At 44.1% G+C, this 144,179-nt stretch overlaps 3 protein-coding genes across 3 annotated transcripts; 2 read left to right on the forward strand and 1 right to left on the reverse strand.

Annotated features, from left to right (window-relative positions):
- The first annotated feature begins 1,912 nt into the window (after positions 1 to 1,912).
- LOC138799968 (alpha-2-macroglobulin-like) lies at positions 1,913 to 21,189 on the forward strand. The gene is made up of 10 exons (XM_069981773.1): positions 1,913 to 1,952; positions 3,893 to 3,998; positions 5,552 to 5,777; positions 6,940 to 7,066; positions 9,444 to 9,565; positions 9,733 to 9,784; positions 11,857 to 11,946; positions 13,833 to 14,009; positions 14,283 to 14,364; positions 21,009 to 21,189. The coding sequence occupies exons 1-10, from the start codon at positions 1,913 to 1,915 to the stop codon at positions 21,187 to 21,189; spliced, it is 1,203 nt and encodes a 400-aa protein (XP_069837874.1).
- Positions 21,190 to 23,640: 2,451 nt separating this feature from the next.
- Positions 23,641 to 38,775, forward strand: LOC138799969 (alpha-2-macroglobulin-like protein 1). Its single transcript, XM_069981774.1, has 8 exons — positions 23,641 to 23,734; positions 23,984 to 24,171; positions 24,250 to 24,465; positions 24,704 to 24,810; positions 28,085 to 28,169; positions 28,463 to 28,531; positions 36,260 to 36,362; positions 38,650 to 38,775. The coding sequence occupies exons 1-8, from the start codon at positions 23,641 to 23,643 to the stop codon at positions 38,739 to 38,741; spliced, it is 954 nt and encodes a 317-aa protein (XP_069837875.1). The 3' UTR covers positions 38,742 to 38,775.
- Positions 38,776 to 52,222: 13,447 nt separating this feature from the next.
- Positions 52,223 to 108,334, reverse strand: LOC138799970 (alpha-2-macroglobulin-like protein 1). The gene is made up of 23 exons (XM_069981775.1): positions 108,259 to 108,334; positions 106,824 to 106,927; positions 103,438 to 103,587; positions 100,737 to 100,886; positions 96,679 to 96,757; positions 94,225 to 94,309; positions 88,966 to 89,191; positions 84,076 to 84,202; positions 80,865 to 80,986; positions 80,661 to 80,712; positions 75,717 to 75,803; positions 73,384 to 73,560; positions 72,578 to 72,659; positions 71,714 to 71,870; positions 62,714 to 62,788; positions 60,739 to 60,901; positions 60,421 to 60,602; positions 59,571 to 59,783; positions 58,871 to 58,986; positions 58,504 to 58,582; positions 58,167 to 58,232; positions 55,877 to 55,979; positions 52,223 to 52,390 (listed from the first exon to the last, which is right to left on the reverse strand). The coding sequence occupies exons 1-23, from the start codon at positions 108,332 to 108,334 to the stop codon at positions 52,353 to 52,355; spliced, it is 2,709 nt and encodes a 902-aa protein (XP_069837876.1). The 3' UTR covers positions 52,223 to 52,352.
- Between the last annotated feature and the right edge of the window lie 35,845 nt (positions 108,335 to 144,179).

Genomic DNA, 144,179 nt, shown 5'->3' on the forward strand with positions numbered 1-144,179 from the left:
CGGCAGACGGGACCCACGCCAACTCCGTGGATGCATACCTCCAGAGCCTCCTCAGCCTGAAAATGGATATGAACTAAAAAGAAAATAAATATAAAGTGAAGACAAAAAAAAGTGAGGGAAAAATCGTCATGTGGCCGGATGCGTACGAACCGCGAACGTATGCCCGTAGTACAGTTATGCTTCCCTAGCTTGTTTCGAAGCGATCTGAGGCAGGTCATTTACTTGGAAATCTTCGCCCAGCCCAATAAAAATCACAGAACCTTTTGGATCAAAAAATCAAGTTCAATTTGGCTGAAATAAGTACTCCGTACAGGACCTCATGGAAACGTCCTCAAACAATGGTCTTGTTCATTTCTCACGGTGCCGTATACGATCCGGCCGTAAGCTCATATGTACTGTGCACTGTGCGGATATATATTGTATACTTTCCAGCGAACGCATCAACCTCAAAACTATGTGCGTATATTCGCGGTTCGCACTACGGCCGGACTCATACGCAGTGTAAACATAGCCTGAATGTTATGTACTGACGACCAGTGGTGGTCTGCAATTGTAGAGCCATACTCTGCATCTTGGTTCACCTGCACAGACTTTGCTTGAAAAGTCCAGATCTGCAGCACATGTAAAAAAAAATAGCTGATCGACCAATAAAAGTGGGCATTTTTCTAGTAAAATAACAGTACAGTGTGATACTACATGTCCTGTACTGCTGTGTGTCTGGTATCTCCTCTCTACAGTACAGTGTGATACTAGATGTCCTGTACTGCTGTGTGTGTCTGGTATCTCCTCTCTACAGTACAGTGCGATACTACATGTCCTGTACTGCTGTGTGTGTCTAGTATCTCCACTTTACAGTAAAGTATGATACTATATGTCCTGTACTGCTGTGTGTCTGGTATCTCCTCTCTACAGTACAGTGTGATACTACATGTCCTGTACTGCTGTGTGTGTCTAGTATCTCCACTCTACAGTAAATTATGATACTACATGTCCTGTACTGCTGTGTGTGTCTAGCATTCCCTCCCTACAATACAGTGTGATACTACATGTCCTGTACTGCTGGGTGTCTAGTATCCCCTCCCTACAATACAGTGTGATACTACGTGCCCAGTAATGCTCTTTACCTGGGCCAGGATGAGTTGCACCTTTGGGCACCAGTAGAGGGGAGCTTCGTGTTATTTTTCTGGGACCCTGTGTGATCTATATGGGACCTGAAAATTATTTACAACTTCCATTCATTCTTTCTGACTGTTGTATTTAAAAACTTGCTGTATCCATATTAGTTAGCTGCTTATTTTCCTTTAATTTTTTATTTTTTTTCTCATTTTGGGATGACATTTCGAGGGTTCAGAACCAATTACCAGTTTTCCATAGAGTTTTGGTCTCAACATACAATGGTCGCCCCGGAACCAGTTAATATTGTATGTTAAGGGACCACTGTATTCTTAAAGGAAAACTATTTTTCATGTCATCCTTCCAGGTGTTTAATTTGTTTCCATACTCAGTGAGAGGGGGATATCCATATGAAGTACAGGAGGAACGTATCAGACCTTGCTGGAGGCCTTTCTTTCGGCAGGTCCTTGCTTCTGATTTTGTGGACAATTCTGATCCTGTGGACGTCTTCACTTTGTTTAAAGTAGGTCCTAAATACCGTCTATGAACACTTCTCCACCAATCTTGATTTATGCCGTTTTAGTTGACTTTAGCCACTGATCTGCCGTGTACTTTTTAGTTTTAGATATATGTAAAATGTGTACACTTTCTACTTTACATAAAATAGACTTTAATTAAAAAAAAAAAAATCTTCCCTCATTCTTTTCTATATCTTTATCTCCTATACCAGGAAACTGGTATAAAGATACTGACAAACGCTCGAATAAAGCAGCCAGCACCTCCACCGAAACCCTGCAATATGTTTTTGGAAAAAGGCATAATATTGCAAGCTTCTGTGGGTAAGTAGAACTGTATCTTGACCTGTCTTTGTTAATGTGCGCTTCCGTCAGACCACTCACAATTAAAGGGGTAGTGCAGCGTTCAACTTTTATTCACTAAATAACACACATTACAAAGTTATACAGCTTTGTAATGTGTGTTATTTAAGTGAATGGCCCCCTTCCCCGTGTTCCCCCCACCCCGGAAGTGTTGGTGCATTATACTTACGTGTTCGCTGTAGACCCCAGCCGCCATCTTGTGTCGACGACGTCATCTTCGGGAGGTCGGTCGAACCGCTCCAGCTGTCCCTCATGCCACCTCCCCCCCCCCCTCTGCCGCGTCATCAGCTGCTCAGTTGCAATTGGCTGAGCACAGTTATGCTCAGCCAATCGCGGCTGAGCAGCTGATGTAGCCATGGCTCTATTGATGGACTGGCCAATCAGTGACTGGGACGGGGCACCGCTGCAGTTACCGATTGGCTGATGGGGCAAACTTTTAGCCAGGTTGGGCATTTTTCCTTAAGTCGTGACAACATTGAAACTCAGGGAAAAATTAGTTCCGACTGGGATCCTGGAACTATGATGCAGAGCATCTGGGGAGGATAAGTAACACCTGTTTATTATGTTCCCCTTGCCTCTGCCTCCTGGTAAATTAAAAAATTTGTCAGACGTCTCCTTTAGTTTCAGAAACAGCATCTCTCTTGTCCTCAGTTTGGGTATTGTTTTGCAGCTCAATTAAAAAGAATGCATAGAGCTGAAATGTAATACCACACACAACCTGAAAACATGGGAGGCACTGTTTTTGCAAGAAAGTAGCTTTGTTTTTCTAGTCCTTGATGACCCCTTGTAACGCCTGGAGTCGTGGATCCTCTGTACCGTCACTAGCGATGGCATAAACCGCACCAAGGAGCGGAGTCTAAGGGGCCGCTGGTCTTTACCAGAGCCTGCCGCAAGGCGGGTTGGGCTTGCTGTGGCAGGCGACCCCCAGGTTGCTACCTCTGGCTTGCTTTGCTAGTGACGGCGGGCAAGGTGTGGCAGGAGCAGTAGGCAGGTGGTAGTGCTGGCAGTGGTCAATAGGCGTAACCGCAGGTGACAGAGGCAGTGCACAGGAACAACGGACTAAGCAGCGGGCAGGAACTAGAGACAAGGACAGCGGACAAGAACAACAGAAAGCTGGGCCAAACGCTATGAGAAGCATGTAGGAGGCTCCAACACGAGGGACAGGGCATGCTGGGATTTATAGGGAGTGATTATGTGAACACACCAATTAGGGGCGGACTGGCCCTTTAAATCCGAGACAGCCGGCGCGCGCGCCCTAGGAGGTGGGGGCGCGCACGCCGGCCGGCACAGCGAGTAACAGGAGCGGGACGAGGTGAGGCGCCCCCAGGGGCCGAACTAGCAGCAGCGCCGGGTCCCTGCACGTGGGCACCGGCGGCTGCAGGATACAGGGAGGGGATGCGGCGGCGGCCCGGGAGCACGGGCCGCCACCGCAGCTCTGACACCCCTTTCCTAATCCCCCTTGTGCCTGAATTGTTATAATAATCCCTTACCAATAATAATTGTTATAATAAACCCTTGGGTACAACCCACTAAGGTGGGACAGTCATGCCCAGGAAGCGCAGCCTGCAATCAAGGGGGTTGTGTTCACACTGATACCACTTATATCAGTGCATACATCTGCTTTTACCAAGTTTGCTTCATGCTACAAGCCCTTTAAGTAAACCCCCACCAGTGCACTCTTGCAATGAATTTATCAAAAGGCACATGGCTCTTAAAAATCCAGGCATACTTCTGAGGCTGTCCATACAAAAATCATAGTTAATTCAGTACTCTTCACACAAAGCCCTGTCCCCTCCACAGCAAGCACCATCCGCCTGGCAATCGCAGCACCTACCATCCAAAAAGTGGCAAAATTATACAACAAAAAGTACAATAATAATACATCTAATGTTTTTCCACAGCAAATGCGGAGCGAAACAAGCCAGTTGATTCTCCTCAATCTCCCAGCAGTGAAGAGGTTAGAAAATATTTCCCTGAGACCTGGCTCTGGAACCTTGTTTCCACTGGGTAATGTGTTTTACCTTCAAAAATATTTTCTTTTATTATTATTAAAAATATTTTATGGTTTTAAGAGGGTTAGATTTGGATGTTACAATATTTTTGTCTTTTTTGCAATTACAGTGGGGAAAGGCAGTAATCTGTTGATACTGACAGCCGCAAGCAATGATCGTTATCATAATTACCGTCTGTCATTATCAATATACGGCCATTCATCCCCGGCATAGGACAGCACGTTCCCGTAGTGGGAACATAGCCCTAAAGGGAACCAATCATGAGGATTTACAGTTTCGAGTTACAATAATCATTTTATGAAGAAAGCTGAAGTGTTTCCTACCATACAAATTGTTCGTTTGGCATTGCCTCTGCCTCCCCAAAAACGTAGCTTTACTATTCCCCGGGCTGTATTCACTCCCCTTGGCAATGTAGCCCCGCCCTAAATCCTCACCATTGGTTCTCTTTAATCTGTTCTAAGGTGACCATTGTAACTTGAAAGTTGTGTAACAACAAGGGGTTGTAAAAAAAATGATGGCGGACAACTAGGTGAAGTTCCCTGCACTGCACTAGAGTGACACGTAAGACAAGAAAAAAGATGATAACAAAGACAGACAAAACACAATGGCGGATAGTTGGGCAAAAATTGGTTAGAACCAGGAGAATCAAAATATAGACCAGAATGACAGAGCCACAGAACAGTCAGAAGTAACCCGAGGTCAGGTATAACAGGAGTTCAGAATACACAGGAATAGAAAGCTTGAAACAGTTACAACAAGTGTAAACCTCTAGCAGGCATCAGGCCTCGGAAATGACTGAGCTTTATGTGAAACCATGTCCCGGTCTCAGACACATTTGGAGTTAAGAAACAAGAGATTGGACAGGAGGACCAGGCTGTCAGTCATTATCCAAGGCAAGGTGTTAACCGTACACCTGCTGGAGGAAATCTTACCAGACAATGAGTAGGAAGCAGAGATGAGCGAACCTCCAGCATGCTCGAGTCCATCCGAACCCGATTGTTCGGCATTTGATTAGCGGTGGCTGCTGAAGTTGGATAAAGCTGTAAGGTTGTCTGGAAAACATGGATACAGCCAATGACTATATCCATGTTTTCTACATGGCCTTAGGGCTTTATCCAACTTCAGCAGCCACCGCTAATCAAACGCCGAACGATCGTGTTCGGATGGACTCCAGCATGCTCCAGGTTCGCTCATCTCTAGTAGGGAGTTAACCTAAATCAATAGAAATGCCAGAGCAGAATAAAACTGTGTTCACACTAATAAAATGTTACAAAAAAACAAAAACAAACAACATCTAGCGAGCACATAAATTTTGCCGCCATAATCGTAGTCGGTGACCAGAGCTCGAGAACGTGGTTTTACCAGCTACAATCCTGACAGCTAGTTTGCGTATTTAGCCTTGTGTTAGTTAGCCTTTATCCACAGCATAACTAACAGTTCATTGCAGTCTGACTGCTAGGACCACCACCAATTATGAGAGTGTCGGTCAAATGTCCCAAGTGCTTCACCATTTACTGTCTTAATTGATTCTTAATATTTTTTTTATAGTGATTTAGGTGACTTAACCATCCAAGTCACAGTTCCAGACACCATCTCACAATTCAATGCCAGAGCCTTCTGTATGGGAGACAGTGGTTTTGGCCTTTCCCCTGAGGCTTCTTTGACTGTCTTCAAACCATTCTTTGTAGACCTTGCTCTGCCCTATTCCATCGTCCAAGGAGAGACGTTCTCTCTCAAAGCGACTGTCTTCAATTATCTCTCAAAGTGTTTAATGGTGAGTTAGGCATTAAGTAAGTATTGGTAAGTTAGGCTCCCCCATTATCTGCATTATTTTGATACCTGTTGGTTACAACCCACAAAGGTGGGCCAGCTCATCCGTAATCTCCAGAAAGTACTGACAGTTGGTTCTACTAAGCGTGCAAACAAGGGGGATTGTGGGAAACTGTGTACACTGTTGCATGGCATTAACAAGGTTACAGTTCAGAGAGGAAACCAGGAAGTGATTAAATCAATGGGAAAGAAAAACAGTACAAGGATGTAAGTTACTTTACTAAAAACAGCACATTTGTCCTCCTTTACCTATATGTAAGTGGTACACATTTGATTTTATCAACTTTGCTTCATGACACCACCCCTTTAAGCTTTTTTTTTTTTTTTTGGGGGGGGGGGAATTGTTATATTCCTCCCTGTGCATTGGGAAAAAAAATCCTGCTGTGGTCCTCTTGTATCTTTCCAATGTAAACGCACACACAAAAATTCACTTGCAATATCTTTATATGAAAATTTGAATCTTACACATTTCACCCCTTGTGCAAATAAGTGCAGTAAACGAGGAAGATATGTACAGTCCACGGCTCAACCAGAGCTCTATTAGTCCATTTGGATCAAATTCTTGATGGAACGTCCGCGGTCACATGCCGTGCTGCGACGTTTCGAGAGGAATCTCTCTTTCTCAAGCATTTCCTTTTGATCATGTTTCATGCCACCTCAGGCAAACAGTTCTTTGCCCACACAAAACATCATTGGAGAGAGAACTGCAGCAGGGACTGGAAGACAGTGGAAGTGGCAGGGGATCATGGCAGATGAGTATGTAGGGAAATGTGATGTTTGTATGTTACCTACAAACACCTAAGATACACATTACAGAAAAGTTGGCTGAACCAGACAATTATTTCTTCCTATATTAATGGGGTTATCCAGTGCTACAAAAACATGGCCACTTTCTTTCAGAGACAACACGACTCTTGTCTCCAGTTCAGGTGCGGTTTGCAATTAAGCTCCATTCACTTCAATGGAAGTGAGCAGCAAAATCCCGCCCAAGCTGGAGACAAGAGTGGGACTGTCTCTGGAAGAAAGTGGCCATGTTTTTGTAGCACTGGATAACCCCTTTAAGTGACATTCTGTGGTTTCACCAGTTCATGTTCTTTGTTGCTTAGGTCCGGGTGACCCTGCCCAGTTCTACAGATTTCTCAATAAAGAATTGCCAGGACTGTGTGAAGTCTAGTTGTGTTTGTGCCAGTCGAGCAGTGACCTTAAGCTGGGATATCACTACAAATAACATAGGTAATTATCACAGGGAGCAAGGACTGGGGACATTCACATGAGGCTAGTCCCATTGACTATACTTTAAAATGCGCCATGCTTCACTCTGTTTTGGAGATACAAAATATAGAAGTCTATAAGGCTATGTTCACACTACGTAAAATAACGGACGTTATTTTCAACGGCCGTTATTTTGAGGCCAAAACAATGGCCGTAGAATTACGAACGTACGGGCTAGTCGTGAAGCTACGGCTGTTGTTTAATATTGCCTCCTAGCATGTTTTTAATCGGGCTGAAACATGTCATTTAATTGAAATACTGCGACTAGCCCAATAAACCACTCAGTAAATTTTTTACATTAAAATCAAGTTTAATTTGGCCGAAATAAATTTTACGTGTGCGGCCGCATTGAAATCCACGGCCGTAGTTGTAACATTACCAGCCGCAAATAAATGTCATGTTCATTTTTCGCGGGTCCGTACGAACTAATTCGTAGTTCATATGAATTGCTATATCGTATCATCCTCAAAACAACGGCCGTAGTTTTGCGGCAAAAATTACGGCCGTTGTTTTACGTAGTGTGAACATAGCCTAAAGGTGGATTAAACTACAGATGTCTAGCATGGCTCTATACTAATACAAATACTGCTCCTACGGATACTGACCTCTGGTGCGGGTCTCAACATCCACAGCAAATTATATCACTTAGAGTTGCAGATATATCATAGAGTGGTTGCAGATTTTTCCAATGGTTTTAGCTTAACGTCTGCAATTGTGCATTTATTTGTAAATCCTAAAAAGAACTGATTTGAACTAAAACTAGTGATGTCACTTGGGACAATCTGCCACCAATATAAGATACATCGCAACATAATTTCTGCTTTGTAAAACACAGGAGTCTGGGCCTAATTCTTGAGCTATCGGTGGGTCCTTGTGGTCAGATCTGACACATATCCTCTATTTTGTGGCTAATGGGCAAGTTAGTTTAACTTGGAATACCCCTTTAAAGGGGAACTATGAGCAGGTAAGAGGAATCTAACCTGCTGATTGCCCCCTATTGCGCACAGGGCACTGAGGAGGAAGTTATGTCCCTTACATTTAATCCTTGGTCTGGAGCACCACCTCGCCCTCATAGACACATCCTGACGAAGGATTAAACTGCTAACAGCACAGGAATGGTGCAGAGGAGGAAGGTAAGAGAGATACCTTCCCCCTTGGTGCCTCATGCTTAATAGAAGGCTATCAGCAGGTTAGCTTCGTCTATCTCAATCTAACTCATTTACAAGTCTGATGATATGACCAGGGAAATACAGTACCAAAGCCAGGTATCCAAGGCCAGGTATCAGCTAGCCTGCTGATATGCCCCTATAGTGCACGGGGTGCTGGGGATGGAGGTTTCTTACCTTCATCCTGGACGCCACTTTGTACTTAATTCATATGCTGTTGAGGTGGTTTGGTGCAATGGATTCTGGGCTACTACCCTCACCTTTCGATTGGGCCCTCCTCCCTTCCTGACTGACCACTAAGCTGTCAAGTGTAGTCTTAACTGCATAACTGCAAGCGCTGTTCATAAGTGCTTTCATTTAAAGGGACATTTACAGATGCTGGGAGTTTTGCTCGGCCACCTGGTGCTGCAAATGATGACAGCTTAGGGGGCCCAGTGTATTGCGGGAGCAGGCCACTGGGCCCCCTACTGCAGTGGGCCTCATAGCAGCCGCTATGGCTGCTACAGTGGTAGTTACACCCCTGATAACATATACTATGAACAAAGCAGTCTTTCCTATTGGGCAGGGTAAGCGATTGCGCAGGGGCCCATGACTCATATGGGGGCCCCTATAATCGCCAGGCACCACCCCCATTCCCCCCCCCTCCCGGAAAGCTGAATATGCTGCTCTGTGTCACAGAACTCCGCCCATCAGGCCCCCCGCCCCCCCAAAAAAGCTCAATGTGCTACAACTGCCTGCACCCCCCCGGAAACCTGAATGTGCTGCTTGGTGTCACCAAACTCCAAGCAACCCCCCCCCCCTGGATGCCATTTGTGAACTGGAATAAGGGAGCAACAGGGGGATCGCGTTGATTCGGCTTTTGCCTGGGAATGCGCTGCCAGCAGTCCGGTAGGGGGGGGGGGGGTGCTGGAGCGAAGAGCCTAAAATGTTTTGTCAGACAGATTCTGCAGAGATGTCGGGGGGGGGGGCAAAACCTTTTATTGTAAGTGATTGTATTGGCTAGGGGTGGCCCGGGGAAATGAGTAGGTTGGCTTTGGATGCGGCTAGGAGGGCAGGAGGGGTCACAAGGTTGGGGGGGGGGGGGTTTAGCGGGGGGGGGGCAGTTTACAGCTGTGCCCAGGAGCCAATAATGCTGTTAAGACTGCCCTGACCATGAATTATATGTGACCTAGGATCATTGAACATCACGGTGAGGGCTGAAGCAGTGACCAGCAGTGACTTATGTGATGGGGAAACCCCATATGTGCCTGATGATGGAAATACAGACATACTGCAAAGACAACTTCTAGTCAAAGTAAGTTCCAGAGATCTGTAGTAACTGTATAAACACGTCTCCAAATGTATCATGTTACAATGGGATCAACTTATATAAAAAGAAAATTAAGAATTTCTTGTATTGTTCTTTTAGATGACTATGCTTGGTATATTAGCAGTCTCTTCTTTGTTTTTGTTTTTTTCTAGCCTGGAGGCATCAGGAAAGAGATTACTGAAAACATGTACTTATGTCTGAACGGTAACATACATTTATTTTGGAGTTGGGGAGTGGATGGGTTGTTGGGAGGACTTAAAGCGACTCTGTACCCACAATCTGCCCCCCCCTAACCACTTGTACCTTTGGATAGCTGCTTTTAATCCAAGATCTGTCCTGCGGTCTGTTCGGCAGATGATGCAGTTATTGTCCTAAAAACAATTTTTAAACTGGCAGTCCTGTGCCAAACGGCCGCGGCCTAGATTGTGTATGCATTAGGCTGGCACACCCTCTCTGTCCCTCCTCCCCGCCCTCATCATCATTAGGAATGCTCCAGGCAGATTGCCTCTTATTCATCAGCTGTGTCAGCACACTACATGGGCTGGATCGTTAAGCAGCTGTGCAATGTTCCGGCAGGAGTAAATGTTTCAGTGGCATTCCTAAGGAGGGGGAGGGACAGAGGGGTGGTGCACAGTTAGGGCACAGATACTCCTGTTTGGCATGGACTGCAAGTTTAAACGTTGTTTTTTAGGACAATAACTGCATCACCTGCTGAACGGACCCTAGGACAGATCTTGGATTAAAAGCAGCTATCCGAAGGTACAAGTGGTTTGGGGGGGGGGGGGGGGGGGGTCAGATTGTGGGTACAGAGTCGCTTTAACCCTTTATTTACCAAAAACAATCTCCCATAACATTCAAACCCAATGCCTAATAGTGCGTCACTCCACCTTGTATTTTGGCAAATTGTGGCCTAGACTCCTGAAGACCTTTGAAGGTGTCCTGTGAAATCCACACCGAAATGTCAGCAGCAGAACCTGTAAGGGCCCTGTTACATGAGACCATTATCGAGCGAAAAATCATTCATGTGGCATCTTTTAAGCTAAACCGAAAATCAATGTTGATCGTTTGCTAATCATTCGCTGTAATTGTTCGCGAATCGTTCACTAATCGTCCAGTGTAATTCCACATTGTTCATTCATTTGCTGGATCAGATGGAGTAAGGGTCCATTTACACAGAAAGATTATCTGACAGATTGTCTGCCAAAGATTTGCTCTCGTTTGCCATCATTAATCGTTAAAAATCATCTAATCCTAAGTCCTGTAAGATGCGGCCTAGATGGATGGGACTTGTTTCTCCAGCATCCACTGGATTGAGATCTGAGGAATCTGGAGGCCGAGTTACCATTTTCATCTCTTTGTCATGTTCCCCATTCCTGAACAATGTCTGCAGTGTGGCCCGCAGGACAATATGCTGCTGACCTCTGCCATTAGGGGGTTCAGCTGCCAGGAAGCGGGGGCTTGGCTTGTACAATGGTTACATAAAAAAGGTGGTACGTGTCATAGTAACATCCACATGATGCCAGGACACAAGGTCTCCAGAAGGACATCACTCTGCCCTCACCATCTTATCCTCTTCCCATAATAAATCCTGGAGCCACCACCTCCCTTGGTAAATGACACACGCACCCAGCCGTCCATATCATGTAAAACAAAATGTGACTCATCAGACAGACGACCTGCTTCCATTACTTCATGCTCCACCTGCCCATTGTAGACACTTCCCAAGGTGGACAGAGGTATATGTAGACATACTGACAAGCCATACACATCAAGCTGTAATGCCCTATGTGTTATGACACCTTTCTATCAAAGATTTGAACTTTTTCAGCAATTTGCTCTACTGCAGCACCTTGTGCATCAATAATGCTTAGGTGCCGTGTTACTGCCCCACGTCACCGGCTGTCCGTCTTCCTTGCTGCACTTCTGTTAAGTGCTAACCACAACATACCAGGAGCACCCAACAAGACTGGTCATCCTGGAAAACCTCTAACTAACTCATCTAGACATTACTATTCGTCCCTTTTCATAATCACTCAGATCCATTTGTCCTTTTTTTCTGCTTTTAACTTCATCTTAAAGAAATGACCGCTCGCTGCCCCCCACTCCCCCACCCCCAACAGATGCCACTAGACACTCCATATTATTCACTTCTCCTGTCTGTGGTTTGAATGTTATGGCTGATCGGTGTATGAACATGAATACACCTGTATAGAGGCTTTTCTTGGAAATCTTTGCTGCATATGACCCACAAGGAATAACTCTTGCTCTGTTTTTAGATTCTTTTAACACCATAAAGAAAGGATTCTCACTCACACTTCCAAATACATGGGTGAAGAAATCAGAGAGCGCCTATGTCTCTGTGTTGGGTAAGAGAAAATGATCACAACTGAGATCTTGCAGATAACTAAATATTAAATGAACACATACTGTACATTGACGTTAGGTCTATACAAAAAGTTCACTAGCTTTACTATCTCTATTCATGTGGACTCTCATCTTGTCCTATAAATAGATGGTCTAGCACTAAGGGTGTTATTACATGGATGAAGACCCAATAATAACTGTTTACTGGGCCTATTACACAGCCCTATTATCGTTTAACAAGGGCTGCAGGGACATCGTTACCGATGTCCTTGCAGCCCTTGCTTAACTTTATACATTACCTGTCCAGGCTGCAGGGCTCCTCTTGCGGTGTACTCCCTGGGTCCCGCACGCTCCAGCCTCAGAGCGGCCTGTCTCAACGGCGGTCCTGGCCAGTGATTGGCTGAAAGGCCTGTCAGCTCAGACAGGCTGCTTTAAAGCTGGAGCACGAGGGACCCGGGGAGAAGACCACAAGAGGAGCCCTGCAGCCTGGATAGGTAATGTAAATCATCAGCCACCGGCCACGCACCACTATTACATGTAACGATGCGCGGTCGGCGCCCAACAATTATAGGCTCAAGCCTATATCACTGATCAGCCGATGATCGTTGTCAACGAATTTTTGTCCGTTTTCCCTGTCGGTTTGGTATTTCGACATATTTACTGAAGGTGTGCAACATAATTTTTGCAAAAGCCCAACATACCCATAATTTTTGTCCGAAACCCATTAAGTGGGCATGCTGTGGGTGGTTCCTTTAAAACCCGCCACAACCGACAGATTTACTAAGTAAACCTTCATTTTTTAAATGGGTTTTCTATTATAAAAAACAGCCACTTCTAGTGTGGCGGGATGGCCGGGTTTTAGTTAAGTCCTGTTAAAAACCTTCCAGATTTACTAAGTGTATGAGCTACATTAATGAATTTGACGTGAAAACTAGACACAACCAACAGCATAATAGCTTAAAATTGACAGATTGTTGGTCAATCAGCCCTAATGTCTGTAAAAGGCCAACATGTTTCTAGCGTTAACATCTCTTCCTCATGGTCACTAGTAAGAATTGCTGAAGCTAGAAACACGTTGGAGCTAGTGTTCACAAGGATTTGGTGCTGGACCATCTACAGTATCGAGAAGGAAGCAGGATGCATGTTACCAAGCTTCATGTCTGCTGGATAAGATGGCCACCAGGGGGGTGAGACAGTTAACACTTAAAGTGAATGTACCAGCATATTTATCTCTACATTTTTACATGAATAGACCGCAGCCCGGTTTATTTCCGGGCACCGACCCTGCCTAAACCACTGGAGTTTGCCCCAGCCGCCCTCAGTGTGACGAAACCCCCTCCTCTCTGTGACGCGTCTCATTTAATGGAGGGCCCACCTCCAGTGCTTCAGGTCAGGAATAGACCAGAGCCATGCACAGAAACCAGGGCACGGTTCAAAAAAAGGACCTCGTCACCGGCATCTTCTCACCGACGCCAGTCTATTGATGTAAAAGTCTAAGAGCGATGTACCTGATGGTACATTTGCTTTAACTGTATGGACTACATCAGGTCAAGTTCAGTGATTGCATTTATCCTATAACGGCCTTATTGATCTTAGCCCTGATCCGCTGAACTGTTGGAGATGTGGTATTTTCCGACACTTGACTTTAGTCATAGACAACAAAATGCAAGACAACAGAGCGTGTTAAGTATAGAGAGTAAACCGATAGTGGGTGAGAGCAACAATATGACCTCATACAACCTAACGTTAAAGAGGAGCAAAGCTAGTTCTGCTTGTGATTAGATTAGAGTATAATATATCTCAGGATTACAGCTGTAGGATGATATGTAAAATACATGGTAAAATCTATAGTGTAGTAAAGTGTCTATATGTGAACATTTTGTCTCAGGCGACATTATAGGGGCAGCGCTAAAAAACCTTGAAAATCTCATTCAAATGCCAAGTGGCTGCGGAGAGCAAAACATGCTGAACTTGGCGCCCATTATATATGTGCTGGGCTATCTGAATGCCACAGGACAGCTGGGCGCTACTCAGAAAGACAGAGGCATAGGCTACATGGGAAGTGGTGAGTGATAACCTTTTTCCACATATGGGGTCAATGGTGTTGGGACTGATCTCTGTGAGATCTGCCATGTACATACACTATATACTTCTTCTACTAAGGATATGATGTTACATTTTGTATAAATACAGAAAGATCCCCAATTACATATGACGGATGGGAAGTCTTTTATTTGTGTGTCATACTATTTGTTACCTCTTGTAAAGTCCCTTCTAGTATTCGTCTGAAAAGCTTCTGACCTTTACCAACTACTAATATAATGTTCCCTGTCCCCAGGATATCAACGAGAGCTCAACTACAGACGTGATGATTCATCATTCAGCGCATTTGGAAATGGTGATAAAGAAGGAAGTACTTGGTGAATATTTCCGATCAGCCCCCCCCCCCCCTAATTCTCTCTGAATTACATTGGTATTCCCATGTCAATAGGATAGGGGATAACAAGCTGATCTGGGGCTATTGCATCCATGTTTTTCGAATTAATGGGAGTCCCAGTGGTCAGAGCCCCAGCAATCAGCTTGTTTTCACTGTGCTTGGCTACTCGTTTCCATAGTACATAGTACATTACAGAGGACTCAGGGAGGGACAAGGGGTTACTGTTGCAATGGGTGCTAAAAAAAAAAAAAACTGTAAGGAAATAAACAGCAGCATCACAGCAAGGAAACAGTTACACTAAGTGCTGAGCCACTCAGGGGCGTAGCTAGGATTCATGGGGCCCCATAGCAAAAAATTGTATGCCCCCCCTCCCCTACACACTAATATATAGATAGATAGATAGATAGATAGATAGACTCGGTGATGTGGCCCAGAAAAATTCTCTTGTGGCCAGAGGCAGAATCCTATGGTTATATACATAGGTGCAGGAGCAGGCTACCTTTTGCTTAACCCTTTATTTACTGCAGTGTGTAAGTGACCCAGTGTTCTCTTACAAAAAAGGGTTAATACAGAAGACAATTAGCTCTCTCCTTCACTACTCCTGCACTGATAACCCCTGACCTCTGCAGGAACTCAGAGAACAGAGGTTATCAGAGTAGTCAGGCAGAGAGCTAATTGTCTTCTGTATTAACCGTTTTTTTGTTTTGCAGCATGTTAGAGAACACTGGGTCACTTACACACTGCAGTAAATAAGGGGTTAAGCAAAAGGGCACAGGAGGCTCTTATCTTGCCTGGGCCCTCTCCCTTCACAGGCCCCATAGCAACCGCCTTCCCTGCCTCTATGGTAGCTACGCCACTGGAGCCTCTTAAGTTACTGTTACACTGCAGAATTGCTACCTGAAACTGCTTGTACACACGTAATCTTCTTTTTGAGTACTTAGTTGCCATTGCATATACTTAATATTACAAGTCTGCACAGGAACACAAAGGGGGGCATTTATTAAGTCCGGCGTTTTTTACGCCGGACTTAAAAATGCCCCCGCAGCTCCGGTGCTACGGAGATTTATGTAGAGGCGGACTGCCTCTACATAAATCCCGTGCGCGCCGGTGCGCACCGCCGAAAACCTACGCCAGCTGAGGACTGGAGTAGGTTTTCGGCGTATATTTGGGCGGAACAGATGGTAAATTGCGCGGACTCTGAGTCTGCGCCCTCCGTTCCGCCCACTACACGCCCCCTTTCCGCCCCCCTGGCGTACTTGGCGGAAAGTGCCGATTTGCAAATATTTTATTCGCAAATCGCCCATTTGCGTATAAAAAAATACGCAAATTGGCACTTTCCGCCAAAAATCATCCGTTCGCAGGATGATACATGTGGCCCAAAGAGTGTAGCAGCCCTCTGCTGGAGGCTCTGGTGATGGTCCAGGGGGTACAGGCAGTAGCCGCTTGGCAGCATGGTGTTGTGTAACTGCTATTGACCAAGCTGTGGTCAGGGCCGGTTTTAGACTAGATGTGGCCCTGGGCAAAGTTAAAGGTGGGGCCCCAAATGCTGAAATATTTTAGCAACAATTTAAGGTCCCCATACATTTTACTCTTTTGTTGGTGGTACCTGTTGCTCCTGGTGGGTTCGGCCATCAGTGTAAGGTGTATGGGGCTCTCTGGACAGTCCTCTGACAGATGATATCAGTGGACATAGGGGATCGAGCTTGATGGAAAATCAATGCCCAACCTCTTTGTTCTAAGAGAGATAAGCCGCCATCAGATCTGTATGGCTATGGCTTTACCCTCTCATAGAAAACACAGGAAAACTAAGATGTGCCAAATTTCTATGTATGGGGAGGACGGGACCAGATGGGAGAGATAATTGTCAGCTGAAGGAATGTTCAGCCAGCAGTTATTGGAAGCATACGGCCACTTTTAAGGCCGTATTACATGGCCTGATATTCTGCAGAAGTGAGCGCCAATCTGGTAGAATGGAGCTCGCTTAGAGAGCCTACTACAGCAAAAGCTATGGAGATTTATCAAACTGGTGTAAAGAAGAATTGGCTCAGTTTCCCCTAGCAACCAATCAGATTCCACCTACTTAGAATCTGAGTAATGAAAGGTGGAATCTGATTGGTTGCTAGGGGCAACTGAGCCAGTTTCACTTTACACTATGTTTGATAAATCTCCCCCTATGTGTATATATACAGTATATCATTAGTGATGTGTGTGCAATCCTTGCTGTATATAGTAAACAATAAAGATATATACAATACAATATACAATATGTGATATATACTACCTGATCATGTTCCCCGGTGTCCTCAGGCCATGTCTGTGATATATACTACCTGATCATGTTCCCCGGTGTCCTCAGGCCTTGTCTGTGATATATACTACCTGATTATGTTCCCCGGTGTCCTCAGGCCTTGTCTGTGATATATACTACCTGATCATGTTACCCAGTGTCCTCACAGAGCGATAGCGTCCTGATTCGGACAATTTTCGCTCCATGTATTAGGGCCCTTACTCAGTTCAGAAGTTTACATGCCGCTACATGTCAGGACTACCGCTACATGCCGGGACCGCAGCTACATGTCGGGACCGCAGCTACATGTTGGGACCGCCCCTACATGTCGGGACCGCCCCTACATGTCGGGACTGCCCCTACATGTCGGGACTGCCCCTACATGTCAGGACCGCCGCTACATTCTGGGACTGCCCCTACATGTCAGGACCGCCGCTACATTCTGGGACTGCCCCTACATGTCAGGACTGCCGCTAAATGCCAGGAATGCCCCTACATGCCAGGACTGCCGCTAAATGTCAGGACTGCCCGCTAGTGGTGTAAATACAAGAACTATTTATATGAATTGCTTTAAAAAAATAAATTTAAAAAAATCACTATAATCAGGACCAAATATTACCTCCATACCGTTATTGAAGAAAACACACTATATATAGGCCAATATTACCACCATAAAAGTGACCTCCCCATAATGACTCTATATACACTATATACAGACCAATATTACCGCCATAGAGTGACCACCACATAATGACTCTATATACACTATATACAGACCAATATTACCGCTATAGACTGACCACTGTATAATAAATGACTGTATATACACTGTATACAGACCAATATTATGTGGCTGTCACCCTATGGCTGTACTATTGGTGTATATAGTGTATATATAGAGTCATTATGTGGCAGTCAATCTATGGCAGTAATGACTCTACGCTATATACAGACCAATATTATTGCCATAGGCTGACCCCTGTATAATGACTTTATATACACTCTATATACAGACCAATATTACCGCCATAGAGTGACCACTGCATAATGACGCTATATACAGACCAATATTACTGCCATAGACTGACCCCTGTATAATGACTCTATATACACTGTATGCAGACCAATATTATGTGGCGATCACTCTATGGCTGTACTATATATACTGTACTGTGGCTGTACTGTATATAGTGTCATTATGTGGTAGTCAATCTATGGCAATAATGTCTCTATATATACGCTATATACAGACCAATATTAATGCCAAAGAGTGACCACTGCATAATGACACTATATACAGACCAATATTACCGCCATAGAGTGACCACTGCATAATGACTCTATATACAGACCAAAATTACTGCCATAGACTGACCCCTGTATAATGACTCTATATACACACTATATACAGACCAATATTATGTGGCGATCACTCTATGGTTGTACTATTGGTATGTATATAGTGTGTATATAGAGTCATTATGTGGTGGTCACTGTATGGCGGTAATATTGGTCTGTATATAGTTTCATTATGTGGTAGTCAATCTATGGCAGTAATGAGTGTATATATATATACGCTATATACAGACCAATATTAATGCCAAAGAGTGACCACTGCATAATGACACTATATACAGACCAATATTACCAGCATACAGTGACCACCACCTAAAGACTGAATACCACCTTATTTTTTTCTCAATAAAATACACCGTATTGCCTTAGTGATGTCATCATACACTATACATAGGAGCTGCAGCAACTACATAGGACTGATGAGGCCGGAGAATGGCTGCAGCTCCTATATACAGTCTATTCACCTCAACACTTGGAGTCAGCAGTGCTTATACACACACACCATTATATATATATATATATATATATATATATACACACACACTCACACACCCATGAAAACACATTATACAGATACAAACCATCCAGTCCACACACTATACACAGGACATGTAACACACACTGCATTCATGCATTATACACTTACATTCATACACATTACACACTACATGTACAGAATACTTACTCCCTCTAGCATGCTGGGTGTAGTGGTGAATCCCCCTCATGTACCTTGCAGCAGCAGCAGGCTGTCATCCTCACCTGGCAGCCCTCTCCTCCATCGTCCCGACAGCTCCACACCAGAGGAGGAAGTCACGTGCAGTGAGAGGAGCTGGAGGGAGGGGGAGGGGAAGGGGGAGCAGACACGGAGCCCAGCGTCCTGCAGCCTCTGCGTGACCCCTGATAGCAGCAGCCAGGGATCACTGCCAGACGCTGGAGGACGCTGTCTGTGCTCTCCTCTCCACTGGAACTGCGGTAGGGGGCCCCTGGGGGATGGGGGCCCTGGGCATTTGCCCTGCTTGCCCCCCCCTAACGCCGGCCCTGGCTGTGGTAACTACTCCATACCCCTGACATCACAAAAAACTGCAATCACTGCACCCCTGATACGAACTGCTTACAATTTATGTACACAATTCAGTCATATTTACATTTTCTGACCTACAGCCTGAATGTACGCACCCGCATTGATTAGTCGCAGATTGTGTATACCTAAAGGCTGCCAATTTACCTGTAGCTTCATGTGATTATTAAAAGTTATGTTTTATTTCCTCCCACTTTTTTGTTCTATTTGGAACACGGAGAGGTAATTCTTTACTTCAGCTCAAGTGCGTTGTACATTGGCACGGTTGAGAACCTAAATGGATGGAAATGCTTACACTAGAACACCATGGACACACTACAGTAGGAACAGCAATACTTGCACATAGGACAGCTGCCCTGAGCTTTAAATGTTAGGAATCACTTTGTCAAATGGAGGAAAGTTGTTTAAAACCAGTTGTACCAGTTATATGGGCATATTGAAATTATTGAAGTCAGTATGTGTATATATATATACACTCACCGGCCACTTTATTAGGTACACCATGCTAGTAACGGGTTGGACCCCCTTTTGCCTTCAAAACTGCCTCAATTCTTGGTGGCATAGATACAACAAGGTGCTGGAAGCTTCCTCAGAGATTTTGGTCCATATTGACATGATGGCATCACACAGTTGCCGCAGATTTGTCGGCTGCACATCCATGATGCGAATCTCCCGTTCCACCACATCCCAAAGATGCTCTATTGGATTGGGATCTGGTGACTGTGGAGGCCATTTGAGTACAGTGAACTCATTGTCATGTTCAAGAAACCAGTCTGAGATGATTCTAGCTTTATGACATGGCGCATTATCCTGCTGAAAGTAGCCATCAGATGTTGGGTCCATTGTGGTCATAAAGGGATGGACATGGTCAGCAACAATACTCAGGTAGACTGTGGTGTTGCAAAGATGCTCAATTGGTACCAAGGGGCCCAAAGAGTGCCAAGAAAATATTCCCCACACCATGACACCACCACCAGCCTGAACCGTTGATACAAGGCCGGATGGATCCATGCTTTCATGTTGTTGACGCCAAATTCTGACCCTACCATCCGAATGTCGCAGCAGAAATCGAGACTCATCAGACCAGGCAACGTTTTTCCAATCTTCTACTGTCCAATTTCGATGAGCTTGTGCAAATTGTAGCCTCAGTTTCCTGTTCTTAGCTGAAAGGAGTGGCACCCGGTGTGGTCTTCTGCTGCTGTAGCCCATCTGCCTCAAAGTTGGAGGTACTGTGCGTTCAGAGATGCTCTTCTGCCTACCTTGGTTGTAACGGTTGGCTATTTGAGTCACTGTTGCCTTTCTATCAGCTCGAACCAGTCTGCCCATTCTCCTCTGACCTCTGGCATCAACAAGGCATTTCCGCCCACAGAATTGCCGCTCACTGGATGTTTTTTCTTTTTCGGACCATTCTCTGTAAACCCTAGAGATGGTTGTGTGTGAAAATCCCAGTAGATCAGCAGTTTCTAAAATACTCAGACCAGCCCTTCTGGCACCAACAACCGTGCCACGTTCAAAGGCACTCAAATCACCTTTCTTCCCCATACTGATGCTCGGTTTGAACTGCAGGAGATTGTCTTGACCATGTCTACATGCCTAAATGCACTGAGTTGCCGCCATGTGATTGGCTGATTAGAAATTAAGTGGTAACGTGCAGTTGGACAGGTGTACCTAATAAAGTGGCCGGTGAGTATATATATATATATATATATATATATATATATATATACTGTGTATATATATATATATATACTGTATATATATATATATATATATACACTGCACCCACCTCTGACTAGAATGATTTATTGCAGTTATGTCCTGAAAACTTACACTTTATTTTGGCGTTCGTGTTCTCTATAATGATTTACATCTTACTTGTCACTAATCGTAATCTTCATGTCACTAGGCTCACTGCATTCGTGATAAAGTGTTTCTACCAGGCTAAAGCCTATATATTAATTGATGATAATGTCCTGAATCTGGCAGTGAAATGGCTATATGACGAGCAGGGAGCTGACGGTTGCTTCAACAGTAAAGGGAAACTGTATCACACAGCCATGAAGGTAAAATCTGAACATTTCATCTAAAATTTTCAGATCCACCTCCGTTAGATACAAAACATGATTGAAATAATTCACAACAGAAAAAAAGAGTATTCTGTCGGCACTACTCCAACTCAGGTGTTAGTCGTATGATGCTAGGAACACGAGCTGACTACAGATGAGCGATCCGCTCATCTAAACAAAGCAAAGTGTTTCATTTGATCCACGCTCCGCTCATCAAAGCCACCGGGCTTTCAGCACTGCTCAACCCCAGGTGGCGGGGAAAAGCTGTATCCAATCCTGGGAAACTGGGAGGAGTCGTAAACTTTTCTAGGCCTGGGGTAACATTCCTTCAACTTCAAGCTAAGGATTTGTCTTCAATGGAGCAAAGTGCAAGCAAACTCCATTGATTCCTGCTTGGCCTTCTCGGGGAACCTTGAGAGGTTAGCTTCACCTGGTCGTTCAAGCCTGGGACTCGTACTACTAGACCTGACCCTTAGTGTGCTCTTCTGGCAGATGGTGGTATATATCTGTTCTAAACTATGAGTACGAGAGTGTTCAAGCCAGTCACTATTTTACAGTTTACGTTGCCCAGCAGTGTTCTTCACTATTAGACAAGGCCCCAAGACAGAGCCTTAGCCTTTTTCTACACAAGTAACACTACAGATACCTCAAGCACCCAAGTTAACTACTCTGTGCTGTCTATAAAGCAGATTGTTCTATTTTTGTGACCACTTATTGCACCTTATCCTCAAACGTATAAGCTGTATTGCACTGAAGATTCTTCTAGGTAAACTGTTCCTGTTTAAGTACTGGACCTACACACCTGGCTCTACCTTTACAAAGCCAGTGTAAGTATACCCAGGGGTGGGCATACCACTCCTCACCGCCATGACAAGTGCCTAGTTGGTACATCCTAAGACCAAGCCCACTGCTAACAACACCAGGTTACTGCAGTGGTACGGGAAGATCCTCCAGTCTCTACTCTATGGAGTGTATGAGTTATTATGGTGGTATGGTCAGATCCTCCAGTCTCTACTCTATGGAGTTTATGGGTTATTGTGATGGTATGGTCAGATCCTCCAAGCTCTACTCTATGGAGTTGATGGGTTATTGTGGTGGTATGGTCAGATCTTCCAGTCTCTACTCTATGGAATTTATAGGTTATTGTGATGGTATGGTCAGATACTCCAGTCTCTACTCTATGGAATTTATGGGTTATTGTGGTGGTATGGTCAGATCTACCAGTCTCTACTCTATGGAGTTTATAGGTTATTGTGATGGTATGGTAAGATCCTCCAGTCTCTACTCTATGGACTTTATGGGTTATTGTGGTGGTATGGTCAGATCTACCAGTCTCTACTCTATGGAGTTTATGGGTTATTGTGATGGTATGGTCAGATCCTCCAAGCTCTACTCTATGGAGTTGATGGGTTATTGTGGTGGTATGGTCAGATCTTCCAGTCTCTACTCTATGGAATTTATAGGTTATTGTCATGGTATGGTCAGATACTCCAGTCTCTACTTTATGGAATTTATGGGTTATTGTGGTGGTATGGTCAGATCTACCAGTCTCTACTCTATGGAGTTTATAGGTTATTGTGATGGTATGGTAAGATCCTCCAGTCTCTACTCTATGGACTTTATGGGTTATTGTGGTGGTATGGTCAGATCTACCAGTCTCTACTCTATGGAGTTTATGGGTTATTGTGGTGGTATGGTCAGATCCTCCAGTCTCTGCTTGGGAATCCATCTCCTTGAGGGTTACCTTTGGTCTTTGTTCTGCTTCTCTGGTAAATGCTGTTATTTCCCGGTCTGAGAGTTTTGGTTGGCACCCTCTCTTTGCAAATTTGTTGTGGCACCATGTTCTTTCAATTTGATGATTTGATGGTGCCCTGGGGGGTCATTAGAAATTTGGGTATTTTTTATAACCCAACCCTGACATGTACTTCTCACCAATTTTGTCTTTTCAGTATCATATGTACAGTATATGATTACATCTAAACCATATTTAAGAATTAAAAACAAACTATATAGAAGTATAAGCACCTGACATATGAGTGACACTGACTTAGTTATACATACAATTTATCAGGGTGGAGTAGAGGATGACATCTCGCTCAGCGCTTACATAACAGCGGCACTTCTGGAGGGCGGCACCCAGAGGAATGTGAGTATAGAGACGGCCATAGCTTGTAGTTGGTGAGGATCAGTGAATATAAAATAAACTAGTTATTGATACATTTTACACTGATCTTTTGTATATATTTACGTTGCCTGGTTCGTATATGTGGGGTAGTAAACACTTGTTATATTCAAGAATAACACCAATGCATTAAGGTTCAGTTACCCAAACTAACAAAAACATGGGCCCATATTACTCTCTTTTGAAACCATTGATATTATAATATCTTCAAAATCTTCCAGAATACTGTGGTGGTTCGCGCTCTTTCCTGTCTGAAAAATAAAACAAGAACGGCTTCAACCACTTACACTATGGCACTACTGGCGTACACCTTTGCTTTGGCCAATGACTTACCAACCAGAAAGATACTTCTGGATGAACTGCTAGCAGTTGCCCAGTCCTCAGGTAATATATTGAGCAAATACTGACTATGAAAAAAGAAAAAAATATTTTGAAAGTGCCCAAGAGTGGCAGCAAGGGGGTCCTTAACACTGCTCCATTAGGGTATATTTGTAGGTTGCAGCAAGTCTGTGGCCAATTGTTGTACCATTATTGCAGCATAAGAATACATACGGATTATAAACGGCACATGGCAGGTGGGAGATCCTGTTACACATGGGGTACTGACGGCTATGTTGAATTTCTCTCTGTCAGGTGGTGACCTGTACTGGACGTACACTCTTCAGTCATCAGCATCAGCCAGTGTGGAGTTATCCTCCTATGTTCTGCTGGCATTGACTACTCCCTCTCCAGTATCGGCAATTGACATCGAAAAAGGCTCCCAGATTGTCAGATGGTTAATCAAACAGCAGAATCCCTATGGGGGTTTTTCCTCCACACAGGTAACCCATCCAAGATTATTGACGTGTTTCCTCATTTGCAACTTTTAGCACCGACTTACACACCTCTGCTTATTACAGGATACAGTCGTAGCCATTCAAGCTTTGGCCAAGTACGCCAGCATAACATTCAGTTCTAAAGGCACCTTATCTGTCACGGTTTCCAAAAACAACAACATTTTGAACGAGGTCACAGTGAATGAAACTAATCGTCTTCTCCTCCAGACGGTGCCCTTGCCAGACATTCCTGGAGAGTACAGCCTGCTTGTTAAAGGGAATGGCTGCGTGTTTATTCAGGTAACTGGGGTTTATATATTGATTATTCTTAGAAACATAGAGTAAATTAAAAAAATGAGAATCCAATACCAGCAAAGCACAAAATGAAGCAAGGTAGCAAGAGAGTCCGTTGAGTGCAACAAGCTTTGTGTTCCTCCACACTGTGAATGACTGTCTATGGTGCATGTCTCGTCTGAACGGTTTTCCTTCCTTTTTCACCATAATGATTAGTTAATTCCAGACTTTCTTTCTGTAACAGAGCGTCCTGACGTACAACATTCTGCCAGTGCCGAAAACATCCGCCTTTAATATCCGTGTCACAGTACAGGGTTGTGGCACTAATCTGAGGCTTAAGATAACAATCGGGTAATGAGATAAAATGTCATTTTTATTCTATTTATCTATCTCCTGTATATGGCCGTAAGTGGCACTCTGCCTGATATTTTTTTATTTGGTGCCCCTAGCCTGTCTGTATTTTGCTTGTGTGGCATGGTACTGCCCTAACTACATGTTGTTAGCAATCGCAAAATACAGGCAAGCGATTAATACATTTATATATAATCGCCTCAAACACACAATTCACAAACCATTCGAAGTTCTATACTCGTCAATGTTCATCCCAGCAATAACATCCAGTAACAAGTAAAAGGGGTTAAAAGAAGAAACTCTTCTGTAATGTGTTGGCCAATTGACAGAGGTGTTAAAAATTGAGAGTTTGCAGTAGTTGATACGTTTTAATGGCTAACTGTCACATGCTTTCCTGGCCCCGTTCCAGCGGTGGTCCCCTCTGCAGGGCTGTGGTGACGTAGGCGGGCTGACAGACCCATACCCACCCAGAAGGCTGATGTTGCAGATAAGCAGCCTATCAGCTGCCGGGGCAGCAGTAGCGCAACTGTAGAAAAGTGCCGAACCAATCACGCGCTGCCTGGCTCTCCATGCAAATCAGGGTCAAGAGATGTAACCGAGCAGATGATGCTCCATAGCTTCCTATGATAGTTTTAGTTTGCCTGACTTCACCAGCAGTTATCATGTGTTCCCAGATCCTGTGTGCATGACCTTTTCTAGTGTTTCCTGGCCTCGCTTTATATCCTAATTTTGATCTTGACAGTTTCTGGTCTCAGCTTGTTTTTCAGTACTTCCAATGATTCTGATTTTGTATTGCTCTCTCAGTGTTGAGCCCTGGCTTGTTATCCAACTTTGATTCAGGTTCTGATTCGTATCTCATGCTTTCATGATTGAATTGGCCGCGGACTGCTGACTACTCTCCCCAGGACTTAGCAGTGTAGCACACATTTGGGGTCTGCCGCTTAGGGCAAAACATCAAGTAGACAGGGACAGAGAGCCAGGCTCAGTTAGGGCTCACTGTACCCCCTCGATGTCACACTGACTGAGAATTAGTATCCCTTTGGTCCCACAACAATAGGCCTCTCTATAGCCAGCCAGTACCCTGCTCTGTACTGACGAGGGGCAAAAAACTCAAAACAGCTGTCTGAAGATGGCCATTCTTTCATTTCGAGGATATTTTTGGCTTGGTGTTTATTCCTGTTTTAAGACTATGGATGTGAAATCCTTGTACTCCAAAATCATATACCAAGATGGGATAACCTGGCAAGTCTTCATGGAGAATAATGGGATAAACAAAAGTCTTTGACCTCACAAAATTAACTTACACCCAAAATTACTTTTCATTTGGTGACAACATATACTTACATTGGACCTGTCCTGCTATGGGAAGCAAAATGGCAACCTGATCAGGGCTAATCCTAGCCTTTCTGCTGCCTGAGGTGAAAATTGCCTGGTGGCAAAGACGCTATAATAGGATAACCTATCCCTTAAAAGACTCAGTGTTGGCAGACCCCCTAATAGCAGTAACCTACCCTCCTGAGGGCCTTTGCAAACACACCCTAGCAGCCTTTCTAGCCCCCACCACCACCATAACCTGAGGACCTCCTGAGATTTGTTTATGGCATAGAGAGACCGCTAGCATAACCTACCAGAGATTCCCATCACCACTAATCTGTTTATGTCCGTTGTCTGGCCTGGAGCTTCTTCAAGTCTTAAGAGGTATGAACCAAGGAAGACCAGCAAGAGTGAATCAGGAGGACCATGGAAGATGCCTCACAATTGCCCATTGCCCAGCTGTTATGATTTAGCAGTTCTTTGTGCCCAAACACATATGTAGTGGGGGAGGAGTTGGGCCAGCAAGCCCAGTAAACTACTAGCCCATTGCCAGATACCAATAAGGTTCAGGACCTGTGTTTTTGGCACTTTTGCAACACACACACACAGGTCCTGAACTTGAAAAATCTCAATGCACCTGAGTTTGACAGATGGAGAAGAGAGCACATAGTGGTGGCCACCCTGCTGCATGGCTCAATCTTTTCTCATGGCAGATGAGGCCCTGACCAAAATATGTAAATGGACAATGACTTCCTGTCCTCATGCCCAATTAGAGACTCAAGACAAGAGTTAACTCTCATTGTCACACAATAAAATCTAAAAAGGACAGATCTGTCTGTGGCGGCACAACATTTCCCGAATCCAGCCCGTAACAGAACAAATATGAGAGTTTTGGTATAAAAGGTGAATATGCAAAAAGAGAGCCTGTGGCGTCTCATTAAAAAGTCTCAAAACACAGGACTAGCCAGATATCCCTCCGGGAAGGACCCAGCCCAGGGGTGGCTCCTGTAGGGAAACCACCAAAACCACCATATCAAGTGGCCCTATAAGTCAATTTAATGAAAAGGGAAAAACCAAGGCCAGGTATCCAGACACATACAGCTGTTTCGGGGTGTTGCCCCTCGTCAGAGTGGAGCAGGATTTTGGCAAGGTGAGAGCAATGCATCGTAGATGTGGACTTGCTGTATGTGGATGGATACCTGGCCTTGGTTTTTCCCTTGTCATTACATTGACTTGTAGGGCCCCTTAATATGGTGGTTTCCCTACAGGAGCCACCCCTTGGCTGGGTCCTTCCCGGAGGGATATCTGTCTAGTCCTGTGTTTTGAAACTCTTCAATGAGGCTCCACGGGCTCTTCTTTTGCATATTCATGTTTCCCAGGGGGCAATGCACCTACGATTTCACTGCATTGAGCGCTTTCACTAGCAGCTGGCAGTGTTATCGTTTGGTTGGTCTCCCTGAGATCAGAGATCTGTTTCTCTTATTGGTATTAAAGGGACATTTCAAGTACCAGACGTAATACAAACTCAGGCAACCTTTGAGACACTCAGGTCTGTGATGTGTGAATATGTCTCCAATAATATGCACATCCAAACTGTGAGTGCGTAGCACTGTCTCGATTTGCCCTGTGATGCTGTACTGGTTGCAGATCCCTACGGCCGGTTCTGTCTATGCCTGTCCATCTATCTAGATGCAAATGTAGGATTAGTATTTTCACAAGGCACACTATGCTATTAGCATTGTGCATCACAGACTGGCTTTTTTAAGAGCCTCAGAACATACGGTGTTAAATTAACATTTTCAATCACTGGGTTGGGTGGAGAGCACCTTCTTTGCTCCGAACTACAGTATATGCATTTGGTTTCCTGATTCATAGAAATTTTTTTTAATAATATTTAGGTTTTTCTAAGTTAGTTCTTATAATTTTGTATGTTCTCCCTGGTCCATCTCTTTTCTCACAGATACATTGGAAATAGAAATGTAACTAATATGGTCCTTATAGAAGTGGAAATGCTCTCAGGATTCAAGCTAATTGAGCCAGAACAGGTTAGTCTGTAGCGTTGTACAATCAATTGTGCAGAGTCTCATTCACTTGGTGCAAAATACTTTGATGGTATCCGTGTTCTTGAGTTTGTCTTGGAGATTACTTTTCCCAGAAAAATTATAATTTAATGTTTGTTGTGTTCTGTTGAACTGGATTTTTACTTTATTTTATAATGTTTAGAGATGTTTTTTATTTTTCCTCTGTTCCACAAAAAATTGTAGGTTTCACGAGTATTGATGCTATAAAGTAGTGATCTCCTAAAATTATAAATTTACAATCTTCATTATTTTTACAGATCAAGAATCTTCCCCTGGTGAAGAATGTTGATGTCAAAAGAGACCCTCCTACCATTTACCTGATTGAGGTCCGTGGATATCTCATGTTATGGCAGAACAAATTACACAATTTGTTGCATTAGAAAGTAAAATACACTGGTCTTCTGGGGTGTCCCCAATATATAATTGATGGTGACTACCTATGGGGGCCCAAGAAATGACAATTGACAACATGAGTCATGAGTAGTGATGATCACACAGTAAAATGTTCAAGTTTGTGTCAAACTTCAAACAGTAGTGGTGTTCAGTTCGAGGTTCAACTCAAACTCGAACTCGAACCCCAGTGGCGTAGCAGAGTTGAGGCGGCAGTGGCGTAGCAAAGTTAAGGCAGCAGTGATGCCAGTTGTAGGTCACTTATCTTTCCTAGCATCTTGTATAGTAGTCAGTATAATGGAGGTCACTCAGCTTTCCTAGTATCTTGTATAGTAGTCAGTATAATGGAGGTCTCTCAGCTTTCCTAGCATCTTGTATAATGGAGGTCACCCAGCTTTCCCAACATCTTGTATAGTAGTCAGTATAATGGAGGTCACCCAGCTTTCCTAGCATCTTGTATAGTAGTCAGTATAATGGAGGTCACCCAGCTTTCCTAGCATCTTGTATAGTAGTCAGTATAATGGCAATGGCGGTCACCCAGCTTTCCAAGCATCTTGTATAATGGCAGTCACCCAGCTTTGTTAGCATCTTGTATAGTAGTCAGTATACTGTAATGGCGGTCACCCAGCTTTCCTAGCATCTTGTATAGTAGTTAGTATAATGGAGGTCACCCAGCTTTCCCAGCAACTTGTATAGTAGTCAGTATAATGGAGGTCACCCAGCTTTCCCAGCATCTTGTATAGTAGTCAGTATAATGGAGGTCACCCAGCTTTGATATTGGAATGATGGAAAGCTATGGGTGGGCTATTTCTTAATGCAAAAAATGATTTTTGGGGGGATACCCCTGTGAAAATTACACTTTTTGCCATTGAGAAAGATTTAGAAACAGAGAGAACTTTACTCCTGGATATATAGCTGTATGACAATAATACATGGTGTGTAATATATATATATATATATATATATATATATATATATATATATACGGTTCAGGGAGGAAAAAGAGCGCTGCACCTCACACCTATGGCTGACATTAGTGCCTCTCGGCTGCATAAAAAATATCAGAATTTTGTGTATGAATTGATCAAGCCATACTGCCCCATGTACCACGTGCAGGTATCTGATACACATGGGTCCCTACACTAAGTCCACACTGTGCCGGTCAGTGACCACCACCCCCGCAGGCGTGCATGGGCAGGGAAGGGGGGCCATGGAATGGCCCTGCAACCCCCATGCCACAGGACCAGACCCAAAATGCCCCCCCCCAAAAAAACTCCCAGCCAGCACCGCCGGCGGAGGAAGCTGCCCCCAAACAGCACAAGTCTGGATAAGGTATTGCGCTCACCATTGCTACTGCAGATAGAATGGGACAAACAGAAGGGATAAAAGCACATGCACTCAGGTGTCTCCTGCTAATTGCGGTCGTGTGGGTCTTCCAGGAGGAGTGCAAAAACACTGAGAAAAGAGAGAAACAAAATACGGTTCAGGGAGGAAAAAGAGCGCTGCACCTCACACCTATGGCTGACACTAGTGCCTCTCGGCTGCATAAAAAACACGGCCTCCCTTCCCTGCATGTGCATGCTTTGCGGGGGTGGCGGTCACTGACCGACTCGGTGTGGATTTAGCGTAGGGACCCGCGTGAACCAGGAGACCTGCACGTTGGTACACGGGGCGATATGGCTTGATCAATTCATATTCCAACATGAAGTTGGTTTTTTAAAATAGGCTTAGCAGCATTAGTATCAGCCATAGGTGTGATGTGCAGCCGCTCCTCTATCTCCATGTCGAATATATATATATATATATATATATATATATATATCTGTATGACAATACCACATGGTATATTTGAATGGTATTTCACCCCCAAAACTGACAGAAATGAACTTTTACCAACTCAGGATAAATGTAACTAAGCAACTATTTATGATTGCTTGATGCGTATGACAAATGGGAAGATTTTTTTATACAGCAAAAAAAATTGATAAAAATGGACTTTTAGGCACTGAGTGTGAATAAGAAAATAATGCAGGTCACCCAGCTTTACCAAACCCAATTATTGCTGTCTATGGAGAGAAAAATGCTATCTAACGAAGTCTCACTTCTCCCTAATGGTGCGTTTACACAGAAAGATTTATCTGACAGATTTTGGAAGCCAAAGCAAGGAATGGATTTGAAAAGAAGAGAAATCTCAATCTTTCCTTTATGACCTGTTCCCTGTTTATAGTCTGTTCCTGGCTTTGGCTTCAAAGATCTGACAGATAAATCTTTCTGTGTAAAGGTAGCATTAGTCCCTAAGCTTGTCCCTAAGCTTGCCCCTAAGTCCCTAAGCTTGCCCGTAAGTCCCTGAGCTTGTCCCTAAGTCCCTGAGCTTGTCCCTAAGTCCCTGAGCTTGCTAAACACCCCACTAACTAACTAAGCTAAATAGCAGCATGCAAGCGGACAGAGAGCAGTCTGTACAGCCCAGTGAATGAGCAGAAAATGGTGCCCAGAACACATCACAGTGATATATATATATATATATATATATATATATATATATATAGATGGTCATGTGATTTTAGCAGACAATGAGACCCCTACACCTCAGCAATGACATTTCTGACACTTCTATGTGCTCTGCACTGATTGGCTGGCAAAAAGGCGCTCGAACTTGAACTCGAACACTAACTCAACGAACAGTAAAATGTTCGATTCGAGTTTTAGAAAATCAAGATCGACTCAAACCTAACTTTTCTCGAACAGTTCGATCAACACTAGTCATGACCACTCTAGGCTCCTTGATGTAGCCCACCAGATTCTACAAAAGAGCTATTGTAGAGCAAAAAAAAAATTAAAAAATTACTTTTGGATATGATTTGTGCCCCAAATGCAACTGCAGTGAGCACAGGAGCATCAGTTAATGCCTTTATTTGTATAGTGCCAACTGATTCTGCAGCACTTTACATAGTTAAAGGGAACCTGTCACCCCCCGTGCTGGGGTGAAGGCTGCCCGACCCCCCGCTAGAACTCCAGAGACTTACTGTACCCTATCTTGCCAAGTCCCGTTCCTGGAGCCGGTCCCAGGACGGAGATATCCCTGTCTGAAGCCCCGCGTGCGCGCTGCTGAGGTGAGTCCGACTCATCTCAGCAGCACGTCGGGCTTCAGATGGGATTATCTCCGTCCCAAGACCGGCTCCAGGAACGGGACTTGGCAAGATGGGGTAAGTATCCAGGGCTCTAGCGGGGAGTCGGGCGACCCTCACCCCGACACAGGGGGTGACAGGTTCCCTTTAATTTTGTTCCCAAGTTTGACAATTGTGGGCCCCATAAACATACAAACTTTTTGCCCTTGGTGGGATTTGAACCCAGGACCCAGCACTGCAACGCTACAGTCCTGCTAACTGAACCACCCAGCTACCCATCAGGAGTGGAGGAAGAATTCATGTGCTTCAGTTACCTGTGGAAGAGATGGCATCAGGGTGCACTATGGGAAGAAGACAAGCCAGGGGGTGGGGGGTGATAGGCAATGTTCTACTGGAAACCTTGTGTCCTGACATCATGTGGCTGTTACTGTGACACCTACCTATCCATTATACACACTAAGTCCACTCCTTCATGGCAGCAGTAAGCAGGATAATGCCCTGGCCACACTGCAGACATTGATCAGAAAGATTAGGGTGATGACTTGGCCTTCAGATCCCAATCTATAGTCCGATCCATGGAGGCCGCACTTAAATTCTACTAACTTCTATTAACCTCTTGGTGTCAGATAATATAGGACACAAAATAGAAAAACTAGATAACTAATTTTGCCTGTATGATTTCCATGTACATGGTGATCATCAGGGGCCAACACTGACCACTAGGGCCCTTGGCTTTAGTTATGCCCCCTGGTTCTCTTCTATTCAGTCATAGTATAAACAGTGTGTACTGATGCTGCGAAGATTCTTGTTTGAGGCTACTATGTCTGTGCATCTGCGCCGTTTTCACCAGCGCCTGGCAGCTGTCATTTCTGCGATGCAAGGGCCCAATACGTTCATAGCAAGTGTCAAAAAGGAGTAGCGGTGATGCGTTTGTGCCGGACTTCCGCACGCTTTGCCACTATTGCCTCCTCCCTGTTTGGCATGCATATTGATTGTGGCCCAGCCTCCTGCTTCCTGGTTACATCATCTTCAGTTCACGCCTGCGTCCTAAATCTGTGTAGTCTGCGTGGTTCTGTCAGCGGTAACGTGTATGCACCGTAGTGCAGAGGAGCGGCACAGGCGCGCTGAGAATACCAACTGAGGGTATTGGCTTCAGGCCCTCAACGTGTCTGCCCCGCTCTTCTGCACTACGGCACATTCACCTTATGACCGGCAGGGAGCAAATGCGAACTGGCAAGTGGGCCATGCGCCGTTGCTGGTACGCGCCACACCCTTCTGAAGATGACAACCAGGAAGCGGGAGGCTGGGCCGCAATTAATATGCATGCCAAACAGGGAAGAGGCAGTAGTGGTGAGGCGTGCCAAAGTGCGGCACAAACGCCTCACTGCTACTCAACTTTGACACTTGCTACCAACGTAGTGGGCCGGATTGTGGACACACTACAGTAACGGTGGCAAAAAGAAAGGTAGGACACATAATGGGTGACATACATCTGCACTACATTGTCAGCACCTGTCACTGAGTGATCGGGACCCCCACAGCCATGTTGCATGTGCATTACCCCCGTCCTGTTGGTTCGGCGATCCATGCATAGAGTCTACTATATATATATAAATAAACTTTTTTCAGTTACACCAATATGATATTAATAAAAACTAGAGATCATGGCACAAAAAATGACACCCCAACCAGCCCTGTAGGTGGAAAAATAAAAGCACTATGGCTCTTAGAAGGTGAGGAGGAACATTGCATTAATTTGACCCGGACTTTTGTGCATCAAAGGGCTCGGTCTTGAAGGGGTTAGTGAGCAAAAAAAAAAATAAACTTGTTTGAACTTACCAAATGGCTGCAATAAAAGAGTGAAAATTTTAAAAGGGATCTGAATACTTTCCATACCCACTGTAAAATTGCATTCTTCATAAATGGATTATTATAGTGCTTGAAAAATCCCTATATTGTAATCCGTATTCTTCTTCGTTTATGCCAGCCATTTTTCTGCGCGTAATACAGCTATACTGTAATACCGCTTTGCGCACAGACTCCGTTCAAGCTGCGTTTTGAGGCCCTCGGCGGTGTGAGGTGTGCTATCTATTTTTCGTTTTGATCGGATTTGTTGTTTTTAAGAAATTTACGTTTAAAGACCCGTAATTTCCCATAGAAAATAATGGCCCATTGGAAATAATGGCCACACTGTAACCGCTAACAGCCAGTCACAGCACATATGCCAATAGCTGAAATATAGCAGCCAATAGGAACTCTAAGGTCTTGTCAGGCAATGTATCACACCATCCCCAGTCACATGTCCACTATTGGCCAATAGAAGATGTAGAAGATGGAAGGTTCTAAACAAGTTTGTCTCCCTGACATGAGTAAGATTGTCATGGTAACCGAGCAATGATCTTTACCATTATAAGTAGCAGAGTTCAGTCAGTAAAATAGCAGAGACTAGGCAGCCATGTAGCAGGGACGGGACCCAAGCCGCTCTTAAAGGGACGGTACCCAAGTCGCTGTGTAAGGGGCATTACATAAGTCGCTCTTAAATGGACAGTACCAAAGCCGCTCTTAAAGGGACGGTACCCAAGTTGCTCTTAAAGGGGCGGTACCCAAGTCGCTACTAAAGGGGCGGTACCCAAGTCGCTCTTGAAGGGAGTCGCTGTTTAAGGGGCATTACAAGTCGCTCTTAAAGGGACGGTACTCAATCCGCTCGTAAAGGGACAGTACCCAACCCGCTCTTAAAGGGACGGTACCCAAGTAGCTCTTAAAGGGACGGTAACCAAATCGCTCTTAAAGGGGCGGTGCCCAAGTTGCTCTTAAAGGGGCGGTTCCCAAGTCGCTCTTAAAGGGACGGTACCCAAGTCACTCTTGAAGTGACGGTACCCAAGTAGCTGTTTAAGGGGCATTACATAAGTCGCTCTTAAAGGGACTGTACCCAACCCGCTCTTAAAGGACGGTAGTCAAGTCGCTCTAAAAGACACGGTACCCAAGCCGCTCTCAAAGGGACGGTACCCAAGTGGCTCTTAACCCCTTAAGGACAGAGCCAATTTCTTTTTTTGCATTTTCGTTTTTTCCACCTTGTGTTTAAAAGGCCATAGCACTTGCAATTTTTCACCTAGAAACCCAAATGAGCCCTTATTTTTTGCGCCACTAATTGTACTTTGTAATGACAGGCCAAATTTTTTTCATGAAGTACACTGCAAAACTAGGAAAAAATTCAATGTGTGGTGAAATTGAAAAAAAAAGCATTTTGTTTATTTGGGGGGTATTTGTTTTTACGCCATTCGCCCCGGGGGAAAACTGACTTGTTATATATGTCCTTCAAGTCGTTACAATTAAAAAGATATATAACATGTATAACTTTTCTTTTATCTGATGGCCTGTAAAAAATTCAAACCATTGTTAACAAATATATGTTCCTTAAAATCGCTCCATTCCCAGGCTTATAACGCTTTTATCCTTTGGTTTATAGGGCTGTGTGAGGTGTCATTTTTTGCGCCATGATGTGTTCTTTCTATCGGTACCTTGATTGTGCATTTGCGACTTTTTGATCGCTTTTTATTAAAAATTTTCTAGATTTGATGCGACCGAAAATGCGCAATTTTGCATTTCGGGATTTTTTTGCACTTACGCCGTTTACCATGCGAGATCAGGAATGTGATTAATTAATATTTGGTCGATTACACACGCGGCGATACCAAACATGTTTATTTATTTATAACCTGGGAAAGGGGGGTGATTCAGACTTTTATTAGGGGAGGGGGCTTTTTATTGAAAACATCACTTTTTTTTTACTTTTAAACTTATACTAGAAGCCCCCCTGGGGGACTTCAAGTATAACTATACTGATCTCTCATTGAGATCTATGCTGCATAGATATGCAGCATAGATCACTGAGATCTGCACTTGCTTGCTTTCGGCTGCTGCAGCCGAAAACAAACGAGTGCCGAGTCAGGATCAGCGCCATCTTGGTGGAGACCCCGGCCGGCACCACACACGGAGATCGCTCCCCCACTAGATCTCTGCCACTAGACACCTGGGAAGTGCTGCATCCGGTAATCGGATCATCTTTGACAGCTGCATCTGATTACCTTATTAGCGGGCACGGCGATCGGACGGTGCCCGCTAATAGCCGCGGTCCCGGGCTAGGAGCGGCACCCGGGATCGCGGCGGTTCAGAGTGGGGTCGCCACGCGGCCCTGCTCTGAACACCCTTACCGACCGCAGGTCATAAATATACGCCCGCGGTCGTTAAGGGGTTAAAGAGTTGGTACCCAAGTCGCCTTTAAATGGTCAGTACTTAAGCTTGTTTTCAAAGGATGGTGCTTAAGTCTTTTTTAAAAAGACAGTACTTAAGCTGGTGTTAAAGGGACAGTATATAGGTTACTCAAAGCGTTGTCACCAAAGTCGCTCCTAAAGGTAGGGTATCAAGGATTGAAGTTTCTCTTAAAGGGAAGTCACTCTTAAAGGGGCGCTCTTTTCAAGCACTATGTATTTTTCCTGGAAATGCAAATCTAGTTATATGTTGATCTTTATCCTTCTTCAGCTTGATCATAAATCATACGAGTACATCTTAACCCTAGAGCAAGAGAACAAGGTTCAGGACTTGAAGCCAGCAACTATAAAAGTATCTGACTATTATTTGACAGGTAAGTAAGAGACCTCATCATGGGGTTAATGGGGATCACTGCTTTCATCAATTCCTCATTGATGAAAAGGATGGTGTCACGAAGCAAAGAAGGTATAAACAGATGTCTACCACATACATATACAGTACATATACTTTTTAGTAAAGTAACTTACATCATTGGACCATTTTCTTCCCTATTCATCTGGTTTCCTCTCTGAACTGTGACCCTGTTGTTGCCAGGCAACAGTGCAGACACTTTCCCACAATTCCCCTTGTGCACATGTGGAGTGAAAACCAACTGCCAGTACTGATGGGACAGATCATGTGACTGTGATTGAACTGACCATGTGTGACCTAAGCTAGTGGATACCTGGCGGCCTTTAACAAAGGGCAATAGGTTATCAAATAAATCAGCACATGGGGGGGGACTAGTGAGTCTATGTCTCTCGAATGATACACTTTAAATAATGCTTCTAAATTTAAAATGTTTCATTTAACGTAATGCATCAGTATAGACCTAGTTTTGTTTGTGACACCACCCCTTTAAACTGGGACAACTGGGACCCCTCAGCAATTAGCTGTTATCAATGGAAAAAAATTGGCAATAAATGCTCTGGTTTCCCATCAGCGCCACCACAGGGGAAATAAAATACTGCACAATGCCCATGGGTTGTCTGTGTAATACAGAGTCTAGGTATTTCAGCTACAGTATTAAAAAACAGAAAAGGGAGGGGGAGAGGAAAAGGGCTCTTCCTTGTGTAGTAGGACTGGTATTGTAAACCAGAGAGTGCTCTCAAATCAAAAAACGCACTCACCTGGTGGAGTTGTGCAATGTGAATAGGCACAACATATTGAGGGTATGTCTGTAGCCAGCCGAATAACAATCACCGACACATCAGTGATTGATTGTAGCAAGCAGGAGACCTCACCGGACCTGAGGGTAGTGGAATCCTCGGACACAAGGGGCGCAGGTGATGGTACAAGGTATGTGCTGAGCAACCACCAGTGGGTGGCTAGTATTGTGAATCACCACAATGGAGGACGAACACTCCTTAGTCATATAAAAATTTAATGCCAAAAAACTAAATAAAAAATATAAATATAAGGCGCAATGCGTTTCGGCCTCCTATTACATGGAGGCCTTTTTCAAGCAATGAGGACAGGTACAAAACACAGTATTTAAATATACAAACAAATAAGGACTCATAGAGGAGGAGAGGGAGGGGTGATCTCCAGTCCCCGCACCGCCCAGTTTCCACTAATTCAAAATGTATTGCTCGTTTACAATTATGAACTACGGCACATGTTGCAAACATAGATCAACTTGAGTAAATTTCATAGGTCATTTGCAGCATTGAAGTTCTAAGTTACCTCTTAGAGATAGAGATTAGAGCACAACTATGTCCCACATCACTTCCGCCTCGGATCCTGGACTGAGAGACGCCGCGGACATTGGCTGGAATTCTTCGGCCAATGAAAGAGGAAACTTAGAACTTCAATGCTGCAAATGACCTATGAAATGTACTCAAGTTGATCTGTTTGCAACATGTGCCGTAGTTAATAATTGTAAACGAGTGATACATTTTGAGCTGGGTGGTGCAGGGACTGGAGATCACCCCTCCCTCCCCCCTTCTATGAGTTCTTATTTGTTTGTATATTTAAATACTGTGTTTTGTACCTGTCCTCATTGCTTGAAAAAGGCCTCCATGTAATAGGAGGCCGAAACGCATTGCACCTTATATTTATATTTTTTATTTTGTTTTTGGACATTAAAATTTTATATGACTAAGGAGTGTTCATCCTCCATTGTGGTGATTCACAATACTAGCCACCCTCTAGTGGTTGCTCACCACATACCTTGTACCATCACCTGCGCCCAATGTGTCCGTGGATTCCACTACCCTCAGGTCCGGTGAGGTCTCCTGCTAGCTACAGTATTGGTAAGAAAAGCCAAACATAGGGCCACCCTCCATCATACTTACCCACAGTTTGGCCAGGAAAACCCTGGCAGCCAGGCTCAAAAAGATTTGAGGTTTATATAAATGAACATTTAAGGATATTCTAAAGTGTTTGGGGTGGTCTTGGGGCGGAACTTAACCCCTTTTTGACCAATGATGAACACTTAGGCATGGGTTAGGTGAGCGTGTATAAAACCCCCTGAGTGCTGGATGCCAATCACAGATGGCACCCGTCTGTATTGGCTGCCATTGAAGATCATGCCAAAGCTTTATAATTTACTCAGTATTTGTGTTGTGTTCGAATTTTGGTTTTTTATTAATTAATTTATTAATTTTTTTGCACCACAGAGGAGAACGCTGTAACTACGTACACTGTAACTAAGTACACTGACTGCCAGCAACAACCTAAAGCTCATCCTTCTTTGGTCATTATAGATTAATAATGTAGAGACTGAGGCTCTATTGATGATTCAAGCCTTGGCCTATGAATATGAATGAATGTGTGTACTATAACTAATCATACACGATGGAAAAGATTCATGCTGTTATAATGTTACATTAAAAGCACTTAATTATTATTCTGTCTCATATTTTACAAAAAATGACTTCTTACCCCAAAAATAAACTCGTAAAGCCTTCACCACTAGATCTTTACTTCCCTGCTTACTTCCTGTCATTAGGGTCAGTTGGTCTGAAGTAACAGACAAACCAAGACAAAACACAGGAGGTGCTACGATAGTTGAGGTACACAGAAGAGAAACAGCGGCTAGACTAACAAAAGATAATGCACACCTAAAAAGTCAAGAAAAATGAACAATATTTTATTAACAACCAACAAAAACATGAATGTTAAAACCACTTAAAAAAGGCCTGATAGGCCAAGATGTAACTACACAAGTGCCCTCCAGAATACTTAGGGCAACAAGTAATGTGCCAGGTGGGGTAACACCCTCACAATAAATGTCCTGCCTTTATTGCAATATTCAATATTAAATCACATAAATCAATGCAAAAAAATGGAAAAGGAGAAAGATAAAGTATATACATCAAATAATCAGAATCATAGTATACCAAAATAACCTAATCCATAATGTAATCACATGACCTATAACAATAGCAGGATCCCCTGGCATACAGCACCTACACCCCACGCGTTCTGTTATGCCATCATAACTTTGATTACATTATGGATTAGGTTATTTTGGTATACTTTGATTCTGATTATTTGATGTATATACTTTATCTTTCTCCTTTTCCATTTTTTGCATTGATTTATGTGATATTGCAATAAAGGCAGGACATTTATTGTGAGGGTGTTACCCCACCTGGCACATTACTTGTTGCCCTAAGTATTCTGGAGGACACTTGTGTAGTTACATCTTGGCCTATCAGGCCTTTTTTAAGTGGTTTTAACGTTCATGTTTTTGTTGGTTGTTAATAAAATATTGTTCATTTTTCTTGACTTTTTGGGTGTGCATTATCTTTTGTTAGTCTAGCCGCTGTTTCTCTTCTGTGTATCTGCATCGTTTTTTGGCTAGTCTCTTTTGCACCTCTACTATTATATTTGTGATATGCGGTGCCCGCCACACCAATTTGTGCTGATGATAGTGGAGGTTCACACTACGTTTTTGCGGTCTTTTTTTTTTCATCCGTTTTTGTAAAAATGGATATAAAAACAGATACATTTGTGTGCATCTGTTTTGATCCTTTTTTTTTTATAATAGAAGTTAATAGAGAACTTCCATTATATAAAAAAAAAAAAAAAAAGGATCAAAACGTATCCTTTTTTTTTTTTTTACATATACAAAAATTCAGTCAACTACATTTTTGTGTACATTAAAAAAGGAGTAGAGTACTGTGAAAATCATCAGCTCAGGAGGATGCCCAGTATACTACTCTTACCAGCAGTATATCATTGCATAGCAGTGTGAATACACAAAAACGCAGAAAAATGCAACAGCTCACCGCAATAGCAAGATACAGACCCACTACAGACATGAAAGTAGTAGAGATGAGCGAACTGGGTTCGGGTTCGAGTCGATCCGAACCCGAACGTTTGGTATTTGATTAGCGGGGGCTGCTGAACTTGGATAAAGCTCTAAGATTGTCTGGAAAACATGGATACAGCCAATGACTATATCCATGTTTTCCACATAGCCTTAGGGCTTTATCCAAGTTCAGCAGCCACCGCTAATCAAATGCCGAAAGTTCGGGTTCGGATCGACTCGAGCATGCTCCAGGTTCGCTCATCTCTAGAAAATGGTTAAAAGCAGCCCCCCCAACTGCTAAAAAAAATTTCAACAAAGATAATGAGGCTCTTGGTTACCATTTCCAAACAGTGTAAACCACCCCAACGCGATAAGGTGGCCTCATGCTGGGGGCAGACCATACACTGTACTATGGTCTCTCCATGACATGTAATACGCCTATGCTCTGGGCATGCAAGATCCATCTTATACCGTCAAAAGTGATTACACCACCTGGGTGGGGTAGGTGGAGTGCAGTGGGATGAGTAAATAGAAGTGTGAAATAGGTGCTGTCCTGTCATTGGCCAGAGAAATAAGGTAAAGAAAAAGTGCCTTTGTGTGTACTGTTGGCAAACAAGATGGAATCAGCAGATGGATGACTGTTTTTTCATCTGCAAACTTTATTGGTGGGAACTTATATTCACCTTGTAGCTGGCCTGTGTAAAAGAACCTTTAGTCAGTGCTGAGACTTTCTCTCAGTTGGGGGTCACCAGTTAGGGCAAAATGTATGTTGGGACAGTCAGTCGGTTAGCATAGGATTGCACAACACAGATCTACACAGACAAAAGAAAATATTACTGCACCTTGTAATGCTTATGTCAGGAACGCCAGTAGCAACAGGTGGAATAGACAGAGACACGGACAGTGAGCCCTGCGCTGTTCCCGCCCACTGTCCCTACCTACTTGCCACACACAGCCCTAGGCAGCCGGGGACAACCACAAAGGCGTTCCCTGCTCTGGTATAGGTGGTACACAAAACACGGACAGACAAACAAACACAATAAGAATAGTCAGCAATCCAGGTCACAACGGTCGGGCAGCAAAAGTACAAAAACAGGATCCAATAGGCATAGTCAAAACACAGGCAATATGGTCAGGGGCAGGCGGCAAGCAAGGGAGGTCAAAGATACAAAGCAGAAATCAGGAGAAGCAAAGAAACAGAACCAGAGACAATAACCGGCAATGAGCACACAGACTAGGGTTAGTAATATAGGAGGCCAGGGTTCTGGTCCAGAAGGTGATTGGAGGGACCAGCTGTCAATCACTGAGGCAAAGGCAGGTTAACTGTTACATGACCAGTAGAAACTTAGCAGAACAGACATGGGTGGGGCAGGGAAAACAATTGGCAGAACAGAAGGAATAAGACACAGTTCAGACAGGGCACAAACAAAGGCAAACACAGAAAAAGTGCAAGGTTATGGCCAAAAGCACAGTATTGGTCGTACCTTACGCACTGAGGACTGCGCCAAAGTTGCATTCATGACAGCTTAGGTGTTTTGGATCAGCTAATGGTAGGCAGATGTCTAAGGCCGCGTTCCTGCATGCATAGGAACATGTGTTTGACTCTGACACTGTATGACTCTATATGTATGTGGATTTCAATCCATGATTCTGACATAGTGTCCATTTGCATTCTGCTCCATAGTGCTACATGTTATACAGAATCCAGTAGTCCACCATCCACTGCATGCTGCACCATACTTCATATCCTAGTGAAGATACTATATATTATGATGTCATAGTAGTTATACATAGCGTATCTCCCCCCCACTTGCTGGACCTGATAACACTTTGGAAGCAGCTTTCTAAGATGGAGGGCATTGAAAAAGGAGGATTCACCTGGAGGATTTAGCATTACAGTAGATAGGATTATTGTGATCCCAGGGGGTTCATTATGGATAAATCAATGTACAGTGTAGGAGGGAAGACTAGATTGATGACTATGAAGACAATTTAAACATTACATGATATCCCCAGATAAAGGCTCCGAGCAGACGTCTAGAAGACTAAAAATAACCACATAGAGACAATTGTAGACTAACCTGGGGATATAGGGCCCATTTACACTGAAAGATTATCTGACAGATTATCTGCCAAAGATTTATAGCCAAAGCCAGAAACGGACTATAAACAGAGATCAAGTAATAAAGGAAAGCCTGAGATTTTTCCTCTTTTCAAATCCATTCCTGGTTTTGGCTTCAAATCTTTGGCAGATAATCTGAAAGATAATCTTTCTGTGTAAATGGACCCTTATGGTGCGTTTACACGTAAATATTATCGTGCGAATTTGCGCGATAACCATCGAATTCGAACGATAATCGTACGTGTAAACACAGCGAACGATCAAACAACATGTTCTCAAATCGTCGTTCACAAAAAATCCGCCGATTTAACCAATGTGTGAGATCGGCTTCAGCAATCGCAAAACGATGGCAAAACTAATTTTCTGTACGATGTATCGTTCCGTCTAAACGCTGATTGTTATGAAAAAAAAAAACGTTACTCCGACATCGTTAGTCGTACGATCAGGCCAATTATTGTTTCGTGTAAACGCACCATTAGGAAGTTCAATGAAGATTAACAAGTAGTTTAAGGGCCGTAAAGAGGCCTGGACTCTGGAGACTAAAGCTTTGGTGCGGCCTCATCTGGAGTATGCTGTCCAGTTCTGGGCACTGATTTATAGAAAGGATGTTCTAGAGCTGGAAAGAGGAATGGAGCATCTTAGCTTTCAGAATAGATTAAAAGAATAAAATTTGTGTAGTCTCGAGAAGAGACGTATAAGGGGAGATATGATTCATTTATATAAATATATAAATGGCCCCTACAAAAAATATGGGGAAAAGATGTTCCAGGTAAAACCCCCTCAAAAGACAAGGGGGCACTGCCTCCGCCTGGAGAAAAAAAGGTTCCATTTCCAGAGGCGACAAGTCTTCTTTACCATGACAACAGTGATCTGTGGAACAGTCAGCCCAGGATCTGGTCACACGGAAAAAAGGGAAGGCTTCACAACAGGCTTAGCCAAGTTCTTAGAACAAAATAACATTAATACATATGTATAGAACCTACCCATCATCCCACCCCCTTCCCTCCATTCATCCTCTCCTTGGTTGATCTTAATGGATCTTAATGGTCTTTTTTTTCAACCGTACTATGTGCTAGATGGTGCTCGCTTACCGAGATCATATTTAATGTCCCACTACATGTTTTTCTTGTTTTCTATACACCTAGGCAAAAGTGTCTCTTTCAGGTGTCACAGTTAGCGCAGTTAACTGCTGTGCCCTACACACTACCCTCACTTCTCCCCTTTCTTCCTGTAGTTAGACAGTTGGAGCCTGGCTTCAGGCCAAGCAGGATGTAGAAAGTCTAGTTCCAGACAGAGAGGAGAGAACACCCGTTTCCAGAGTTAGCCACCACTGCAGATGTGTGTTGCTAGACCTAGCCCCAGGGTAACCGGAGATAAGGGAACCAACTCCCCCTTGCCTAGCCTGTGGATCCTTTTCTCAGGACAGTCACCCCCTAAAGAAGGAGAGGAAAGTAAGACTGGTCTCCAGTAGAGCACAGCGCAAGATAGCCGCTCTTTACTGAACGTTGCTTGGCTGAGTAGAAAGGAAACTACTAGCTAGCTAAACCCAGTGACAAAGGCCTGGTCCACTGTGACAAGTAGCCTCCAAAACATCAGAGCCCACCAGCAGGTTAAATACCAGTCCCAGTGACCTGGGCCATGGCACATACACAGCTCAATAATCATGCAGAATGGGATAAATAGAGATATTGTTAGCAATGTCCATGTAGCCATTGCTTTTTACATGAACAATAATACATGTATTCTCCCCTGTTATCCTGCAGCCTTTCCCTGCTCAACGCTGAAGCTTCTGGCTCCATCTCTTAAAGGACAAGTGCCATGAAAAACTTTTTCCCAGTAATTGAAGCACATTACAAAGTTATATAACTGTGTAATATGCGTCAATCACCTATCTGCCTCCCTTCCCTGTCTTTTCCCCCCTCCACCCCCCACCAGGAAGTGCACTAAACTCACACATAACTAATGACTGTCCTCACCGTCACCAAGCTCTTCTCTCAGCTCCTTCTCCTGTTACACTAGCCTCCCCCCTCCCCTGCCTTGTCAGGTGACAGGCTTGCTCAGCTCCCATTGGCTGAACAACTGCAAGCCATCACCTGTTACATCTCACTTGCTTATCTTCCCTCTGACTGACTCCGGCACATAGGCAGCTCCCCCCTCCCCTCATACCCTCTCTCCTGCTGCCCTGGACTCAGTGAAGGAGTCATGTCACTAGAGAAGATAAGCTGAGCAAGCAGAGTCACCTGACAAGGAGGGGGAGGGGGAGGCTGGTGTAACAGGACCTAGAGCAGCCCTCCTGCTGATGACTCATCCTCACAAGAAGGAGCTGCCTGGTGACGGTGACGACAGTAATCAGGTCTGTGTGAGTCAGGACTAGGGATGCACGATGCACCGAAATATCGATACTACTATCGATATTTCGGGCAAAAAAACGGTTCGATACCAGGATTTCCTGGTATCGAAACTTTAAGTTAAGCTGAGAACACGGTGGGCGGCTAGCTGAGCGCCGGCCGTGTTCTCTATGTGCCTCCCCCTGCCCCCTGCAGTCTCCTCCTCTGCTCTCCCTCCCTCCGCTCCCATTGGCGCCAATTTCAAATAGCCGGCACTTAGCTATAGCTGTCTTAGTGGAGGGTGGTGCAGCAGAGCTGTCTTAGTGATGGGTGGTGCAGCAGAGCTGTCTTAGTGATGGGTGGTGTAGCAGAGCTGTCTTAGTGATGGGTGGTGCAGCAGAGCTGTCTTAGTGATGGGTGGTGCAGCAGAGCTGTTTTAGTGATGGGTGGTGCAGCAGAGATGTCTTAGTGATGGGTGGTGCAGCAGAGCTGTCTTAGTGATGGGTGGTGCAGCAGAGCTGTTTTAGTGATGGGTGGTGCAGCAGAGCTGTCTTAGTGATGGGTGGTGCAGCAGAGCTGTCTTAGTGATGGGTGGTGCAGCAGAGCTGTCTTAGTGGTGGGTGGGTCAGCAGAGCTGTCTTAGTGATGGGTGGTGCAGCAGAGCTGTCTCAGTGGTGGGTGGTGCAGCAGGGCTGTCTCAGTGATGGGTGGTGCAGCAGAGCTGTCTCAGTGATGGGTGGTGCAGCAGAGCTGTCTCAGTGATGGGTGGTGCAGCAGAGCTGTCTCAGTGGTGGGTGGTGCAGGAGAGCTGTCTCAGTGGTGGGTGGTGCAGCAGAGCTGTCTCTGTGGTGGGTGGTGCAGCAGAGCTGTCTCAGTGATGGGTGGTGCAGCAGAGCTGTCTTAGTGATGGGTGGTGCAGCAGAGCTGTCTTAGTGATGGGTGGTGCAGCAGAGCTGTCTTAGTGATGGGTGGTGCAGCAGAGCTGTCTTAGTGATGGGTGGTGCAGCAGAGCTGTCTTATCGCTTGGTATAGCGGAGCTGTCTCAGTGATGGGTGGTGCAGCAGAGCTGTCTTAGTGATGGGTGGTGCAGCAGAGCTGTCTTAGTGATGGGTGGTGCAGCAGAGCTGTCTTAGTGGTGGGTGGTGCAGCAGAGCTGTCTTAGTGGTGGGTGGTGCAGCAGAGCTGTCTTAGTGGTGGGTGGTGCAGCAGAGCTGTCTTAGTGGTGGGTGGTGCAGCAGAGCTGTCTTAGTGATGGGTGGTGCAGCAGAGCTGTCTCAGTGATGGGTGGTGCAGCAGAGCTGTCTTAGTGATGGGTGGTGCAGCAGAGCTGTCTTATCGCTTGGTATAGCAGAGCTGTCTCAGTGATGGGTGGTGCAGCAGAGCTGTCTTAGTGATGGGTGGTGCAGCAGAGCTGTCTTATCGCTTGGTATAGCAGAGCTGTTTTAGTGATGGGTGGTGCAGCAGAGCTTTCTTATCGCTTGGTATAGCAGAGCTGTTTTAGTGATCAGGCTATTTGGAAGAGCAGAATTGTATTAATGATAATGACTAGTGACTATATTTCTACCCGTGTTATTTTTATTTATTTTTTTTATACTTTACTAAGTATCGAACCGGTATTGAGTATCGAAATAAAAAAGTTAGTATCGGTATCGAACTCAAAATTTTGGTATTGTGACATCACTAGTCAGTACACTTCCTGGTGGAGGGTGGAGGGGGGAAAAGAGAGGGAAGGGAGGCAGATAGGTGATTGAAGCACATTACAGGAGTTATATAACTTTGTAATGTGCTTCAATTACTGGGAAAAAGTTTTTCATGGCACTTGTCCTTTACGTGACAGACTGCTCAGCCAATCATTGGCTGAGACTGGACAGAGTCCAATGATTGGCCTGTCACTGAAGAGAGCCGCTTGCTTTACTGTGTGAACTGACAGGGTTTTCTGCGGCCGAAATTCACTGAATTCTGGCCGCAGAAAACTGACGTGTCAGTTTTTTCCGGCGTCGCATAGGATTCCGGCCGGAGCGCATACGATGTGTGTACTCTCCGGCCGGGATCCCATTACAAATTAGGCTATGTTACACACCGCAAAACTACGGCCGTACTTCTGCAGCGAGAACTATGGCCGAAGTTTTACGTAGTGTGAACATAGCCTTAAACATGAAATAGCAGGCAGCCAGGACGCCGGACACCCTCAGCAGACAGCTGTTTTGCGCTGTACGTTTCGTCAGTTCCCGCCCCTGAACTGATGAAGCGTAGAACGCGAAATACCACTCGCCCAATGCTGCGTTTCGCTGTACAAGCGTTGTCAAGGGTTGACAAAGCTTGTACAGCAAAACGCAGTGTTGGGTGAGTGGTATTACCAGGCAGAATATTTCTATACCCGGAGGTTCAAGTATACTCCTTTTTTATTGTATTTCTTTGTATACTTTTCCACTGTATTACTTTGTACATATTATTTCGTTCTAGTCTGCACTTGTAGTAATATACATATATTATATTCAACACTTTGGAGTATCTTGTTTACCAGCCTCTGTGCACTTTTGTACCTCCTGGGGTTGATCTATATACCATCAACTTGTTCTAGCACATAGAGCATACACTATTAATCTGCCTTGTAAGCCATCCGATGTATGTACTGTATCATTTTATGCTTCCTCTTTTTTTAATAAGTTTTTAAAATATATTTTTTGTATGTAACAATAAAGCATTAATTGATTTAATAATTTAAGAATGTTGTGCAGCATTTTTTGGATATATATATTGCTTGATGCATACGGACCTTAGCTACTAGTAGTCCCATTTATGGTGTGTTTACACAGACAGATTTATCTGACAGATCTTTGAAGCCAAAACAAGGAACAGACTATAAACGGGGATCAGGTCATAAAGGAAAGACTGAGATTTCACCTCTTTTCAAATCCATTCCTGCTTTGGCTTCAAAGATCTGTCAGATAAATCTGTCTGTGTAAACGCACCATTAGGTTACTTAAAGGGGTATTCCCCCCAAGAGCTAAAAAAAATGAAACGCTCAGATAGGGAGACAGTGATCAGCTGCAGCTGTCAGCGTCTCACTGTCCTCCCTCACTTCAATGAGCTGGGTTAGAAGCACTAGCCCGGCCCATTGAAGAGAAGGAGGACGCGTGATGCCGTCTCGGAGGGTGCGGGCCAGGAGCAGGGAGCGTGTCGGGTTGGACTGAGAGCTGATGATTCTAAGCAATCGGTGGGGGTGGATGTACCTAGATAACAGCGAAACTGTGCAGAATCCATAATAAATTGATATTGGAAAGATGGAAAGCTATGGGTGGGCAACATATTAATGCAAAATATGTTTAATCATGTCTGCAATTCGTAGCAAGCGAGCACCACCACATAAAGTGCAGTGGAATACTCCATTTATTCAGTATCGGATCCGGACCGCATGGTGGGAGTAGTGCCAGTGTCTGTATCTTGTACACAGGACTATATATATATATATATATATATATATATATATATATATACACAAATCTCTGAGCTGAGCCACTATACCTTAGGCCGCCATCTTGAATGTATGGTAGGATACCTCTAAGTAATGCAGTCACCACATAACGGCTCTTCTCAAGCTGTGAGGCGCGGTTAACTGTCTGGAGAGACATGATATCACCTCATAGGCAGTCAGTAGCGGCTCCATGTGCACGGACTACACTGACAGTGCCAGCTCTGCATTATCATCAGAGCCTATGTGGCAGATTATCAAACCAGAGGAGCAGTGGAGCCGTTACCTATAGCAGCCAATCAGCTTCCAGCTTTCTTATGTTAGAGGACTCTCTTTGAAGAAGAAAGCTGAAATCTGATTGGTTGCTATGAGCAACTGCTTCCCTGTTCCTATGCACAAGGCCTTACTGGTAAAACTGCCCATAGCAACCAATCACAGCTCAGTTTTCAGCTCCGGTAAAATGAAAGCTGAGCTGTGATTGGTTGCTATGGGCAGTTTTCGCTGATAAATTCCTCCTCTTTGTGTAGAACCGGTAGAGGACCTGTGATGATGTCATAGTCACATGACCATAAGGTTACTAGTTGTGCAGTACAGCTGTGTGTGGAGAGCTCAGGGGAGCAGCTGAGGTGAGAAGAGCTCCTGTCCCTCCAGCATCTCCATCACTGTCTGCTTTAGGGCTCGTTCCCACTGAGCAAAAGCAGCTGAATTTCTGCGCTGAATCAGCGCTGAAATTTCAGCCGTTAAAATAGGTGCAGAGCTAATTTCCATTGTGTTGAATGGAAATTCTGCTCTGCAGTTCACACAGTGGAATTTCCGCACTGAACTAATCCGCTTTCCGCCAGAAGAATGAACATGTTCATTCTTCCGCTAGCGGAAGCCTATACAAATCAATGGGGCTCTGATTTTCTGTTTCAGCGCGGAATACAAGCGTAATACAAGCGGAAATTACTCGCTGAATCAGCGCGGAAATGGGGAAAAGGGGGTGGGAGGAGGATTCTAGTATATGTTCTGGTATAGTCTAGTTTACTCACCAAATACTCGCTGAATTTCAGCGCTGAATGCATGCAGATTCAGCACGGATTCCTCGAGTATTCCGCGCTGAATTTGTCAAGAGCTGATTACGAGCTGAACACTTTCCTAGCAGAATACGCAGGGATTCTGCTTATATTCTGCTTATATTCTGCTCGGAATTCAGCGTCAGTTGATTTCAGGCGGAAATATTTCCTCGCGTAATCCGCTCCTTTTGCTCTGTGTGAACGAGCCCTTATATATTCCAAGGAAAACCATGTCCATTGCTGCATGTGAGGATTCCCTCTGCTGGGGGCTCCATACTGCTTTACCTCAGGTCTTGGGGCAGAGAATGTGGTGTGGGGAGAGGGGGAGGGTAAGAAGGGGTGAGGGTGGGAGGAAAGAAAGGACCGCAGCACCGCCTTGTTGGTTTACCTCAGGTTGTACTACATTTGTCAGTAATTACGGATCCGCGGGCGAGTTTAGGGCTTATAGGCGGTTTTTGTATATCTGTGAATAGGATGTGATCTGTGCCGAAAAGAAATAGGACAGGTCCTAGTGTCCACTGTTGTTGCATGGGTCGCTGTCTATAATGTGGTGGTCCGTGCATTACAGACCAATATGGAGGCACAAAGTGCTGTCCCCTATGGACGTGTGAATATAGCCTAATACTGTGTGTGTGTGTATACAGGGCAGAGCTGGGGGGTTGTGTAGGGCTCTATTCACATAGGCAGTGTACTCGTGGAAGGGCATATATCATACACAGGAATAAATGTTGTAGTTATGACCTCCATTCATTTATTCCATAAAGTACAAATACACCCACAAAGCATTACAACACTACAGCTAAAGCATAGCCCAGTATGCAGTGCAGATATGTGTGGAAAATAAAGGGGTTATCCAGGTTTGAAAAATAGGTATGGTGCCAAATTTTTTAGACACAGATTTCTCACCGATTTTTTACACACAGATTTTAAACAAGCACTGATCAGCGAGATCAGCTTTTTTTTTTTTTGCTGTGTCTTTACACAAAACAAGAAATTGAGCAGATGGGCTGCATGAACGATCCTTCTATCGTTCATGCATCCCTGGAAACTGACATGATGTGGGTTTTTGCATGTACACAGCACAGAGCGAGGGTACGTGCACACTACGGAATTCCCGCGTATGACCCACGTCTGATTCCGTCGCTTGTAACCGCACGCGGCGGCGCGCATCTCCGCCCGTGCCATAGACACTATTCAATGCACAGGCAGAATCCGCCACGGGTCATATGCGGGAATTTTGTTTTTAAAGTGACTGTACCACCAGGCCCAGGCTGAAGCACTGGAGGCGGGCCGACCCACCCCCAATGGGAAGAAACCCCAGCCCCTCCATGACATGACTCCATTAGAATCAATGGAACCCCATCATAGAGGGGCTAGGGTTTCCTCCCACTAAGGGTGGGTTGGCCCGCCTCCAGTGCTTCTGCCTGGGCCTGGTGGTACAGTCACTTTAAAAACAAAATGAAACTTCTGCAGAAGCCTAAAGCATTACTTACTTATCTATCACTGTTTTGAAACTACCAAAAATCCATTTGTTTGAGGGAGGGGGGTGGGGGTTGTTCTGTATTGTGTTTCTGTCCTTACTGGTGGAGCAGTTCCCAGAATGCAATGCTCTTCTTCAGCTGATCATCACAGTCCCCCACCCATCACAATCAGTAAAATTAGTGCTGCACCTGCTTCTGGCCGGTCAGAAATGGTAGATCACTCGGGGGATTGGGGGATCCAGCCAAGCCTCCTGTGACATCACGCCCTGCCCCCTGTCTGCATCATCAGCCTGTCCTCAGCAAACACACACAATGTGAGACAGAAGCATGGAAGATTTGTCTCCTAAGGTGGGAGAGCAGAAGGAGCTATGTGAAGGACAATGTGAATTTGCACATGGGCCATTTTTTTTTCACTTCCTGGATGAGCTACCAGTGTGGCAGAACCGTACAGGTATGGTAATACATTACATAGACACACCTATATAACTTTTAATGTACTTTTAATAGAAAACAAGTTTTTCTTATCCAGAGTTTCCCTTTAATTACTGCAGCCCAGCTTTTGTTTACCGCACTCCCCCTGTCCCGAACCTTCTTTGTGTATAATTTTTTTTTTCTCAGTATACTTTATGGCAAAATGTATGTTTTTTTGTAGAGTTTCTGATATCCTCTTTACAAGAACAGAGTGGAGACTTTTCTTTAGAATGCTTGTTAATCTTCCATGGGCTTCCTATCTCCCCAGGTGAGTCTACCATTGTCTCTAGGTGGTTATTATTAGTCTCCTAGGCGTCTTTATCTGGGGACATCATGTAATATCTGACTGTCTTCATAGTCAACAATCTAGTTCTCCCTCCTACACTGTGCAGTGATTTATCCATAATGAACCCCCTGGGATGTCATTTGTCATTTCTATTACTCTTATGCTGAATCCTTCTATGTAATACACTGGACTGGAGAGAGAGATTACATTCAGGAGGCAACACTAGGTAGGTACCTGGTATTTACACAAGGTACAGCTGTCTATAACATTATGGGTGGTCACAGATGAGAGAATTGCCCTGATTTACCTTGATTTTCTTAGCATGGACCATCTGAAGGAGGCAGGCTTATATATTGCAGGTACCCAGCCCAGGCACTCTCCTCAACAAAGCTAAGCTCCGCCTCTACTTTCTGTGTTTCATCTTGGTTTCTCTATTCCTTATCTTTTGTTGGAAAGTGAGCCACCTAGTGGCCAAGGGTCAAGAATCATTTTTAATTAATAAAGTGACTTACAAATATGTTAGGACTCCCATAGGCTTCAGATAGAATAATATTATTTATTTGTATAGTGCCAACAGTTGTGTGAAATGATACTGTGATACTTAATTTATCAGCAAAGTAAACAATTAGGCAGAAGAGTGTTTTCTTTAAGCAGTTTTATTGTAATATTAAGCAGTTTTATTGTAATATTAAGCAGTTTTATTGTAATATTATAACGCCATAACATCTGTTCCATCGTGTATGGTTAGTTATAGTACACATATTGCTTCTATAGACCGAAGCGTGAATCACCACTAGAACCTCTACATTATTGTCCTATACCGTCCATGGAAGGGAGAGCTGTAGATGATCACAGGCAGCCTCTGTATGAAGTTGCAGAACTCTCCTCTGTGGGGAAAAAATAAGGATCAAACAGAGCACATATACAATAATATATTAATATACAGTAATCTTGTATCTGGACATTAGATTTGCTGTATCTCAGCCATTCTGCAGTGCTAAAAGAGGTCACATGACACAATTTGTTACACCATGTAATATATTTTTTTAAATAATGTTCTTCGTATTTTTTTCACGCATTTTCCTGCTGACTCTTAATTTTCAACTCCCCCCCCTTTAAGGCTGGGTTCACACACAGTAGATTTCCGTCAGTATTTGCTCAGTAGATTTCCGTCAGTATTTGCTCAGTATTTTGCAACCTCAACCAGGAGTGGATTGAAAACACAGAAAGGATCTGTTCACACAATGTTGAAATTAAGTGGATGGCCGCCATATAACAGTAAATAACGGCCATTATTTCAATATAACAGCCGTTGTTTTAAAATAACAGCAAATATTTGCCATTAAATGGCGGCCATCCACTCAATTTCAACATTGTGTGAACATAGCCTTTCTGTGTTTTCAATCCACTCCTGGTTTTGGTTGCAATATGAGGACCACAATACTGACTGAAATATACGTAGTGTGAGAACCCAGCCTTAGGCTATGTTCACATACCCTATATTTTTTGTAAAACCACGGCCGTTGTACAATGCCCTTGATTTATACAGAAATATACGTGGCATTGCTGCCTAGGAATCCCGGACGGAGCGTATACACATAGTATACACTCCGGCCGGGATCCCTCGTGGCGCCTCAAACAACTGACCCTGTCAGTGCACACTATGGAGCGAACGGCTGTGGCCGTACGCTCCGTAGTGTGCTGTGGGGGGTCCTGATGCGGATGTGAGCGGATGCGCCGGCATGAGAACTCTGCTGGGCTAAAGATCATCCAGCTGGTACTGCAGTATCATCTGCGATGATCTTTCCAGAGACCGGCTGTTCTGTGAAACGGCCGGGTCACAGAACGGCCGGTCTCTTACTGTGTGTGCACATGGCCTAAAGCGGTATGATGTTGTTTATGTGGTGGGTATCTAAGTAAAGTACAAAACTAATTGTGGGGGCCTCTTATACAGCACATAATACTTCCTATCAATTGATGGTCATCAACATGGTAAGTCAGGATGCTTCTGGGTATCATATAAGTTCATATACAGGGGTGCCCTGGATTACGACCATAATTCGTTCCGGGACCGCGCTTGTAATCCAAATCTACTCTTAAACCAAAGCACATTTTCCCATAAGAAATCACTGATATGCAGACAATTGGTTCCACGCTCTAAAAATAATGATTATGTATTCTGGATAACATGTAGAACAGATGAAACAAACAATAAGATACAGCTGAATATGTCATATTATAGGTTACTGTACAGTATAGCAGTCAGCATGTGGAGTATAATGTATATTACATGCATAAACCTGAAAACAGCAGCAGTTTATAGATACAGAATGGAACTGCAGATCCCCACAATGCAGTAGTGTAGTACAACAAGCTAGACTAGAGAAGCAGGGCAGCTGTCAGAGGTCTGTGTGGTCACATGACTGCAATGGGGAAGGGTGTGTGTTCAGCATGGACCAATCAAGAAGTGAGAACAGAGGACAGTGACAGAAACTGTGTGAGTGCAGGGAAATTATAGCAGCATTGTGTATAGCGGAGTGTAAGTGCAGGGACATTATAGCAGCAGTGTATATAGCTGAGTGTAAGTGCAGGGACATTATAGCAGCAGTGTATATAGCTGAGTGTAAGTGCAGGCACATTATAGCAGGAATGGAGAGGACTGACAGAGACTGCAGCAAGTATAAAGGAATGAGCAGGACAGATGTGGGCACATACATGCAGCACTCTCTGTCTGAGGGGGAGAGAGGGGTTACAGCTATGAAGTGGATCTGCTATGATTTGGAAGGTGAGGGAGACTTCCTGGGTCAGAGTACAGTGCTGTAGACCCCGTTATGCAGACCATGCCCCTCCCCCACTCCCCCTTCCACCCAGTACAGGGAGCTCTTAAACAAAAACAAGGCTCTTAAACCAATTACCAATGCTCTTAATCCAAGTTACTTTTAAACCAAGGTACCACTGTACTAGTCATGACTCTCTGCCTGACAGCGTGCTCTGCGGCGGTGAGTGACAGGCAAGAAGGCCTGTTAGAAGCTTCTAAATTAAAGATCATTTTGCAAAGAAATGCAGCCACCCCCGTCACCCGTGCCCCTCCCCCCCCCACCCCCAGCCCCAGAGCTCACCCCCTGACCGTGCCATCTCACTCACGACGGCGCTTAACGGGCTCATTCGTGGCACCCCCGTCACACGCGGCTCACAGACGCTGCTCGCCCGCGGCACCCCCGTCACCCACGGCTCACAAGCGCTGCTCACCCGCGGCACCCCCGTCACATGCGGCTCACAAGCACCGCTCACCCACGGCACCCCCGTCACCCACGGCTCACAAGCGCTGCTCACCCGCGGCACCCCCGTCACATGCGGCTCACAAGCACCGCTCACCCACGGCACCCCCGTCACCCGTGGCTCACAAGCGCCGCTCACCCGCGGCTGTGCTTACCACAAGAGCTTACCGCCCCCCCGGGCTCATTTGCGCTTGCGGCACCTCCTGCGGCAACCCTGTTACCCACCGCTCACCTCCCCTCCCCCCCACCCCTGGCTCAAAAGCGCAGCTCACCCGAGGCACCTCTGTCACACGTGGCTCACCCGGCACCCCTGTTAACCGCGGCACCCCTGTTACCTGCCGCTCACCCCCCCCCACACCACCGTGCTTACTGTGCTTATTTGCGGCACCCCCGTCACCCCTGGCCCACAAGCGCCGCTCACCCGCGGCACCTCCGTCATACGCGGCTCTCCCGGCACCCGTTACCCGCGGCACCCCTGTTACCCGCCACTCAACCCCCCCTGCTTACCGGGCTTAGTTGCAGCACCCCTTTCACCCCTGGCCCACAAGTGCCGCTCCCCCGCGGCACCTGACCCCCTCCACAGATGGATGTGTCACCTGTCACCCACGGTTTAATCGCGGCAGCGCTTACCGGCAAGCCCACCCCACCCCCACTGGGATTATTTGCAACACCTCCCGCGGCATCCGCGGGACAACCCAACCCCCCCCCCCCCACTGCGTCACCCACCGGGCGCTAACCCGCAGAACCAACAAACTCCAAATGTACCCATACCTATATTTTCAGGCACTGTGGGTAGGTATGCTAGTAATCTCACATATTGGAAGGCTATTATAAAGAGGGTCTGTCTGTCTCTCTCTCTCTCTCACACACACACTTAATTTCTCCTGTTTTAGACAGATAATCCATGGACACTGTGCAGTCCTTTATATCCCCTGAGGTGGCGCTGCAGGGAAATTGAACTCTTATTGTCAAATATTTTTCATAAGTAACAACCTATTGTTGGGGGGTCCCAGCAGTGGCCCTTCCAGCAAAGGGGAATTGATGAGAGCGGTGAATCCCATACACCCCACGATGGGTTGCTGGACTCTTTCTTACCTCCCTGATAATAGTCGTACACTTCTATGTATGCTGGTCGCAGATCCTTGACCTGGTCCACTTTCTGTAGGATTAAGATCATTTGTCGTTCTGTACGGTCAAGCTGAAGAAGGATAAAGATCAATATGTAATAACTCATTTATAAAGAATACAATTATATATAAAGATAAATCGATGTAGAGACAGCCCGTCCAAAGAAACTTCAACAGCTCATCTGCATGCACAATATGCAAATAAGCAGAGATGAGGCCAGTGGCCATAGGAAATCACTGCCCCAGACTTTGCTTGGAAGTGCTGTCTCTACATAGTTTTTTCTAGATTATCATCCAAACCAGGGTCCGTTTGGTGAGACTTACACCCAGTACCTGGATAGTGTTCCTGTGCTGCAGATAATTATTGTTTGTACAATAAGATATAGGAACTGGCTTGTTACCCTCCTTTGACACCACCAGGTTGGAGTATTCCTCGCCTAAAATAAAATACCAGGAAACCACCTGACTGTCAGTCTGTGGCAGGATGATGCTAGATGCTGGTCCTGAGTTATTTCCTTTGTTGATCCTTCTTTGCTGGATCATTGCATTTCCAGTTCAGAGCTTGATATTTTATAATAGGCAAAATACTCCAGTCACTTATAACATTAAAACTTATACGAAAACTATGCATAACACATGCCATGTAGTCTCTTCTGTCTTGTACCGTACTACATCCACAGAGGTCACATACTGGACACTAATGGTGCGTTTACACAGACAGATTTATCTGAGAGATTATTGAAGCCAAAGCCAGGAATGGATTTGAACAGAGGAGAAATCTCAGTCTTTCCTTTATGACCTATTCTCTGTTTATAGTCTGTTCCTGGCTTTGGCTTCAAAAATCTGTCAGATAAATCTCTCTGTGTAAATGCACCCTAAAATGTTAACCGTAGATTATAAATTATAAAAATGAGGTCTAAGCATTTGATGGCCATGTCCACCAACTATTTGTTATTTTCCAAACCCTTCTCGAGTATTCGTCTTGGCTAAGGCACTATTCTTCTGAAAGAAGGCTCTGCCATTAGTGAATCCTACTACAGTAAAGGGAGGAACTTTGTCTGTACAATGCTTAGGTACTGTAGGCGGTTTGTCAAATTAACATCCACGTAATACCAGGACATCTTGGTCCCATTTCTTCCTCAGGTAAGTGACACACATGCACTCGGCTGTACACGTCTTTCATTGTTTCAGATTTGATGGTCACATGCCCACTGTAGGTACTGTACTTTCAATGGAAGATAGATGTCAGCATGGGCTATGCAGCAAGCTCAGATGACCTTTGTGTTCTTATACCTGTCTATCATAGTAAGAAGTATATTTTTCAGCAGTTTGCCTCCCAGCACTTGTGGGACAGGCTGGCCTTTAACCTTTCTTACATAAGAGAGTCTTGGGCTCCCATGGCCCTGTGGCTGTTTTGGAGATGCCGTAACTCAGTCCTCTAGACATCACAATTTGGCCCTTGTCACAGTGTCTCACATCCTTACACCTTGTCCATTTTTCCTACTTGCAACATCAACCCCAAAAACTGACTGTTCTTTTACTGTCTGAGGCTATGTTCACACTACGTAAAAGTACGGCCATTGTTGCCATCGGCAACAATGGCCGTACTTTATGCGGAGTGGAATTTTGCCTTATCTGCTATGGGATCCTGGCCGGAGGGTAAACACATTGTATTTGCTCCAGCCGTGATCCCATGCGGACCCGCAAATAACTTACATGATTTTTCTGTGGCCGCAATTCAGTGAATTGAGGCTGCAGAAAGACCTGTCAGTTCACACAATGAAGCGAGCGGCTCCCATTGTGTCCTATGGGAAGTTCTGATGCGGGCGCGTGCTGATGCACCCGCATCAGAACACGGCCGGGTCACGGAACGGCCGGTCTCTTCACATTGTGTAAACATAGCCTTAGGGTACATTCACACGTACTGTATCCACTGCGTGTACCTTCCCATTCACTTCAATGGATTGACATACTCGCAGCGGTTGATTGGCTGAGTGTCGGGAGACACTGGGAGCCCCTGAAGCAAGCCGGAGCAGGGAACCAGTAAAGTATGTACCCCGACTGCGGAGCTCTGACTTTGACATACAGTACATGCAACGGGATGCCAATCCCGCTGCGAGTATGTCAATCCATTGAAGTGAATGGGAAGTTATCCACAGCGGATACGGTACGTGTGAACTACCCGGGTTATACTGTATTTCTGAACTATTGGCAGGTGTCATTATACTTTACTTTCTGAAAAAAAACTTCTTACTCACCCCATCCAGATAAATGTTGACAGAATCCTTTTCGATTTCAGTCTTTTTTACGCCATATATCTCATACTTTAAAACCAAAGGGGATTGAAAATAAAAATCATTTTAGGAATTTTGCTTACTTAATATTTTTGTTATCACTACTTTGCTTTAAGGAAACATAACAGGCCTTGGATTGGATTAATTCTAGGATTTATATATATATGGGGGAAAAGTAATTAAATGTTTTTAAGAAAATTGTCCTCGAGAAAAAACTAAAACAAAAAACATTATCATAACAGTACAAAGGGGACTCTGCACATACGATTGTACAATGCTACTGTCTAATCTTTACACCTACATCACTAAGTAACTTGTATCCTGAAAGCATTTCCACTTTAATTAGAACCATATTAGTGAGTGTCCTTTTTCCATTGTACCTGTAAGAAAAGAGATGGACCACGGTCAAATGTCCAAACCTATATAAGCAATTTAAGAATAATTATAGCTAGATACAACATAGATATGAGATAAAGGGGTGTACAGAAGGGAGTGGTTTCACACTTTTAACCACCCCCTTGCGCCCCTTGCACCAGTATGGCCTCAGCCATTTTCCGGCACTGTCAAATCCCCAGATAAGGACATGTTCAGTTTTGGCCTGTAATGAAGCAGAGAGCCATTGGCTTCTTAATAATAGTAAATAAAAAATGAAACTATTCTCCCATTACCTGACTGATATGGTAAGAAGCAACACTTTATCGCCCGAATTACAGTCCTCTATTGTGGTCCTAATATCAAAGACAGCCGTTTTCAATTCTGGCACAACGTTGTATTTTAGGACACTCTGTCAAAGAAAAATGGATCTGGAATTAACTTACCATCCAGGTGAAATAAGGGAGGAAAATGGCCATAAAAATGGATTTTCCAAACAGTTTAGCTGTATTTAGTGCCATGGACGGCCATTGTCATGGAGAGACACAAAGCCAGTTTTGCTACCCTGTAAAATGTTATGCTTTGCTGGTATTGTATTTTCTCTTTTATTTTTTTACTTTAAAGGGGTACTCCAACGGGGGGGGGAGGAGGTGGCTGAGGGAAACTACGTCTACTCACCTCCCCAAGACGTGACGTGTCGGGTCTACTAAGCCATTCAGTGACGGAGGCGGGATCCGTTTCAAGTCTGCTCAGATCCCGCCTCTGTCACTGAGTGGCTGAGCGGACCTGAGACGTATCGTCTCGGGCCCGCGTCAGACACCAGGAAGCGGCCGGGGACCGAAGCGTCGTGATGCGGGACCTGCCGCTGGAACCAGGGAGGTGAGTAGACGTTGTTTACCTCAGCCACGTCCTCCGGTCCCAGAAAAAGAAAATGCCCCCCCGCTGGAGTACCCCTTTAATGATATTTTGCTAAGTGTGATCTATATAAGCAGTCACCTGAATATACACGCAGCCTTTCCCTCGAACAAGAAGACCATATTCCCCAGGAATGTCTGGTAGGGGCGACGTCTGAAGGAGAAGACGATTAGTTTCATTAACCGCAAACTCTTTCAAAGTCTGTCTGTTTTTAGAAACCTTGACTGATAAGGCCCCTTTGATGAACTTTATCCTTGCATACTTAGCCAAAGCTTGAATTCCTACGACTGTATCCTGTAAGAGACATAGATACAAAAATCAGTCCTATAATCAGACATTAATCCATTTTCTGCCAGGGGCCGGCTTTAGGGGGGTTTATGGAGGGGGTAGGAATATTGTAGTTAAGCCCCCCTTGATGCCTCTAGTATTGTGGTTAATCCCCCATGTCCTCATAATTTTTTATTTTAGCTCCTGAAAGTGTGGTTAACCCCCCATGAAGCCCCTGGCATTGTGGTTAACCCCCCCCCCCCCCTCCCATGATGCCTCTAGAATTGTAGTTACTGTCGGAGCAGCCCAGGTCTTCTCTGATGGAAAGACATCAACGCACGGCCGGCAGCAGAAGTGTTGCGTCGCTCTGGCATACAGGAGCAGGGAGTCTCTGCTTCTGTGTGTACATCGCATAGTACACTAAAAGATGTATGTACAGGAGCAGGGATTTACCTCTGGACTCCCTGCTCCTGTACAGTAGCTAGTAGTGATGCGTACTTTGTGCGTATTGCCATTCACTTTACACAGTGTGCTTGGTGGCGGCACCGCGGACCAGCAGTATGCCCTTCACAACCTGATACTGGTTGTAGCGGATCAGCGGTTGGGGACTCCTGCTATGAGGAGCAAAAGATGCAAGAGACGTCAACAATGCCGGGTGCATTACCTGTGTGGAGAAAAAACCCCCATAGGGATTCTGCTGTTTGATTAACCAGTTGGCAATCCGGGAGGCGTTTGAGATATCATTGGATGATGGGGAAGTAGTTAACGCCAGTAGAACATAGGAGGTTAACTCTACATTGGCTGATGCCGACGTCTGATTAGGGTACTTCCAGTACAGATCTTCACCTGATAGAACGTAATTTAACATATATGTCAGTACACCGGGGCACAATGGTTCCCCCCCTACCGTGTGCCCTTTGTAAAAATTTAGGTTGACTTATATTCAGTACATCTCTTTGCCCATAGACACCCATTATATTACCTGAGGACTCGGCACGGGGTAACAGTTTATTCAGAAGCATTCGCTTGGTTGCTGAATCATTGGTCAGTGCAAAGGTGTACGCCAGTATGGCCATAGTGTATGGATTTACAGAGGTGTTCGCTTTGTTTTTCAGACAGGAGAGAGCGCGAACCAGCGAAGAGTCCTGCAAAAATTTTTAGATATCATATTATGGTTAGTTTCAGACAGGTCAATAAAGCTATTAGTTAATGTCATCCAGTGGCGGTCTTTGGCACCAAGCACCCCAAGCGATCGCTTGGGGCCCCCAACATCCAGGGGGGCCCCCACGCCCCGCTCTTGTGCTCAAGACCGCTGGACAGGGCTGCTGCCCCGCTCGCTGCTGCCATCTGAACTGTAACTATGAGCACTCGTAATGAGCGCTCATAGTTACATGCAGCAGCACTGACAGGGCGGGAGACATTGGCCCCCTTCCTGTCAGTCACTCTTGTGGCCGCAGGAAGTGTTTTCCCTGCGGTCACAAGTGGCAGCTTTGTCCTTGTGGTGCCGGCGCTCCAGTGACATCACTGGAGCATCGGCGCCAGGACAAGGGGAGCGCAGCGTCTTGTGATCGCAGGGAAAACCCTTCCTGCGGCCACAAGAGTGAAGAGAGGAGGAGACGCCCGGACCCAGGTGAGTATAAGTGTTTGTTTTATTGTGTTATATACTATATGGGAGGGGGAGCACACAAGGGTCTGTTTAACTCGGGGAGCGCACATCGGGGGTCTACCTAAATGGGGGGAGCACACAGGGGGGCTATATAACAGGGGGGCTATAGACTACTGGGGCTTCACAGAGGGGTCTATATACTACTGGGGGCAGCACACAGGGGGTCTATATACTACTTGGGGCAGCAGAATGGGGTCTATATACAACTTGGAGAGCACACAGGAGGTCTATATCCAAGTGGGGGAGCACGCAGGGGGCTATATACTACTGGGGGAACATACAGGGGGTCTATATACTACTTGTGAGGCACACAGGTGGTTTATATATAACTGGGGAGCACACAGGGGTCTGTATACTACTGGGGCAGCACACAAGGGGTCTATATAATACAGGTGGGGCACACAGGGGGTCTATATACTACTGAGGGAACATACAGGGGGTCTATATACTACTTGTGAGGCACACAGGTGGTCTATATATAACTGGGGAGCACACAGGGGTCTGTATACTACTGGGGCAGCACACAAGGGGTCTATATATACTACTGGGGGAACCACACAGGGGGTTTATATACTACTGGAGGAGCACACAGGGGTCTATATCCAAGTGGGGGAGCACACAGGAGGTCTATATCCAAGTGGGGGAGCATACAGGGGGGCTAAATACCCCTGAGGGAGCACACAGGGGGCCTATATACTACTGGGGGAGCACATAGGGGGTCTATATACAACTGGGGCAGCACACAGGAGGTCTATATACTTCTGGGGGAGCACACGGGGGGCTATATAAAACTGGGGGAACACAGGGGTCTATATACTACTGGGGGAAGCAAACAAGGGGTATATACTACTGGGGGCAGGACACAAGGGGCATATACTATTGGGGGCAGCACACAAGGAGTATATATTACTGGCGGTAGCGCACAAGGGGTATATACTACTGGGGGCAACACACAGTGGTCTATTGCTTTGGAACATGTGTCGAGGGGGGGGCCCCAGACATAACTTCGCTTGGGGCCCCAGAAATGCCAAGACCGCCCCTGATGTCATCAGACCCTTGGGTTTGGTTCAGGACCCGCACCCTAATACAGAAGGAAAAATAAATTGGGCTTACAGTGATCCGAAACCAACCTACTACTGTTCAGCTTGCCCTATATAACCATAAGCTCATTAAAAAGTAAATACTGATACTGATGAAAAAGTAAATAGTGTTTATTACCACACATCCCATATCACTGACCATAGTAAATATAAACTAACCAACTACAAACGTTGGTTGTCTCTTTACTCACATTCCCTGGGGTGCCGCGCTCCAGAAGGGCCACTGTGATGTAAGCGCTGAGTGAGATGTCATTCTCCACTCCACCCTGATAAACATAATTAGTATGTGTAAGTCAGGGTTACTCCTATGTCAGGCAGATCTTCTATGTGTTTTGCTTTTAAATGTTCCTGTGCAATGTAAGTAAAAGTATAGACATACTGCCCCATGTGCAGGGCCGTTTCTGCCATGAGGCAGACTGAGCTTTCTGCCTCAGGCGGCAGATTCTTTACTCCACTAGGGGGCGGCACAATCCCTCACTTTCACTTTCACCCGGTCTGCAGGCACATCACCAGGCACCTCTGCCTCCTCCTCAGGCCCCCTCTCTGTAGCTCAGTGATGGACAGCCTTGTCACTGGGGGCTGCTGTCTCCTAGCTGGCTGGCTGACTCCAGCACCACAGTAGAGCTGACTGGAAGCTGTGTGTGCCCTGTCCCCTCCCATACAGCCTCATCTCCTGAGCCCTCCACTGCTGGCCTGGGATGTGACATCTGCTGGAGGAGACAGACACAGGAGGTTAGTGTGTGTGTATACAGTATATGTGTGTGTGTGTGTGTATACAGTATATGTGAGTGTGTGTGTACAGTATATGGGTGTGTATACAGTATATGTGTGTGTGTATACAGTATATATATATGTGTGTGTGTGTATACAGTATATGTGAGTGTGTATACAGTATGTGTGTGTATACAGTATATGTGTGTGTATACAGTATATGTGTGTGTGTACACAGTACATATATGTGTGTATACAGTATATGTGTGTGTATACAGTATATGTGTGTGTATACAGTATATGTGTGTGTATACACAGTATATGTGAGTGTGTATACAGTATGTGTGTGTGTGTGTATAGTATATGTGTGTGTGTATATATGTGTGTATGTGTGTGTATAAATATATATATATTTATATGTGAGTGTGTATGTGTGTGTATATATAAATATATATATTTATATGTGAGTGTGTATGTGTGTATCTAATCTGCCCTGTATGTAGAGCACATGTGCCCTGTATAAGTATGGAGGGATGTTAGTAGCTGAGCCCAGTCTATGCCCAGGGTTGCCAGCTGCTATCTGTCACCAGTGTGACTGACATTCTGTAGTATTATTAGCGCCCCCACAGCCTGTACACATAGTCACCTTGCTGGGGAAGCAATAGAAAATCCCTAGATGCCATAGTTATAGCCGCACACTGTAATAATACCATAAAAATTACTATACACTACTTACATTATTAGTGCAGTGTACTGTAATACCATAAGGATTACTATACACTACTTACATTATTACTGCAGTGTACTGTAATACCATAAGGATTAGTATACACTACCGTATTTTTCGCTTTATAGGACGCGCCTTTTGATAAGACGCACCCCTGATTTTAGGGGGGGGGGAAATATATATTTTGCTCATTGTCACAGTTTGGAGATAGCAGCAGTGTGATTGGTGCCAATCCCCCATAGAGTGCCCCACATAGTAGCCAATGCCCCCATATAGTGCCCCATATAGTAGCCATGCCCCCATATAGTGCCCACATATAGTAGCCAATGCCCCCATACAGTGCCCCCATATAGTAGCCAATGCCCCCATACAGTGCTCCCATATAGTAGCCAATGCCCCCATACAGTGCTCCCATATAGTAGCCAATGCCCCCATACAGTGCCCCCATATAGTAGCCAATGCCCCCATACAGTGCTCCCATATAGTAGCCAATGCCCCCATACAGTGCCCCCATATAGTAGCCAATGCCCCCATATAGTAGCCAATGCCCCCATACAGTGCCCCCATATAGTAGCCAATGCCCCCATACAATGCCCCCCATGGTAGGCAATGCCCCCATACAGTACCCCCCATGGTAGCCAATGCCCCCATACAATGCCCCCCATGGTAGCCAATGCCCCCATACAGTGCCCCCCATGGTAGCCAATGCCCCCATACAGTGCCCCCCATGGTAGCCAATGCCCCCATACAGTGCCCCCCATGGTAGCCAATGCCCCCATACAATGCCCCCCATGGTAGCCAATGCCCCCATACAGTGCCCCATATAGTAGCCAGTGCCCCCATATAGTAGCCAATGCCCCCATACAATGCCCCCCATAGTAGCCAATCCCCCCTGCGACCAGAAAAACAACAAACAGGCTACTCACCTGTCCGCCGGCCCCAGCAGCTCCTCTCCCGACACTCCGGTCTCCCGTCATCCTCCGGCACAGGCAGCGGGGGACAGAGAGACTGCAGCTGCAGAACACTTCCGGGACACAGGCAGCTTTTCTGTCCCCCGCTGCCTGTGCCCGGAGGATGACGGGAGACCGGAGTGTCGGGAGAGGAGCTGCTGGGGCCGGCGGAGAGGTGAGTAGGACAGCGATCCCCTCCGCCCGCCCAGCCCGCCCCCTCCATCGCCGCTTAGCCGATCAGAAGCCCAGGAAAATGCTGCTCATTGCACTTTCCTGGGCTTCTGATCGGCTCAGCTGAGCGGGGATAGAAGGGGCGGGCTGGGTGGGTGGAGGGGATGGCTCAGGGCCGCTCACTATGTACAGTATATGCATAGTGAGCGGCAATACAGGGGGCAGGCGGGACGGCTTCCATGCGGTGCTCGGCACTGCTTGGGAGCCGCCTTCGCTTTATAGGACGCACTTAGTTTTTCCTCCCACTTTGGGAGGAAAAAAAGTGTGTCTTATAAAGCGAAAAATACGGTACTTACATTATTAGTGCAGTGTACTGTAAAAAGATGTAAAAAAATTAAAAAGAATCCACTGTATAAAAAATGCAAATCACTACTTTTCCCTATTTTTCAAATAAAAAAAATATATACAGAATATAGACAGTATAACTATGAGGGTATGTTCACACTATGGAATACGTTTGGAAATTTCACGCGGAGACAGTGCGGCAGACTCCACTTGAAGTTCCATATGTCCCATTGACTCAATGCAGTAGTGGATTATAATAAGGGCGTTTCAGGCAGCAGCCCGGGGCCCTGAGCTCCTGGGGGGCCCATGACCACCCAAAAAGACTTATACTTTCAGTGTTGTATTGTCTCCTGGATACACTTTTGCCATGATTTGCAAAAAATCACTGTTTTTTTTTATGGCAATTTTGCACAAATCATGACATTATCTGTCCTGTACTATGAACGCCAGGCTAGTGCTGGCATAGTTACAGTGGGTTGGGGGGCCCAGGCTTGGTGAACAGCCCGTGGCCTATGGCAAAGTTAATCCGCCCCTGACTCAATGATATTCTCAAGCTCAATTCTTTGGGCGGATGGCGGATTGAGCTGGAAAATATCATTGAGTCAATGGGACAGGTGGAACTTCAAGTGGAGTCTGCCGCACTGTCTCCGCTTGAAATTTTTGAGTGTAATCCATAGTGTGAACATACCCTGAGACTATAGAAACTATATATATCTATAGAAATATCTGAACTAAACAAAAACGGCATTACTTCTCTGCACGGTGAACGCTATAAAAAGAATATATCTGTGCAATGTATTCATTATTGGTATATATGTGCTGTATATTGCTGCTAGTATATATCTATGTATGTATATATCTGTTTATGCAGTTGGCTAAATAGATTTCTTAACTACTATTCGTTAATTTGGGGGGGGGGGCATTTCAATTCTCACCTCAGGCAACAGAAAACCTAGAATCGGCCCTGCCCATGTGTACCAAAACTTTATGCAAACTTGTGCATCTTAAAGTGACTGTACCACCAGGCCCAGGCTGAAGCACTGGAGGCGAGCAGACCCACCCTTAGTGGGAAGAAACTCCAGCCCCTCCATGACGTGACTCCGTTAGAATCAATGGAACCCTATCATAGAGGGGCGGGGGTTTCCTCCCACTAAGGGTGGGGCGGCCGCGTCCAGTGCTTCAGCCTGGGCCTGGTGGTACAGTCACATTAAAGCAAATGTACGACTTCACCCAAAAAATTTTATGTTCCCTCCTGGGCACCATCACATAGGTCCCGTAGCACAGTCCATTTTTTAAACCGCCGCCCAATCCCTGCCATCTGCACCAGTTTCTCGATCTGCAATGCCACCTACTCGGTGCACTGCAGGCTGGCTTGGCTCCCCTAGCTCACCAATACCCCTACCCTGGGTGATTAGGCCTGACCTGATATTGAAGGTGGGTCGTCACCCAGGGAAGGAGACAGGGCCGGGACAAAGGGTAGGCAGGCATAGGCGATGTCCTAGGGCGCCATCTAGTGGTAAACTACAGGGGGCGCAATTTCAATGTCATTGAATCATTTCTCCACTCTGAAGATACAGCAGGCTCCAGCCTCACCGCTGCGGAGCGCCGCCCTCCGCCTCACATTCCTCCAGCACTTGTCCTCACTCTCTCTCCCTCCCCCGGGCAGACAGTAAATCCCCCCACCCGACCTCACCCCTGGCACTGCATCCCTTCTCCACAGCTGAGGGCTCTAGTCCCGCGGGGGCAGACATCTACACACTCCTCCTCCTCCCTCTGCCTGGCTCTGGACCTTCTGACCAATGAGCTTCTTACTGATATGTCACCTGATGTCTGGAGCCAAGGAGGAGAGAAGAGGAGTGTGGCATGGTAGTAACCCGGTAAGCTGCTTCTAGATTAGGCAGTGAGGGCTACACTGAAGGGGGTGTATGGCGATGTATATACATTGGGGGCTACACTGAGGGGGTATATGGACATGTATATACATTGGGGGCTACACTGAGGGGGTGTATGGAGATGTATATACACTGGAGGGGCTATACTATGTGAGGGGGTATATGGAGATGTATATACACTGGGGGGTATACTATGTGAGGGGGTGTTTGGAGATGTATATACACTGGGGCTATACTATGTGAGGGGGTGTATGGAGATGTATATACACTGTGGGGCTATAATATGTGAGGGGGTGTATGGAGATGTATATACACTGGGGGGGGCTATACTATGTGAGGGGGTGTATGGAGATGTATATACACTGGGGGCTATATACTATGTGAGGGGGTGTATGGAGATGTATATACACTGGTGGGTATACTATGTGAGGGGGTGTATGGAGATGTATATACACTGGGGGGTATACTATGTGAGGGGGTGTATGGAGATGTATATACACTGGGGGCTATACTATGTGAGGGGGTGTATGGAGATGTATATACACTGGGGGTATACTATGTGAGGGGGTGTATGGAGATGTATATACACTGGGGGCTTTACTATGTGAGGGGGTGTATGGAGATGTATATACACTGGGGGCTTTACTATGTGAGGGGGTGTATGGAGATGTATATACACTGGGGGGGGCTATACTATGTGAGGGGGTGTATGGAGATGTATATACACTGGGGGCTATATACTATGTGAGGGGGTGTATGGAGATGTATATACACTGGTGGGTATACTATGTGAGGGGGTGTATGGAGATGTATATACACTGGGGGGTATACTATGTGAGGGGGTGTATGGAGATGTATATACACTGGGGGCTATACTATGTGAGGGGGTGTATGGAGATGTATATACACTGGGGGTATACTATGTGAGGGGGTGTATGGAGATGTATATACACTGGGGGCTTTACTATGTGAGGGGGTGTATGGAGATGTATATACACTGGGGGCTTTACTATGTGAGGGGGTGTATGGAGATGTATATACACTGGGGGCTACACTGAGGGGGTGTATGGAGATGTATATACACTGGGGGTATACTATATGAGGGGTGTATGGAGATGTATATATACTGGGGGCTATACTATGTGAGGGGGTGTATGGAGATGTATATACACTGGAGGGGCTATACTATGTGAGGGGGTATATGGAGATGTATATACACTGGGGGGGGGTATACTATGTGAGGGGGTGTATGGAGATGTATATACACTGGGGGGTATACTATGTGAGGGGGTATATGGAGATGTATATACACTGGGGGCTTTACTATGTGAGGGGGTGTATGGAGATGTATATACACTGGGGGGTATACTATGTGAGGTGGTATATGGAGATGTATATACACTGGGGGGTATACTATGTGAGGGGGTGTATGGAGATGTATATACACTGGGGGCTATACTATGTGAGGTGGTGTATGGAGATGTATATACACTGGAGCTATACTATGTGAGGGGGTGTATGGAGATGTATATACACTGGGGCTATACTATGTGAGGGGGTGTATGGAGATGTATATACATTGGGGCTATACTATGTGAGGGGGTGTATGGAGATGTATATACATTGGGGCTATACTATGTGAGGGGGTGTATGGAGACTGTATCTACACTAGCTATACACTGGGGGAGATATACTGTGTGAGGGGACGTATGGAGACTGTATATATACTGGCTAAACACTGTGGGGGCTATACTATGTGGTATATATACTGGCTATACACTATGGGGGCTATACTATGTGAGGGGGTGTATGGAGACTGTATATAAACTGGCTATACACTGTGGGGGCTATACTATGTGAGGGGGTGTATGGAGACTGTATATAAACTGGCTATACACTGTGGGGGACTATACTATGTGAGTGGGTGTATGGAGACTGTATATATACTGGCTATACACTGTAGGGGCTATACTATGTGGTATATATACTGGCTATACACTATGGGGGCTATACTATGTGAGGGGGTGTATGGAGACTGTATATATACTGGCTATACACTGTGGGGGACTATACTATGTGAGTGGGTGTATGGAGTTTGATAATTTTCCCCCTATGTGTATATTTGTTTTCTTAGGAGGGAGGGGACGCCATTTGCCTTCTCTGCCTAGGGCACCAGAACTCCTTGTCCCGGCCCTGGAAGGAGATTTCATTACATTGGGGGCTCCGGCCTCCACTAAACCGAGCAGGCCTAACTGCAGATCGAGAAAACTGCACAGATGGTGGACTGCATCATTACTGCATCATTGTAAGTTCAGAACATTTATCATTTTGGTTAATGTGCATCCGAATTTTGAGCCAGATTTTGGTGCAATTTTTGGCAAAGCTATGTATCTTAGACCATACCTCTTTTTTCTAAGTCACTCCCCTATACTAAACTGCTGCAAAAGTGTCTCTAAAGTGTCTAATAATCATAATACATTTTTAAATACAGATTATATAATTTATAGATTTTATTAATTCATAGAGGAGTTGTCACATTTTTGCCATAGGAACCAATAATTAAGTATTAGAATACTTGTCTTGTATATAGTTGCAGTTTTAGGCTATGTTCACACAACGACCGTAGAATTACTACCGTACGGGCTAGTCATGAAACTACGGCCGTTGTTTAATTTTGATTCCTAGCATGATTATAAACGGGATGAAACAGGTCATTTACTTTAAATACTGCGCCCAGCCCAAGAAGCCACTCAGAAATTTTTTTACATCAAAATCAAGTTTAATTCGGCAGATATAAGTTTTACATTCGCGGCCGCATTGAAATCCACGGCCGTTGTTGCAGTATTACCGGATGGAAATAATTGACATGTTTATTTTTCACGGGGCCGTATAAACAACGGCCGTTATCTGATACGTAGTATAAATTCAACGGCCGTAGTTACATTGCATTGCAGTCATTATAGGGAACCTCAAAACAACGGCCGTAGTTTTGCGGCGCGGACAACGGCCGTTATTTTACGTAGTGTGAACATAGCCTTATAGTGGTTATATTCAGTATAGGCGGAAGCATTATACTGGTTATATTGGACTTAGAGGATGTTATTAGAAACACAGAAGATTGTCAGCAGAAAAAGCCCACCTGCTTCATCTAGTCCGCCCTTTTAGTATTTCCCTTCTTATTCTCTTAGGATAGATATATGTATATACCAGGCAGGTTTATTTATTTTTTGTTGTAGATTTACCAACCACATCTGCTAGACGTTTGTTCCAAATATCTACTACTCTTTCAGTAAAGTCATATTTTCTCACGTTGCTTCTGATCTTCCCCCAATAACCTCTCGCTGTGTCCTCTTGTTCTTGAGTTTTTTTTTTCTAAAACCACCTCCCTCCTTGGGCTTGAGAAAGCGGGAAGTCTACCTGCGAAACGGCTGTAGCCTGAGGGCACGGCATCTGCTGGATCTGTCTCCCCCTGCCCCACACCAACCTGTTTGATGTCACCCTGAAATAAAGATACGTACTGCCTGAAGATTGGTGAGTGCTACTGGTTACCTTTCTGTTGCTTTCCTACCTGGCTTGTGCATTATGTTGGATGGACTTATGTCTGCAAACCTGTCTGAGCACCACATATAGGCAAGACAATCGGTTTTGAACAATCTTTTTACCCGAGATACCAAGAGTGACACTTCCTACACTCAAAACACATTTGTGAACACATTCCTCACCACTGAAAGCGATAGTGCCCACATCTCTTTGAAGCTTGTATATAGGAGCAGTATTATAGTAGTTATATTCCTGTATATAGGGGGCAGTATTATAGTAGTTATATTCCTGTATATAGGGGCAGTATTATAGTAGTTATATTCTTGTATATAGGAGCAGTATTATAGTAGTTATATTCTTGTATATAGGGAGCAGTATTATAGTAGTTATATTCCTGTATATAGGAGCAGTATTATAGTAGTTATATTCCTGTATATAGGAGCAGTATTATAGTAGTTATATTCCTGTATATAGGAGCAGTATTATAGTAGTTATATTCTTGTACATAAGAGGCAGTATTATAGTAGTTATATTCTTGTATATAGGAGCAGTATTATAATAGTTATATTCTTGTATATAGGAGCAGTATTATAGTAGTTATATTCCTGTATATAGGAGCAGTATTATAGTAGTTATATTCTTGTATATAGGAGCAGTATTATAGTAGTTATATTCTTGTATATAGGAGCAGTATTATAGTAGTTTTTATCTTGTACATAGAAGGCAGTATTATAGTAATCAACTTGCACATAATGTTACTAAAATAGAAAAACTCTTTTTCACAATAGAAATGACAGCAATGTGTGTGTACTGGAAATACATCTGAAAATTATAGATGCAATGTGCAGTTTTTACCTTCATGGCTGTGTTGTACAGTCTTCCTATTCTCTTGAAGCAACCATTAGCTTCCTGCTGTGCACTAAGCCAACCCATCGCCTGATTCAGGACGTTATTATCAATGAATATATAGGCTTTAGCCTGGTAGAAAGACTTTAACACAAATGCAGTGAGCCTTGGGACATAAAAGGACAAGTAGGATGGAAATCTTTAGAAATCAATGGTAAACCAGAGAACAATTCAAAAATAAAACATACAGATCCTGGTGTGAAGAAAGTTGGCCAACAGAAGAAGAAAGTTCGTAAATGGATTCAGCGATGAGGTGAAATGAGTTTATTGCTCAGGCGGCAGCTTGGTAGAGTTTTTGAAGGGCGGCATGTTTTATGGAGTGGTCATAAATTATACTGTCTGCTACACACCACTGACTTCATTGACCCCATGACCTTTTTTCTCCAGTGCCGCCTCTGCTATCCTGACGCTCCATCCCACTGTTCAGGCACCTCTGGGTCCTGGGGCAGGGTGTTGTAAGACTGCCCAGCAAATCAACGACCGAGACAGGACTCCAGCCGGACCAAGCAACAGGATAGCATCGACAGCACTGGAACCAGGGAGGTAAATGTGATTTATTATTTTCAAACAACCTATCCTCGGGGACATGTAAAAAAATTTCCCATGCCCGAAGTGTCTTTTTAATAGGATTTTTGCGCGAAACTTGCTGGGTGTCGTATGGTTGCCATAGCAACCCAACCGCCCAGCATGAGCTACGTCTATCCACGCCAAATATTGCAGCATAGCAGCTCTGGTTGTATACTTTAGAAAAATTTATAGAAATAAAATAAATTTAAAACAGAGTCAAGGGAGCGCAAGCTCAAAAATATTCACCAAGTACTTCCTTCTTGATCGCCATTTCCAAATGCGCTGTATGAACCATCTTCGCTTCTAAACTTGAGCTGTCGTTGGTATCCTGTTGGTTAGGAAAGGTGAATAGTTTAGCCAAAGCAATACTAGATCAGGCTTGGCAGGAGTGAAGAATCACAAACAGTACCAAATAAAACACTTCTCTTCTATTATATATAATGGTCTTTATCCTGATACAAAATCCATATACTGTATGTACATGGAAGATCTCATAGAGATTGGCTCAAACACCTTTCAATGTACCGTTTTTACCGACGTACAAGATGACCCCCAACTTTTTCAGTTAAAATATAGAGTTTGGGATATACTCGTTGTATAAGACTAGCGCTCTTCCAACGCACACCAAATAAAAATGAATAAAAAACATTAGACAGCAGCGAGATCTGAGAGGCAGAGAAAGAGGTTTAGTAATACCAGTAGGATACAAGGGCGGGCCAGATGGGTGAAAGAGATGTGTTTTTTTGGGCACAGCGCCACTCTACCGTATCCCTTTTTTTCCATACCCTGAATGCCTGCAGCCTGCTCTGCCCTTCATACAGTCGCAGCATTTGGTGAAGATGGGCACGGTTTTTAGTGCCCCCCATTGTATGCATTGACTGGTTCCAGTCCTGTCCAGTTCCAAAGGTTTTTTTTTACCATCCCCCTCTATAAGACAACACCTGGCATATAAGACGACCCTTGACTTTTGAGAAGATTTTCCTGGGTTAAAAAGTAGTCTTCTATGCAGGAAAATACTGTATATGTACAGAACGAAAAAAGTTATTACTCACCACTTCTCAGGTACTCTATGCCTTTGTCTTTCTGAGTCGCGCTTAGCTGTCCTGTGGCTTTCAGATAGTCCAGCACATATATAATTGGCACCACGGTCACCATATTTTGCTCTCCACAGCCAAATGGCTTTTTGATGAGATTTTCGAGGTTGTTCAGCGCTGTTCCTAGAATGTCGCCTGAGATAAAATGTTCACATATAGACACTTATTAGCCACATACTTCTCACAAAATATATATAGCATCTGGTGTATTTTAAAACACGTTTCTTCTTCCAAAAACAGCGCCATACCTGCCCCTAGGTTATGTGTGGTATTCAAAACTTTGATCCATTCACTGAGCTGCAATATCAGGCACAGACTGAGGAGGAGAGTGGTGCTGTGTCTGGAAGAAGGCAGCTATGTTTTTCTAATTTTGAGTGATCACTTTAATTTTTACACGGCTATATATATGAAATGGAGGAAGCCTTTCACACTGTTCTCACTTCTTATACGCTATGACTAATATAGCAGAATATTTTGTCCAAACACTGGATGTTTTTTCACCTAAAAAAAAGACGACGTGGGAACCAAGCCTAAAACTGTACAGACGTCCAATATAGAAAACCAGAAAACCCTACGTCTCCATCCAACAATTCAATGGATACAGGCTCAGATCAATTTAGTTCCTCCTTTTTTAGTCCAATAAGTGTGCATGTTAAAATGCAACTACTACGGCTACATTCACACGTTCAGTAGTTTTTCTGGATCATATAAGATGACAGCAATCATCCGCAAGATTAATCCATCCGTAATACATATTTTTTTAGATCAGCAAAAAAGGGGAAAGTCATCGTTAAATAATTTGGAATGGTTTAAAATGACTGCTTATCCGCACCTGTTTTACACAGTTGTGAACCTAACAGACGTTTTATCCATAAAAATTATGGATCCGCAAAAAATTACAGATGCTCCCATAGACTTCTATGGGACGATTTGTGCTGCAATTAGTCCGTACTAGAGCTTATCCATAATGTTTGTGGATGCAGTTTTTGCGGATTGTGAATCCATAAATATACGGACAGTATATTTGAAATCAATGGGCTCTAAATTTTTCTGTTAAAAGGAAAGAAATTAAGGAACATGTGAATTTAGTCTAAAGGCCCTATTCCTTGAAACGATTATCGGCCAATATCGGCGGTTATGGCCAATAATCGTCCCGTGGAATAGAAGGCAACGATCAGCCGACATCGTTCATGTTGGCTGATCTTTGCGTCATTTGTCCTTCAAACATGTTAGAAAACAAACGACTGTGATAGCAGCGATCTGCTGCCATCGCTCCACGGAACAGGAGCGGCGGCAGCAGACTGCCACTATCCTCTATGGGCTGCCCGGACGATCTAACGATTACCCGGGCAGCCCCCCGCACCTCCCCGTGGCCCCTCCCGCGGAATAGCGGCTGCAGCGAGCAAAGATCGAGGAGCAAATGAACGCTGATAGCTCTTGTTTGCTTCTCACTGTTGGAATAGGACCTTAAGTTAGAGTATACGATGTAGTCCGGTATTCATTGAAAATATACATTGCATTGAAATCTATGGTATACACTGCATCCGGGATTCCTCGCAGCCGCATAAAAAACTGACATGTCAGTTTTGTGTGGCTGCTATTCATTAAATAGTGACTGCACAAAACTGACTGTACAAACAATGTAAAGTGCGGCTCTGGCCGTACTCTACATTGTCTGCTTTAGGTAATTATAATGCGGGCACACTGGAATGCGACGGCATCCCAATTCAAAAGAAATGGGGTTCATCCAGCCAGTACTGCAGTGTCACAGAACGGTGTCTTACATTGTGTAAACCCGGCCTTAACTTGCAAACTCCATGGTAAGGCCTTATTCACAAGTCCCGTAAAGTTGTTTGTAATTGCGGATCTGTAATCATGGTTCAACTTAGAGCACATTGATTTCTATTTAGTTATAAACACAGTGCGTTTTAATTTAATCCGTAAAAAAAAAAAAAGGACATGTCGTAGTGTGGATTGTGATTGCGGTACAGATTATCAATAAAAGTCTAAGGGATCCACATATTTTACGTTCGTCATGGTTGTCATATCCATGCCGTTCGTAAAGAAACATGCATCAAATCTATGCAAATTTAGTACTGTTCACATTTTACGGAAAGGGATACAAATACGGATCACAGAGAAGAAATAGCGGGAGTTTTTGAGGCCCCGAAAAATCACTGAACTTGAGAATGAGGCCTAAGTGACCAGTTCATGCTTTTAGGACACTAGTATTGTTCTCGTTCTCTGTCATTTATCTTTAGGATCTGACTTGAGATTTTTTATTCTCTTACCCAGCACAGAGATGTATGCACTCTTTGATTTCTCCACCCATGTACTTGGAAGTGTAAGTGAGATTCTTTCTCTGGTGTCAACAGAATCTAAAACAGAGATACATTGATTAAAGACAATATTGTACATACCGTATTTTCCGGCCTAGAAGACGACTTTTTAACCCCCGAAAAATTTTCTTAGAAGTCAGGGGTCATCTTATATGCTGGGTATGGTCGCCCCGTATGGTGGAGGTCCGCATCCCCACTGTATGGGGCAACCACAATAACAAAAAAACTGTTAACTCACTTGAGGCCCATTCCCGGCATCTGGGCGTCTCCTTGGCCCATTCCTGGCGCAGGCAGTGTGATGTACACTCCCTGTGCCGGAGATCCCCGAAGCTCTCCCGAGCAGCCATGCATCTCACTGGAGAAGTTCGGCTTCCGGGAGAGCTTCGGGAGAATAACAGAGGCTCTGGAAGTACCTGAAGCCTCTGTCATTCTCCCGGCAGCCGAGTGTCTCCGAGCTTCTCCGATGAGACGCTCGGCTACTCAGGAGAGCGTCGGGGATCTCCGGTGCAGGCAGTGTACGTCACACTTCCTGCGCCGGGAATGGGCCAGGAGACATGTGGATGCCGAGAACGAGCCCCAGGTGAGTTAACTGTTTGTTTGGTTTTTTATTTAGCTGCAGTTAACCCCTGCCTGATTGCAGCAGGGGGTTACCATTTTCCGGTGTATAAGGTGAACCCCTGACAATCTTCTTAAAAGTCAGGGGTCGTCTTATACACCCAGTCGCCTTATATGCCAGAAAATATGGTATTCGAGAAGTTCTGTCCTTGTGGGTCAAGAAAAAAAAAATCTAAGGCTATGTTCCTACAAAGTATTTTGCAACCAAAACCAGGAGTGGATTGAGCACAAAAAGGCTATGTTCACACAATGGAGTGGATGGCCGCCATTTAGTGGCTAATAATTACTGTTATTTTCAAACAATGGCCGTTGTTTTGAAATAATGGTAGTTATTTGCCATTAAATGACGGCCATCCACTTGATTTCAACAGTGTGTGAACATAGCCTTTCTGTGTTTTCAATCCACTCCTGGTTTTGCTTGAAAAATACTGAGCAAAAATACTGTGTGTGAACATAGCCTTGAGATGTATTAGGTTTATACACTGATCAGCCATAACATAAAACCAATAAAAGGTGAAGTAAATAACATGGACCATCTGATGGCACCTGCCAGTGGGTAGGATAGATTAGGAAGCAAGTGACCGGGTAGTTCTTGAAGTTGATTTTGGAAGCAGGAAAGATGGTTAAATGTAAGAATGTGAGCACTAGTGATGAGCGAATATTCGATCACGTTTTTTGGTCCGTTTTGGTCCGCCAAAAAAAACGGATCCGTTTTTTTTTATAATGGAAGTCAATGGAAAAATGGATGCACACAAATGAATCCGTTTTTTGCAATCCGTTTTTCATGCGTTTTTTGCAAAAAACGGATGCGTTAAACGGATGCTGAAAACGCAGTGTGAACCTAGCCTTAGTGAAAAACATCTATTTGACCATTTGGAGGGTGAAAATGGAAGCTGGGGGATTTGAACGCTTATCGAATATTTATCGAATATTCGTGGGATATTCGTACTAATATCGAATATTCGAATATCTCACTATTCGATCGAATATCTATTCGATCGAACAGTATTCGCTCATCACTAGTGAGCACCTGGGACAGGAATCAAATTAATTTCCAATCAACCAGGTTAGAGCTTTTCGAAGATGGCAGGTTTTGTGTGGTGTTCCTGGTGTGCAGTGGTTAGTGCCTACCAAAAGTGTTCCTAAAAAGAAGATCGTACAGTAGCTTGTAAACAGATTTCTAGAAAAGTTCTTGCTGGCTATGATAGAAAGGTGTTAGAATACTCAGGACATTGCAGCTTGCTATGTATGGGGCTGCGTAAAAACAGATCAGTCATAGCACCAATGCTGACTGCTACCCCCCACTGACCATGCCTACAATGGACAAGTGGCATCTTTCAGCAGGATAATGCCTCGACCATAACAAGGAGATCAAGTTGGGCCTTTTAGGCAGGGCCGGGACAAAGAGTAGGCAGGGGTAGGCGATGGCCTAGGGCGCCAAACGTCAGGGGGCGCCATCTGGATGGGTAAGTAATTTATTTACCAATCCATCCTACCGCCCCCCCCCCCCCCCCCCTGCCTGTCTGCCCGCCCGCCCTGCACTGTAACTGTTACATACAGCAGCAGGAATAGTGTGTCCAGGAGGTATAAAGGACCTTTGATGACATCATGCCCATGTGACCAGTGTGGGAGGAGCTATCTTCCTTTGCTAGGCTCTATGAGGCAGCTAGTTTCCTAGGCTGTTTATGAGGCAGTGAGGGCAGTGTATAAGATCAGCAGGAGGTAAGCCACACTGAGGGCACTGGTCAGCAGGGGGAGGGGGAGGGGGAGGGGGAGGGGGGGTGTGCATAGATATGAGATGTTCTGCAGGGGTGTGTGTGTGTGTGTGTGCATAGATATGAGATGTTCTGCAGGGGGGGGGTGTGCATAGGTATGAGATGTTCTGCAGGGGGGTGTGTGCATAGATATGAGATGTTCTGCAGGGGTGTGTGTGTGCATAGATATGAGATGTTCTGCAGGGGGGGGGGTGCATAGGTATGAGATGTTCTGCAGGGGGGGGTGTGCATAGATATGAGATGTTCTGCAGGGGTGTGTGTGTGCATAGATATGAGATGTTCTGCAGGGGGGGGGTGCATAGGTATGAGATGTTCTGCAGGGGTGTGTGGGTGCATAAATATGAGATGTTCTGCAGGGGGGGGGGGTGCATAGATATGAGATGTTCTGCAGGGTCAGGGGTGTGTGGGTGCATAGATGTGAGATGTTCTGCAGGTCAGGGGTGTGTGGGTGCATAGATGTGAGATGTTCTGCAGGTCAGGGGTGTGTGGGTGCATAGATATGAGATGTTCTGCAGGTCAGGGGTGTGTGGGTGCATAGATGTGAGATGTTCTGCAGGTCAGGGGTGTGTGGGTGCATAGATGTGAGATGTTCTGCAGGTCAGGGGTGTGTGGGTGCATAGATATGAGATGTTCGTCAGGGGTGTGTGGGTGCATAGATATGAGATGTTCGTCAGGGGTGTGTGGGTGCATAGATATGAGATGTTCTGCAGGGGTGTGTGTGTGCATAGATATGAGATGTTCTGCAGGGGTGTGTGTGTGCATAGATATGAGATGTTCTGCAGGGGTGTGTGTGTGTGTGTGTGTGTGTGTGTGTGTGTGTGTGTGCATAGATGTGAGATGTTCTGCAGGTCAGGGGTGTGTGGGTGCATAGATGTGAGATGTTCTGCAGGTCAGGGGTGTGTGGGTGCATAGATATGAGATGTTCTGCAGGTCAGGGGTGTGTGGGTGCATAGATATGAGATGTTCTGCAGGTCAGGGGTGTGTGGGTGCATAGATGTGAGATGTTCTGCAGGTCAGGGGTGTGTGGGTGCATAGATGTGAGATGTTCTGCAGGTCAGGGGTGTGTAGGTGCATAGATATGAGATGTTCTGCAGGGTCAGGGGTGTGTGGGTGCACTGTTATGTGATGCTCTGCAGGGTCAGGGGTGTGTTGGTGCACTGTTATGCGATGGGGAGAGCGGCCTCTTGTGACCGCAGGTAACTCTGCCACAAGAGTGCAGTGAAGAGAAGACGCATGGCCCAGGTGAGTGTAAGTGGGTTTTTTTTGTTTGTTTTGGAGAATTACTGTTATATGGGAAGGGTTAGGGAGCACACAGGGGATCTATATATAACTGGAAGAGCACACAGGGGTCTATATATAACTGGAGGAGCACACAGGGGTCTATATATAACTGGAGGAGCACACAGGGGTCTATGTATAACTGGGGGCAGCACACGGGATTTATATATATAACTGGGGGAGCACACGGGGTCTATATACTTCTGGGAGAGCACACAGGGGTTCTATATACTTCTGGGGAGCACACAGGGGGTCTATATACTTCTGGGGGAGCACACAGGAGATCTATATATTTATGGGGGAGCACTCAGGGGGTCTATATATTTCTGGGGGCAGCACACAGCAGTCTATACTATATTGGGGCTGCACAGAGGGGCTTTACTACAATACTGGGGCACAGGGACACCTTAAAACTATGGGGGCACAGAGGAGTGTAACTACTATATAGGGGTACAAGGGACCTAACTACTGTATGTGTTGGAGCCTAAAATGTTTCTCTGACAGATTCTGGAGAGAAGATTCACAGCCAGAAGACGACTTCTAGGTGGCCCAGGCTGGATGGAGGGAAAAAGAAAATGTGACAGATCGGAGAAGACGGCCCATGTGAGTCACTGGATGTAACTGCTCAGTTATAGGGTTGTAGTGATAGGGGTCATGGTGTGGCGGTATTATGGAATGGTATCATTGCGGATATCTTTCTGTTCTGTTCAGTGCAGTTTTCATGTAATATGTAATCACTGTATGGTGGAAATAGTGTTATAGGGTAACTACTGTATGTATTGGGGCTCTTAATACAGTGTGGGGGTACATTCAGGGCATTATACTGTGCGGGGAGCACCAATTCTAATGTGGGGGGGGGGCGCCATTTGCCTTCTCTGCCTAGGGCACCAAAACTCCTTGTCCCGACCCTGCTTTTAGGTTCCTTAGATCTCAGTCCAATCAATGATACTGTATGTGGAATGTTCTGGAGAAACATGTCAGATGCATTGAAATCAAATTTCACGATTTAAAGGATCTGCAGCGTCTTGGTGCTACATACAGTACCACTGGAGACCTTCAGAAGTATTGTGGAGTCCAAGCTTCAATGGGTCAGAATACGAAGGTAGGTGAAACAATGTTAGGCATTGGATACTAATGTTATGACTGGACTGATCCATGTGTGGTAAAATAAGGCATAAATATAAACTACTCAATGCTTTAACTCTAAATTAAGTGATCTGAGTGTTACCATTAAGACATATGTACATATTTTCAGTTTTCTCTTTCCTGATGCCTCCAGGCTAAATAAAAATAAAGGATAAGGGACAGTGTGAATATCAGGCAAATTCATTTAATATAAGAAATTATACACCTAATTTTATTCATGTGTCGATCCAAATTGTACTGTGCAAAACGTGTTTATACTCTGTTACTACAGATCTCTGGAACTTACTTTGACTAGAAGTTGTCTTTGCAGTGTGTCTACATTTCCATCATCAGGCACATATGGGGATTTTCCATTACATAACGTAACGCTGGTCACTGCTTCAGCTCTCATCGTGATGTTCAATGATCCTAGAGCACACATAATGGTTGTGGTATTGATCAAGGGACCCTTGAGACCCCAGAAGGCCACATTTCAGGTATATAGAAGTGCATATGTACAGTAACTCTGCTATACAAAAAATGTTATATATATGGATTAATAAATTGTTAAAAGTAGATAAAAAAATAAAATGACAGATCCTTGTACTGAAGCCCGGGCCAATAACTTAACCAGAATAACATCTGTTTACTTAAGATCTTCAGTGCAATACAACAATACTTTGGCAACTGTATGTGCAGGTAGGAGGCAGTAGTAGTAGTAGTAGTTGTTTGTAGGCAAGAGGGAAGTAGAGTAGAGGAGCATCTTGTCCAATGTAGCTGTGTACTCTGCCGGGATAGCGTAGTGAATAACAGAAGAAGAAGATACTTGTACTCGCATATAGATACCTTTTAATCTGACCGCCTTATGCCCTATAGTGTCGGGATACTGTAACGCCTGGAGTAGTGGATCCACTGGACCGGCACCAGCGATGGCACAAACCTCACCAGGGAGCGGAGTCTAAGGGGCCGCTGGTTTTCACCAGAGCCCGCCGCAAAGCGGGATGGACTTGCTGCGGCAGACGACCCCCAGGTCGCTACCCCTGGCTTGGTTGCTGGTGACGGCAGGCGAGGCGTGGCAGGAGCAGGTACTGACAGTGGCGTGTAGGCGTACCGCAGGTGACAGGCTGGACACAGGAACAGCAGTGAGACGGGAAGCAGGAACCAGGGACTAGGAGTAGGGACTGGGTAGCGGGCAGGAAACAGGAACAAGGACTAGGGACCAGGTAGCTGACAGGTATCAGGAACAGCAGGGAGCTGGGCCAAACGCTATGGGAAGCATGTAGAGGCTCCAACCCCTGCATTGGGGCAGGGCTGGAATTTATAGGGAGTGATTGTGCGCATGACCAATTAGGAGCGCACTGCCCCTTTAAATCTGAGACAGCCGGCGCGCGCGCGCCCTAGGAGGCGGGGACGCGCGCGCCGGCCGGCACAGCGACGGACAGGAGCGTGGAGGGGTGAGGCGCCCCCCGGGGCCGAAGTAACAGCAGCGCCGGGTCCCTGCTTATGGACACCGGCTGCTGCATGGGGAAGAGAGGAGTCTCGGCGGCGGCCCGGAGCACGGGACGCCGCCGCGGCCGTGACAGATACCTGTCCTTTTAGGGTAGTACGAGGTCCCCGCACTAGGTTGAGCTGCCACTACTTTACTGTCTGTTCTATATTCCTCTTTTCCCCCTCCTATCCTGGCTCTCTACTGTATATAAGAGGCAGCTCCATCTTCTTCCTGTTGCCTTAGCAATTGTGTGATTTATCCCTTAAAAAAGTGTTCTTTATCCATTCTGTCTGACCTTACTGACTTACCGCATTGACCTTACTGTATATGACCTGGACTACTGACCCCTAACTTGTTCTGCCTGCCATGACTTTCTTGCCTTAACCTGACCCCTCCACTCTGTAACCCATAACCAGGACTTAGTCAAGACTGACAGGACTGACAATGTAAAGTGTTGCTCTGGCCGAACTTTACATTGTCGACTATGGGTAATTGGAATACGGATGCACCCGAATGTGCCCACATTTTGGCCGGTACTCCAGTCTCTGAATCATCGGGATAGTTAAAAACATCACAAGGTTATTACCACATAAAGTGTGAGAGGTCAGATTTGAAAAATAGGCCAAAACAGGCTGCAGAGGCCAGGGGTTAAAGGGGTTACCACATCTTCCAGGTCTCCTGCTCTCTCCTCCAATGCAAGTCCTGATAAAGGATATTAGTACATAGCTCTGGGGTGATGATGATTTTTGAGGCTATGTTCACACTGCGTATATGTGCGGGCGGACATATACGCGTTAAACTCCGGCCGCGGATTTATGCTACTTGCGGCCGGCTACGTACGGAGCGCGATCTTACGCCAGCAGTCTACTTACGCTTCCCGAGCGCCCTACGTAGCGATCTGACAGCGGTCTTTTACTTGGAAATCTTCGCCTAGCCCCGGACACCCAACAGAACCTTTTGGACCGGCACAAAAAGCTTTCAAAATGAAGAAATCACCACTACGTACGGGGCCGCATGTAACGCTACGGGCGTAAGTTACGGCATTTTCGTCCTCAAACAATGGTCTGATTCATTTTTTACGGCGCCGCGTACGATCCTCGTGTAAGTTCTTACGTAGTGTGAACTGTGCCGCCGTACATCGTATACTTTCCATTGTACGCAAACTACGTAAGTCTCCGGCCGCTTATTCACGGAACGGGCTACATCCGGAAACTTACGTAGTGTGAACATAGCCTAAAGTTGTTGAAAGACAATGCTGATCTTTATCTTTATTACACGGAGTAATATCTGCCTAATTCGGCTGATAATCGCTCTGTGTAATGAGTCTTAAAGGGGAAATTCCGGGCAGCCTGGTAAAAAATAAAAAAATTCCAAACATACCTATGTTCCCCCTGACACTCTTCGTGTGGTTGTAGTTATCCCGCTCCTCTGATGCAGTTTTCTGCCTGCCCCGTCTCTCATGCTGTTTCTTTTCTGTGCACTGCTATAAGACTGCATCTTCCAGTAGTTTTTTCGATGCGTGCTCAGAACGTCCCATTTCTCCCACTACCGTGTGCCTCTTAGTGAATCTGGCTGAGGGAAAGGGGGTGGGGCCTAATTAAAGACCGCCGTATGAGTCTTAATCCCCCCCCATGTGTCTCCGTGACCTTACGGCTATTTAACACTGTGAGTAGTTTGGAATGTGAATAGCAGCTGACAGATTCCCTTTCAGCGTCCAGTCACACATATGGGATCTGCAGAAGACTTGATGTCCCAGATTTAATTATGCAGATTTTATACTGTGTTCCATCATTTAGTTACATTGATACCTGCAGCATGACACAAAGCATTTCGGGGGAATGCGGACGTCTCGTTAACAGGACAGCCGCTAATAATGAACATATGGTGTTCGCCTGATATGTTCTCAAAGTGGGAACATAGCATCTATCTGCAAAACAGATGGAGCTATGCTGTGCCCTTAAAATACAGATAATGTGAAAAGCCTCATATGAATGTCCCCAGTACTGGCACTCTTTACTGTGACAATTACCTATGATGTTGGCAGTGATATTCCAGCCGAAGGTCACTGCTTGACTGGCGCAGACACAACTAGACTTCACACAGTCCTTGCAATTCTCCACCGAGAAATCTGCAGAACTAAGCAGGGTCACCTGGACCTAAGGTAACACAGTACATAAGCTGGTAAATACACAGAATGTTACTTTATATTGAAAAAAATGTGTAGCTTAGCAGTAATGCTCCCTTTACATGTCTCTGTCAGTTTGTACTGTCAGGAATTCCTGATTATAAAGCGTTCAGGAGGCTTTAGGAAACCATCAGGATTTCCTGACAGTAAACCATCATGATTATGTTTATGAAAAAAAAAACGTATTGCAGCGTCCGCAATTCCGGATGCTCCCAGAGGGGCGTCAGTGATGGAAAAGAGCAACAAAATAAACTGCACAATCCCTATACATTGCGGCATTTAAGGGAATAATGACAGGCAGCTGCATTACCACTACTGCCTGTCATTACCTCTGGCAACACTGATGCGTGCGGGACCGCTCACATTGGAGGGCATGTGCATGCGCAGTACAAACCTAAATATATAGCGATAGCTATCTCTCCTACTTTTTTCTATATACATACATGTGGAGGAAGCTGTTGCTAAACACCTCAGGAAAATCAAGGGGGTCAGGCACCAAAGTTCAACCACCCCACCCCAAATAAAATCACTGTATTTTTGTTTGTATTTTGTATGTACGTAGTTTTTGGTACTGGTAAATCCTTACGTTCCAGCACTCCACCGACGTCCTCTTCTTTGGCTGGAGACCTGATGATGACCCCAGCAACGGGTCCAAGCTACCAGGTGGAAGTTTTGAATCATGCAGCTGTGCTGCAGTATTGGGAATGTCTGCCAGGTCTTTTTGACAGTCATTGTTTCTTGTCAGCATGTGTGCTTTGTGAAGATCAGGGGCTGGTTCCAGTAGTGGATTATAATAGGGGCGTTTTGGGCGGCAGCCCGGGGCGCTGAGCTCCTGGAGGGCCCATGACCACCCAAAAAGACTTATACTTTCAGTGGTGTACTGTCTCCTGGCTACACTTCCGCCATGATTTGCAAAAAATCACTGTTTTTAATGGCAATTTTGCACAAATCAGGACATCATGACATTATCTGTCCTGTACGATGAACGCCAGGCTAGTGCTACCATAGTTACAGTGGGGTGGGGGGGGCCCAGGTTTGGTGAACAGCTCGGGGCCTATGGTAAAGTTAATCCGTCCCTGGGTGGTTCAATCATTTTCTGAACTGGACCCCTGATCTTATATATATATATATATATATATATATATATACACACACACTCACCGGCCACTTTATTAGGTACACCTGTCCAACTGCACGTTACCACTTAATTTCTAATCAGCCAATCACATGGCGGCAACTCAGTGCATTTAGGCATGTAGACATGGTCAAGACAATCTCCTGCAGTTCAAACCGAGCATCAGTATGGGGAAGAAAGGTGATTTGAGGGCCTTTGAACGTGGCATGGTTGTTGGTGCCAGAAGGGCTGGTCTGAGTATTTCAGAAACTGCTGATCTAGGGTTTACAGAGAATGGTCCGAAAAAGAAAAAACATCCAGTGAGCGGCAGTTCTGTGGGCGGAAATGCCTTGTTGATGCCAGAGGTCAGAGGAGAATGGGCAGACTGGTTCGAGCTGATAGAAAGGCAACAGTGACTCAAATAGCCAACCGTTACAACCAAGGTAGGCAGAAGAGCATCTCTGAACGCACAGTACGTCCAACTTTGAGGCAGATGGGCTACAGCAGCAGAAGACCACACCGGGTGCCACTCCTTTCAGCTAAGAACAGGAAACTGAGGCTACAATTTGCACAAGCTCATCGAAATTGGACAGTAGAAGATTGGAAAAACGTTGCCTGGTCTGATGAGTCTCGATTTCTGCTTGAACATGACAATGAGTTCACTGTACTCAAATGGCCTCCACAGTCACCAGATCTCAATCCAATCCAGTAGAGCATCTTTGGGATGTGGTGGAACGGGAGATTCGCATCATGGATGTGCAGCCGACAAATGTGCGGCAACTGTGTGATGCCATCATGTCAATATGGACCAAAATCTCTGAGGAAGCTTCCACTACCTTGTTGTATCTATGCCACAAAGAATTGAGGCAGTTCTGAAGGCAAAAGGGGGTCCAACCCGTTACTAGCATGGTGTACCTAATAAAGTGGCCGGTGAGTGTATATTATATATATATATATATATATATATATATATATATATATACACATTCCCTAGTTCCCATAATCCTCGCCGGCTGTTAGATTAGTGGTACTATTTGGTACTTAGCTGCTCATTTGGTTTGACCCCAACCTGTTGACTTCCCCTTATATTTAAGTTTGTCTTGTCCTTGTTCTGTGTAATTGCAATATAGGGACTGATGCCCAGTTGCCCGCAGTCCTCTAGGGCTGTTCACTGGAGATCTCTCAAATGACGCCCCAACTCCTTTGTGTTGAATGGAGCTGTGGATTGGCTTGTGACCTGCCGCTCCCTTCATTCTCTATGGAGCCGTCGGAGATAGCCAAGTGCTGTACTCTGATTTATCCAGCAGCTCCATAGAGAATGAATACAGTGGTGGGTCATGCATTGACCCTCAGCTCCATTCAAAACAAAAGAATCGGGGCGCTGTTAGAGAGATCCCTGGGGGACCTAGAGGTCAGAACCCTAAATGATCACATACTTGCTGAAAAGTAAAATTAATTCCTACAAACCCTTTAACCCTTAGAGGACCAGGCCAAATTTCAATTTTTGTATTTTCGTTTTTTCCTCCTTATGCTTAAATGGGTAGTGCGGCATTAGAAAATTATTCACTAAATAACACACATTACAAAGTTATACAACTTTGTAATGTATGATATGTTAGTGAATGGCCCCCTTCCCTGTGTCCCCCCACCCCCGGAAGTGTAGTGCACTATACATACCTGATTTGTGTCGACCGCACCAGCCCTCCTTCATGCCGGCCCCCCTCTGCCGCGTCATCAGTTGCTCGGCCGCGATTGGCTGAGCATAATTATGCTCAGCCAATCGCGGCTGAGCAGCTGATGACGCGGCAGAGGGGGGCCGGCATGAGGGACGGATGGAGCCGTTCGGCCGGCCTCCCGAAGATGACATCATTGTCACAAGATGGCGGCCGGGGGTCGACACGAATCAGATGAATATAATGCATCAACACTTCCGGGTCTAGCGTGGGTGGGAGGGAACACAGGGAACGGGGCCATTCACATACGTAACATACATTACAAAGTTGTATAACTTTGTAATGTGTGTTATTTTGTGAATAATTGCTTAGTGCCGCACTACCCCTTTAAAAGGCCATAGCACTTGCATTTTTTCACCTAGAAACCCACATGAGCCCTTATTTTTTGCGCCACTAATTGTACTTTGTAATGACAGGCTGAATTTTTTCATAAAGTACACTGCAAAACCAGAAAAAAATTTAATGTGTGGTGAAATTTTTTTTTTACGCCATTCGTCCTGGGGTAAAACTGTCTTGTTATATATGTTCCTCAAGTCGTTACTATTACAAAGATATGTAACTTATAACATTTATTTTATTTGATGGCTTTTAAAAAATTCAAACCATTGTTAACAAATATATGTTCCTTAAAATCGCTCCATTCCCAGGCTTAAAAAGCTTTTATCCTTTGGTCTATGGGGCTGTGTGAGGTGTCATTTTTTGCACCATGATGTCTACTTTCTATAGGTACCTTGATTGCGCATATGCGACTTTTTGATTGCTTTTTATTACAATTTTTCTGGATTTGATGCAACCAAAAATGCGCAATTTTGCACTTAGATTTCTTGGCGCTTACGCTGTTTACTGCGCAAGATCAGGAATGTGATAAATTATTATTTTGGGCAATTACACACGCAGCAATACAAAACATGTTTGTTTGTTTATTTATTTTTATTTATAACATGGGAAAAAGGGGGGTGATTCAAACTTTTATTAGGGGAGGGGGATTTTTACTAATAATAACCTTTTTTTTTTTTTTTTTACACTTATACTAGAAATCCCCACGGGGTTTAGGGTTATTCCCGCTGGGGGACTTTTAGTATAAGTACACTGATCTCTCATTTAGATCTATGCAGTATAGTTATACTGCATAGATCGATGAGATCTATTGGCTGCTGTAGCCGATAGCAATAGAGTGCCGAGATCAGCGCCATCACGCCCCCACTAGACACCAGGGAAGGCGGCCAGATAGTATTCAACTTTGACAGCTGCATCTGAAAACTTAATTAGCGGGCATGGCGATCGGATCGTGCCCGCTAATAGCCGCGGTCCCGGGCTACATATAGCACCTGGGACCACAGTGGTTTAGAGCAGGGCTGGCGCGCGGCCTCGCTCTAAACTCCCCTAGCGACGCCAGGACGTACAGGTACGCCCTGGGTCGTCTAGAGGTTAATGTCCACATATCTAGCAGTATTAAAGGTTTTTAAATATTTTATTATTCTATTCATGAATTTTAAATTCATAAAAAAGAATAGTTCATAAACTTTCCCAACTGATGGAATTTTACATTTTAAGGCTACATGCACACACAGTAAGAGAACCGGTACTGCAGTATTCAATGAATAGCGGCAGCAGAAAACTTACATGTTAGTTGTTTGCGGCGCCGCTAGGGATCCCGGCCGGAGCATATACTATGTGTATACACTCCGGCCGGGTTCCCATAGACAGCAAGGTAACATACATTTTACGGGAAAAAAACGTGTGAACATAGATGTGTTCATTTATAATGTTAGACTCCTTTCTCTTAGACCAAGTTTCAATTATTGCTAATCCTATCTATCACTGAACAAAGTGTCACACTCATAAAGCTTCCGACAACATCTTTTCAGCCATCTGTTTCTAACTCACCATTAAACATTGTGTAAGATAATTGAAGACAGTCGCATTGAGTAAGATCTTCTCTCCTTGGATAATGGAATAAGGAAGAGAAAAGTCTACAAGGAATGGTTTGAAGACAGTCAGAGAAACTTGAGGGGACAGGCCAAAACCACTGTCTCCCATACAGAAGGCTCTTGCATTGAATTGCCCGATGGAGTTTGGAACCGTGACGTCGATGCTTGAACAACCTAATTCACTATTAAAAAAAAAAAAAAAAAAAAGCAAGATAATATTAATCCATTTAACCTGATTACCACACCAATTGGTCCAGAGTGTGTGTAAATGCTATATAAAGTTCATATCTAATATTCTAAATCAGATACTCAAAATCAACATAGCACTTCTGGATAAAATCTATATGAAAAAAAAAACATTTTTAGGGGTTTGTGTGATTTAAAGGGGAACTCCAGGTAGACCTTACAAAAATGAAACTTCTGCAGAAGCATAAAGCATTACTTACCTATCTATTCCATTTTTGCAACTACGAAAACATTTATTTCTTTTGGGGGGTTTTGTTCTGTTTTGGGGTTTTGCACTACCTGGTTTATCAGTACTACAGGTGCCAGAATGCAATGCTTTCCCTGCCCATTCACCGCCCAAAGCTGTTGCAGAACATCTAGGCTGTGTTCACACATTGCAGTTTCATTGTGTTATTAAATTATTTGCAGTAATTTATGATTTCATTGTGGTCCCACCCACACAGCACACTGTATTCTCTACCTGTAACACCACACAGCACACTGTATTCTCTACCTGTAACACCACACAGCACACTGTATTCTCTACCTGTAACACCACACAGCACACTGTATTCTCAACCTGTAACACCACACAGCACGCTGTATTCTCTACCTGTAACACCACACAGCACACTGTATTCTCTACCTGTAACACCACACAGCACACTGTATTCTCTACCTGTAACACCACACAGCACACTGTATTCTCTACCTGTAACACCACACAGCACACTGTATTCTGTACCTGTAACACCACACAGCACACTGTATTCTCTACCTGTAACACCACACAGCGCTGTATTCTCTACCTGTAACACCACACAGCACACTGTATTCTCTACCCGTAACACCACACAGCACACTGTATTCTCTACCTGTAACACCACACAGCACACTGTATTCTCTACCTGTAACACCACACAGCACACTGTATTCTCTACCTGTAACACCACACAGCACACTGTATTCTCAACCTGTAACACCACACAGCACGCTGTATTCTCTACCTGTAACACCACACAGCACACTGTATTCTCTACCTGTAACACCACACAGCACACTGTATTCTCTACCTGTAACACCACACAGCACACTGTATTCTCTACCTGTAACACCACACAGCACACTGTATTCTGTACCTGTAACACCACACAGCACACTGTATTCTCTACCTGTAACACCACACAGCGCTGTATTCTCTACCTGTAACACCACACAGCACACTGTATTCTCTACCCGTAACACCACACAGCACACTGTATTCTCTACCTGTAACACCACACAGCACACTGTATTCTCTACCTGTAACACCACACAGCACACTGTATTCTCTACCTGTAACACCACACAGCACACTGTATTCTCTACCTGTAACACCACACAGCACACTGTATTCTCTACCTGTAACACCACACAGCACACTGTATTCTCTACCTGTAACACCACACAGCACACTGTATTCTCCTACCTGTAACACCACACAGCACGCTGTATTCTCTACCTGTAACACCACACAGCACACTGTATTCTCTACCTGTAACACCACACAGCACACTGTATTCTCTACCTGTAACACCACACAGCACGCTGTATTCTCTACCTGTAACACCACACAGCACGCTGTATTCTCTACCTGTAACACCACACAGCACGCTGTATTCTCTGCCTGTAACACCACACAGCACGATGTATTCTCTACCTGTAACACCACACAGCACACTGTATTCTCTACCTGTAACACCACACAGCACTCTGTATTCTCTACCTGTAACACCACACAGCACTCTGTATTCTCTACCTGTAACACCACACAGCACGCTGTATTCTCTACCTGTAACACCACACAGCACACTGTATTCTCTACCTGTAACACCACACAGCGCTGTATTCTCTACCTGTAACACCACACAGCACACTGTATTCTCTACCTGTAACACCACACAGCACACTGTATTCTCTACCTGTAACACTGATATTGGAATAAAGTAAAGAACTTTTTGAATTTTTTTTTTTTTTCATTTCCACGCACATATTATGATTAAGCATCTGTTATGAAGTTGAGACCCACAATAAGGCTCTGATCCTCTCTGCCGTTTAGCATAATTTACTTGTGTTACTGCATCATTTTTGTGAATATGCTGCAGTACTGCAATGACACTCCAACATGTGTGAACACAGCCCTAAGTTCACTGCATACTTCTGCACATTTCGAGAAATCAGTGCAACATCTGCTTCTGGACGGTCAGAGATGGTGAATCACTCAGAGGATTGGGGGATCCAGCCCCGCCTCCTGTGACATCACGCCCTGTCCCCTGTCTGCATCATCAGCCTGTGCTCAGCAAACACACACAATATGAGACAGAGGCATGGAAGATGTCTCCTAAGGGGGGATTTCTATCAGCTACCAGTATGGCAGAACTGTACAGATACGGTAATACATTATATAGACACATATATTTAACTTTTATTGTGCGTTCACACCTACAGGATCTGCAGCTGATTTTCTGCTGCAGATTTCATTTAAATAACTGAACACAGCATCAAATCTGCTGCAGATCCTGTAGGTGTGAACGCACCCTTAATGTACTTTTAATAGAAGACAAGTTTTTCTTATGCGTAGTTCCCCTTTAACTGTGCATCAGGCAAACATATACTCATTTAATACTGAAATGTGATAATCAAAAGCAATAAGTAAGTAAATGCATGTCATCCCGGACGAGCCCCTAAATCAATTACATTATTTTACTTCATGTCCTCTAAAAAAGCGCAGTGACATTTTTACAATTTTGTTGAAGTGTTAATAGTTAATTTTTAAAGTGAATAAACAAAAGAAATCTAAAGCAAATCAATATTTAATGTAACCACCCTTTGCCATCAATTATTCTAGGTACACTCTCAAAGAGATGTTTTTTATTTTTCTGGCTTCAGCTCTTTTGTCCAGACTTTCTTGAACAGTACATGAGTCTTTCTGGGTCCTACTAGTTTTTGCCAGTTTTGACCTAATGGTGCTGCTGAACATCTTCCTATTCTGAAGGGAAGTTAGAATGATGTGTCCAGGGCTGTATTTACAGCTGAAGTTTCTCTAGCCATTAGTATATCTAAGTGTACCCTTCAGGTATCTGGTAAGGTGTTGATTGGATGAATCGTGTGTGAAACAGTTGCTATGTGTTTTTTGACGTGCGTTGCATCTCCCGCCTGCTCCGCAATGCATTGTAAGATATCAAGTTTGCACTAACAACAAAGAAGTTTAACTACACGGTGAGTGCCCTCCTCATGTTTCTTTTCTTAAATATGTTATGAATAGAGATGAGCGAACCTGGAGCATGCTCGAGTCGATCCGAACCCAAACTTTCGCCATTTGATTAGCGGTGGCTGCTGAACTTGGATAAAGCCCTAAGGCTATGTGGAAAACATGGATATAGTCATTGGCTGCATCCATGTTTTCCAGACAACCTTAGAGCTTTATCCAAGTTCAGCAGCCCCAGCTAATCGAATACCGAATGTTCGTGTTCGGATCGACTCGAACCCGAACCCGGTTCGCTCATCTCTAGTTATGAAATAGACTACACCTAAGGGAGAGAGCACCTGTCAGTGATTGTACATCTCATCTATACCTTACCCGATTGACCTCCACCTGGACCATTCTATGGTAGTGCCGGTTGCGGTTTCCTATTTAAGCTCTATCCTGATATGAGGCCACCCTCGTACAAATAAGTATAGAAATATACAAGCATATAAAGTGCATAAAGAAGGTAAATTTGAAAAGTGAGTGCAATCAAACAAATAATGAGCAATGACCAAGAGTTATCAAATATCACCACTGTAATTAATTCTTTTAATTGAGACAGACAGCTCGTAGCGGCTGGCGTGTGACATCACACTGCTCACAGACCGGGAAATATTCGAGCATCTATGAGCTCTAACACATGTGAGGACAAGTATGATTGCTGCATATGTTTAAGTATCATTTTATTGGTTGGTGGCAATGGACTAAGCAAGCACTTAATGGACCAGCATGCACTTAACCCCGGAAGAAGCTTCACGTGGCAGTGAAACGTGTCTCGGGGTTTCCAGACTTTTTGTTTTGTTACCTTCCTTTACCTCTATCATATTGATTTAGGTCAGACATTGGCAGTGAGCGCTCGCTCTCTCTCTCTCTCTCTCTCTCTCTGTTGGGATAAGTGATATTCCACAGTTTTGATTGGGCTTTGCTACCTTCCACTTTGCTTATCCACTTGGTACATATAGGAACCTCTTTATCCCAGATATGTAAATTTGATACTGATTCAAAGCCATCTAGATTTATTCCCAATTGCATAGAGATATATGCCGTTCTGTCCTCTCCTGATTTTGCTGATATTCATATATTAAAAGTAATGTCATGTGAGCCCCTTATCTTTTACTGGGTGTAAGGTCTTGGTCCTACCTTTTTTTCTTATTTTTTGTTACGTCTTTGTTTTGTTTTTGTGTTATCCACTTTCTTTTTTGTTTTTTGTCCTAATTTTACTGAATAATTTTTTTTTTAATCCCGATAATGCTTTTTTCTTGCTCTCTTTGGTATATTTAGATTTTTGTTAATATTCATTTATTTCTTAATGTTCGCCGGCTGATCTTTGGCTCTGTTACATGCGTTGATTTCAGCCTGATTGGGAATAAAATCGACCAATGTAACATGACTAACTCCATAGTGCACCATTTACAAGCAGGAGCAGTATGCCTGTGTTCTATTACTTTTGTTTTGTATGTTTGGGGGGATTCTGCACAGGGCGCCATCTACATTAAGGTCGGCCCTAAATGTATTTTGAGTGCTATTCTCAGATCATACAGTAGTAAAGCAGTCAGAACTTGGCAACTTCCAAAAAACATGAACAATTTCCCTGATCCAATCACTACGATTAATGGAAGGATGTCCCTTTTATAGAGAAATGTAAAAATATTTCCAGTTATTATAGCAGTAAAAATGTCTTTATTTATTTAAGCTTTAACTTACCCAACTGGGACAAGGTTCCAGAGCCAGGTATCAGGGAAAAAATTTCTAGCCCCATTATTGGGCAGCAGTTTAATTTCTTTATTATCTGTGGAACAGAATTGCAACTTAAGTGCCAGATAGAAAATAGAAACAAGAAAAAGAACAGGAGGATGGTACCTGTTGTAATACATCCAGTTGGTGCGGAAGTTCTCCTCGTGTAGATTATGATGCCAATGGCATTGCACAAGCATCCCTAAGCGATTTGATTACTTATGGAATCCATCCAACGGTATTCAGTGACAATTTTTTTGCCTAAGGAGGTATTTTCTCCCCCCATGTGCCCCATAGTAGCGGGAATCTGATCCCTTTATGATAATCTGGGGGCATGGGTGGATTCCCTTTTGCAGCCGCTGATAAAGAGCATTCCAAAGTATATCAGGGATTCTAAACCTATACTCAAATTGTTACAAAGCATAAAGTGGTTACCAAACTACACATGGGTGACGTGCAATGTCACATCACTATATACTGTACCTGTATTCCCCATGGAAATTACAGGCCCTTCATTGGCACTAAAAGGTTTCCTCATAGCTGCAGTCAAATATCTTTTGACCAACAATTTTTTTGCCCTTCATAATTCTTTTTATATGGCTTGGTGGGAGAAAAAACATTTATTTATGCCCTCTGGCAACGGTGGTGGGGTACGGCCGCTCTAGCGATTATCTGATTCCCATCTGGTCAGGTGATGCGCCTTCACTTGGAGCCTACATGGATAGTAATCCCTAGAATCTGAGGTTTACATTGCATATGGAAGAATCCAGTATTGCGTTCCTAGATTTGATGTTGGTGGCAGATGGGGATACTGGGATTATACATACATCCACGTATCTTAAGCCCAGCTCTGGGAATACAATACTGGAAGCGAGTCGCCCCAGCTGTGTTATAAAAGTGATTCCAGTTGGGGAACTCACAAGAGAAATTGTTCTAATGAGACTCTTCGGAATATTGAGAAAGATAACGTTGCATCCAGACTCAGGGAACGTGGATATAAGGAATTGATGCTAAGGGTGCAGAAATCGAGATCGGTCTGCACCCCCCGTATGACGCTGATCCCGGCTCAGCAATAGATTGCTTCTGGCTGCAGCAGCCCTAAGCAATCTAACACTGATCTCATTTATCAGTGTATTGTAAGTACACTGCATTGATCTCTATGAGAGATCACTGCAGTAATAATAAATGTCCCCCAGGGGGACTAAAAGTTAAAGTTAAAAAAATAAAAAAAAAGTTGTTTTTCATTAATAAGAAATCCCCTCCCCTAACAAAAGTCTGAATCACCCACCTTTTCACAATTTATAAATAAAAATAAATAAATTAAAAACATACATATTTTGTAGCACCGCGTGCGTAATCGCTCGAACTAAGTGTAAACCCCCCCCCCCCCCCAAAGTGCAAAATTTCTAATTTTTGGTCACATGAAATCCTGAAAAATTGTAATAAAAAGCGATCAAAAAGTCCCATATATGCAATCAAGGAACAGATAGAAAGTACAGATCATGGAGCAAAAAATGACACCTCAAACAGCCCCTTAGACCAAAAAATAAAAGTGTTATAAGGATGGGAATAGAGCAATTTGAACTTTTTTTTGTATTTTTAAGATTTTAATATTTTAAAAGCCATAAAATAAAACAAAAGTTGTACAAGTTACATAGCATTGTAATCGTACCGACTTATGGAACATAAATAATATGTTAGTTTTACCATGGGGCGAACGATGTTCCCGGTTGTTCAGCATATTTTATGGAAAAATGAAGTCGGTCAATGCAAAGTACAATTAATGTCACAAATAATAAGGGCTCATATGGCTGTAGGTGAAATAATGCAAGCGCTATGGTTTTTTAAACACAAGGAGGAGAAAATGAGAGAACAAAAATGAAAATTGGCTCCATCCTTAAAGGGTTAAAGGTTGCTGTCGGTTTTGGTTCTGACAATGGTATTTAAATGGTTAAGAGATCGTTTGCTAATAGCCGCAGTCCCTGGCTGCTGATAGCAGCTGGGAGCAGCCCGGTTTAGAGCAGGGTCACGGTGTGACCCCTCTCTGAATCCCCCTACCCGCCTTAAGACGTGCTGGTACATCCTAATGCGGGAAGGGGTTAATAAGCTTTTCCCTTTGTAATGTACAATATGTAGGCTGTACCACCAGTTCTCTGAAAGTCCGAATCCGCAGGCATATGTCAGGCAGATGGAGGTGAGGCAGATGAGCGTTTTTTTTTACCGAGCCTATTGCCAGGGGTCAGCCAGTGAAACCTTTAGTTTTTGATACAGACAGAAGGGACAAGAAGAACGCAAAAGAAGATGCAGTGGAACGTGTGGTGGGAACTGGGGAGAGTAGGTAAGTATAGCTTTTTTTTTTCTTTTTCTTTTTTAAGGACACTGGCAAAATACAATACAGTTTCTTACTAGCATAAAGATACTTGCCTATAATTATATAGCAGTCTTTCTCAGGAAACAGTGGCTGCAGTATTCGAGTGTTTGTCAGTATCTTGACACCAATTTCCTGTTTATAAGAGGAGGACAAATGAAGGGGAAAAATTTAAATCATTTTTATGTGTATTTGTTGTGCAGTAGAGTGCACTCAATCTATGAAATGTGAGAAAATATTATTTTACTGAGACTTGAAGGACAGGGTGGTCTTTTTCCAACAACAGTTTTCTATGTCATATTTTCCTCTGAGGAAAGAGATACCTCAAACAGCAAATCACAGGTATGACCAGGTGAGCACCTCCATCCAGCCCAGGGGCACGATGATTAAAAAAAATTGGCGCTGCAGGCCTAGGGCACAGATGCTCTGGGCCCCGCTCCATTGACTCCCTGTATCACACCGCCAGAATAAAACTTGTTTTTAACCATAATACAGGCCCAGTAAGAAGGCTGGGAGCGGACATGGCATGGTGACGACTAGAGAACGCTACCAGCGGTTTGGAGGGAGGGGGCATTTGGTACAGATTCACTGTAACTTCTCATAGTAATTAGTATCAGAGAGGATCCTACATGTTTTCTCTGGGAAGAGATATCTAGTATTAAAGGGGTACTCCAGTGAAAATATATATATTTTTTTTATAAATTTCTTTCAGAAAGTTATATAGATTTGTAATTTACTTCTATTTAAGACTCTCAAGTATTCCCAATACTTATCAGCTGCTGTATGTTCTGCACAAAATGTTTTTTTTTTTTCCCAGTCTGACACAGGGCTCTCTGCTGCCACCTCTGTCCGAGACAGGAACTGTCCACAGCAGGAGAGGTTTTCTATTGAAATTTGCTAACGTGGCAGAGATGACTGTGTTAGACTGGGGAAAAAAAAACCATTCCCTGCAAGACATACAGCAGCTTATAAGTACTGGAAGACTTGATTTTTTTTGAATAGATGTAAATTAGAAATCTATAAAACTTTCTGAAAGAAGTTGGTTTAAAAGAGAGAGATTTTCGCTGGACAACCCCTTTAAATATTAGGAATAAGGGTCTGTTTTGCACAGTACTTAATTCCAAAGTGGACTGAATTTGACCATCGTAAATATACCTAATAAATATAGACGTCTAATAAATAGTAAATCCTATGGGATCTTCATGTTATGTAGTTGAAGGATAAGAGTAATTCTAAGTTGAATAAATAAGTGCATGTTAATGTGAGACCAAAATCTTCCTTTTCTCCATTGTAAAGCAGGTAACTATATAAAAACCTTTTATTGTATACTATTAAGTGACCTCTGGGGTATTAATGAGGCAGCAAATATGGTAAATAGAGATGAGAGAAGCATCATTCGTTAAGCTTTCTAGGAAGTTGAAGCATCGGCATTTGAATTCTGTTGCGAGAAGGTGGAGGCAACATGAAAAACATAGATAAAGCCATAGGCCGGGTTCACACGCTGTAAGACACCGGCCGTTCTGTGACCCGGCCGTGTCACAGAATTGCTGGTGTCTGTGAAGATCATCCCAGAGGGTACTGCAGTACTCGCTGGATGAACTTCATTTGTACTGAATTGGGATGCGGGCGCATCCATGTGCACCCGCATACCAATTCACCATAGCACACAATGGAACGTGCGGCCGGAGCGGCACTTTCCATTTTTTGAACTGACAGTTCTGGGCAGCTGCTATTCAGTAAATAGCAGCCGCACAAAACTGACATATCAGTTTTTACTGCGGCCACTAGGGTTTAGAGAGGATCGAACAGGGCCGAGGTTCAGGTCCGTGACTCCCGCTGCCTTCCCATTCCGTGGGGAAGGTGGAGACAGCCAGGGTACCGCCTGGAAAACAGGGATACAGCCTAGGTAATAGGCTGTATCCCTGTTTTCCAGGCGACACTCGGTCTGTCTTCACCTTCACCACGGAACGGGAAGGCAGCGGGAGTCAAATGCCGATGGTCCGTGTTTGTACGAACCTGAACCTCAGGCCTGTTCGATCATCTCTACTAGGGTTCCCGGCCGGAGTGTATACTATATGTATACACTCCGGCCAGGTTCCCGTTGACTGCAGTGCAACCTAAATTTTCTATTAATCACAGCTGTGATTAATAGAAAATATACGTTATGTGAACTTAGCCATAGGCCGTTTCCATGTTTTCCAGGGCTGTATCTTTGTTTTCCAGGCAGTCCTCGGACTGTCTCCACCTTAAAATAAAAGTATACTTGTATCCAGGTCCAGTCTCCTGAAGCTTTTTAGCTTTGTGCAGGTTGAAAAAAAAGGTAAGGCTGGGTTCACACTACGTTTTCGCAATCTGTTTTTTTCATTCGTTTTTTTTTTTTTTTTTTTTTTAAACTGATGAAAAAAACGGATGCAATTGCAGGCATCTATTTTGATTGTTTTTTCCAATGACTTCCATTATAAAAAAAAAAAAATCCTTTTTTTTTTAAAACGTACACAAAAACGTAGTCGACCTTATTTTTGTGTCCATTAAAAAATGGAAGTCAATGGAAAAACAGATGCATACAATTGCATCCGTTTTCTATCCGTTTTTCTTTTTTGCAAAAAAAAAAACGGATGAAAAAAACGTAGTGTGAACCCAGCCAAACCAAATGCAGGAATGCCGGCCGGTACAGAGTGGCACATTGCGTCCATCAATCTCATGACTGCCTTCTCTGTGAGCTCAGATGACCGTAACTTCCTGTGTTTAGTCTTTTTTTTTTAACCAACAAAAGATTAAAAAGCTGCCTTCAGGTGACTGAACCTGGATTACAAGTAAGTATAGCTTTGTGTTAAAGCATGATAACTAAAAAAAATTTAATGTAAGGGTACGTTCACACTTACCGGATCCGAAGCTGATTTTCTGATTTCATTTAAATAACTGAACACGCATCAAATCTGCACCATCAAATCTGCTGCGGATCTGCTGCAGATCTGCTGCGGATCCTGTAGGTGTGAACGCACCCCAAATTGCAAACTTGCTTTTTATCATATATAATATTGATTTAGATTTTGAAAGTTATTACGACAGTGGGTTTGGCAGTGAAACACAACAGCTGGATATGTTACGATGTCAGGGAAATAGATGTTTATGTCGTCAGCTTATCCCTGAGATTCCTAGGACTAAATTTTCATAGTTTGGCTTTGAAATAGGTTTGGATTGTAATTGTCCACCTTTTGTACGAATGTTTTATTACAGCTGCTTTACTGGTCATATCTGAACGTAAGCTGCATCAAAGAAACCTGCTGCTTGAGGTGTGGTGGCTCTTTGTTTTTACTTTCACACTCCATTGGGAAGATGTAGGATCAGACCCAGGCTTCTAGATCCACAAATTGTCAGCGGCACTCCAATAGTAGGCGGCACTCCAATAGTCAGTCATAAATAAGGATTTATTCACCCATCAATGTGCAACGTTTCAATCCCTCAACCCTTGGAAAAGATCTCAGTGAGAGATTGAAACGTTGCACAATGATAGGTGAATAAATCCTTATTTATCACTGAATATTGGAGTGCCGCCTCCTTGGACTGTTTACATACATGTGTTGATGATATCAGTAGCATATAATATTATTTTGAATTTTTTGTTGTTGTCTATATAAAACCGAGAAGTACTAGTATTAAAGAGGTACTCTTTGGATTTCAGAGTGTGATATGTTGTCTACAAGGAGAGGGAGAAGCTAATAGTTATGTCATCCATTTCCTGTCAGCTGTGAATAGCGCAAACATTGTGGAAGCCAATAATAGTACTAGTATTAGCGATAACACTATATTAGATAAATAGACAGACATATTATACAGAGATAGATAGATAGATAGATAGATAGATAGATAGGCGATAGATAGATAGATAGATAGATAGATAGGAGATAGATAGATAGGAGATAGATAGATAGATAGATAGATAGATAGATAGATAGATAGATGTTCTATATCTTGGTTTGACAGTTTTAATTAAATAGAATTTTCTTATACCATATAACCCTTTTAAGATGGCAAATTAATGCAATAGCCAATGGAAAAGACAGAAAACAAAGGATGCAGCAGAAAGTGTTTGTAGACAGCATATAGGACATACCTTAAACAAGGTGAGCACGTCCACAGAAAAACTATCCCATGGTATATATGGGAATAACCTTATCATAGACCTCCAGCAAGGGCTGAGTATGCTCTCTTGTACACTGCCTGGATATCCATATCTTACTGAGTATTTAAACAAATTGAACACCTGGAAGGATGACATGAAAAAAATAGCTTTTCTTATAGGGGTTATCCAGCGCTTCAAAAACGTGGCCACTTTTCCCCCTCTCTTGTCTCCAGTTCGGGTGTGGTTTGCAATTAAGCTCCATTTACTTCAATGGAACTGAGTTTGAAACCTCACCCAATCTGGAGACAAGAGAGGGGGGAAAAGTGGCCATGTTTTTGTAGCACTGGATAACCCCTTTAAAGAATACCAATATACACTGAAAACACCTACAAATTGAAAACGGAAACAACTTATACCAATTTTTCCACCAGGATCCCTTATGTGCTCTTACTTCCCCCGCTCCAGTGCTGGTGGCTGCGTACCGCCAGTTCGGTCCCCGGCCATTTCCTGGTCTGAGCTGGGATCCAGATTGTGACGTATGTGGTCCGTTCAGCCAGTTAGCGGCCGAGGCGGGACCCCCGCTACAGCCACTGACAGGCTGAGCAGACCCCACACGTCTGACCTGGGACCTGGCTCAGACCAGGAAGCCACTGGGGACCGGACCAGCAGTACACGGCCACCAGCACTGGAGCGGGGGAGGTAAGAGCACATTATTTCTTTTACCCTCCCTAGCACGTGTCAAAAAAAATAGCTTTGCCCGGACCTCTCCTTTAAGTGCTATATGATTTTCAGAAAGTGCATATGCAAGATAAAGTGATGTGCCGTATTAGATGTTATAGTAAAGTGCTATATAGATATGGTAATGTAGTACTGTATATTTATGCACACTCAGGGGTGGATTAACTTTACCATAGGCCCCGGGCTGTTCACCAAGCCTGGGCCCTCCCAACCCCACTGTAACTATGGTAGCATTAGCGTGATTCTCATAGTACAGGATAGATAATGTCATGATGCCCTGATTTGTGCAAAATTGCGGTAAAAAAAAAAAAGCAATTTTTTTGCAAATCATGGCAGAGCTGTAGCGAAGAAACAAAATACCACTGAAAGTATGTCTTTTTGAGTGGCTATGGGCCCCCCAGGAGCTCAGGGCCCTGGGCTACCGCCCGAAAAGGACCTAATATAATCCGCTACTGAATACACTATATGCACCAATCTTCAAACCTACCCATTGACCTAGTGAAAATGCATACAATGGTCCTAGGTAAGGTCTGTGTCCTAAAGATAGGAGGTATTACAGGGTCAATGATCCAAGTGAGGTATTGTGGGTAGTAACAGCCTTAATATATACACAATAAAATAAACTGGGCTGACACATTATAGGTACAGTAATAGCAAAACTCATTGGTCATTACCTATATATGACATCATGCATAAATAATAAGAAAAGAGTTGTCGCCATCAATATACTCAGCCATCCCTTCATGTTCCTCTTCAAGGAAAAAGGCTGGTTGGTTGTACCGTTGTGTCCAGAGACCAGATGTGTGTCTGGACCCGGATACTGTACACAACATGGACAAATGCAGACTTACCTAGAATCAATCTTTGCATTCTCATTGGTGAAACTTGGTGTATATAGTGTACACTCACCGGCCACTTTATTAGGTACACCATGCTAGTAACGGGTGGTCTTCTGCTGCTGTAGCCTATCTGCCTCAAAAATGGACGTACTGTGCGTTCAGAGATGCTCTTCTGCCTACCTTGGTTGTAACGATTGGCTATTTGAGTCACTGTTGCCTTTCTATCAGCTCGAACCAGTCTGCCCATTCTCCTCTGACCTCTGGCATCAACAAGGCATTTCCGCCCACAGAACTGCCGCTCACTGGATGTTTTTTCTTTTTCGGACCATTCTCTGTAAACCCTAGAGATGGTTGTGCGTGAAAATCCCAGTAGATCAGCAGTTTTTAAAATACTCAGACCAGCCCTTCTGGCACCAACAACCATGCCACGTTCAAAAGGCCCTCAAATCGCCTTTCTTCCCCATACTGATGCTCGGTTTGAACTGCAGGAGATTGTCTTGACCATGTCTACATGCCTAAATGCACTGAGTTGCCGCCATGTGATTAACTGATTAGAAATTAAGTGGTAACGTGCAGTTGGACAGGTGTACCTAATAAAGTGGCCGGTGAGTGTATACCATCATTGGATCAGCAAAGTGAATTATTTGTCCTATCCTGGTGTTTGGGCATGCTAGAGAGGGGTAGGTTCATATGCAGGGCCGCCCTTCTAAGGGGGACAACACCGCCTAGGTCCAACAGGTAATTCCCTCTGATCAGGGGAAGGATCCGTAGGCCCCTGTCTACTCTTCTCCCCCTATAGGTGTGAGGACCAGTGGATTTGGACATAGGTAGTTTGTACTTGGCCGGATAGGCATTTGGTGTATGGATACACTTATCTTTGGTGGCTTTTAGTGAATCTGAATGAAAGTTATATTGTAGTACTGGCACGTTTTTTTCTGTGTTTTGTCTGACCATTTTGCCTGATGCTAATGCACGTTACCTTATATTATATTGACTCTTATGTTGTGGCACATTACGGTACACAGTAAAAAAATGTAATTGCTTTTTATTTTATTTTTTAAGTCTTCAGACCTGACTATGCATTTACGACTTTCTATCTTGGATTTTCCTCTTACCGTTTCTTCAGTCAACTCCTCGTCTTCATTGTAGATCTGAACACTTTTATCCACTGCTCGGATAGAACACAAAGATCCGGGTGAGGACTTGATTTGGAGACTCAGCTGATCCTTGGGGCTGGCTTCTGTCTGTGCAAACTTCAACCTGACCTGGTGAAGAAGCAGACAATAGGCAGAAGGGTATGAGAAGAAATGCAGTGTAAAAGTTCTTTATGAGATTTCCATATTGAATAAACAGCTATAAAACTATTAAGGGTGCGTTCACACCTACAGGATCTGCAGCAGATCTGCAGCAGATTTGATGCTGTGTTCAGTTATTTAAATGAAATCTGCTGCAGAAAATCAGCTGCAGATCCTGTAGGTGTGAACGCACCATAAAGGGTTTGACCAGTGGAGAAAAAAAATCTTTCAAATCAGCTAGCGTCAGAAAGTTATATAGATTTGTAACTTACTTCTATTTAAGTAAGGCTCTATCGTAGGCAAGGAGGGAGGAGACTGGGCAGGCTTATATGGGAAGTGAAGTCCCAGCCCCAGAACTGATTTGGGCCTGGGACTCCAACCTCCTGAACATCACAAAAGCTAACTGGCAGCTGCGTGCCCCTAACAACCGCCAGTCCAGCTGCCAGGAACGCGGTCATCAGAAGAGAGCTGGCCGCATGCTGCTGAAGTGTGGGGAGCAGCGCACAGCCGAGCTCTGACTATCAATTCTGGAAGATGCAGTATTGGTAGAACTGTAACATAAAAATGCCAGTTTATTGGAGTACAGAGACCTTGCTCACTGTGCTTGCTGACAAGTGGTTGAAAATAAGTGGAGTTTAAAAAAGGAGTTGCTGGTGATTCAGTGGGTTTGGAGTGACTGATATATTGTTGTTTTTGTGCAATTGTGTGGTGTGCATTGCTGCAGTGCATAGATAGCTAGTGCCATAGTTGCTTAGTTAAACAGGTCCAAACAGTTTTTTTTTCTCTGGTCTGCTCTGCACCTGGGGGTGGGGTTAATTGATCTCAGGTGCTTAAATCAAGGCTCAGCACTCACTGTGTGTGCTTGCTCACTGTGCTTGCTGACAAGTGGTTGAAAATAAGTGGAGTTTAAAAAAGGAGTTGAAAGAAGGAGTTACAAGTTCTGGTAAGTGCTAATCTCTTTCTTTTTCACTGTTTTTGTTGCACTGAGGATGATGGCTAGCGAGATGGAAGGATTCATTCAGTGCGCAGTCTGCCGCATGTACGCACAACTGGAGCAGGTGTTCCAGGGTGAGTACCGCTGTTGCAGATGTGAGCATGTTGCCCATCTAGAAGCTCGAGTTAGAGATCTGGAGAAGCATATTGCAACACTGAGGGAATAGGAAATAGTATTATAAGTAATAACCAGCATGGCTTTACTAAGGACAGAAGCTGTCAAACCAACCTGATATGTTTCTATGAAGAGGTAAGTAGAAGCCTGGATGGCGGCGCGGCTGTGGATATCGTGTACCTGGATTTTGCAAAAGCGTTTGACACAGTTCCTCATGGACGTCTGATGGGTAAGTTAAAGTCTATCGGTTTGGAAAATTTAATGTGTAACTGGATTGAAAACTGGCTTAATAATCGTACCCAGAGAGTGGTGGTCAATGATTCCTACTCCGAATGGTCCCCGGTAATAAGTGGTGTACCCCAAGGGTCAGTACTGGGCCCTCTTCTGTTTAACTTGTTTATTAATGATATTGAGAATGGAATTAACAGCAATGTTTCTATCTTTGCAGATGACACCAAGCTTTGTAGTACAGTACAGTCTATGGAGGATGTGCAGATGTTACAGGATGACTTAGACACACTGAGTGTTTGGGCGTCCACTTGGCAAATGAGGTTCAATGTGGATAAATGTAAAGTTATGCACCTGGGTACTAATAACCCACATGCATCATATGTCCTAGGGGGAGTTACTCTGGGAGAGTCACTGATGGAGAAGGATCTGGGTGTACTTGTAGATAATAGACTACAGAACAGCACACAATGTCAGTCAGCTGCTTCTAAGGCCAGCAGGATATTGTCATGCATTAAAACAGGCATGGACTCACGGGACAGGGATATAATATTACCGCTTTATAAAGCTTTGGTGCGTCCTCATCTGGAGTATGCCGTCCAGTTTTGGAATCCGATTCATAAAAAAGATGTTCTAGAGCTGGAGAGGGTACAAAGACGGGCAACTAAACTAATAAGGGGAATGGAGCATCTTAGTTATGAGGAGAGATTAAAAGAATTACATTTGTTTAGTCTGGAGAAGAGACGTTTAAGGGGAGATATGATTAATTTATTTAAATATATAAATGGCCCCTACAAGACATATGGGGAAAAGATCTTCCAGGTAAAACCCCCTCAAAGGACAAGGGGGCACTGCCTCCGCCTGGAGAAAAAAAGGTTCAACCTCCGGAGGCGACAAGCCTTCTTTACCATGAGAACTGTGAATCTGTGGAACAGTCTACCACAGGATCTGGTCACAGCAAAAACAGTAGAGGGCTTCAAAACAGGGCTAGACAAGTTCTTAGACCAAAATAATATAAATGCATATGTATAGAACCTATCACCCCTCCCCCTTCCCTGTATCCATCCCCTCCTTGGTTGAACTTGATGGACATGTGTCTTTTTTCAACCGTATTAACTATGTAACTATGTAACTATGTAACCTCCATACATCCTCTCATCCGACATCCCGGGCAAATGGTGATGGGGATGGTGTTTTGCTCAACGCACAAGACGGCAAGTGGAGATACTGTTTCTGACTTTTTGTCATTGTTCTTTTGCATTGTGTATCACTGGACATTGCTGCTGCTCCCTAAGGAACAAAAACCAGGGCAGGAAAACCATGATCAAAATGGAATGCTTGGCAGGATGAATGCCCTGTAAACTGACTGCCACTTTTGACAACATTTACGTTGCCAGCTACATTAGAGAGCGGACCCCATTACGTAGCCAAAGCAAAAGAGCTGTAGCCTTAGCCAGCAGGGTCATCATGCAGGAAGAAGCAAGAGAAGAAGAGATAAAAACATCTGTTTTCATGGGTAGGATTATACTGGGTTAGTAATGCGTTCAACCCTTATTGTATCAGAATGTGGGTCGCGCACAGTACCAACCCAGTGTGGTTACCTCCTTGGATACCAGGACTTCTGGATGGCAAATGGATGACAGGTACACTTAAAATGCTCTCTAAAGGTAAAACAAACACAAAATAAAAGCCTGAGGCTTCCTTGAGCCTGGGGATCTAAACCTGATTGTAGCAGCCTGGCCAAATAGTGACCCACTCCCCCCACTTTCAAGTCCACTTTAAATTTCTCAATCAGTCTAAGTTCTAAGAAAAATATAAACGTTACAAAAGATCCCCACTAAATGCAATGTATGTAAGGACAAGGTCTCACCATGTTTGGTAAGCACTTCTCCACCTTAAAGAACACTCTGTCAGCAGTCACAAATCCGTTCTTTAGCAAAAAGAACCCAATCATTTTGGGACCTGGTCCAAATTCTGATGTGAAAGTAATTGGAATTGATAAATATCCATGGAATGCTAGAAAAAAAAAGAGTGAAGAGCCAATGTTAGATACCAGTCATTGATTAGGTGCTTGTTTCTATTTTTCGTTCCTTAAGGCCCTATTACATAGGGCGATAATCTGCTTAACCAAGGTAAATCAGGCAGATATCTCCCGGTATAACAAAGGCAAACAATGGAGAAGAAAGCGATCGTTCGTTCATCAGCTGATCATTGTTTTGCAAGAAGTTTAAAAATCTCTGCACATTGCACTGTATAATACAGCCTTCAGGACACAACCATCCTATCAAACAAGCTAGCAGCAGAAGGTCCCAGGAACCATCCTAACCACAATGGATGTGGAATCCTTCATCATTACACACCAAGATGGGATAAAAGTTAGCCAGGTCTTCATGGAAAATAACAGGATAAACTGGAGCTTACAAATTTCATCCACAACTATAATTACTTCTCATCTGGTGACAACTTATGGTTAAGCTGAACCTTACTACTGAAATAAACTTTCAGAACACCCTTAGCAAAATACTGTACAATGAGACATTGCTGTACCAGAAGGCAGCTGACCGCCCAACATACCTTAGATGACACCCAAATGCATCAAAACTCCATTATCTACAGTCAAGCCATGAGGAACACCGTATATATACACCTTGGTAGACTAAAAAAAAAAATTTAGAATTGGGGCTGCCATAAGAGAGTAACTGAGACCCTCCTACAATACAATAGAATAAAACACAGGTACCTCTAGCAGTCTCCTACAATGCTCATCTTAAGTTGCTATGTGGAGCTGCACGAAAACTGCACCCAAAATTATAGAAAGCTGACCACCTATAAAGGATATTTCCAGACCCCTCACTTCTGTGCTTTAGTCATCCCCCACCCTAAGAAGTACCATTGTCAGGAGCTCACTATCTTCTTCAACAGCCCCAGGATCTTATCATTGCAATGGATATTATGAATATCCATTCATAATGACTATGGACAGAATGAAGAGCCAAACATGTATTAGGGCTTCAGGATCCCAGACATAGTCTCTATGTAGGTGGAAAAGGACAAAGACTAAGGACAAGAATGAACTATCATCATCACACAACAAGAGCTAAAAGGACAGATATGCGTGTGCCACAACATTTCTGTGGCCCAGACCACAACATGGCTGATGTTTCTGTATAAATATCTGATTCTTTATTGTATCAAACCATTTCTGATGTAGAGACCTAGTAGCCCCAAAAGTTCACGTTATCAACTAGTGAGAACTTTCCATTCCTATCACTTCTGTCCACTGGCTAACACAAACCAAATGTTACCGATGTAACCAAATGGTGCCAATATTCTTTCCACACCTTCAGCAGTTAGGTAAGACGGAGTCATAAGTTTCGTCATTTAATTCTTAGGCATTTGGATAGGTCATTGAAAAGGGGAGATTAAGGGCTGGTAGAGGGATGTGAAATGATGACCCGGGACGTTTTAGTGACAAGCAGGACACATGGGATGGTAGGACATAGACTGAAAATTGAAAATGTCCCACTGGATTTGGGACAGTTGGGTCATAAGGACAGTGTTTTAACAGCCTTGAAAGTTTACAGTTTTCTTAAACCTCTTTAACAAAAGAATGACCCAACACCCCCTGAATAAGTGTCTGCACTTACAGGTCTCTGTCTTCAACACAATTGTTGCTTTTCCATATTTCAAGATCCCATTTTTACCTATAACCTGTAAAACAAAACCATTAGTAGTTATGCATCTAGTATTTACTAGCACAGGGTCTAGTGTATCAATGCATTTACCTATACCCCCTAAGAAATCAACACCAAAATGTAACTGACTGACAAGGGCCAAGCAGGCTGTCACTCTCAAGACACAAGAGTGACAGCCTGCTTAGCCAATCATGTCTCATGATTCATTAAGTACGGTTCGCGAAATTCACAACTTTTGTGGTTAAAATTTGCGAACCTTGCAAACTGAGTTTTTCGATGTTTCGCTCATCTCTAGTGGGTAGTGTATTTACCTATTAAAAGTTATTTTTTTTATATTGAATACTTTTGGTTAGGACTGCCTTATCCGAGTCAAACCTATTCTGTACTTCCCTAATTATCTATATGGACAGTATAGCAAGGTAAGTGTGCCTTATAGCAGCTGACATTTCTGACAGTTAATGACAAGGAGAAAGTTAATTGGTGAATACAGTCTCCAAGAAGAGATAATGACCTTCCTCCAGGATCTGAGGAGTTAGGGTATATGCACACTGAGTAAATGTGGTGGATAACTCTACGGGGATTCCGCCACTCTTCCCCCCGCGCTCCCACTTGGCTCTCCACCTGTCCCATAGACTCCATTCTATGGTCAGGCAGATTCCACTGTCCGTCCAAAGAATTGACATGTCAATTCTTTGGGCGGACGACAGAATCCACCCGTGCATAGAATTTAGTCTATGTGATGGGCAGAACTACAAGTGGGAGCGTGAGCAATGGAATCCGCTCAGTGTGCATATACCCTTCCTATTAAGCAATCTTCACAAATAGTTTTGCGTTATATTTTAAGGTGGCAAACAAACTTTACCCCTTGCAAAATTTCCATGAAATGTTATTTTTTTTCATTGTAGTTAATAGAATGAGGAAATGCCTGACAGTTTACTTTACACTGAATACGGAGGGAGGTTTGTGCTGCCTAAGGACGCCAGGAAATGAACATTTCAGGTAGAAATTTGAAACTTTCCTGGGTGCCATATGGCAGCACAAATACAGTATGGGACTAAAAAGAAATACCATTATAAATGGTGGGACCATCATGATGTTACATATCCACTGCCATTTACAATATTTATTTTGCCTAGGGCTGAGCTTGTAGTGTTTAAAGTGTCACTGTCGTGACATTTTTTTTGCAGAAATCAATAGTCCAGGCGATTTTGCAGTTTGTAGCTCTCCCCCCTGTCTTAATTGTTCTCCTATAGAGAGAGCTAAATAAAACACCAAAACAGGACAACAAAGAGTTAATTTACAAATACATCACCCTCTATCTCCTCTGACAGTCAGCACTGACCTCTCTAACCTCTGATTACAGCTGTCACCCAGCTCCGTGCCTGTAATCCTCTGTTACCTGCTTTCTGCTGCCGGCTAACTCCCTCCTCCCTCCTCCCCCCCTCCCCTCTATAGAACAGACTGGGTACGTCTAATGCAACAAGTCACAATTTCCTGATTTTTTGCAGTGAATGGAAAAGAGGAGGAACCTGTGAAAAGGTTTTTTGAATGCAGATAATGGCATATTTGGCTAATAAACCCATTTACAAAGTTTCTTAAAATCGACTATTGATTTCTGCAAGAAAAAATAAAAAATACGACAGTGACTCTTTAATGAAAGCAGAGGGAGAGGACCATGTTGCTGCTCTGCAAATCTCCACTAGAGGCACATAACCACACGGATGCAGCTGTAGCACAAGTAGTAAGAGCTCTAATGTTTGGAGGTACGTGCAAACCCTACTGTTAATAAAAGAAGAAAATAATATTTCTAATCCATCTAAACAAGCTAAACATTGAAGCCCCTAGACCTTTCTTCCTCCCTTGATGCTAAAGAAATAGATGCTCTAACTTCTTCGTGGCTTTACGAAAATATACGTTGTGTGAACATAGCCATAAACTGTTTAGAGCGGTCAAGATATACTGTATGGGAAAAGATTTTCTAACTTTGGTCAGAGGTAAATGCAGGCAGGAGAATCTCATGACTGATGTTTGTGGTAAATGAGACCTTAGGTAAAAAGCCCGGCACAATCCTTGGCTTAGGGCAGGTTGTCTGCATTTCCAAGACATTTCCAAGAAACAAACCATGTCAGCTTGCTCCATTAAAAGGAGATCTGGACATATCAGACAAAACTAATTGAAGATCCCAGGAAGGCGTGGGCTGATGAAAAATAGGCCCTATAAAAATCTTGTTGTTAAATTTCCCATTAGAGTAGGCATTAAGGGCAGTAAACTAAACTTTAAGAGTGTTGTCCTTTAAGCAACTCTGTACCCACAATCTGACCCCCCCCCCCCCCCCCCCCAAATCACTTGTACCTTTGGATAGCTGCATTTAATCTCAGATCTGTTCCGGGGTCCGTTCGGAAGCCCTGTGTCAAATTAGCGTGGCCTAGTGTGTGTGTGCCCTAGGATTGCACCACCTCTCCGTCCCTCCTCCCCACCCTCTTCATCATTAGGAATGCTCCAGGCAGGTTTTCTCCTATTCACATGTGCTGAATTGTTAACCCCTTAAGGACCGGGCCAATTTCCATTTTTGTGCTTTCGTTTTTTCCTCCTTGTGTTTAAAAGGCCAGAGTGCTTGCATTTTTTTTACCTAGAGACTCACATGAGCCCTTATTTTTTGCGCCAATAATTTTATTTTGCAATGGCATGCTTAATTTTTGCATAAAGTACGCTCCAAAACGGCACAGACAGTGGCTGGGTAAAGATGCAGGGATCACTCCTCCGCGATTATGTCGCGGAGGGGCGTTTCCCCCCACTAGACACCATGGGAAAAACCTGCATTTTAAATGCAGCTGTCAACTTTGACTGCATCACCTGCTGAACAGACCCAGGACAGATCTTGGATTAAAAGCAGCTATCCAAAGGTACAAGTGGTTTGGGGAGGACAGATTGTGGGTACAGAGTCGCTTTAAGCCCCTAATCCAGGCAACAACTGGGGAATATCTGATAAAGAAGGATCAGATCAAAAAAGACAGCGAGGTCCGATTTCTGTCTGGTTTTCTGGAATTAGAATATGAATAACTGTATCAAGAAAACCTGTTTGGGACAAGATTCCTAATTCATCATCCGTGCTGTTAGTTGGAGTCTATTTAGATCTGGATGCCACAGCTTTCTGACCAAGATCTTCTCAAAGAGGCAGCTTCCGGTACCTTTCCCTTGACCATTTACCTCTGACCAAACTACTTTTTTATAACTACTATAATACTGCCCCCTATATACAAGATCATAACTACTATAATACTGCTTCCTATATATAAGCATATAACTACTATAATACTGCTCCTATGTACAAGAATATAACTACTATAATACTGCTCCTACAGTATATACAGGAATATAACTACTATAATACTGCTCCTGTATACAAGAATATAACTATTATAATACTGCTCCTATATACAAGAATATAACTACTATAATACTGCTCCTATATACAAGAATATAACTACTATAATACGTATGGTGAGAGTTCCGGCCGGCACTAACTACAAGGTACACCCAATGTGGGAAACCCGGGACTGGAGTATATAGCACACAAACTGTATCCAAACCGTGGAGCGGCGGTGCAGAGACAAAAAAGGCAGGATAAATGAACAAGGATCAAGAAACAGAGTCTCGCACTCACCGGACTGAAGATGCAAGTGGTTTATTTCCGATACATCAGAGTAGGCTAGGCGGGGAGAGGGGAGATGGTGAAGCAGGTGTGTTCAGCAGGAGCAACAAAATGTTTCACGCCTACAGAGGCACTTCGTCGGGCTAGTTCCTAGCCCGACGAAGTGCCTCTGTAGGCGTGAAACATTTTGTTGCTCCTGCTGAACACACCTGCTTCACCATCTCCCCCCTCCCCGCCTAGCCTACTCTGATGTATCGGAAATAAACCACTTGCATCTTCAGTCCGGTGAGTGCGAGACTCTGTTTCTTGATCCTTGTTCATAACTACTATAATACTGCTCCCTATATACAAGAATATAACTACTATAATACTGCCCCCTATATACAAGAATATAACTACTATAATACTGCTCCTATATACAGGAATATAACTATTATAATACTGCTCCTATATACTAGAATATAACTACTATAATACTGCACCTATATACAGGAATATAACTATTATAATACTGCTCCTATATACAAGAATATAAATACTATAATACTGCTCCTATATACAGGAATATAACTACTATAATACTGCCCCTATATACAGGAATATAACTACTATAACACTGCTCCTATATACAAGAATATAACTACTATAATACTGCACCTATATACAGGAATATAACTACTATAATACTCCTATATACAGGAATATAACTACTATAATACTGCTCCTATATACAAGAATATAACTACTATAATACTGCCCCTATATACAGGAATATAACTACTATAACACTGCTCCTATATACAAGAATATACCTACTATAATACTGCTCCTATATACAGGAATATAACTACTATAATACTGCTCCTATATACAAGAATATAACTACTATAATACTGCCCCTATATACAGGAATATAACTACTATAACACTGCTCCTATATACAAGAATATACCTACTATAATACTGCTCCTACATACAGGAATATAACTACTATAATACTGCTCCTATATACGGGAATATAACTACTATAACACTGCTCCTATATACAAGAATATACTACTATAATATTGCTCCTACATACAGGAATATAACTACTATAATACTGCTCCTACATACAGGAATATAACTACTATAATACTCCTATATACAGGAATATAACTACTATAATACTGCCCCTATATACAAGAATATAACTACTATAATACTGCTTCTATATACAGGAATATAACTACTATAACACTGCTCCTATATACAAGAATATAACTACTATAATACTGCACCTACATACAGGAATATAACTACTATAATACTGCCCCCTATGTACACAAATGTAACTATCGTATTACTATCTTGTACAAGAAGACAGAGTTATAAGTTCTATAATACTGGCTAATGACAAAAAATGGTTAGAACTGCTTTGAGAATTTTTTTAAGATAGAGTTGCTCTTTGAGTGTGGAAAATTGCATATTGTGCAAAAGATGATTATGTCTTTTCTTACCAAATAGTAGAATTTTACACTTTTCCAGCCTTCCTTCAGATCACTTGGGCTTATATAATATTCCACTTGGATATTAACTGTTTGTTTGCATTTAATGATTCCATTGACTGGTTCCAATCTTAGCCAACTTCTCGCTTCACTGTAGTAGGGCAACAGAATCTGAATTTCACCAGCAGGTCCAAAGATGCCGTAGGCCTGAAAATGGGTTGCAGGTGATTGAAGACACATTAGCTGTACTTCTATGGGACATCAGAGACAGAGTTATTATCTTATGTGTAATCACATAGCAGCTAGCTTTCCCTGAACTGAATGATTTGCTGAGCTGAAGAGACCACAATACTGCAATGGTAAAATTTAGAGATGAGCGAATACGATTCGATCGAGATGGTATTCGATCGAATATTGTGGTATTCGAATTCAATCGAGTAGTGTGACGAATACGCGGGAAACATTCAAAAGCCCTCCCATCGCACTTGGCGTTTTTTAAAATCCAATCTCCATGCAGGGAGGCCGTGAGGGACCCTGGGAGTGCGCACACAACGTGAAAACGGCGTCTACCCTCATTGGATGGATGAACCACATGACCTCGAATCTTAAAATACTTGGCTCCCGCCTCTCGACCTCAGATGCGCTTTCAACCGAGCCAGGGAAAGATCTTGAAGCAGGGAGAGAGAGGTGTTAGTAGGGTTTTGGTTAGGCAGGATTACTACAGAACCTTTTCAGTCCTTTTCAGGGCTAAGATCCAGCGAAAAAGTCATCTCTGAATCCAAAGCTTCTCAGTGCTAAGACATAGATGATATAACAGCAGCAGTATCAGCAGGTGTTTTCATTGCAGTACCCTGTGTGTACAAGTGACTTATAGTGTCCCTGGTTAAGCCCACTAAGGGCACGTTATACATACTGTTCCAGTAGCCCACAAAGGGCACTTGATATATACAGTTCCACTAGCCCACTAAGGGCACGTTATACATACTGTTCCAGTAGCCCACAAAGGGCACTTGATATATACAGTACCACTAGCCCACTAAGGGCACTTGATATATACTGTTCCAGTAGACCAGTAAAAGGCACATGATACATTATGTTCCAGTAGCCCAGAAAAAGGCACGTCATACATACTGTTCCAGTAACGTTCGTACAGCATGACGCGTGATACTCACGAATAACAGGACGCTCTATGGACGCACATTGGAATCATGTATGTAACACTGTGCAAGAAATACGACCGAAATGTGTGAACATTGCCGTAAACCTTCATAAAGCGTTTGCAAATATTTTTCCTTCACAACTGCGGAGACTGGCATTATACTGCGATTTTGGGGTGTTGGATGCACCCAGGCATGCTACCCCTAATGTCCCAGTGTCATTCCAGAGGTGTTTGCATCGTCTAGGGAGGTTTCATGGGGGACTTAGTTACCTCTAAGTGGTCGAATTTGGATTTCCAAGTGCCTAGAATTTTTTTCCCATAGACTATAATGGGATCGAATATTTGTTCAAATAGTCGAATCTCTGTGGCTATTCGAATTCTCGAGAGTCGAATATACTTGCTCATCTCTAGTTAAATTCTATCTTTTACTGCAGGTATGGTCCGGCTATCAAGCACATATGAACATATCCCTAGATTTATGTAATCGGTTTCTTCTATCCCTTCTCTTAAGACACCTCTTTATCATAAGCAAATGCTCTTGCCTCTGCCTGCTATCTAGGGGCGCATTCAGACTACAGAATCTGTGTGGATAACTTTCAGCGGATTATGTGCGCTCGCCTCCCCCCCGCGTTCCTTCTTTAAGAACTGTCCGTCCCATGGGCTCCATTCTATTCAGGTAGATTCCGCCGTCCATTCAAAAAAGAATTGACATGAGTATAGAATGAAGCATTTGGGACGGACAGATGTTCAAGAGGGAGTGCGCACGGAATCCACTGGAGGTTATTCGTGCGGTTCCGTGGTGTGAATGGGCCCTAAGGGTATATGTACGCTGATAAATAGGCGAGGAATTGAAGATGAAAATTTTTTGCTTAAAGTTCGCTCGCCTATTCAGATCTGGCAGAATTTGAGCAGAATTGGAGTCCCATTGACTTTTATGCGATGTTTCTGGCAGAATCCGCCCAAAGGACTGGCATGTCATTTCTCTGGGTGGAAAATAGATCTATGGCAGAAAATTCTCCTCGAAAAGTCTGCTGTATGAACAACAGAGCAGAAATCCTATTGAACACAATGGGACATTGTTCTGTTAGGGTGGGTTCACACTACGCACCTTTCCGCTGGCTCCATAGACACCATTCTATAGGCCGGCGTATGTCACTTGTCACATGTCACTTCTTTCGGCGGATAGCGGAATACGCCGGCCCATAGAATGGTGTCTATAGAGCTGGCGGAAAGGCGCGCGCCCGTGCGGGCGGACATAATGGGGAATTCCGCGGACATTGTCTGCGAGAATCCCGTAGTATGAACCCACCCTTACTGTTTTACGGGAGGAATTTCAAGAGGAAACTAAGGGAGGATTCTGCTTCAAATTCCTCGCCTATTTCTCAGTGTGCACATACCCTTAGAATTGCAGAAATAAGCCAGTAGCTTTGGTAACTGTATATTATGTCTTGCCCTGACATTACCCAGGATGGTATAGCCAGATCTCCTCTGTCAGAAGCTATAGAAAAATAGACACTTCAGAATAATGGGTAGGATGTGTGCGTAAGGCCCAGGAGAGGAGAAGAAAAGACTCGCTGACAATAGTACAGTCATGGCCAAAAGTTTTGAGAATGACACAAATCTTATATTTTCCATGATCTGCTGCCCTCTGGTTTTTATGTGTGTTTGTCAGATGTTTTTAATCACATACAGAAATATAATTGCAATCATATTATGAGTAACAAAAGCCTATACTGACAGGTAGAATGAGTTACAGCAGCAAGTCAATATTTGCAGTGTTGTCCCTTCTTCTTCAGGACCTCTGCAATTCTCTCTGGCTGCTCTCAATCAACTTCTGGACCAAATCCTGACTGATAGCAGTCCATTCTTGCACAATCAATGCTTGCATTTTGTCAGAATTTGTTGATTTTTGTTTGTCCACCCGTCTCTTGATGATTGACCACAAGTTCTCAATGGGTTTAAGATCTGGGGAGTTTCCAGGCCATGGACCCAAACAACCCCACACATGAATGGTATCAGGATGCCGGTTACAGTTGGCATAAGACAAGACTGGTGGTAGCGCTTACCTCGTCTTCTCGAATAAGCTGTTTTCCAGATGTCCCAAACAATCAGAAAGGGGATTCATCAGAGAAAATGACTTTCCCCCAGTCCTCAGCAGTCCACCCCCTGTACCTTTTGCAGAATATCAGTCTGTCCCTAATGTTTATTCTGGAGAGAAGTGGCTTTTTTGCTGCCCTCCTTGAGACCAGGCCTTGCTCCAAGAGTCTTCACCTCACAGTGCGTGCAGATGCACTCACACCTGCCTGCTGCCATTCCTGAGCAAGCTCTGCACTGCTGGTAGCCTGATCCCGCAGCTGAAACACTTTTAAGAGACGGTTCTGGCACTTGCTGGGCTTTCTTGGGCGCCCTGGAGCCTTTTTGGCAACAATGGAACCTCTCTCCTTGAAGTTCTTGATGATGCGATAGATTGTTGATTGAGGTGCAATCTTTCTAGTTCCGATACTCTTCCCTGTTAGGCCATTTTTGTGCAGTGCAATGATGACTGCATGTGTTTCTTTAGAGATAACCATGGTTAACAGAAGAGAAACAATGATGCCCTGTCCAGCCCTGTCCTCATCAACACCCACACCTGTGTTAATGGAGCAATCACTGAAACGATGTTAGCTGCTCCTTTTAAGGCAGGGCTGCAATGATGTTAAAATGTGTTTTGGGGGATAAAGTTCATTTTCTAGGCAAATATTGACTTTGCAAATAATTGCTGTTAAGCTGATCCCTCTTTATAACATTCTGGAGTATATGCAAATTGCCATTTTAAAAACTGAAGCAGTAGACTTTGTAAAAATTTATATTTGTATCACTCAAAACTTTTGGCCATGACTGTAGATTAAACAGAGTTGGAAAATGTGAAAGGAACAAAAGTGCACATATTAAAAATACAGATAAGAAAGGACATAAGAAAACATCATGGTCTCTTACCTCGATCTTCACTTTCCCTCTCCATGTTGTTGTGTTGAGACTGAAGAAAGCGCGCCCCTCGTCATCCGTTTCTCCATCTACACTGATGGAGCTGTTGTCACTAATTGTTACTGTTAGAGACACCGGAGAAAACTGGAGCGGAGCGCCATCCAGATCCTGTGCTACCAGCTGAAATAAAAAATATATATATCACCTTGTCAATAGTGATAGAAAACAGAGGATGGCTAATAATGGCGCACACTCTGATTGTAATGGGGGGCGCGGGGGGCAGTATTGCGCACCATTCTCTTTATTATATTAATTGTTGACCTTGTGGAGGGATTATAAATTACATTTACATTACATTTTTGAAGATAAAGTTTATACTAAACTGTGTAAAGTAGTTAATGCAATATAGGACAGTGCCCTGGAACAAAGTTGCCAGGTGCAGGGGCAGGTCCCTCTGTGGGATGGTCGCCTCAGATTTTCTAATGCAGAGCACCAGGCCCGGGCAGAGCATCAGCACCTCCAGGCAGATATTCAGTGTGCCTCTGGTGTGTTCTGACTCAGTTCTTAGCTGTCAGTCAGCTACAGGACTTTGTGTGCAAAAACCTCTTTGCACACAATGTCCCGAGCTGGGATGCATTCTATGTTCCCCCCAACTTAAGATTATGGCTCGACCCCCTGACCTTTAACTCTGGTTGCTGCACAGCCCCACAGTCGAGTTTAAGATAAATCTGGGTTCCCCATCTGCACTGCACCCCCCACATTGAATCAACAGGGGCGTGGTTGTCACACATAGCCCAGACCTTACTGCAACTGCCAGAAATGGAGAGCAGTCCGTTCCCAGCAGTTTAAATCATCAAAGATTTTACCATGTAAAGAGAATGACGGAGGAAAGGAACTACCACTGTCAGTCTGCAGATCTCCTGAAGCAGTAATACACAGCCAGGACCCTGCTACTACTCCTGGGAACAGAGGAGAGTCCATTCCCGGCAGTTAACCATTTACATGCCATGTGGTCATTAATCTTCGCATCAGTCAGTAGCGACCGACCGCCATGTGAATTATCCGGCAGGAGGAAGGAGGGGCCTCCCCCCGTAACCATTTACACACAGCAGTAGCAATCGCTGTGTGCTAATGGTTGCTGGGCAGCTAGGAGCCTAACAAATGCTCCCAGGGCTCTCATTGCTATATTGTTTTTTGTATAATAGTTATTGTATAATAGTCATTTTAAAAAAAAAATGCCGTAAATGAAATAAAAACATTTTTTCCATTGGGGTATCCCAACTTAAAACTAACTTGTCTCCATGGGATCGCCCCGGTGATCCCCCATATGGGCCCCCAGCTGCTTTGTTTTAAATACACCAGTTTCCCTGGCGGGCCCAAGGTACTCTGGTCCAACACTGTGCAAATAAAATATAATCAGAACGGGCAAGGGTGGGGAGAACAAAATAAAGAACCTATGATTACCAGTCCCACTGCCTCTGCAGAGCCGCTGCCTGTTCCTGGACCCCCGCCAGGATTCTCCATCTCTTCCCCTGCTACGTCATGACTCGGCTGATGGATGCCCCACTGAGCCAGTCAGTGACTAGGGTGGGACACCACTGCAGTCATTTTTTGAGAAGGCTCTCTCTTACCCTTTCCCACCAAGTTGTGCCATACTAAGAAGTGGAAAGCAAGTATAGGTTCTATATTATGTTCGCCCCACCGTCTGCCCGCAGCGTAATTATTAATTTTTCCAGACTTCTCCTTTAAGAATCAACAAGATTTACCTGTCATTTAATACAACTTTGCATATTCTGAGAGACATTAATATCTAGCATATTTGTAACTCACTTCATTTAAAAAATATATATATATTTTTCTGTGTGAAATTTTGTGGTCACTAGGTGTCACTATTTTGTGCTCCGATAATTTATGGCAATTTAGACGGTGACCAGGAAGTGAGGGCATCTAAGTTCAAATCTCTGATCCAATGCTGTCAATCACATTGCAGGGTGAGAACAACAGGCATCAGAGACAAAGGCACACTAATTCTATATACTTTGTGTATATGATTGTGACTTGTTTTTTTACAGTATAAGGCTATGTTCACACTACGTAAGTTTCCGGCCATAGCGCGTTCCATGAATAAGCGCCCGGAGACTTACGTAGTTTGCGTATAATGGAAAGTATACGATGTACGGCTGCACAGTTCACACTACGTACAAACTTTCACCCGGATTGTACGCGCCGGCGTAAAAAATGAACCAGACCATTGTTTGAGGACGGAAATGCCGTAACTTACGCCCGTAGCGTTACACGCGGTCCCGTACGTAGTGGTGATTTCTTTATTTTTGCAGCTTTTTGTGCCGATCCAAAAGGTTCTGTGGGGTGTCCGGGGCTAGGCGAAGGTTTCCAAGTAAAAAAGACCGCTGTCAGATCGCTACGTAGAGCGCTCGGGAAGCGTAAGTAGAATGCTGGCGTAATTTTGCGCTCCGTACGTAGCCGGCCGCAAGTAGCGTAAATTCCCGGCCGGAGTTTACGGCGTATATGTCCGGCTGCGAAAATATGCGGCCGGACATATACGCAGTGTGAACATAGCCTGAGGCCTGTGAACATAGCCTGTGTCTGAAAAGATCATCTCGGGCCGGTACTGCAGTACCAGCTGGATGATCTTTTCGGCCACAGGGTTCTGATGCGGGTGCATCCATGTGCGCCCAGATCAGAACTCTCCACTCCACGCTATGGAGTGTATGGCCGTAGCCGTTCGCTTCATAGTGTGCACTGACATGGTTTTCTGCGGCCGCTATTCACTGAATAACGGCAGCAGAAAACTGACATGTCTGTTGTTTGCAGCGCTGCTAGGGATCCCGGCTGGAGCGTATACCCTGTGTATATGCTCCGGCCAGGATCCCATAGACGGAGAGGTAATATATATTTTTATAATAATCACAGCCATTGTACAATGGCCGTGATTTTATGAAAATATATGTTGTGTGAGCATAGCTTAAATAAATGTATGCTTATATTGAGAAATAACTTGTTTGAGTTATTTTTACTGAATTTCATTAGAAACATTTTTGACTGCAAATTTATGTTTCAAGATTACACAGTTTTAAAAAATGTGTGCTAATCGCAAAAAAAAATAAAAAAATTTTTTTTGACTGCAAATTTATTACCATGAAATTGTGACCAGGATTTTGCAGTGAAAAATTGTGCAATTTTAGCAATAATTTTATTTTCCAATATAAATTGCAATTGCACCTGCATCCTTGGTTCAGCCCCATAAAACATGCACTCAGAGCCAAACAACTTGTGTAATAAACAGACCAAATTAATGCAAAAAATGTATTTATTGGGTGGGTGTATTGTGTTGCCTTTGGACTCGAGGAAAGTATAATTACAGTAAGTATAAATTCTTACTTTCCTCTTCATCTTAATGGCAACACAGAAGGGATTTACTAAATATAAAGAAAGAGGAGGGGGTGTTAATTTTTCCAGACTATGAGTTATACTCCCGTACTGAAGGCAGAGTTATTGGCATTTATGTGGAGCCTGTAGTGGCGTAAAATTGTTGAAGATGACATTCACAATGCTGGTGGATTTAATCCAGCATGAAAGCGTATCCTTAGATACCTTCATATCCCTTCTTGGGCTAGAGAAAAGGATAAACAGATAGATAGTTTTTGACATCCAGTAGATGGAAACGCTGCTCTTCATCAGTGGATGGTTCAGAATAGAAGACAGGTAGGAATGTTGATATTGACCACTTGTTAAAGCCACTTTTAGGAGAAATTAAGGTACCGTCCTTAGACGAATGCCACCCGGCAATATCTTCATGTACTGCATTTTGGCAGATGTTATTGCGATGGAGAAGTGAGTTTTGAATGACAACCACTTGAGGTCAACTTCAGAGAAAGGTTCAAAAGAGAAGATGTTAGGATGTTCAGAAACAAGGTAAATCCCAGAATCCTGCTTGCAGATGTACTGGTGGTCTGAGGTTCTTTAAAGCTTTAAAAAAAAATCTTGTCACCAAGGACTGGTTTGAAAACTGTCCATTGGTTAAGGCATTGGTCATCATGTGTACTCCAAGGGTGTTAGGCTTTAAACCCTTCTGATAATCTTCCTTCAGATACTGCAAGATGGTGGCAAGCGAGAGTACATGACCAGACTGGAGCATCCAAGATGGAAACTTCTTCTAATATATGAAGTTCCTAGAAGGTACACAGTAGTGTAGATGTTACTTCACTAGAGAGACTTAATTGCTTCAGTCTTGAGGCTTTAGGAACCAGGCTGTCAGATGTAGATTGTTGAGGTTGGGGTTCAGGAACCCCTTCTGCAGCAGAAGATACGGGTAACAAGGCAGCTCCCTCAAGGCAGTTCCTCTCGAAAGACGATACAAGACCATGCCCTGCGTGGCCAGTACAGGGCTATGAGGATGCCTGTGGGAACGTCAAACTGTATTTTCTCCAACACTTTGGAAATTAGAGGCATTGGTGGAAAGAAATTCCTTCTCCATGACATAGTAAAGGCATCTTGCACCCAGTAGTGGATTATAATAGGTCCGTTTCGGGCGGTAGCCCGGGGCCCTGAGCTCCTAGGGGGGCCATGGCCACCTGAAAAGACTTTTTAGGGGTGTATTGTCTCCTGGCTACAGTTCTGCCATGATTTGCAAAAAAATCGCTGCTTTTTACAGCAATTTTGCACAAATCAGGGCATCATGACATTATCTATCCTGTACTATGAACACCAAGCTTGTGCTGCCATAGTTACAGTGGGGTGGGGGGTGGGACGGGGCTTGGTGAACAGCCCGGGGCTTATGGTAAAGTTAATCCGCCCCTGCTTACACCTCTGTATGATCCTTCACCTTCCGATTCTCCTTGGTCGCCATCAGACCCCCTTTGTCCACTACGAGACTGAAGACCACTCTCCAGGAAGCAGAGGAGGCTAAAATATTGGTAGAACCTTTTATATGAACTGCTTTTAGACTGGGATTGGGCTGGGTTATATGGCCAAAAAATAAATTCTTGGTGCTGGGGACAGACCAAACGGCAAGGCCCTAAATTGAAAATGATGGACTTTCTGGTTTACTGTCTCCCAGTCTGAGGAATTTTCTGGATTCCTTGTGTATTGGAATATGCAGATAGGCATCTTTAAGATTCACCAGGGGCAAGACTGATATTATGGTGTCCATTTTGAATTTTGTCTTTAGAAAGTGATTGTTGAGATACTGGAGGTGTATGATTAGACGCTATTTGTTTGGGGGCTTCAGGGTGGGAAATACACTCAATCCTCCCTAGGTACTTCTCGTCTTCTGGCATCAGTTCTGAAGTGCCCAGAGGAACTATTATAGAAGATCTAGTACTCTGATCTGCAGACTGGTTGACCGGGAGGGGGGGGGGGGGCAAGCCAACTCTCTAGGGAGTAAAATTCCCTGAAAATTTTGAGCACCCAGATATCTGTTGTAAAACCTCCCTGTCACAAGCCTCCCTGGTTCAAATGGCAGGGCACAAACATTGCTCTTGGAGGCAGCATCACCAGTCCATGGCTTGAGCCATATAGCTCTTCTAGTTGAGTTGGCTAGGGCCATATTCTTGGAGGAGATGTTTAACACATCAAAGTCACAAAGATAAGGGAAGAAAGACAGCTTACCAATAGAAGGATCAATCTTCCCTAGTATTTCCCATTGCTCAAACTCCTGAGGGTCAAGCTTATCCACCATTTTAAATCTGGAGCCTAGGTCAAGCTGCTTAGCAGGTCTTTTCCACTCCTTTTCCATCACAGACTTCAGAACTTGATGTACAGGAAGAACCATAAACTTTTTCCTTAGGGAAGTAGAATAAATTTTACTTGTCTTGCCCAGACAGTTCAGCCTTAGACTCCATATTCAGTCATGGCCAAAAGTTTTGAGAATGACACAAATTATATTTTCACATGATCTGCTGCCCTCTGGTTTTTATGTGTTTTTGTCAGATGTTTTTATCACATGCAGAAATATAATTGCAATCATATTATGAGTAACAAAAGCTTATATTGACAGTTAGAATGAGTTAATGCAGCAAGTCAATATTTGCAGTGTTCTTCTTCAGGACCTCTGCAATTCTCCCTGGCTGCTCTCAATCAACTTCTGGACCAAATCCTGAATGATAGCCGTCCATTCTTGCACAATCAATGCTTGCATTTTGTCAGAATTTGTTGGTTTTTGTTTGTCCACCCTTCTCTTGATGATTGACCACAAGTTCTCAATGGGATTAAGATCTGGGGAGTTCCCAGGCCATGGACCCAAATTCTCTATGTTGTGTTCCCTGAGCCATTTAGTTATCACCTTTGCTTTATGGCAAGGTGCTCCATCATGCTGGAAAAGGCATTGTTGATGGCCAAACTGCTCTTGGACGTTTGGGAGAAGTTGCTCTTGGAAGACATTCTGGTACCATTCTTTATTCATGGCTGTGTTTTTAGGCAAGACCGTGAGAGAGCTGATTCCCTTGGCTGAGAAGCAACCCCACACATGAATGGTTTCAGGATGCTTTACAGTTGGCATGAGACAAGACTGGTGGTAGTGCTGACCTCGTCTTCATCGAATAAGCTGTTTTCCAGATGTCCCAAACAATCGGAAAGGGGATTCATCAGAGAAAATGACTTTACCCCAGTCCTCAGCAGTCCACTCCCTGGACCTTTTGCAGAATATGAGTCTGTCCCTGATGTTTTTTCTGGAAAGAAGTGGCTTTTTTGCTGCCCTCCTTGAGACCAGGCCTTGCTCAAAGAGTCTCCGCCTAACAGTGCGTGCAGATGCACTCACACCTGTCTGCTGCCATTCCTGAGCAAGCTCAGGCAGGCTAAAGAGACGGTCCTGTCGCTTGCTGGTTTTTCTTGGGCGCCCTGGAGACTTTTTGGCAACAATGGAACCTCTCTACTTGAAGTTCTTGATGATGCGATAGATTGTTGACTGAGGTGCAATCATTCTAGCTGTGATACTCTTCCCTGTTAGGCCATTTTTGTGCAGTGCAATGATGACTGCACGTGTTTCTTTAGAGATAACCATGGTTAACAGAAGAGAAACAATGATGCCAAGCACCAGCCTCCTTTTAACATGTCCAGTGGTGTCATTCTTACTTAATCATGACAGATTGATCTCCAGCCCTGTCCTCATCAACACCCACACCTGTGTTAATGGAGCAATCACTGAAACGATGTTAGCTGGTCCTTTTAAGGCAGGGCTGCAATGATGTTGAAATGTGTTTTGGGGGATAAAGTTCATTTTCTAGGCAAATATTGACTTAAGCTGATCACTCTTTATAACATTCTGAAGTATATGCAAATTGCCATTTTAAAAACTGAAGCAGTAGACTTTGGAAACTTTTGGCCATGACTGTACTTCACGCTCTTTATTAGTTTGTATGCTAGCTCTTTATTACAGAGATAGAAGTCTTCTGAGACAGAGTTAGAATCAGATGAGGAAGTGGTAGACTCAGATGAAGGGGATTTGTTTCTTGTGGTGATGTTTGTGCTTTTTTGAGGAAGGTCCTGCTGACTGCATATGATTTTTGACCAAAGCAAAGAAAGTATTAGCCTCTTGAATAAAGCTGGATTTCTCCCAGGGTAACAGGTTTAAAGCGACTCTAATGGATTCTCATTGATTCTTCTGGAGCCCACCTCCGGCTGGTGCCCAGGAATAGAATTGTGCCGTACACGGGAAATGGGCCGTGGTTAAAAAAAAGGACAGCGGCACAAGCTTCCCCCCGCTGACGCTGGACTTATGTTTCCTCTCTTTGGAGCTTGACTGGCTTGAAATCTAGGAAAATATACATTAGTAACAAAAACAATGATAGGAGCCCAACCTATAGTGGTTGTGCAAAGTAACTTAATCTGCCAATAACCCTGATGCCTGACATCTAAAAGCTACAGGATGCCATAGTAGTGGCGTCCAAATAGACCTCTGCATTGTGTATGCTCACGCCCACCCTGCACCATGTTGTCAGTGTGACTCGCTTGTTAATTGCTGGGACACACACTGGACCGAAATTGCGAAACACTAGAAGAACAGCCACATGACTGGAAGTACATCATCAAGCCCAGCTGCATGAACGAAAGGATGTCACCAGCACAGAAACAGAAAGTATATAGAATGATTAGTGTGCCTCTCTGTTTGTATCTCTGACGTCTGTTGCTTTCTCCCTGCACTGTGATTGACAGCATAGGAGCAAAGCTTTGAATCTCCCTCCCTCACTTCCTAGTCAGCATCTTAATTGCTAGTAACTATTGATGTTCATTCTTTGACAACAGGAAGTGGAACTCAAATTAGTGACACCTAGGGGCCAATTTATAACTTTGAATTTCACTCAGATAATACATTTTTTTAACTGAAATTAATTACAGATAAGCTAGATATTGATGCCGCTGTCAGAATATGCAAAGTTATTTTTCATGACCGTGCCCATTTAAAGGAAAAGTCTTTGAGATTTTTTAAATTATTTGTCAGCTGAGAGGGGTAGGGGAAACATAATAAACAATCACTACTTACCTTTCCCCATGCCCCTGATTGGCAGACTCCTGGACCCCTGCCAGAAGACATTTTCCCCCGAGTTCCAATGTTGTCACGACTTGGGAGAAAATAGCCAATCTGGCTAATGAATTGCCCCATCAGCCAATAAGTGAGTGCAGCAGTGTCCCTCCTTAGTCACTGATTGGCTGAACAGGCAGTCAATCATCTGGGTCTTGACATTCCAGCCAAAGGAGATCTTGGAGCCTAGCAGGCAAGCCAGAGCGGCAAGCCCAAGCTTCAAAGGCAAGGGGAGAGGTAAGTAGTCATTGTTTATTATGTGTCCCCCTGCTGACTTACAAATTTTTCAAAATCTCCAGACTTCTCCTTTAAGACATAGATTTGAAATATACAATTCAGAAAGTGACCTTTTTGGAAGGCGGTTTCCAATATTAATGTGACTGTTAAAAAGAACCAATCACCTCTCTTATATCTTTAGGATCTGAGGTGTTAAACTATGCCTCACCGTTATAAATTGTGGAAATCCAACTCTGTAAAAAGTATCCAGTACTTCAAACTTTAGAATTGGATATACACGGAATGTTCTACTTGTGGAAAACAGAAATTCTACAAAAAAAGACAGATTCTGGATTAATGTTAACTATTTAAATTGGGAGTTACCATCAACATATAAGCAAAAAGAAAAATATAGTGAGACAAAATTAGTGACAGTAGTAAAGGGTGATACAAGCCCCTCTGATGCCACCAACATTCATGACAGGAACTGCAGCGCTGTCTGATGTACAATGTACAGAGCAGGGTTTCTTATTTATTGAATGCACCTTTAACAAAGATATAGACACTGGACTCTACTAGGAAACATTTTCCTAGTAGGTCCCTTCAAACATTTTTCTGTATCATGTACATTGGGGGCATTACTATAGTAGTTATATTCTTGTATATGGGAGCAGTATTAGGATATGTTCACACTACGTATACAATGTGTGTACGGTCCAGCCGGGATCCCATTGCACATAGGCTATGTCCCACCCCGAAAAACTACGGCCGAAGCTCTGCGGCGAGAACTACGGCAGTAGTTTTACGCAGTGTGAACATAGCCTCATAGTAGTTATATTCTTGTATATAGGAGCAGTATAATAGTAGTTATATTCTTGTATATAGTAGCAGTATTATAGTAGTTATATTCTTGTATATAGGAGCAGTACTATAGTAGTTATATTCTTGTATATAGGAGCAGTGTTATAGTAGGTATATTATTGTATATAGGAGCAGAATTATAGTAGTTATACCCTTGTATATAGGGGGCAGTATTATAGTAGTTATATTCTTGTATATAGGAGCAGTATTATAGTAGTTATATTCTTGTATATAGGAGCAGTATTATAGTAGTTATATTCTTGTATATAGGAGCAGTATTATAATAGTTACATTCCTGTATATAGGAGCAGTATTATAGTAGTTATATTCTTGTATATAGGAGCAGTATTATAATAGTTACATTCCTGTATATAGGGAGCAGTATTATAGTAGTTATATTCTTGTATATAGGAGCAGTATTATAGTAGTTATGTTCTTGTATATAGGGGCAGCATTATAGTAGTTATATTACTGTATATAGAAGCAGTATTATAGTAGTTATATTCCTGTATATAGGAGCAGTATTATAGTAGTTATATTCCTGTATATAGGAGCAGTATTATAGTAGTTATATTCCTGTATATAAGGGGCAGTATTATAGTAGTTATATTCTTGTATATAGGAGCAGTATTATAATAGTTACATTCCTGTATATAGGGAGCAGTATTATAGTAGTTATATTCTTGTATATAGGAGCAGTATTATAGTAGTTATGTTCTTGTATATAGGGGCAGCATTATAGTAGTTATATTACTGTATATAGAAGCAGTATTATAGTAGTTATATTCTTGTATATAGGAGCAGTATTATAGTAGTTATTACGGTGTGGAGAGGATGGCGTCCGGCACTAGCTGATATAGGGAACACTCAATCAGAACGTACGGGACAGGAGATTGGCAGCTGTAAGCGATAGTGTCCTTACCACTGAGTTGCGGTGCAGAGGCAAGGCAAAGAAGAGCAAATGACAATGTAAAGAAATAGAGTCTCGCACTCACCAACTTAACAGATGCGGGTGGTTTATTTCAGACACATCGGAGCTTGTGCAGCAGGGAGAGGGAAGGTGGAATGCCATTCCACCTTCCCTCTCCCTGCTGCACAAGCTCCGATGTGTCTGAAATAAACCACCCGCATCTGTTAAGTTGGTGAGTGCGAGACTCTATTTCTTTACATTGTCATTATAGTAGTTATATTCCTGTATATAGAAGCAGTATTATAGTAGTTATATTCTTGTATATAGGAGCAGTATTATAGTAGTTATATTCTTGTATATAGGAGCAGTATTAGGCTATGTCCACACCTCACAAAGTACACATCGGCAACATAGCCTTATCTTCTGTGGGATCCCGGCCGGAGCGTATACACATCGTATACACTCCGGTCGGGATCCAGTACGGGGCCGCAAATAACTGACTTGTCAGTTTTCTGCGGCCGCAATTCAATGAATTGCAGCCGTAGGAAACCCTGTCAGTTTACACCATGAAGCGAGCGGCTGCATCCGGAAAGATCATCTGGCCGGTACTTAAGTACTGTCCGGAATGATCCGGGCAGAGGATAATGGAACGGCCGGTCTCTTACATTGTGTGAACATAGCCTAATAGTACTTATATTCTTGTACATAGGAGCAGTATTATAGTTGTTATATTCTTGTATATAGGAGCAGTATTATAGTAGTTATATTCCTGTATATAGGGGGCAGTATTATAGTAGTTATAGTCTCTGAAACAGAATGCGGTCGGCACCACTGACGCTGTGATAGCAGGAGGATATGCAGTGACACAGAAATTCCAACGGGGTGCTTCGTACAACAGAATAATCTGTAATATCAACAGTGAAGACAGAGGTCCGGGCACTCACCGATCTTCAGGAATGTTTATTCAGACACAAAACACATCAGGGAAGGGAGGACAGGTGGAGGTGTGGGCGTACGCTACCCCAGGACAGCTGTTTCACGGCTGATTGACGCTTCCTCAAGCTAGGGTACGTACCCTAGCTTGAGGAAGCGGCAATCAGCCGTGAAACAGCTGTCCTGGGGTAGCGTACGCCCGCACCTCCACCTGTCCTCCCTTCCCATTATTATGTCTTCACTGTTTATATTATAGTAGTTATATTCCTGTATATAGGGGCAGTGTTATAGTAGTTATATTCCTGTATATAGGGGCAGTATTATAGTAGTTATATTATTGTATATAGGAACAGTATTATAGTAGTTATATTCTTGTATATAGGAGCAGTACTATAGTAGTTATATTCTTTGATGTAGGGGCAGTATTATAGTAGTTATAGTCTTGTGTATAGGAGCAGTATTATAGTAGTTATGATACGGGTGAGAGAGGTTCAGCCGGCACCAGCCGATAGCAACACTCGTGTGGGACCGAGGGCTGGGAAATACACAGCAGAGTTCAGTGTAGGTAAACCTCGAATGATCGGGGTGCAGGAAACAGCCGAGACACTGGAATATACAATAGAGAGAAAGGAATCCGCACTCACCGGTCAACAGAGAAAGGGGTTTATTGATCCATACACTGGAGGCTGGAGCTGGGAGGGGGAAGGTGTAACGCAGGTGTGCTCCTTACAGCTACAATTGTTTCTCGCCTACTCGGCGCTTCGTCTGGCTGTGAGCAACGTCAGAGGAAGGGGGAGGTGCATTATATACAAATACAAATACAGGTGAGGAACAAAGACATAATGAACATATATGTGAATCAACACAAAATATGAATTATAACAATGTATTCATGTCATTACGCTCATTAAGGCCGCATGGGCCTGTAGCGTCTAACTTTAAGATCCACTGGGTCTCACGTTTCAAAAGGAGTTTAAGCCTATCGGAACCGTCCGTGGTGGGGTTAACCCTTTCCAATCCAAAAAATTGTAAGAGCTTAGTATTAGACTGGTGTACAGTCCTAACATGCTCAATTAATCGTGGTACACCTTTGCCCGTGCGCACAGAATACAGGTGTTCTTTAAACCGCGTCCATAAAGGGCTTTGTCTTACCGATATAAAATCTGTGGCATGGGCAAAGGATGGCATAAACAACGTGGGTTGTGCGGCATGTAATTAAATCACGGACTAGGCAGTCTTGGCCTGCCAAATTCAGGAAGGACGTGTTGTACATTTGTGAGCAGTAGGAGCAAGACCCGCAGCGCTTGTTACCTTCCGGTCTGCCCTGTTGGAGCCAATTCAGATTACGTTTGGGTGTACCTCTGTTTAATGAATCGCCTACAGTAGCATTTTTTCTAAAGGTGATAAGGGGTTTTCTATCGGCCACCGCGGCAAGGTCGGGGTCCTGCTGTAGGAGGAACCAATGTTTTTTAATGATGTTGCAGAGGGTGTTGTTGATCTGGGTGTTTTGTAGAACGAACGAGAATCTTTTGTGATCTGAAGCATTAGGGGAGTGGGTATTAGACTTATACCTGGGACAATGCAATGTAGCCTTGTCGATCACTGAGGCTCTATTATAAGCGCTATCTATGACTGACTGGGGATAGCCCCTCCCAAGAAGACGAGACTTTAATTCATTAGCCTGTCGCTGGAAACCGGTCTCAGTGTCATTGATGCGTTTAATACGCAACATCTGTCCATAAGGGATGGAGTCGCGTACCTGAGGGGGATGGGAACTCTGATAATGGAGTAAAGCATTGGCCGCTGTATGTTTACGAAAAACTGTGGTGTGAAACTGTGTAGATGAGGCAGTTACTAAAACATCTAAAAACTCTAAACTATTCCCCCCAAAACAAGAGGTGAAGAACATGTTGCATGTATTAGTGTCATTGAGATAAGAAATAAATGAATCAAACCTATCAGCGGTACCACTCCAAATCATAAAAATGTCGCCCACAAATCGTTTGTAAATAACTATGTCACAAAGAAAAGGATTAGCCGGGGAAAAAATGGAACTAACCTCAAACCATGCTAAGAAGAGATTTGCGTACGTACAGGAGACCGGCGTACCCATTGCGGTGCCGGTCTCCCTCGAAGGTAAAACAATTATTCTGGAGCACAAAAAGAAGGGCCTCTTTAATGAACAACCTAAACTCCAAAGATTTTCCCATGCCTGTGAGGATGTGGTTAATGGCCTCCACACCCGCATCGTGGGGGATGTGGGTGTAGAGGCTCTCCACATCCACAGAGGCTAGGGAATGAGAAGGACACCAAGGGAAATCACGAATACTGAGGAGGAAATCATTAGTATCTTTAACCCCTTAACGACATCGGGCGTAAATTTACGCCCTGATGCCGGTAAGGAAGTTCAGAGCGGGGCCGCGCGGCGACCCCGCTCTGAACCGCGCCGGTCCCGGGTGCCGTGTGTAGCCCGGGACCGTAGGTATTAGCGGGCACGGTCCGATCGCCGTGCCCGCTAATACAGTAATCAGATGCAGCTGTCAAACATGACAGCTGCATCCGATTACCGGATTCAGCCGTTCCCTGGGGTCTAGTGGAGGAGATCGCTCCTCCGGGATGTTATCCCGGAGGAGCGATCTCCGTCACTGAAGCCGGCCGGGGACGCGTCCAAGATGGCGCCGTCCTCGGCTCGGCATTCGTTCGTTTCCGGCTGCAGCAGCCGAAAGCAAACGAGTGCCGATCTCATGGATCTCTGCAGCATATCTATGCTGCAGAGATCTCAATGAGAGATCAAAGCACTTATACTAGAAGTCCCCCAGGGGGGCTTCTAGTATAAGTGTAAAAGTAAAAAAAAAAGTGTTGTTAATAGTAAAAAGCCCCCTCCCCTAATAAAAGTCTGAATCACCCCCCTTTTCCCAGGTTATAAATAAAAGTAAATAAATAAATACATAAACAAACATGTTTGCTATCGCCGCGTGCGTAATCGCCCGAACTATTAATTAATCACATTCCTGATCTCACACGGTAAACGGCGTCAGCGCAAAAAAATCCCAAAGTGCAAAATTGCGCATTTTTGGTCGCATCAAATCCAGAAAAATTTTAATAAAAAGCGATCAAAAAGTCGTATATGCGCAATCAAGGTACCGATAGAAAGTAAACATCATGGCGCAAAAAATGACACCTCACACAGCCCCATAGAACAAAGGATAAAAGCGCTATAAGCCTGGGAATGGAGCGATTTTAAGTGACGTATATTTGTTGACAATGGTTTAAATTTTTTACAGGCCATCCGATACAATATAAGTTATACATGTTACATATCGTTTTAATCGTAACGACTTGAGGAACATATATAACAAGTCAGTTTTACCCCAGGGCGAATGGCGTAAAAACACATTTCCCCCAAATAAACAAAATGCGTTTTTTTTTTTCAATTTCCCCACACTTTGAATTTTTTTCTGGTTTTGCAGTGTACTTTATGCAAAAATTCAGCCTGTCATTGCAAAGTACAATTAGTGATGCAAAAAATAAGGGCTCATGTGGGTCGCTAGGTGGAAAAATGCAACTGCTATGGCCTTTTAAGCACAAGGAGGAAAAACCGAAAACGCAAAAATCGAAATTGGCTCTGTCCTTAAAGGGTTAAGATACGATGTGAAACATTTAAGGATCGGACGTAATGCCCAGTCCAGGTACTGAGACAGACCTTCAGTCACTGAGCCGACCGCCGAGACGATTAGGGTGCCCCGGCGGGCGGCTCAGCGACTTGTGAATCTTCGGTAACAAGTACCATTTAGGTACTCTGGGGGACTCAGGGATGAGTCGCTCCGCAGTCCTAGAGTCAATGACGCCAGATGTAACATGTTTATGTAACAAAGAACGGAGCTGTTCTTTTATCTTCGGCGTTGGGTCTTTATTCAATCTGGAGTAGGTACGAACGTCCTGCAACTGGTGGTGGGCCTCCTGTACATAATAGTCCCATGTCATGATGACCGTGGCGCCGCCCTTATCTGCCCTTTTAATGAGTAGATCGGGTCTTGATTTCAGCCACGTCAGGGCTCTCTGTTCCTTGGTGGATAAATTGGGGTGGGGTTGTGGGTATACCAGTGCCTTGGCATCTCGCAGCACTGCCTTCTGAAAGAGGTCAATGGGGCTACCAGGTGTCACCTGAGGGGCAAAGGTAGAAGGATTGCCTCCTGTGAACAGCTCATCGGTAGAAACTACGTCATCCGCAACATCGACGCCATCTTGGGAGTCCATAGTGGCAAGGTCAGCTATGCACATTTGTTCCTGCGTACTGAAAGTGGTAGGAGGAAAAAAGCCCAACGGGCCAATGGCATATTGGATTTTGGATGATTTGGAGCGTGATGGGGTTTTCTTCTGAATCGCAAAGAATTTATGTAAATTGATTTTGCGCACGGCCTTATATAAGTCGCTTTCAAATTACATAAATGAAAATTTTTCGTTGAGGCCAAAGTTAAGTCCCTTGCTTAGAAGAGATTCGCATCCCTCTGGAAGCTCGACTTCAGAGATGTTGATCACTGAGGGAGGATCTATTGGCGGCGGCATGAGACATGTTTCCGTTTGGTGGGGCCCCTGTTGGGCACATTTCCACCTCTTCCCGCCCCTCCTGGTTTTCTTCCTAAAGGGGGGGCATCGATGTCATTGGGCGCAGTGCTGTCAGACATACTGGACTCAGAATCCGTGGTCCAGAAGTCAGAAACTCTATTGGTCTGTTTAGGTCTTCTTCTGGTTTTCTGGTTCCAGTCAAAGATACGGTTCTGATCATAATCAGCCTTGTCTCTGATAAATTTTTCTCTTTTCCGCTCTTTCAGATCGGCCTGAAATGAAATAAGGCGCTTATCCAACTTATTGAAAAAAGTAATAGATTGCGATTCGGGTAGACGTGTGCGGTATTCCATTTTGGCCTTAAGCAGGTCTGTGGTAACTCTCTCATACTCTGATTGGTTCTTTTTGAGTATAAGTTTCACAAGGTTAAGGGCATGTAGGTGATGAGCCTCCTGCCACTCTGTGATGAAAGCAGGATCATCCTGAAACTGGGATGGTGATTTGTATGCTCGGAGACCTCTGGGTACTCTCCCGCTAGCAACATAGGACTGTAAAGAGTTAACTGTCCAGAAGGCTTTGATCTCTTTTTCCGCTAAATTACTGATGCGGTTTTCCAGGGATCTAATGCCAATGACTTGTACCTCCTCCTTGGTGTTGCAGGAGGTAAAGAAACCACCTGCATCCACCCTCCCAGCAATCAGAGCCTCCACTGAAGCCGTGTTCCCGACGTCCATGCCGGTATCCGTGTGTGGATCATGCTGTGCCGTGCCAGAAAGAGGAAAGGACATGATATGATACGGGTGAGAGAGGTTCAGCCGGCACCAGCCGATAGCAACACTCGTGTAGGACCGAGGGCTGGGAAATAAAGAGCAGAGTTCAGTGTAGGTAAACCTCGAATGATCGGGGTGCAGGAAACAGCCGAGACACTGGAATATACAATAGAGAGAAAGGAATCCGCACTCACCGGTCAACAGAGAAAGGGGTTTATTGATCCATACACTGGAGGCTGGAGCTGGGAGGGGGAAGGTGTAACGCAGGTGTGCTCTTTACAGCTACAATTGTTTCTCGCCTACTCGGCGCTTCGTCTGGCTGTGAGCAACGTCAGAGGAAGGGGGAGGTGCATTATATACAAATACAAATACAGGTGAGGAACAAAGACATAATGAACATATATGTGAATCAACACAAAATATGAATTATAACAATGTATTCATGTCATTACGCTCATTAAGGCCGCATGGGCCTGTAGCGTCTAACTTTAAGATCCACTGGGTCTCACGTTTCAAAAGGAGTTTAAGCCTATCAGAACCGACCGTGGTGGGGTTAACCCTTTCCAATCCAAAAAATTGTAAGAGCTTAGTATTAGACTGGTGTACAGTCCTAACATGCTCAATTAATCGTGGTACACCTTTGCCCGTGCGCACAGAATACAGGTGTTCTTTAAACCGCGTCCATAAAGGGCGCTTTGTCTTACCGATATAAAATCTGTGGCATGGGCAAAGGATGGCATAAACAACGTGGGTTGTGCGGCATGTAATTAAATCACGGACTAGGCAGTCTTGGCCTAGGAGCACACCTGCGTTACACCTTCCCCCTCCCAGCTCCAGCCTCCAGTGTATGGATCAATAAACCCCTTTCTCTGTTGACCGGTGAGTGCGGATTCCTTTCTCTCTATTGTATATTATAGTAGTTATATTCTTGTATATTGGAGCAGTATTATGGTATTATAGTAGTTATATTCTTGTATATAGGGGGCAGTATTATAGTAGTTAGGGAGCTCAGCACCTGTTGAAGCTTTAATTGCTGGGAGGGTGGATGCAGGGGCCTTTTTCACCTCCTGCAACTTGAAGGAGGAGGTTCAAGTCATCGGTGTCAAGTCTCTTGAAAACCGCATCACCAATCTCGCAGAAAAAGAAATTAAATCATTCTGGACAGTAAATTCCCTTTAATCTTATATCACCAGCGGCAGAGTGCCGAGGGGTTTGCGCACATACAAGTCCCCGTCACATTTTTAAGATGACCCAGCGTTTCTATCTGAATGGCAAGAAGCACATCATTCACATGCCCTCAACTTGGTTAAGCTCATTCTGAAGAAAAATCAGACTGAATATGAGAGAGTGACAACTGAACTATTGAAATCAAAGATGGAATATTGGACGCGTTTGCCCGAATAGCAGTCCGCCACCTTTTTCAATAAACTTGATAAGCACCTCATATCCTTCCAAGCTGACATCAAGGAGCGCAAAAGGGAGAAATTCGTGAGGGATAAAGCTGATTATGATCAAAATCGCATTTTTGATTGGAACCAAAAGACCAAAAGGAGGCCATGACAAGCCTACAAGGTCTCCGATTTCTGGACCACAGATTCCGAGTCCAGTTTATCTGACAGCAACACGCCCAGTACTAGCACACTTCCCCCTTTAGGAGGAAGACCCGGAGGGGTGGGAAGAGGAGGAAACACATCCAGCAAAGGCCCGACCAAAAGGAAACAAGTCTCATGGCGCCGTTAAATGACCCTCCGTCAGTTGTCAACATCTCCGGAGTTGAGCTCCCTGAAGGATGTGAATTCCTGTTAACCAAAGGCCTGAATTATGGTCTAAATGAAAAATTCTCCTTCGCTACCTTTGAAAGCGATCTGTATAAAGCTGTACGGAAAATTAATTTGCATAAGTTTTTTGCTGTTCAAAAGAAACCTCCTGTGTCTTCCAACTCCACACAAATTCATTACAATATAGGACCCCTTGGATTCTTTCCCCCAACCACCTTTGGGACTCAAGAACAAGAATGTCTGTTAGACCTCGCCACCTTGGCTGACGGTAATGCTACCGATCCTATACAAGACACTGCCTCCACTATGAGTCCCTTCATGTGGGGTAATCCCTCCACCTTTGCCCCACAAGTGGCCCCGGGCAGCCCCATCGATCTTTTTCATAAGGCTGTTCTTCGGGATGCCAAGGCGCTGGTATATCCGCATCCTAGCTCCAACTTGTCCTTTCGTGAACAAAGAGCCCTCACCTGGTTAAAATCCAGACCCAATTTACTTGTCAAGCAGGCGGATAAAGGCGGAGCTGCCGTCGTCATGACAAATGAACTTTACCATCAAGAGGCATGTCGCCAGTTACAGGACAATCGGACATATAGTAAATTGGACAAGGACCCGACACCTAAAATAAAGGAACAACTTCGTTCATTATTGCATAAATATACAGCTTCTGGTGTCATTGATCGCAGGACTGCCAAGCGAGTCATTCCTGAGTCCCCCAGAATACCAAAATGGTATCTTTTACCTAAGATCCATAAGTCGCTGAGCCGGCCACCGGGCCGTCCCATTGTCTCGGCGGTCGGCTCAGTGGCTGAGGGCCTGTCCCAGTACCTAGATTGGGCCTTGCGCCCTACTGTTACCTGTTTCACGTCATTTCCTCCTAACTATCCGGGATGCAGAGTGGTGTTCCAACTATTCCCGCGCCTCTGTGGACGTGGAGAGTCTCTACACCCGCATCCCTCATGATGCGGGTGTGGAGGCTGTTGACCGCGTCCTCATGGGCTTGGGCAAATCGCCTGACTGCAGAAGTTTCATCAAAGAGGCCCTTTCTTTTGTTTTACGTAATAACTGTTTTACCTATAGAGGAGATTGGTATCGACAGGAGACCGGCACTGCTATGGGCACACCGGTCTCCTGTACGTATGCCAATCTCTTCTTGGCATGGATGGAGGTTAGTTTTATTTTTTCCCCCCAAAATCCTTTTCTTACAGATATTAGTTTATATTGACGATATGTGGACGACATATGTGTTATATGGAAGGGATCCCCTGAAAGGTTTAACCAATTCGTGACATATTTGAATGACACCAATACTTTTAATATGTTCTTTACATTCTGTTTCGGAGGTAACAGACTAGAGTTTCTTGATGTGTTCATTACAGCAGCTGACACCGGATTACACACTACAGTTTTTCGTAAACACACAGCAGCCAACGCACTACTGCATTACCAAAGTTCACACCCTTCTCAAATAAAAAACTCTATCCCCTACGGCCAAATGTTGCGCATTAAGCGCATCAATGACACTGACAGCGGTTTTCACCATCAAGCTAGCGAGCTTAAACAACATCTCCTTGCTAGAGGTTATCCCCCCTCCATCATTAACAATGCATACACTAGGGCTAATGCTATAGACAAGTCATCGCTACATCAGTCGACCCGTAGAGCCAATCCTAACGCCCCAGGTTCTCCCGACACCAAAAGATTCTCCTTTGTGCTCCAGAATACCCGCATGAATGACACTCTCTGCAACATCATCAAGAAACACTGGTTCCTTCTGCAACAGGACACGGACCTTAGTTCTGTAGCCGACAGAAAACCCCTGATAACCTTCAGAAAGAATCCTACTATTGGCGATTGCCTAGACAAAGGCGCTGCCAAACGCAATCTGAATTGGCTCCAACGCAGTCGACCCGAGGGTAACAAACGTTGCGGGTCTTGTGCGTACTGCAGCCAAATGTACAATACCTCCTACATTAATTTAGGGGGTAATGATTGCTTCGTTCGCGATCTTATTACCTGCCCCACTACCCACGTCGTGTACGCCATTATTTGCCCCTGCCAGCGATTTTATGTTGGAAAAACCAAGTGTCCTTTATGGACGCGGTTTAAAGAACATTTGTATTAAGGCGTAACTCGACTTATAGAGCATGTAAGGACAGTTCACCATTCTGATGTTAAATCCCTGCAGTTCTTTGGTCTCGAAAGGGTTAACCCTGCCACTGACGGTTCAGACAGGTTGAGATCCTTACTAAAACGGGAAACCCAATGGATCTTAAAACTAGACGCCACGGGCCCTTGTGGCCTGAATGAGCGTAATGACATGAATACATTGTTATAGTTGTTATTCTGCTCTGTATTTTCACTATGTATATATGTTTATTTTGTATATTTGCATATCACGTGTGTATGTATATAGTGCACCTCCCACCCCCTTCCTGTTGCTCACAGCCAGACGAAGCCCCGAGTAGGCGAGAAACAATTGTAGCTGCAGAGAGCGCACCTGCTTAACATCTTCCCCTTCCCAGCTGAAGCCTTCGGTGGTTGGACAATAAACCCACTTCTTTCCACTCGGTGAGTGCGGAATTCTTTTCCTTGTTCATTCATACATTATATGCTCAGTTTATTCAATGCACCCAGAGCGTTGGGCTTACCTACACCATTATTGCTGGCGTGCTCCCTTATCCTCAGTCCTCAATCAGTGAATATATCTACTGGTGCCGGTTGAATTGTTCTCACCCTGTTCATTATAGAAGTTATATTCCTGTATATAGGAGCAGTATTATAGTAGTTATATTCTTGTATATAGGGGGCAGTATTATAGTAGTTATATTCTTGTATATAGGAGCAGTATTATAGTAGTTATATTCCTGTATATAGGGGGCAGTATTATAGTAGTTATATTTCTGTATATAGGGGCAGTATTATAGTAGTTATATTCCTGTATATAGGAGCAGTATTATACTAGTTATATTCCTGTATATAGGGGCAGTATTATAGTAGTTATATTCTTGTATATAGGACCAGTATTATAGTAGTTATATTCTTGTACATAGGAGCAGTATTATAGTAGTTATATTCTTGTATATAGGGGCAGTATTATAGTAGTTATATTCAGGGCCGGATTAAGGTTGGTGGAGGCCCTGGGCGACAATTTTTTTGGGCCCCCCCCCATTCCCCCCCCTCTCAAAAAAAAAAACAAAAAACTATACTGCAATCTATACAGGTGGCTGATTACTGTAGGCGACTTAGCACAGACCCCTTCTCACTCCTGGCTGTGTGGCTCAGCATCCTCCTATGTTGTGCATGTGATGGTCACTGGAGGCTGCAGTGCAGAGGAAGATGCCAGGCCTAGAGACAGGAGCGGGGAAGGCTGACTATCAGGGTGTGTTCTCACATTGCATTATTATCACAAACACAATGTGAGAACCCAGCACCTTCTGTGTGTTCTTACCCACTGGGTAAGTAGCGTCGTTCTGCTAGATTGGCGCTCGCTTACAGAGCCTTTTATAAGGCTGGATCAGCCATCGGTCGCACATCACTATTAAACGTAGCGATGCACGGCCAGTGGCAGATTTTGAACATGTGGGGAGATTTTAATAGGGAGAAGCAGTGTGGGTATTATGGCTTAGAGCAATATAGTCTAACATTTTTTTTATTTTACCCTGGGGCACCCCTACCGAATAATGTGCTAAAAAATACAAAAAAAAACAACACATCATTCAGTGACTCACAGGTGATGTCTTCTTTGATCTGAAGTGTCACTTTCCTTTTCCTCTCCATCTGGCCTGGACCACCATGATGATTTCTTCCAGCTACAATTCGTCTCTTTAGAACCTGCCAGACAAACATCTTAGGCTCCGCACTTTTTCAACAACTTACTTCCTTTTTCCCAACCTATAAGGTCTCAAACAGTAGTAATTCCACTTTTTGGTGTGATTTCCAGTAAAGTGAGTAAGTACTGTATGTGAGTTGCCCGTGTATGTAGAATTCCCTTGTTGTGCGCCCAAATAGTTATAAAGTCCCTATGTCCCCATATAGTAGTAATGTCTCCCGCTGTGCCTCCATATAGTAGTAATGTCTCCTGCTGTGCCTCCATATAGTCATAATGTCCCTGGCTGTGCCTCCATATAGCAATAATATCTTCTGCTCCTGCTGTGTCCGCACTTAATGTTATACTGTGTGCAGATGTGCTGTGTGTGGGTTAGCTGCACCTGGGGCAAGGAAAAGTACTTGCGCCCCCAGTGCCCCTAGCATTGTAATTAATGATTTAGTGGTGCTCATGTAGCTATCCCCTGTGGTGTGCTGATAGCTGTAGTTCTCCCCCCCCCCCCAATCCCCTCTGATGTGCTGGTAGCTGTATTCCCCCCTCCAATCCCCTCTGATGTGCTGGTAGCTGTATTCCCCCCTCCAATCCCCTCTGGTGTGCTGGTAGCTGTATCCCCTCCCCCGCCAATCCCCTGTGATGTGCTGGTAGCTGTATCCCCCCCCCTCCAATCCCCTCTGGTGTGCTGGTAGCTGTATCCCCCCCCCCTCAATCCCCTCTGGTGTGCTGGTAGCTGTATCCCCCCCCCCAATCCCCTGTGGTGTGCTGGTAGCTGTATCCCCCCCCCCCAATCCCCTCTGGTGTGCTGGTAGCTGTATCCCCCCCCCAATCCCCTGTGGTGTGCTGGTAGCTGTATCCCCCCCCCCCCCCAATCCCCTGTGGTGTGCTGGTAGCTGTATCCCCCCCCCCAATCCCCTCTGGTGTGCTGGTAGCTGTATCCCCCCCCCCCCAATCCCCTCTGGTGTGCTGGTAGCTGTATCCCCCCCCCCAATCCCCTCTGGTGTGCTGGTAGCTGTATCCCCCCCCCCAATCCCCTGTGGTGTGCTGGTAGCTGTATCCCCCCCCCCCCAATCCCCTGTGATGTGCTGGTAGCTGTATCCCCCCCCCCCCCAATCCCCTCTGGTGTGCTGGTAGCTGTACCCCCCCCCCCAATCCCCTCTGGTGTGCTGATGTAGTAAAAAAAAAAAAAAAACACTCCACTCACCTTTCCTCGCTCCTGAGCTGGCCGGGCCCTCTGCCATCTTCTGCAGCGCACGTCTTCTCCGGCAGGCGGCGCGCGATAAAATGACGTCATCGGGGGCAGCCCGCCAGAGAGAAGAGGCGTGCGCTGCCTCCCCGGAGCTGACAGGCACAGCGCTCTCCTGTGTCTAGCGGCAACCGGACGCAGGAGAGCGCTGGAGCTGGTGAGGGCTGCATTTCCACGTTCCGTGATCCTGTCGGATCACGGACGTGGAATGCATGTACCGGAGCCCCCCCGCGGCCGGACAGCATCTGTAATTAGATGTTGGGAGGCTCCCAGCATCTAATTACAGACGCTGTCCGGCCGCGGGGGGGCTCCGGTACATGCATTTCACGTCCGTGATCCGACAGGATCACGGAACGTGGAAATGCAGCCATAGATGCACCAATCTGAACCCGGAACTCTGCTTCCGGGTTCGGGTTGGTGGAGGCCCCTTTGTGGTGGGGGCCCAGGGGCACGTGCCCCTGGTGCCCATTCCTTAATCCGGCCCTGGTTATATTCTTGCATATAGGAGCAGTATTATGATAGTTGTATTCTTGTATATAGACATCAGTATTATGATTGTTATTCCATGAAGCGAAAAACTAAACATGGCTGCAAATGCCTAACATTGATTGTTTGCTTCTCTACACTAATAATACTAACATCAGGAATTAGTTACAACAGGGATGTCAAACTCAGGCTCTCCAGCTGTTGCAAAAGTACAATTCCCATTATGCCTGGACAGCCAAACCTTTACCTTTGGCTGTACATGCATGATGGGAATTGTAGTTCTGTAACATCTGGAGGGCCTGAGTTTAATTCGTGTGCGTTACAATTTGATCAAAGTGTATAGAGAGTAACCCAGTGGCATTACTGTGCCGCAGAAATTCAAACATTTTTTCCACTGCCGGCATGATATTGATACATCATCCCAAGCGAGAAAACCATCCAGGGCAGCCATTCACCGTCCGTGGGTCAGCAACACATAGGAAAGTGTGAATGCAGCCTTAGAATCAAAAAATGAAGAGCTACAGTATATTTTGTGTAACTTAGAATTGATGGTAAGGAGAGAAAAAAAAAATCATTCCAAACTGGACTTGCATTTTAAGTCACCTCATCTGATTCTTTCCTGTGAGATTACTGCCTAGGAAAAACAGAGAAAATAACAGCAGCAGGCGTACAGCAAGAGCTGGAATCATTCACCTGCATCTTGTGTTACAGCTACAGCTTCTACTTTAATACTGAAAAAATCATTTGCGAGTTCCAGCTCTTTTCCATTGACCATTACTTCTAAGCAGCCGGTGGAATCTGTCTAGAAAAGCAAAGAGATCACGTAAGAAGGCTAAAGGAACAGTTGATGAAATACTATAGGAGCAGTATTATAGTAGTTATATCCTTGTTTATAGGAGCAGTATTATAGTAGTTATATCCTTGTATATAGGAGCAGTATTATAGTAGTTATATTCCTGTATATAGGAGCAGTATTATAGTAGTTATATCCTTGTATATAGGAGCAGTATTATAGTAGTTATATTCTTGTATATAGGAGCAGTATTATAGTAGTTATATTCTTGTATATAGGAGCAGTATTATAGTAGTTATATTCTTGTACATAGGAGCAGTATTATAGTAGTTATATTCTTGTATATAGGAGCAGTATTATAGTAGTTATATTCTTGTATATAGGAGCAGTATTATAGTAGTTATATTCCTGTGTATAGGAGCAGTATTATAGTAGTTATATTCTTGTACATAGGAGCAGTATTATAGTAGTTATATTCTTGTACATAGGAGCAGTATTATAGTAGTTATATTCTTGTACATAGGAGCAGTATTATAGTAGTTATATTCCTGTATATAGGGGGCAGTATTATAGTAGTTATTTCCTTCTATATAGGGGCAGTATTATAGTAGTTATATTCCTGTATATAGGAGCAGTATTATAGTAGTTATATTCTTGTATATAGGAGCAGTATTATAGTAGTTATATTCTTGTACATAGGAGCAGTATTATAGTAGTTATATTCTTGTATATAGGAGCAGTATTATAGTAGTTATTTCCTTCTATATAGGGGCAGTATTATAGTAGTTATATTCCTGTATATAGGAGCAGTATTATAGTAGTTATATTCTTGTATATAGGGAGCAGTATTATAGTAGTTATATTCTTGTATATAGGGGGCAGTATTATAGTAGTTATATTCTTGTATATAGGAGCAGTATTATGATAGTTGTATTCTTGTATAAAGACATCAGTATTATCGTTATTTCATGAAGCAAAAAACTAAACATGGCTGCACATCCAAATGCCTAACATTAATTGTTTGCTTCTCAACACTTTTAATACTAACATCAGGAATAAGTTACAACAGGGGTGTGAAACTCAGGCCCTCCAGCTGTTGCAAAAGTACAATTCCCATTATGCCTGGACAGCCAAAGCAATCGCGGCGGCCCGCCATTAAGGGTGAGGGCCTTGCTGCAGATAGCAGCCGGTCCTCACCCGGTATGGGGCGGGCTCAGCTATGGAGCCCGCTCCATAGCCCGGGACCGCGCCAGGGCGTACATTTACATCCTCCTGCGTTAAGTCCCAGGCAGTGAGGGCGTAAATGTACGCCCATTGTCGTTAAGGGGTTAATGCACCCAGCAGGTACTGACCT

The sequence above is a fragment of the Dendropsophus ebraccatus genome, chromosome 8 (assembly GCF_027789765.1).
Source record: "Dendropsophus ebraccatus isolate aDenEbr1 chromosome 8, aDenEbr1.pat, whole genome shotgun sequence".
NCBI classification, from domain to species: Eukaryota; Metazoa; Chordata; class Amphibia; order Anura; family Hylidae; genus Dendropsophus; species Dendropsophus ebraccatus.

Excerpts from the sequence above, each read along its gene's own strand:
- LOC138799968 (XM_069981773.1), top strand. The coding sequence starts at position 1,913 with ATGTTTTTGGAAAAAGGCATAATATTGCAAGCTTCTGTGG. Across the intron at positions 9,785-11,856 it reads CATGTACTTATGTCTGAACG|ATTCTTTTAACACCATAAAG; the intron begins GTAACATACATT and ends CTCTGTTTTTAG. Across the intron at positions 14,010-14,282 it reads CATAGGCTACATGGGAAGTG|GATATCAACGAGAGCTCAAC; the intron begins GTGAGTGATAAC and ends CCCTGTCCCCAG.
- LOC138799970 (XM_069981775.1), bottom strand. The coding sequence starts at position 108,334 with ATGACGAAACTTATGACTCCGTCTTACCTAACTGCTGAAGGTGTGGAA. Across the intron at positions 80,987-84,075 it reads TATCACTGCCAACATCATAG|GATCATTGAACATCACGATG; the intron begins GTAATTGTCACA and ends TGTGTGCTCTAG. Across the intron at positions 58,583-58,870 it reads CTTCTTACCATATCAGTCAG|GTACAATGGAAAAAGGACAC; the intron begins GTAATGGGAGAA and ends CTTTTCTTACAG.
- LOC138799969 (XM_069981774.1), top strand. The coding sequence starts at position 23,641 with ATGGCACTACTGGCGTACACCTTTGCTTTGGCCAATGACTTACCAACC. Across the intron at positions 24,466-24,703 it reads ATGGCTGCGTGTTTATTCAG|AGCGTCCTGACGTACAACAT; the intron begins GTAACTGGGGTT and ends TTTCTGTAACAG. Across the intron at positions 36,363-38,649 it reads ATCTGACTATTATTTGACAG|AGGAGAACGCTGTAACTACG; the intron begins GTAAGTAAGAGA and ends TTTGCACCACAG.